Genomic DNA, 128,079 nt, shown 5'->3' with positions numbered 1-128,079 from the left:
AACGGAGGAAAAATATCATACTGCAAGAAACTGCCGTGACTTCGTTTTACATGTGACACACAAACAAGTGACTAGTGACTTGTAAAGCAGTTGTTTTCAGTGCAACTGGAATCAGTTAATTAAATATATTTGTTCAGTACTTCTTCCATGACTGGAGTACAGACTCCATCTGACACAGTTCACGAACATGTCGTATACATCTGATAAAGTCAGAACTTTGCAGTTTGATAACTTCTTAGATGACGCACACTAATGTGTACATTACCTGTTATAGCAAGGCATACAGCTATTTCAGCCTGTGTCAGGCCTTGATTGAATAGATATGTGATGCGGTGATCAATAGTCTCCTGCTCCTCTGACATAGCGACACTGAATGATGTTTCTTGCAATGAATAAATAGACTAGACTATCGTTTTGTTTCTTGAGGTCTCAAATTAATTATCTTGTTATCACGAGAAAACGGAGGAAATAAAATGCATGCAAGTATGACCCTTTAGGGCTTATGTCTTCTTCTTGTTTTTTGGTGTAACGTTACAGCACAACTACAGTGTTGGCATATGCACAACAGTGTTTTTAGTCAGAAATATCTCCATCCACATGGAACCCCCTGAAATAATGCCATATGGGGATAACTTTTGAAAACTAAGAAAAAGACTATTGTTCCGTGTAGATGTGGCCTAAGTCGCACTACATTTCATGAAACTTGGTTAAAACATGTCAGAGCTTAGGACGAACTAAAAAAAAGTCTACCGCAACCATGGCCTAACGCAACACAACAGGAAGTCAGCCATTTTGAATTTGGCGTCCATCTTGGTGATTTGTGCTTTTCGTAAATTAACAAACTCATCTAAGCACGATGATAATAATAATAATAATAATAATAAAAATAACTTCTATTTATTTAACAAAACCCAAGGTCGCTGTACAGGATCAGTAACAGGAAGTATAAAAAAGACAATCAGGTGGCAGAAGCCTCCGGAATCGTTATCAAAATGTCTCACAGATTAAAAAAGGGAGTGGCCATGGCAACCATCAGAACTTTGGCAAGTATCAACCATTCACCAGGTAACTTTGCCGTACATTGACCAATCTGTTCTAAACTTCATCCGTGAGACAAGAGACCCAGGCCAGAAAACATCAATCCATCTATCCATTTTCTACCTTTCTACCCATTTTCTACCGCTTGCTGAAAAAGGCAAGAGAGCCTGCAAGAGACACCAACCGCGTGGCCCGCCAGAAAACATGAGCACATTGAAAGTAAGCCAAGGACATATGGTGCATTCCAGGGCCCATCCATAACCAGTTGGACTTGGGACTTATCCTACCTCCAACTACAAAAAGTGCACTGGAATGTCTGTCGAAGTGGAACCTCCTACCAGTCGGAGAATAATTTCGGTGCCCATGGAGTCACATGAAGATACAGTATGTAGGGCTACGGTAAAAGTATACTCATGGCGTTACATATCGACATGTATCGCTTTTACATACAGCTCGCTTGTGTACATAAGTAGACAAGTAGACTTCGCTTTATGTTTGAAGAGGCATTTTGACTGTCAGCAATTCAGTCTACTTACATACACAAGCGAGCCGTATATGTAAAAGCAATACATATCGATATGTAACGTTATAACTATACTTTTACCGTAGCCCTACATATCTTCATGCTGACAGATAACAACAACGACATAATTTCACGCCATAACAATGATAAACAAGTTGTGATAAAATTGCTGTGTCTAAAACAAGTCTACACGCAGAAAAGGAAAGTTTATACCCTATTCATGTGACTCCATGGGCGCCGCCATTATTCTCCGACTTTGCGAGTAGGAGGTCCCACTTCAACAGGCATTCCAGTGCACTTTTTCTAGTTGGAGGACAAATCCCATGTCCCATTTGTTTGGATGGGCTCTGCAACGCAACAATAGCGCCGCCGGCTGACAGCACGGCGACTGTCAGGGCCGGCCCAAGCTTCCATGGGGCCCTAAGCAAAATTTGATTTTGGGACCCTCTGTTACTGCCAATAATAATGATTATTGATCATTCACACACCTACTATATTAAAGGTATTCTACTTATTCTTTTCTTTTTGACTTTTTGTTGCAAGGAAGCAAACACCAGACTTGCGAACTTAAAAATCTTTCAATTAATATTTGGCAAACTCAGCAACCCCTACTGGCAACACAGAGAATCAATACATAAAACCAAATAAAACTAAATGAAATATTAAGATCTGAAAATCTAAAAATGTGCACAATCTTAGAGGGGGATTCAAAATACTCTCTTGTAATACAAAGATTTGACTTTTATGTGTAAAAAACACAGCATTAAATAAAATAAACAAATACCTATCTATATATAGATATTAGATATATAAACATATCTAACAAATACTTAAATAATAATGTAAATCAACAGAGGCACCCAGAACAAGGTAATAAAAATGGTTTATAAATAAAATAAAAAGTTAAATAATCACATCTGACAACTATGTAAAAACTGTGAAAAAGCTTCGGTAAAAACGGGGAGAAAAATTTTAAATAAACTACAGCAATCCAAATTTTTATTTAATTTTTTTAGTTAACTGCTTTTGGGGGCCCTCTAGTGGTCACAGGGCCCTAAGCAGCAGCTGAGTTCACTTATGCCCTGGCGACTGTGAGGGCCCACACAATGCTGCTTGCAGCATGATTAGTATCATTAATAAAACATATACTGTACTACCACTGTGAGGGAAGAAAGTAAAGGAAAAGGGAAAGTACTTTGTAACGGAACTTAAGTCAAACATTGGAAACAAAGGGTTTTACATTATTTTGTGTCCTACTGTGAAATGCAACAAGAACACAGACACACAACAATTTCTCATTGGGAGTTACAGATAAATTCACACGTTTCTACAATTACACAAACAGCAAACAACTGTTGCATTTTGCACACAATATACGGAATTCCAACACTGAGTTTATTTTCTATGTTGATACTTTTAAGATAAGGTCTAAAAATGGCAGAGGCACAGCTTGTGAACAGGCAAGGCAGGCAACTGCCTGGGGCCCAGAGCCGATAGGGGGCCCCCGACACTCGGAGCCTGAAGGCTGTTTTTACTGAAATGCGCAGTGAGCAGCCGCCTCCCCGTCCCCCTTAAACAACAATGGCCGATTTGCAATGACATCTCAGTAGGAAACCTCCCTAAAGGGGCCCCACCTCACGCTAACATGTGTGAAGTTATCGTTCTGCAAGTTGGAAACGAAGCTGAAGGAAAATGAAGAGGAGTTTTCAGTTGTCTAGTTGTCCAACTAACGGGACACAGACTTGAACAACAGCTGAAATTAGCGTCGGAACGCTAGCTGACACTAATGCTAACTAGTAGAAGCAGTGCTTAAAATGTGCTGATGGGGAATTGCCTGCTGTGGGTTTAGTACCCCAAGAAAACTATTTAACTTCTATACTTTATATTTTGTTTATAAGTTTATAATGTGAGATATTTGCAGTGTCATGTATATATTTTTACTAAGTTTATATTCCTTTTTTAAAAAGTTATTGACAGTATTTTATTGTTCTATATATTTATATTGTTTTATAATGTGGGTTCTTTACAATGTATTTTTTCAATGTATTTTTTTAATCTAAGTTTATATAGTTTTTAAAAAGCTATTTATAGTATTTTGTTGTTATTTTCATTTATATTTTCACATACTTTTTAATTACAAGGTTTTTCCATGATATTTCATTCATTTTGAAAAAAAAAACACTTTGAACTCATACATTTTCCGTTGGTGTCAGATTATTTGTAGCATAATGTGATAAGCACTGGTTGGAAGGGCCCCCTGGGAATTTTTGCTTAGGGCCCCTACAGACTCTAGAATCGCCTCTGAAAACTGGATCCTTTCAGTAGCTTTTAAAAGACGAAGTACGTCCAGCAGGTGGCAGCATTTCACAAGGCGGTGGGTTTTCAACAGACAACTATTTCACTACATTTTTTTCTTATTTGTTCAATAAGGACATACAATATTGACGAATTAGAGGTGGAGCTGCTCCTGCGCAAAGCTACACTGTTTTGAAGACCACCACATATCGTGACCTACATTCTACTCCTCCCTTCTGTGTCTTAATATATTCGGAATGTTCCACTTACCAGTCGGAGTTTCTTCCACATGGAGACAGAAACAGGAAAAGGACGAGGCGAGAGGGAACAAACATGTCGTCCACATTAAAAGATCCACACATTTCCGCTCTGTTCACACCTGCTCTTAATTAATCCGATTACGCCTGCTACTAACGTGACGTCACTGCTCCTCATGTAAACACGTGTTGTCAATGCTGAGCAAATGTATTCGAACACAACCCAAAGTAATTATCAGAACTTTTTAAGTTAAAATAATAATAATAATAATAATAATACTAATAATAAAGTATGTAAAATATTAATTAATGTTATTTAAGACAAATAGTTATGCACTTTATTATTATTAATATTATTATTATTATTATTATTATTCTTAGTAGTAGTAGTAGTATTTATAATATGATGTACTTATTTACCTGCATTCCTGAACAGAAAAGTTTTAGTAGTTGATAAAAGGGTGAATTCTATGAATAATATGGTAAATAAAAGTTTTTGAAAGGTTTCTCAAGTATTTATATTCTTGTTTGTATGACCAGTGGTCTAAAGAATTGGTTAACCATTGTAATATCATGTCATTATAAAGTTACGATGTGAAAAATAACCTAGTATTGTATGTCAAACAGGGTTGATCCAGTCCGGATCTAACTTGCCAACTTCACAGTTGTGGAACTGAACCTTTCACCCTTTTGGGCCAGACAGAAGTTAAACGACGACTTCAGAACTTCACAGCAGTGTTCTCATCCACTGAGCTACCGGCTTGGACAGTTCCTTTTGGTTTTCTTAGAGCTTTTGACTGTTTACATTGACTTTGAATAAAAAAAAACCATCCTAATGAAATGTGATCTCATAACCTCATACATGTGTATTCAAGTTCTTTTTTCATTTGTAGTTTAAAAATTGTTCATTGTGAGATTTGAACTCATAATTATAGATATGTCATCTTCTGATGGACTGAGCTATTTGTCCTGAAACTCTTATTCTGCATTTACTCACAGTGGTATTGGAATTCCTCGACTTTTTTAAAAATGATTTTTAAATTCTTAAAATGTGGACGTAAATTGGCAGGCAAATAAATAACTTGTAAATGCAAAATTCCAATGTGCAAAATGGTCAAAGTCGACCATTGGGTCAACTCAACAGGAAGTCGGCCATTTTGAATTTGGTGCCCCCATCTTGGCAGGAATGAACAGTGTGTGTCATACCAACATACCAACCAATTCATCAAAGATGAAAGTTATCAAAAGGTCTCGCTGATTCAAAAGGGTGTGAACAATCAAACCTTATACGCGACACAAGATATCCGTTCAGAAAAACATCAGCACACCACCACCACGGAGTGTCTGAACAACGAAGCTTGCAGTATTTCCCAAAGTCTAGATATGCTTATTACATTCATTGTGGCGTTATGTATATAGAACACTTAAACATATCATTAAACTACATGTTTGTCCATGTCTTTACGTGAAAACAACAGTTTATAATCTATTAAAATTGGAGTCATTCATTTTCTGTTGATCTGGTAATTGATTGATCAATTAATCATTTTCAGTTCCATCTGTGTGACTGAGGATTGAATGAATAAAAGGACGTCCACCTAAGATTGTCAAACCTGAAAAGAAAAACACAGCTCAGGGATGATGAAAAGCCCTGAAAATTACAGAAGCCATGGCGTATGAAAGATAGCTTTATTGCACAAGGTGTTAGAATGATCTTTTTAGTTTTTGCTTTCTTTTCATAGAAAATGTACCTTTAAACACAAGCAATTGCTATAACAAGCAACTCAAACAAATGTTTGGGATACCCTCAACATTTTTTTTAATCTTTTGATTTTCATAAATTTTTTCTCTCGATTTTTCCCTTTTAGCAAGCATGCAATGTTTTTTTTTTTTAAGAGGATGAACAAAATACAAAATAATGATAATAAAAAAAGTTAATAGGACAAATGACAACATCAAAAGACCTTTAAAAAAAAAAGAATAAAAATTCAACAAATTAGTATCAAAAACAAAGGGAAAGTAAAATGTTTTTGTTTGCCCATTTCAGAAGTAAAATATTAAATTTTTGATACTATTTCAATTTTGAAATTGGGGCATTCAACCCTGATGTGTCCCCTGATTTATTCTGACGAAAATAGCTCTTCATACAAAACTGTGTTTTATGTACAAGACTTAATCTATAAACAACACTGACAAAGGTATGTTGATGGATCGAGTATGTTTCGGGTGGAGAATTTTTACTTTAATTTATCTGAACAGGGGAAATGGACGGGAGAATGAATGCTTCAGGTTTACAGACCAACTCCAGTCCAGTATATACACAATACAAGAGTAGTTTGTGTGACCAAAAGAGCTACAAGTCCCTGATTTCACTTGGCTGAACTGGTTTTAGTCACAGGCCACAAACTGTCGCGTTGTTTGACCTCTGGATTCAATTTTTTTTTTTTTTTGTGACAAAATCCCAAACAAATTGAAACAAGTATTATTAAAAAAATAAAAAATAAAAATCACCACCTCCCCTGAACAAACAAACAAACAAAAATCAAATTGATAAATAAAGATAAACCACAAAAAAACACCATCATGGCGATGTTTTGAAAAGACATGCCAGAAGCTCCTTCAGTGCAAAATGGAGGGGTGGAAATAAAGTGGGACACTGTATACAGTACTTCAAACAGGGAAACAACAAAGATATCAATTGAGTGAACACGATATAATTTCTTAAAACTGAACTCCCTGACATACAGTATAACATCTTTCATTATATTATTTTTCATTCACATCATGACTGGGATTCCTTCAGCAAGGTGTCATCTTGTCTTTGAAGAGCTGAGCGGCACTGCGGCAGACTGACAAGTTAGGATACATGGGGGCATCCTTGAATGGGGCCCCCCAGAGAGTATTATTGTGATTGCTGTTATTGACCTCCGCCAGGAGTTACTGTATATGTTTTTCGCCGGAGCTTGTTTGTCTGTCCGTCTGTCTGTTAGCAACATAACTCAAAAAGTCACAGACGGATTTGGATGACATTTTCAGGAAATGTCCGCAATGGGACCAGGAACAAGTGATTCAATTTTGGGCATGATCCGTAGATCACTCGCTGTCACTATTTTTATCGCTATTTTGTGGGGGGCTGAGCTGCCTTGGCGGAGGTCTGCGCTCTCCGAGTGCTTTCCTAGTTATCAATAGTGTTCTGGAGAGAGAGAGAGTTGAAAGGTAGACCAGAAAGAAAGGTAGACTTTGTGCTCACCTTCCGTGGCTACAGTATGAGGCTCTGGGATAAATACTAGAACCTGTACAGACCTGATTAACATTCGTCCTGAACATTCCCTATCTGTTCTTAATGTGCCCTCAGATCTGATGACAAAAAACCCTCCCACACATTTGGTGGTGGTTTAAGGACACATTGGCCACATTCTTCAACATGCAGACCTTTGTTTTCATTGTATAACGCCTCATTAGCTGACGTTAATTTATTTCTCGCCTCTGCCACAATAATAGTCATATTTCCTTTTTGAATGGTTAAAATCAGTGCTGGGCACGTTAACGTGCTATCGCACGTGACGACTGACCGGGAAAAGACGCGCGTGATGTTTATGTGACTCCGGATTGTTAAAATGAGTCTCTAAAGTAACGCTCAACTTTAAAAACAGAGGCACACATACGCAGTACACAGGTACGCTAGTTATTTGTAGTGCCGTTTAATAAACAGACTGCTCCAGTTCGACTGTAGGTGCGCTAACAGCGCTAAAGGAGCTAATGCAGCTAACGGAGCCAACTGGTAAACAATGCCTGGACTCTGGTGTCACGGCACGTAAACATGACGTCACACGCATCTTTTTCCGGTCAGTCGTCATGGAAACGTGTTATGCCTTAACGTGCGTTAACCTAGTGACCACTGGTTAAAATATAATTTTATGTTAAAGGTGCATTATGTAATAAATCTAAAGCAACTGGCCATAAAATCCTCCTAATATGTCACAGAGACTCAGGAATAATGTTCATATAACAAACTGAACTCACCAACAACAACAGTACAGACAAAATATTTGCATTAAAAAAATATTTTGCAGACTGCAAATCATGTTTATGTTTTGAAATCATGTTTTGGCATGTGGCGCCACCTACCGCCGTCTACCAATCATTGCAGTCAGTAGAGTCTCAGCTGCCGAGCAACCACGGGTTGCCAGTTACGTCAAAAACGAAACCTAAATGACCTTGGTATTTTGAATTTGAATGTAGTAACCGTTTTTGGCCACATTCTTACATATGGCACCTTTAAAGCTCTTTCGCACACAAATTAAGGGGGTTCTGCATTCTTCAAATGGGGCCCCACATTTGTAGTGGTGCCCCTCAACGTCTGTCTTCATTTTAGCCACCAACACTGTATCGTAACTTGTGTCTCGCGCCGTTGTAGTGACACTCCTCCCAATAAACATCTTCATTTGGTGATTCTCCGTAATACTGATTTTGGTTTCTGAATGTACACGTATTAACTCATCTGAGTCGCAACTAGCTAGCTAGACAAACCGCATTTGTCCTTTCTGCCCATGATTGTTACCATCGTACACACACACACACACACACACAGTGAAATAGGCGTTGCGAGTCAGTGAGTTAAAATCTTTACAACCAGCCAGTGTTTCCTTGTTCAGGACCTTAAACTAAAACTAAGTTACCTATCATGCTTTTCTCATCTCAACAGGAGCAAAAACACTCTTCTCTTCGTCAGTCTACATACAGTAATGTGCAGAAAACCCCATATATATACTAAACTTTTTTCTGTCTTTAGTCAAATCTCTTTTTAAAATTTCTCTTCTTTAAATTTCATGATTGAGCGATTGTCTCGTTCTTAAATTTGACATTAACATTTAATTTTTGTATGTACTACGACACTGTTGTAGCACATATATGATTTATACTTTGTCATAATTTAATGTAAATGTCAATAATATACCTACATACAAATATATATGTAAATTCTTTATATCACCAAATATTCTCTGTTTGTAATGTGAGTATTCATGGCTGGTTCATTTGGGTTTAAAACGTCATCGACTTTTCAGCTGGAGAGATTCCGTCACATTAATGTGAGAGAAGTCTTTATTTCTTTTCTTGGAGGTGAACCTGAATCATTTCTTTTGGAATCAAATTTGTCAGTTGGGACTTTTAAGAGACACACAGAGGGTGAAAGATACAGTAAGAATTAGGGAACTTAACTGGACATCCTGCAAATTGACAGTAATACTCAAACTATGGAGGACAGCATGTGTGTGAGAGAGACGGGATGGCCACACAGCTTCATACTGGCTATTGTAGTCTTCATCGTCATACAGAGCTTTAAGCTCCTTGGCAAGAGTCAAAATTTCCAAATGACCACAGAATCGCTACGTGCTGTGCAACTCCCGTGAATACTGAGCGGAGCTGAGCACCAGCAGAGACTGGAACCGTTAGTTGGAGTTAGTAGTTCTTTTGCAGAGTCCCAGGTGAACATGAAAAGTAGGGTTAGCTTGGTCTCTGTCTGTCTGGAAGAGAACTGATCCCGAGGAAAATTAGTCAGGATGCTGGGCAGTTCACCATTAGTTGGGTGTAAAGAAAGATGGTCGCATGACCTTTGCAAGAGAATGGACTACACCAGTGTGTATGACTTAGAGTAGGCCCCCACACTCTGTTTCTGCAGTCTCCCCAATGCAGAGGAGCTGCTCTCGAGCAGCGAGTCTCTGGAGCCCCCCTTGTTAATGTTGGTGGGGTTGCTGCCCGTGCTGGAAGTGGAAGCTGTTGCTGCAGTGTTGGAGCTGGGCATGGTGAGAGTTCTTTGAGGCAAGGTGGCAGTGCCCAAGCTTGAACCCAGGCTACTTGGCCCAGAATGGCCCAGCGTAAGAGCCTGCTGCTTGGTAGGGTCTAGAGTTTTGTGACGGCCCTGGGTGTGATACGCTCGTTGCGTAAGGCTGCGGATTGAGGCTTCCCGTGGTGGCACAGCCGGGCATGGGTCATGCAGCTCCCCTTGCTTGCGGAAGAATGGGTCTGTCTTCATGTAGAGGGGTAGGTTGCAGAATTCACCTGAGAAATACATGACAGGAGTCAAGAAATTATCCATTCAGGGTCATTTCAAGCACAGTGATGCATACTTATTAAAACAACTTCCTGAGCCCCGGTTGGTACACAGCCTTTCTGCAAGGAGTTTGCATGTTAGCCCGTATGCGCGTGGGTTTTCTCCGGGTGCTCCGGCTTCTTCCCACAGTCCAAAAACATGCAGTATGGGAATTAGCTTAACTGGTTGCTCTAAATTGACCGTAGGCGTAGAGTAGAGTGTGACTGAATGGTTGTTTGTCTCTATATGTGTCCCTGCGATGGACTGTAGAACTGTCCAGGGTGTATCCCGTCTATCGCCCTGTCAGCTGAGATAGGCACAGCACCCCGTACGACCCTCCGGTGGAGGATAAAGCGGTAGATAATGGATAATGGATTAAAAGCTATAAGGTAGCTTTGGGTTTCAATCAGTAAAAGAAGAAAGAATGTGCAATTGAAACACTCTCATCCTCCTTCTCCAATCTCCTCACTGCACTGAGAGGTCCAGATAAAGAAATGTCTTCAAGCAAAGGTCCAAAATGTGTAATAATTCAAGCAATTCAATATATGTTTTAAAACAAAACGTATCAATACCTCTGTGTGGACTTGCAAATTATCAAAATGTATATGTGTACATAATACATTTATATGTTTGCCGAGTTTCACAACTAAATAGAAACTCCCCAAAAACAAAATCCCTTTTCGCAATAAAATAGCACATGGATTGAATCTTAAACCAAATACAATCTCAATAGATTTCTAATCTTTGCTTTTTGAAGAATAATACAAATGCAAACTGTGGCAATTGGGTCTGGTCCAGGTCTGGGTCCAAATCCAGACCATAGACCACTTGCCCCACAATTCTTCTGTAACACTGACTCTCTCCTAACCCTTAAATTATGGCCCAAAACCCAACTTTATTTATGCTCTTCCACTGATTTTCATTTTTATTAAGCATTATTGCGTGTTATTTTACTCATTGCCTGGTATATTTTTACGTTTTTGTTCATATTGTTTGCGTTAGTGTCTCCCATAAATTAAATAATACATTAGTGCTACATATGAACCATCAACAACATGTCACTGTCCAACTCTCATCTTTCATACTTACTTTTGTTCGCACGGTGGGGAATGGGCACAGCCACATTTTTACCACGGTCATAGTCCTGTGGTTTGGGCGGCGAGGCTGTGAAGCGGCAGATGCCCGGTTCAGACGGCGTGCTGAGAGAGGTCATGCTGTCCGCCGGGTCGTTGGTACCTGTGGTCATTTGGTCGGACGAGCTGTCAGAGATGAAACACTCTGTGATGGTGAACTTTGCGTGCTGCAGATGCTCCTCCAGTTTGGCGTGTTCGTAGGCCCTGGCCAGCTCCTCGTAGGTGGAGGAGGCGCTCTCTGTCGACACCATGCTGTTGCGACCCTTATCTGGGTAAAGAAATGTGTATCACATCAGAAACGTGGATGTTTGTGTAATGGTGATAACAATAGTAAAACATATTAAGTAAATAATTGAGACTGTATATACATCTAGACATAGGGTAAGGTGTTGTGCCGCATTCAGTCCGTCCAAGTTTGTCTCTAAATTCATGTAGTCCATGAATTTAGAGACTTCCACTCCACCCATATTATTATTATTGTTACTCATTTTTTGTTACTCATCATTTTTAGTAATATTGAATATGGTTGTTATTTTCTATTTTTGATATTATTCGTATTATTATAATTGCAAAATTATATTAACAAAAAAAAAGTTTGCATTGTTGTATTTCCTTTTTGCTCTTTTGCTTCTTCTTTTATTTATTTATTTATTTTTCTTATTCATTTCTTCTTTTTTTTTGTTTACTCACTTCTGGTATTATGATTCCCACTTACCTGTCTGACAATGATAATATTTATTATCATTATTATTAATATTAATAGATATTATTAGATGCTTCTTACTCTCATATCACACACACACACACACACACACACACACACACACACACACACACACACACACACACACACACACACACACACACACACACACACACACACACACACACACACACACACACACACACACACACACACACACACACACACACACACACACTCACTCACTCACTCACACAAAGTCTTGTATTGTTATTGTATTTTCGAATTGCAAAAAATTCAACGTGGATGTTTTTAGATTTTTAGATTTTGAAACATCAATGGTCTTTCCCTCAGTTTCCGGTTAGTACATTCAAAGTACAAGCAACATGTTGTAGTGTCTTGGTTTGACCCACCTGTGTCTTGGGAGAGGCTGGCACTGTAGCTGTCGCTCTCAGTGGCAGTGATGCCGTGAGAGCCCATCGTTCGCCAATCCGAGGTCAGAGTTCGCGCCGAGGCTGTCGACTGGCTCACGCTCGGTCGGCTCAGGGTCCACTGACTGGAGTATCTGTTCCTGGAGCTGTGAGCTGATTTAATACTCTTCCTGGACACAGGGTCTGAGAGGGAGAGAGATCACAAAGATGAGAGACAGAAGTGCTTTGTAGCAGTGCATATACATACACAGTATATGAAAAGTGCTTTATGAATAATCCTGCCTTTTCTGGCCTTTAGCGGGAAAGACTTCACTTTGAGGGGCCCACATTGTGCAAAATCAACTTTTTAATCGTTTTAGTAATTATATTTGGGACTCAGGGGGCCATACCAGTCCCCAAAATGTGAAAAAACAAGACTCAGTCATGTTTTAGTGGTTCCACTTAGTGTAAGTATAGGCGACGCTCCCCTGGAAGCAGTGGGTGTGTATTTACCTGGGTCTCATTCACATGTAAATGACCAGGCACAAAACCGAGCATTCTGAAAAGGGCTGTTTTGGCAGAGTTATTGAACTGCTATTGTGCTTCATCCTTCATATTTTGACTAAAGCATGACACAGACATGTTCATTAGGGCATCAGGAACTAGTTTAACTTGGGGTAATAGGGTATAATATGGGCTCTTTAAAATAACTCACTTGTGCCTGGGCGAATGTCAGACATGTCAATCAAAGGCCCTGAATTCTGGATGAGGGCTTGGTGATGCAGAGACACCCCTGTGCAGAAGTTCTGTGGATTCACCGACTGGCTAAACTCAGTGTCTGTCACTGGGACCGCTGCCTTGTCCTCCCCTGTTCAAGGCAAAAGAAGAGGAAACACCACCATTTTTTTACATTCAGTGTAAGACGATAAACAGTCACGCTGTTGTGTTTGTCCATGTGCTGTCACGTGCCTATCTGTTTGATGCCTTCCTTGTCCTCAATGAGGAGCTGAACACGCGGGATGTCGATGTGCAGCCTCGGTCCTTGAGGAGGACCCTTCACAGGTGTGTCTATACTGCGGTTGTTTTTGCTGCACATACACAAACACACACATAATAAGGAAATGACACGCCATCTTACAGTTTTCTCTTATATGGTTTTACATAAAAAACAGACTCTTACCTGATAAGCATCTCAGCAAGGCTCTTGGCATCTATAAGACAATATCTGAATTAGATTATGCCTGGCTGTGAAGAGAAACCTCTCATCTTACAGTATGTTACGTTTATATACACGATAACAGAGACCTCTCGTTCTCTCACCCCTTAGACGTTTGAGCCGCTTCTCCTTGCGTTTCTTGCGGATAATGAAGAGCAGAGCAACACCCAGAGTGACCAGGATGACAGGAGAACCGATGGAGAACAGCTTTTTGACATCGTCGCCTTCGCCGCGGGCTGATTTGATGGGTGGTATTGTACCTGCGGAGGGAAAGAAGAGTTAGTGCGAAAGGTTTCAGATCAATGAAGATCTGATGAATCTCCATTCAAAATAGAGTTCTTTTTGCAACCAGTGGAGTTGCACCCCTGGTGACTAACTGCTACGTCTTATGTTTTGTAGTCTACATGTGGAGAATGAAAGAAAGGCAATGGGATCCACTTACTGCCGTCATAGTCTGTAGTGGCAAACTGGGAGGTCTGGTTTCCACACCCCGCACTGTTGCAGGCCTTCATTTTGAGCTCGTACCAGGTGGCCTCCCGCAGCTCGCTGAGGAACAGCTGAGTGGTGGTGTTGGCCTTCAGGGTCTGCCAGGCCCAGGTTCCTTTGGGTCTGAAGTCCAGCATCAGGTCAGTAATGGGGCAGCCGCCGCTGGTCCAGCCCTGCAGGTTGAGTCCTGCATGAGTGGAGTTGATGTGGGTGAGCAATGGCTGGTCTTTGTTGAACACTGGTTCTGTAAAGAGAAAAAACACTGGAGGTTAAACAGAGCAGCACTGAAACACAGTGGGTTATTACACTTATGGATTTTATTTGTGATTTTATTCTGGTTGCATACTGTTTTTTTTTTTTACGAACAATTTTACTAAATTCGGATTAACCCTTTAAGGTTCTACTCAACCATTTGGTCGACCACACTTTAAGTCACTATATCTCATTGAAAAATGCATCAAGCTGAACTCACTAACACTAAATGTGACTTGGTCTGAATGTTGTACTTTATGAATTATGCAAACAAGGTTTATTATGAACAGACGTCTCAACCGTTTGGTAGAGGCCTTTATCTGTAATACTGTAAATCATAATCATAAGTAAATAAAATAAAATAATAAAAAATGTGTATATACATATATATATATATATATACACACACATATATATATATATATATATATATATATACACACACACATATATATATATATATATATATATATACACACACACATATATATATATATATATACACACACACATATATATATATATATATACACACACACATATATATATATATATATATACATACATATATATATATATATATATATATATATATATATATATATACATACATATATATATATATATATATATATATATATATATATATATATATATATATATACATACATATATATATATATATATATATATATATATATACATACATATATGTATATATACTCACATACATATTCACACATAAACATAAAGAACAAGAAAAAAGTTTTTTTCTTAGTAAATATAAATGCCTTTTCAGTCTGTCTCCACTCACCTCTTCCATGGGTTTTGGCCTCGATGATCTCACTGATGCGGCCCGAGCCCACGCTGTTCTTGGCTGCCAACTTGACCTTGTACCAGGTTCCACAGCGAAGATTATCCAATCTGAAGGAACGCTCGCTGGAGCTGATGAACACGTCCCTCCACTCTTCTGTGTTGTCCACAGAATACTGCAGCACAAATCCTGCAGTCACACAGCACAAACTCAAGTCATAACCCAAGTACTTTTACACAACTCAAATAAATACAATGAACGACTGTGGATGATGTTTGCTGCTGCTACATCTGTCAAACACCAGGGGGCGACAACTATCTTCAAACAGCTCTGGGTGGTCTTACTGTAGCCCAGAAATATAAAGTTTGTTGTTTACACTGTTTCATGCAACATTTGTACAAATAATAGCAAGAAGGTGACGTGTAGTCAGGAGCAAACCTCTGATGGAACTTCCTCCGTTGTCCCCAGGAATCCAAGCTAAGGTGATGGAGGAGGTGGAGGTGGTGGAGACGGTCAGACGAGGCTGGTCAGGAGGAACTGGTGTAAATGCACAAAGACAGACACTCACAACAGAGCACAAATATCACAATGTCTTCCACCTGTCTGTTCCACTCAAGTGCACGCCTCTTCTTATCTTACCTTGTACTACAAGGTTGACTATGATGGTGTCGAATCCCAGCGTGTTCGTGGCCGTACAGGTGTAGTACCCAGAATCCTCCGCTTTGACCGAACGTAGCACCAGCGTTCCATTTGATAAGATCTGCCGCTGATTGTCAGCCGTCACTGGAATGGCAGAGTCCTCACTGACAAAGCAGGTGATAGATGTCAACAATCTCATCCTGGAGTGAGTTTTAACGTCACGAGGAACAGATCTATCATAATGGTGACATATAAACGGTATAATGATGAACTCTGACCTGTCTTTGGTCCATTTAATGGTGGGGGCAGGCTCTCCCACTGAGCTGCATGGCAGACGCACTTCTTTCATCCAAGGTGTGGTAACTGTGCCGCTGAAGGACAGGATCTTAGCTGGGACTGCTCACAAAAGGCAAAAAGTAGATTTTTTTTATACTCTCAATAAAAGAAAAAAACGGCTTTATCTTCTTCATGAGGGTTGCAGGAGCCAATCCCAGCTGATAATAAAGCAAAAGGCAGCACAAACATTAGAGATTGACACACACAAGGTCAATTGAGAGTGTCCAATTAACCGAATGATCAAACTGCATGTTATTGGCGTGTGGAAGGAGAGAACATGCTAACTCCACACAGAAAGACCCTCGGTAGAACCTATTTTTTATGTATAATTCCACAAAATGTGTTTGGTTGTGCATTGTTTTCCATGTGGAACTTTTGTTCCCTTTCTGCAGTGATACACCAAGAAAGAGGTACATTCTTTCTTTCTTTTTAATCCCTTATTTTTTTATGTATTTCTTGTCATATGGCAGCTTTTTTAGCTTGTTTCATTCACATTCTGTCAGAACAGAAATTAAATGTAGCCCGTGGAAGCATTCTATCTTCTCCTACTCAGCACAACAGTGTGTGTGACACCACTTGTGCACATAGGCCAATTTGCCTGGAGGAAAAAGGCCTTTACTTACTGCTAAAAGCTGAAGGAGTAAAAAGCCTTCTCTGACCTCTTGTTCTCAGTCTATCTTTTCTCCATAGATCCTCCCCTCTATTGATTCTCACCTGCTACGTCTCTCCCCAAGGGTCATTTTACTGGATAGGCCCTGTTCATCACCACATAATTAACAACAGCGTTTCTTGCCACAAAGCCGCTACTCAATCAATACTATAGCTGTCAATCAATAGGAGAAAGAGCAGACACTGAGAGGTGGAGAGAGAGAGATGAAAGTGATCTATGTAAAGGGAATCACATTGCTGTTTTTTAATAGCCATCTTTACAGCACGCTCGCTCATAACCTTTATAGAAAAACACTACAGGCGTGACCCACCTTTCCCAGCAGGTTCCACTGTGACCTTTGAGCTGATGTTCCCGCGGCCAGCCGTCGTTACGGCCGCAGCCCAGATGTGGTATTGTTTACCGCGCGTCAGATGCGTAATGCGGTAGAAGAGCATCTCCGGGTTGGCCTCGTACTCACTTGGCGCCTGGGGCAGAGGAAACTGGGATGAGTGACAGGGAAGAACTCAGGTTTTTGCAATTGTATAGACATTGAAAGACACAATGTACAAGTTCTATGAGAATATGAAGGAGAATTGCTAATGAAAACGTCTACAGTGAGCATAATAATTACATTTCCTTATAATATTCTGTAGATTTGATGTGACCCGGCCCGAAATGGTTGAGTAGAACATTAAAGGGTTAAAGAGAGAAGGGAAAGGAAAGGATCTTTATTGTCATTATACGACCAAATTGCGAGCTCAAATGTGAGGTTGTGCGCCATCACAAGGGACCAACGTGACCGAATGTGTTTAACGTTCTTACATTCATGCGTGATTTGAACATTGCATCTTATTCAACTTATGGCTTCTTGAAGTCAGTTTACTTGAGCATTAATTCCACATAACATCCACACTTAACGTAACTTTCCTGCAGCATCATGACGAGAAAGGTTCCCAACTATTTATAAATCACCCCTTACTACATGTGAGACCAGCACTATTATTGTTTGCCCTTTCATACTAAAAATGATGGTTCTGCTCCGTTCATGTGTCTCACTGAAACATGACAAAACAGATTTCAGGCACTTGTTTTCCCCCTGTCTTATAATAACGTCAATATATATAAAAAAAGTTTTTATCAACATTACAGTTGTTTGCATAGCTTTTTCAGAGACATGCCAGAATCAGGAAATCACAAGTCCATACACACACTTTTAAGAGATTTCTTTTGATTTTTGCTTCTCTATTTGTTCCTTTTTTCCGTCCTCATATTTTATGTCTTAGCCATTAAAGTCTGAATTAAAATAGATTTTGCTGCCTTTGGTTGACCTCAAATATTATGTAACTGTGACACCTATTATGAGTATTTATTATTAGTTATTTTTTATTGTTTTTCACATGTTTTTGTATGCTACAGAAATTATAGTAAGACCAACTGTAAAATAAAAATATGCTTCAGTATTTAATAACTAATAATAATTCATTCTTATATTTACTGTCTGTGTAGAAGCAGATCTATTTAGTGAATTTATAACATAAAATTTGGGGTTGCAATACTGGATTAAATGTGTTCTTGTGAATATTTTCCCAACACTGAGAAGGTGTTCACCTGCATGCACACACACACACACACACAAACACACAAACACACACAGCCTCTGTTATCTCTTTAATCTGTTCATATCTCAATGTTCATCTTCAATTCCTTTACCATTTGCTTTTTCCCTCTTTCCCTCTCTGTCTCGCTCATTGAGGAGGAGAGGATGGAGAGACAGAGTGAGGGAGGGTGTGTGTGTGTGTGTGTGTGTGTGTGTGCGTGTGTGTGCAGGGGCTTCAGTCAAACATTCCTCCAACATAGCGGTAGTGTTGTGGTGATCCAGGGAGTGATACAGGGAGATAATGAAAAGACGGACAAAAGCACTCTCATCTTGATGTGACTGATACCCTCCTCTGCTCCTCCCTTTTCCCTGTCTGTCTCTCACTCTCTCCCCCTTTACCTCTCCGCTCATCCCTCTCTTTTTTTTTCTTCCTAATTTCCCCTCGGTCTCTCCCTGCTTCTAATGGTGTGTCTCGTTTTCTCTCTCAACCTCCTTTCCCCCTCCATCCCTCCCCCCCCTTTCCTCCCCGTCTGTGCTCATTTACATGGTACTCATGCACAGAGAGGGAGGAGTATTTGTGAATAATAAGAAAGTGAGATTCTAGCCTGATATCAGATTTCGTCGTGTGCTGTTTTTTTTTTTTTAGTGGCGTACACGATCTAAACGCCACAACTGAAATGCCACACATATGTGTATAAATAGAAGATCCCAAATTGTGATGTGTGTGCCTGTGTGTGTGTGTGTGTGTGTGTGTGTGTGCGATGCGGCAGTGTGCATGTGTGAGCTTGCTCTCGGCCTCATTTGCATATCTACGTCTCATCACGTTGCCAAGACAACCTCATCTGTTCATCTGGGAGGGCAGGAAATAAAGCGATGGTGCAAACACAGTCAGTCAAAGACACACACACACACACACACACACACACACACACACACACACACACACACACACACACACACACACACACACACACACACACACACACACACACACACACACACACACACACACACACACACACAGGTTCCAATTAATAGGAGTGGTTAGAAATCAACTGTTTTAATGGTTTGAATTTCTTTTTTTTTTAAGTTCATAAATGTGTTGCTTCTCATTCACCTGAAACATTTTGTATTATCCACTTATCAGTCTCTCCCTGGGTTAGGACACTGCGTTATCTCCCATTCAGCCTAAAAAAAGCATTATCCTTAACCTTAAATTGACCATAATTCACTCCTTAGCCCTAAACTTAACTATTTACTCAGAAATGATTGGGACTGGGATTTGGTCTCCACGAGGACAATTGTCCGGACAAGGTCCGTGTTTATACCAGAGAGCGTCCTCATCAGATAACAACAATGATTACACATACACACGTACAAAGAGACATACTTACTGGTTGTCCAGAGTTTGGACTGGAACAGTAGATGGTGTACTTGCGGATGACACCATTTGGTTTGTGAGGGGGTAACCAGGACACAACTACACTATTTGGAGATGAGGGAACTGCCTTGATGCCGGCCGGCGGACCAGGAACTAGACAAACAATCAAAAAAACACAAGAACATCAGCATGGTAAGCGTAAATAAATTGTATATAATGTGCTTCAGTGTGCGAGTGTTTATGTTTGCACACACACTGGTTGTGGGATGCCTATTAAAGTAAGCAGGCTTGTTTTCAGATTGGTGGTCTTATCCTATGCTAAGCTGCTCTGGGAGGACTTGGAAGAACTCCCTTTGGGCGGCTGACATATGTTCATTTAGACACTGGTCAGCATTTCTGACTCTGTGACACCCAGCATTCTCTTTAACCGCCACAAACAGATTAGACAGTCGTGTCTGATCCTCTACTTGCCACTTCAGCGTGACACTGGAAACCAATCTTATTACAAGCTAAATGCACAAAAAAGGGTTCAAAATGGATGCACACTTTACCAAAAAAGCACCAGGACACTGAAATCTTTCAAAGGTGAACAACAATGCTTTTTTCACATTGGCCTCACAGCGTGGGGTTCTCAGTGTCAAGTCTATTCACTCAGCACATAAATATAACTTGTGTCTGAAAGCGGGCCTCATCTGGGGTCTATAGAAGTGTGAAACCCAGCCCAATAAAGGAATCCCTTCTTTTTTTTGTAAGTGAGGCCCACCCCCGATCACTGGAACAGTCCATGGCCTTGAATTCCCTCACCCCACACAGGAATAAAAACAAAACACACTCAGTCAGGATATATGGAGCAAGGCAGATTTTTTTTATATATAGAGTATATATGTGTAAAAGGGAGGCGAGGATGAAAGAATGGTGAGAATCATAGGTGCAGTTCCTGGGGGAGAGATGATGGTGGTGCATGGGAGAAGAATAGGCCGTCATCATTATCATAACTGGACCGCTATATCAAAGTAGGAGTGGCAGTGGGAGGAGGGAAAGTTAAGTCCCATCTGGTGCCCAAAATCTGCCCCAAAAAATTGCTGACAGTCTGTCTGTAAAGCCAGAGCAGTGCCAGTGTTGATGAGGAGGCGGGGCAGGGCGGTGCTGAGCGAACAGCCCCCGCCTACACGAATATATTATGCGCTGCTGTGCCAGGCTCAAGAAGATATTTCACAGTAATGGGCTGATACACTTTTGAGCTATGACATGTCTGTGTTGTCTTTTTATGCCTTATTAATTTAGTCAGCCGCGAATAGGCCGTGCAATCACCTCTCTATCTTTTCATCTTCAAACCCGCGGGCACCGCCACCACCCCTTCCTTTATAAAGAGACATGGATCTGGCTGTAATCCCGCCTCCAATGGTGTAAGCACAAAATTAATTCTCTCTAATCCAAGAGGAGTTAATCCTCCTGCCTATGGCAACAAGGCTGGTGGAAAAGGTGCAGGCGCAGGCTGATGGCTGACTCTTGGTTGTTATATAGTCCCATAGAGCCCCCTCCTCTCCCCTCAACGTCTTCCTGCAGCCTCCCTCAGCTCAACCAAAGCCTCTTAATTCTCATTAGCACTGCTAATGGAGGTTCCCAGCATAAATGAGCTTTTGTCATGGGCTTCAGATGCAGCCCAGCACCCCCTTTTTTTCAGTGTCTCCCCCCAAGTCTTTCACCTCCCTATATAAATTAAAGCTCCAGTGCATGACTTTTAGTGATTTTTGTTGTTGATGTTATTATTCTGCCTCCATTTGATCTTTGTGAACAAAAGCAACGTGACACTATTTTCATGCTGTGTCCATCTGAAAAACAGTGGGTCTACAGCAGCAATGCAGGGGGAAAATGGGGACAAGAAGCATTTATGTCGTCAAACTGCTTAACATTCCGATTTCTTTTTGAGCAGTGGGCCCTTCTCGATGTTTTCAGTCATTCTCCCGCCTGTTTGCAGCCGTTCTGCTTTACGACGGCAATGTTGCTGTTACCTCCGTCTGTCTTGACATATAACAAATTACTTCCTGTGTACAGTGCGAGGATGTTGCTGGGCAACACGAGATCTAAATATTGCTACACTGAAAAGGCTAAATTAACTCATTTGACAACGGTTTGAAAGTTACAGATATTTGTTTATATTTTAAAGTTATGCACTACAGATTTTTTTTTTTTTAAAAGCTCACATAGAGTGGTCCTGTTGCACATATATGTGAGTTATGGAGGTCTACTTACATACATTAACTTGTATTTATGGTCAAAAACCTCCGAGTTGCTGTAAACGAGCCGATACAAATCTCTCCTCACTGAAGCTCTCGTCAGCTACCCTGTTTCAGACTGAAATCTCACACCCAGAAGACAGACTGTGTTGTGATTGGCCGGCAGCGTAGAGCCCAGAGGTGGAAAGTAACAAAATAATTTACTCAAGTTACTGTATTGAATACTTTTTTTGTGTATTTTGTATTTTTTAAGTACAATTTAAAATCAGTACATATTGACTCAAGTATTGTACTTAGTTACTTTATAAATCCTATCCGTTACTGAGTAAAAATAAAAATTCTACTACCCTCACATCCCACGCAAAGTAACTAAGTAACTTTTACTTAAAGTACATTTCAAATGAACTACTTTTTACTTCTACTTGAGTACATTTTCAGATGACTACTTTTACTTCTACTTGAGTAATATTTCATCAAAGTATTGGTACTTTTACTTGAGTACAATATTTTAGTACTTTTTCCACCTCTGAGCCTTCCCAACTGTCTTGTGATTGGCCAATACCCGGAAGTGACGTAATGAGCACACCAGCTCTCAGAAGCACAGCTCCCCCCTCTGGAACGGTGGATGCACTGCTCCTCGTTATCAAAACATTGTTTTAACAATGTTTAAAAATAGCTTCTTCACGACTCCCCGCCGCAGTCCCTTTTATGCTTCTGACCCGGAGTCAGACCCAGAGTCAGAAGACACTGTCGCTCATGAAACACCTCCACAACGGACAGCAGTGGCTGAGCTGTTTGTTTCAAACCTCCAGGGCTTCATAAACAAGGTTATGTTGCAGATACACACAAAAAAACAGCATTAATGGGTACTTACAGTCTAGGTCCGCTTTAATGAATAAATGCTGACATCTTTTTAATGCGCATGCCTGTTTGTGTGTGTACTTACGGTCCTCACGGGTTTGGATATACAGGACATTGCTGCGGACCCCATCTCCAGCTTGTGTGTAGGCCAGCACCTGCACGCTGTAGTTGGTGAACTTCTCCAGTCCTCTCAGCTCCACCTGTTCTCGTGTCGTGGTGATATTCTGCATCTCTCCCCATTCTGGAAGGATAACGTACACAGAACAATAGTATGAGAGAGCACTGGTGGTGCAGGTGAGCAGACGACACAGACCAACTCCTGTCAAAATGCTTCATGGGAAATGTGATTACTGCCTGGATTACTAAGAAGTAGTTGTTCCGAGAAGCAGGATTATTGAAACTAAAAAGTAGGTTGAGATTAAGAAATAATTGTGTTTTTCTGGGATTTCATTGCCCTCAAAATGTGTTTGCTAATGCAATAAATGATATAAACTTCTATGAGGCAGGGTTGAGCAGACACAGGACCACAAACGCCTACACTCTTAGAAATAAAAGTGCTAAGTAGAACCATACATGGTTCTTCGGCTTGTCCTCATAGGAGAACCCTTTTTGGAGGGTTCCAACAAGAACCCTTTTAAAACCCTTTATTCAGGAAAGGGGTTTTTCAGAGGCAAATGGTTCCAGGTAGAACCTCAACCCTTGTAGAAGGACCCTTTTGGAAGCCTTATTTCTAAGAGTGTAGTTTCCACCATGAGGTACAGCTCAGTTCAGTTTGGTATGCTACACAATATTTGCGTTTCGACTTTAAAAAGTTGTGACTATCCTTTTTGCATTTTACTTCCACCACTGCATACTGAACTGAACTGTAGCACTTGGTGGAAATGGGAATCTTCACACTCAACTGCAGTACAGTAATCACACAGACCATCAATCACAATGGAGTTATCAATCTGTTACAAAAAGAATGGGCGAATTCAAAGAGATATACACTCTTAGAGATAAAGTAGAACCATATAAGGTTCTTCGGCTTGTCCTCATAGGAGAACCCTTTTTGGCTCCAGGTAGAAACTTTTTTATAAAGGTTCCACCTATAACCCGTTTGGAGGGTTCCACCAAGAACCCTTTAAAACCCTTTATTCAGGAAAGGGGTTTTAAAGGGTTCTCTGGATCAAAATGGTTCTTACTGGAACCATTAGTGTTACCAAGAACTCTTGAAGAAGCCTTTCTTCAGGAAAGGGTTTTTCAGAAGCAAATGTTTCCAGGTAGAACCTCAGCCCTTGTAGAAGGACCATTTTGGAACCCTTATTTCTAAGAGTGTAGGAACTAGAAGTGCTTACACGAGAAAGGTGCGGACACACATTTACACATTCAGGTGCACAACACTGACATATAGGAAGATGGTGGTGGGAGGTTGGAAAGTTTAGAATGAGATAGGTGATAATTACTCTGCATCGGCCACTGGGTCTGGCCCCCACAGCACCCACCTCCGTCAGGGAAGAGGGACCAAAACACAACCCGGTAGCCTTTCAGCACACCGTGCAGCGTCAGCCGTGGAGGCTCTGCCCATGTGATCACCGCCTCGTCCGACGTCACCGAGATGGCTCGCACATTCTGCGGAGGCTCGCTTGGCACTGGAGAGAGAGAGCAGGTTGGGAGCGTTAGTGCTGCAAGACTTTAGTGTATTGTACTGAATAATTCCTACCAGTCAAAAATCCCTGGTTGTTGCTGTCGCTATGAAGATCTGACTGATTTAGAATAGTGGCTGAGGCACTGATAATTAATGACTACTCAACAACACAACCCACAGGCAGTCTCTGCTGAAATAAATCAGTCAAACAAGCTCAAATTAGCTCTCAATGGCTCCTTGTTCACTGCTAGCTTTTAGAGCAGGGAGGAGAGACGAGAGGAGGTGTGGAGGGGGTTCGGGGTAAGGGGGATGTGCGCTGAGAGAGTGCAACATGAATAGCAAAGCAGCCACACCTTACAGAGTTAAAATGCAGATGAGGTGGGTGAAGTAAAACCGAGATGTGGAGGACAAAATCTGAAGGAAGACAAAGTTCATCTTTATAGTCGTTACTGGCATAATGATGTCCATCACTTCTGACGTACTAACACTGAGGGTTTGAAGAAATATATGAGAATAAAGATGCAAAGAACACAAAGGAGAGATGAGCAGGAAAACAAGTGAAGGAAGAGGAGGAGGAAGCCTGGGCAGGCATTCAGAGAGTAATGGGGTTCCTTGTTCCTCTCCCTCTGTACTAGCCTAATGAGGGTGCTAATTAAAGTAAAAAAAAAAAGTGCTGAAATTTAGAAATTAGAATTTAATTTCTTCTTTGTCTGAGCATGTGTATGTGTATGTTGGTCTGCAACATGTGTTGTCCTCCATTCTGCTTTACTTTGGATTGAATTTCATTATTTTATCTACACAAATTATGTTGCGTGACTGTGCATAGATTCAAGTCCCCACAACATGAGTAATACCTGAAACACAATTTATATGTTAATGAGGACACATCATTGACATAATGCATTCTTTAGACCAGGGGTGTCAAAGTCAAAAGACCTGGGGGCCAATGAAATGTCTAGTGTGGTCAATAGGGGCCCGGCCTATGGAACAAAAAGTGGGGGAAAAAAACAGCTTTCGATAAATGTACGTAAGGTGCAAATTGCCAAAATGGACGCCAAAATTAAAAAAAGCTGACTTCCTGTTGAGTTGAGGCCATGGTCTTTCTGCCAAGTTTCTGGAAATTTGGTTGAAGTCAATCTATGCCAAAGTTATAGGGAACTTCCTGTATCGTGGATAATGGTCGAAGTTCGCCAAGGGTTGCCAGGGTCACGCTGTTTTTAATCCGCAAAACCTTTCAACAACTTTGCCAACATTGCTCCTACATAGATTTGTAGGAACGTACATTGATTTGTAGGAACGTACATAGATTCGCAAATCGGCAAAATGGACGCCAACATTCAAAAACGCAGACTTCCTGTGAAGTTGAGGCCATGGTCTTCCCACCAAGTTTCAGAAATTTAGGTGGAACTCAATCTATGCTGAAGTTATAGGGAACTTCCTGTATCGTGGCAAATGGGTTGCCATGGTCACGCCATTTTGAATCCACAAAACCTTTCGACAACTTTGCTAGCACTGCTAAAAAACAATATTATATTATATTGTGTCATCTCACCTATGCCTCAGCTATACACTGTGTTTAAAAGATGGTGAGGTCGTGGTCCAAATGGGGGGCCGCAAGTAATCGATTGGGGGGCCACATATGGCCCACGGGCCGGCAGTTTGACATCTGTGCCTTAGACCATACCATAACCATAGATTTACCCTAACCCTAACCCCAATTCTGATGACCAATCAGAGGCCAGCAGTCTTGATGACATCACGCATAGTATCGCCTCAGCTCTATTAAACAACTAAAAAAAAGTACCACATACCAAGTACTATCATGAATAGAAACGCAAAATAACCGTGTTGTGCCTTGTGGAAAAGGGGCTTAAGTGACTAACCTATAAACCATATGGTTTACATGATTTTTTGATCCTCACAAAGCCACAAGAATACACACATTTTTCCATCTACTGGTTCTTACCATCTTCCAGGGTGGTAGCATTGATCTCAGTACTGGATGGTCCAGTCCCTGCTCTGTTGAAGGCCTGGACCACTACCCCGTACTGGGCAAACTTCTTTAAATTATCCAAGGTGTACACTTCACTGTCCCCTGTAGCTTTCATCTCCACGATGCTGTACTGTCCGTTGCTGCCTGGACCGTTCTCCCGGTAGCCGATCTGGTAGCCTCGGATCACGCCGTTCTGCAGCTCCTTCTTGGGGGCCTGAGGGATGTGCAGTTATAGACGTTATAAGACAGCAGTGCACTTAAAATGTAAACCTCATTAAGACGCTTTGAAATCTCTGTGCAACATTGCGACTGGTGAGTTATCTGGCAATAATGTACAGAGGTGGTGGAAATTTATGATGATGCGTTAAATGTGTGCATTACCATGCATAACCATTAACTACATGTGTGTCTTTTTGGTAACTTCCCTTTACATAGTACAACTAAAAGCATAGACATAATATCTGATACATCAGCAGTTAAAATTATAAATCTACATTTAGGACGAGGCTTAACTAGACAACAGGGAAGACTGGAAAAAAAGAGCTGTGTAGGTTTTTGTTGTTGAATAGAATTGATTTGTTGCTCGTGGTGTTTAATGGCATACTGGTTTAAAACATAATGTTGCAATACTGCCCTGCTTTGGATTAATTATCCATTCATCCTCTTCTTCCCGGGTGTTTCATGGCAGTTAATATCTGCTGTGTTGCATTACTGCCTTCTTCTCCTTCTTCTTCAATTTCCTTTGCAAACCTTAGCTTTGTGCGTAAATCTCCCTTCAGAGTTTAATGACAGTTGGTATCTTTAATGTCGCATTACTGCCCTTTTTTGGATTTAATCATCCATTCATCTTCCTTTTTTTGGTTGTTTTACGGCAATTGACATCTGTTAATATTGCAATATCGCCTCTTTCTTCACTTTCTTTTGCACGACTATGCAGAACTCCCTTCAAAACTTGGGTAAATGCTGAAATACTGCTTATTCCTTAGAAAGAAAGGTAGTGAGCTTACCCTCCATGTAACCCGTATGCTCTGGGATGTCATCGGTTGGAGGATTACATCCATTGGCGGCCCGTCAGGTGCTGTTGGCGGCAAATGTCAGAATCAAAGAGTCAATATGCTGCTCTATAAAAAGAGAAATGTATGGCTGAATAAACCACTTACGCGCTTCTTCAGTACTGATTGTGAGTTCTTTGCTGGGGAGGCTGCGGCCAATCTTGTTGTAGCTGTACATGCGTATGCTGTAAACGCAGGCTGGGTGCAATTCCACAATGTTGGCTTGGTTGTTCGTGGGCGAGATGTTCCTGGTTGTATACATGTGATCCCACGAGTCTGTAGAACGCAAAAAGAGTTCCTGAAGCTGCATCTTAAAAGTCCCAACATGTACTGCATGGTTATATTTAGGATACCAACCTGACTTGTTCTTGTACTCTATGTCATAACTGGTGATGATGCTGTTTCCATCAAACCTTTGGATCCAACGCAGGTTCATGCTCCTGTCTTTCACCTCCCTCACTTCCAGCTCTGGAGGATCTGGTGGCTCTACATGTGTAATAGGGAAAGACTAGGTGAGGGCTTATTCTGTAATAATATACTGCTTTTTTGAGCCCCATAGCTGAAGTAAACTACACTATTAGAAATAAAGGTCCCAAAAGTGTTCTTCTACAAGGGCTGAAGTTCTACCTGGAACCATCTGCTTCTGAAAAACCCTTTCCCGAAGAAAAGGTTCTTGGTAACACTAATGGTTCCAGGAAGAACCATTTTGATCCAGAGGACCCTTTAAAACCCCTTTCCTGAATAAAGGGTTTTTGGTAATACTAAGGGTTCCAGGTGGAACCTTCTCCTATGAGTACAAGCCGAAGAACCTTATATGGTTCTAATCACTTTTATTTCTAAGAGTGTAGGCTGTACATCTTGTATAGATACCTTGCACAGTGAGTTGAATGAGGCCTCGACCCTCTCCATAGGAGTTGATGGCATGGCAGGAGAAGAAGACAGAATCTCCTCGCTCGGCCGGATTCAACTGTGACCAAAACAAACAATATTAAAAAAAAAACATTTTTACAGGAATAAGATCTGAACTACATAATTAATGAGCATTATGACATTTCTTTCTACTCGTTTAACTAGTCTAACTCTAACCTTTAGGGTTGAAATGACTTCGTCCCCCTTCTTGTTGATGATGATGGAGTAACGTGGGTTCCTCTCCGCGTCAATGACGGTGTCCCCTCTCTCCCAGCGAATGATGATGGGCTGCTCGCCTCGCGCTGTGCAGTTCAGCTCCTTAGTTTGGCCTTTCCTCGCCATGGTGGTGTTGGGGTGGCTGGTGATCATTGCAGGGACTGAGGGGAATCACAGACACGTGTCAGTGTGACGAATACTATTACAGGGAGTAATGAGATGAAGGAAGAGAAATGTGGTATTGGAAACCGAGGATATATTACAGATATATAGACATCTCTGTTTCTGCCATTGGTTCTCCATTTTCATTTCACGCTTCAAGCCCCACTGGCCTCTTATCCTACCTCCTCCCTGCCTGCCTTCTTCTTCTGTTTTTTTTTTTTTTTCCAAACCCCTGCTTTTCTTCTTCTCGTCATTTCCTCAGACACGGGTTATTGATTGAAGGGGTTCCTGTGGTTTTGTTTTCATCACTAATTCATCAGCCCTTTTCCCCACCAAATATTCAGGAGCGCACAGACAGGCGGCCAGAACACATCAATCAATATCACAGATAGCCATAGATGGGAATGTGCCGGACAGACAAGATTTTGTTATGTTTGGCGTAGTCCGCAGTAGCCCGGGGCAAAAGGGATCTTACAGGAGCTGATCCCCCTCCTAAAAACTAAGACTTATCTCTGTACACACTCAAGCTAGGAGATGTGGTTATCAAAGGAAGTGTGCTCAAGCCAAAGGAGAATGATTGACACTTACTCTTGACAGTGAGGATCATGCTTTTACTGATGTCTGAGCCCACTCCATTGGATGCCTGACACAGGTAGTACCCTCGGTCATCCTCAAGAACATGTCGGATGAGCAGAGAGCCGTTTGACATGATCTGGATACGGCCCGTTAGAGGAACTGGGTGGTACTGCTGAGGGTTTCCTACACCTGCAGGTGCACAAAGCAAATGCACACATTTGTCCTCGTTTGTGTCATCCTGCTATGTTGATATTGTGCGAATGATTTTACCTTTGGCATGTTTCCACATGACTTTTGGAGGTGGATAACCCTCCACAGAGCAGTTGAGAACGCCCGCTTTACCATAGATGCAGTCCTGGTTGTTGGGCTGCACCACAAAACGTGGCGGCACTGAGAAACAAAAACATGTATTGAAATTATCATATTTTATCTGACCTAATTCAGAATCACTGCACAGTTCTCGCATTTCTGCGCCTCACCAGTAACAATCAACTGTCTTTCCCAGCTGACGGTGGCAGCGGCGTTGCTGGCGATGCAGGTGTAATTTCCATTGTGCTTCAGTGTCACCTTGGATATTTGCAGGGAGCTCATGAACTCTTTGGTCTCTATTGCAACGCCGGAGGCGGAGCCTGGCACGATGAGCTGGCCATCTTTGTGCCAGGTGATGCGTATGGGCATGTCCCCAGATGACACCACACAGGCAATGTACATGAGCTTCCCCACTGAGGTAGAGGGGATATCAAAGGGCTGGATGAGCGGCGGCACTGGGGGAGAGAGGAAGAGTATAGAGTCAGTAGAACAGAGGAAGTTATAGACGTGGAAGGGTAGCACTGTGGCCATTTGGAGCAACGCTAAGAAAGAGACAGGGAACGACAGAGAGAAGGTCATTGGCCGATGAGACCCTCTCCCCCCCCCCTCCTCAGCCCCCCCATCTCCTGTACCCATAATAGCTGCTCTGGTTGGAGTCCAATTGGCAGGAGGAAGTCATTGCGTTGCCATAGTAATGAAGGCTGCGGTGGGGGTACTACAGCTGAGACATCTGGGGGATTTAATCTAGGCTTCATTATTATTCATCTAATTAAATCAGAGACACACTCACACATAGGCACATGCACACTCACTTAAACACCTCTGCAGCTGCCCTGCTACCATCATGACCCAACTCACGGATGAAACAAAACACAGGCGAGCCTCAGCGACTCAAGGAAAAATAATACAGATATTGTGGTTTGTTCAGCGATATAATCTTTTGAGGTAAACTTTCACGTCAATAGTCACTATATTATATTTAAATAAAGAAGCATTACTCAATGATGATACTTGACTAATTCATTCCAAAACCCATGTATTGCATTATTTGTCTTTGTGATTTGCTAATTGCGCTAATTTTGATCTAATTGTTGTGCCCTTTACAGACAAAGCATTAATCTGTACTAAAACATCATCTACCTCTCTCAGAATATTAATTCTCATGAGGAATAACCTGTTATGAGAAAGTAAGATGAAACCACAGTTCAACCAAGATTAGATGGCTGCATGTGTTCCATCACGATTTGTATTGAATAGATATATATTTTAGATGTAAAATATTTCTCACTGCAGTTTTATCCATTTGAATCCCCCTTTTCTCTTCACTCTTACCTTTGACTGTTACATGGACGGTCTGGTTGATTGACACCTGGGGCTGGATCAGGACGCTACATAAGTAGGTGCCCTCATCGGCGCCCTTCTGCACGTCTGTCAGCCGCAGCGTACCATTCTCAAACAACACTTGACGATGATTATCTGGCAGCTGCATGCCATCCTTGAGCCACTTGATGGAGTAATACGGGTAACCAATCACGCGGCACGTTATGTAGGTGTTCCTGCCTGCCACTGCGGTGATGTCGCGCATGGGTCTAATTCGAGGTGGACCTGGAGACACAGGGAAGAGAGGGGGGGGGGGTGTAGGGATGGAGAGAGGTCGGAGACAGAGAAAGAGAGAGAGAGAGGTCGGAGAGAGGAGCAGATGAGGTGAGGAAGGTCATGGCAGAGCCGCGGAGACAGGAGGTGAAGAGATAAAGGTTGAGGGATAGAGTGATTGGGGCAAGTTGACAGGTGGAAAGGGAGGTTAGTTGTGCTCCCTTTACTAAAACCTGAGTGTTGATATTTGTTGATTGTAGCCTAATCAATATACTGACTAGATCAGTGCATTTTTAAAGGATAGATAGATAGATAGATAGATAGATAGATAGATAGATAGATAGATAGATAGATAGATAGATAGATAGATAGATAGATAGATAGATAGATAGATAGATAGATAGATAGATAGATAGATAGATATTAATAGCCCCTGTGTGTTTATATGGAGTCAGGTGTAGAGTGCATTTATATTGAAAAGCAGACAGGCACCTCTTACGTTTATGCGCGCTTGGTACTCTGCGCTACCGGCCGAGTTGCGTGCAACGCAGCGATACACTCCTCCATCCCGTATGAGCGGGCTGCTGACGTTGACGTGCGACACCGTCAGCCCGTCCGACAGCGTGTACTGGCTGGTCTTGTAGGTGGAGTCTCGCACCACGGGCTCGTCGTCCAGCGTCCAGGTGATGGAAGGGGGCGGGGCTCCTTTGGCTGAGCATTTGAGGGAGAAGGGCTCTCCGGGGTTCACCACGCGCTCGCTGAAGGAAGCCACAATACGAGGAGTACCATCTGTGAAAAATGAAGAAATGGATTGATAGAGAGCAAAAGACAAACATGAGAGACATAAATACAGTGGTGGGACAAGTTAAATGACTCGTTCTGTGCCAAAAAGCTTCATGATGTCCTACTTATTATGCATGTTCAAGGAATTTGCAGAGTTTAAACATGAGTAGGGCAGTAATTGTGGAGCTTCAAATTTAAAAACCACAGTAACAGTGCTGTCATTAAAAACCTGCTGCGACTCTGATAATCTGTACTTCTTTGACCATCTCTGTCTACATACCCTCCAGCAGAATAATGGAAAAGTCCTGAGCAGTGTGACCCTTTCGGGAGGCGAAGCACTGGTAGGCCCCGGAGTGGAACTTCTGCGCCGCAGTGATCTGCAGTGTGTCGTTGTGTTGCCCCTGGATGGAGATGTGCTGGTCAGCGATGATGGGCTCGGTGTTTCTGTACCAGGAGATGGTGTATTCAGGAGAGCCCTCCACAGTGCAGGTGAAGAAGAGTGTGCTGCTGATGCCCGTTTTCAGATTCTTAGGGGACAAGGTCACTCGCAGAGGATCTGAGGGAAGGATTAATGACGTCAGAAAACATGTAAAAAGAGCACATCTGGAGATGAATTTATCAGTTTGTATATCTGTATAACCACGTCATTACAAATAGTGTTGCCCAAAGAAAATGTGAAGGCTTTCATTTCTGTTCATATTTTGGTGTAATAAGGGTGAAGCCATGCAATAATTTGACCACACTTTAAGTCACTATATCTTATTGATATAGTGACTCGATGACGCATATCGGCAGGACTTTTGAAAGGTAAGACAATTTAGTTGACATATTATTTGTTCAGAGGAGTTTTTGTACAGAATTATGTAACTTAATTCAACAAAAATACGTCTTATAAGGATCAAATAATTCTTTAAAAACATGCTCTATCAAACAGTTGACTTGTCATTTTATGGTAAAGGTAGAGAAGCTAGCTAATGTTGGTAAAATTAGGGGGGGGGGAAAGGGGTTAGTGTTGTTATAATGATTACTTTAATTTACTGATCAAGAAATTGCACCTAATGTGACTTCTCTGAATGTTGTACTTTTATTATGAACAGACGTCTCAACTGTTTGGTAGAGGACTGTATCTGAAATAGTGTAGGGTCTAATTTAAAAAAAATGTTATCGTTATCATAAGTGAATAAAACATGCATAGAAATGATTTTTCCTTCACTTTTTTCTTGGTGCGTACATTAAAGGGTTAAAAAGGGTTAATTAATTATTACTGATCATTATATTGGTGATTAATAACTTGTGTGTTGAAAGGGCAAACATGTACAAAAAAACACCTGAATGATTTATTAATCAATATATAAACAACGTTTCTATCCTTTTTTAAGGACTCTGAGATCGTTTCACAGGATTCACGCGCCCAGCGAGTGTTTACATTCATATAGCTGGGGAGAAAGAGAGAGTACAATCAGCGGCGGTGACTCAATCAGTTTGACACACTCATTAAAAAAGCAGCTGGAGATATCTCTTCACATCTCTGTCCACCGTGGTGTGTGTGTGTGTGTGTGTGTGTGTGTGTGTGTGTGTGTGTGTGTGTGTGTGTGTGTGAGAGAGAGAGAGACACAGAGAGAGAGTATGTGTGTGTGTGCGTGTGTGTGTGTGTGTGTGTGTGTGTGTGCAAATGTCAGTGAGCAATAAGGCAGCTGGTGGTGTATGCTGGGGGGCAATGCTGTGCCTCCCCCCATCACCCTGTCAGAGTCACAGAGTGTGCTGCCATGATGTGCCCACTGGCAAAGCCGACCGCCTCTCTATTCTCTCCCTCTGTCTCGCCTTCCTCTGCTCTTTGTTTCTTTGTATCCACAACACAATGTACATTTGTCTCTGCCAGTCTTATTATCTTGTTATAACATTGTAGATAATGTCATTCCAGCACTGTCTGGTTGTCTGATCGCCCGCTCTGTGACCCCCACGTCTTTATCTCAGTCTTCTTCACCCTCTTTCTCACTGACGGTGAACGGTGCTGGCAGCTGTGTTATGGATTCAGTCCCAGTGAATTACCGCGCCGTCTCTGCGTTTGAGACTTGATATGACGGGGCATCATGCGACTCACACACACACACGCACACACATTTGTTATTGACACACTCTAGGTGTGACTTCTGTGTGTGCCTCAAACCAAAAAAGGAAGACATTTTATGAATGTGTCTGTCCACCGGGGTGACTCACTGAAGAGACAGTGTGGGAGTCTGTCAGGATGTATTGTTAATGTGCGCGTCTTTGTGCTCACACACCTATAACGTGAAGCTGTCCAGACACTTCCTTTGAGCCAAAACTGTTTGTGACCTCGCAGGCGTAGCTGCCGCTGTCCTCTTGCCTCAGGTCACTGATGGTCAACCCTGTCAAACGCCGTGTCCAGCGGGCATCTGAGGGCAGCGGGCGGCCATCTTTCAGCCAGCGCACAGTAGGGCTTGGGTAACCTCCTGCTGTGCAGGGAAGCTCAATGCTCTGGCCTGCATACACCTCCCCTGCTTGGAAACTGTCCAGGATGGTGGGCGAGGACTCGTTGGGGTCTAGTTGATGAGAGACATGATTAACTTTTGTCACGACAACAATAAACATCAGACCAGTATGAACCAAGTGATAACAGAAACCTGCTCACCCATCACGGAGAGCCTGGCGCCATTGCTTTGCCGCGTCTCGCCACTGTACTTGTGTTTGGTGATACAACGGTATGTAGAGAGGGCGTCCTCCTTCTGAACATCAGAGATGTAAAGCGCTCCGAAGGACGTGAGCGAGAACCTGTTACCTGAGGAAAACACATTCAGCAAAGGGGACAGTTAAATATCCCCAAAGGAAAACAACGAAAAAGAGATGATCTCAAAGCTTTTGCGCTCATTGCAAAACCATATTGTGCGCAGAGCAAACAGCAGCCTGAACAGTTGGCACTACCTGCCTGAAAATGCTTGCTTCCCAAAACTTGGCACTGTTTCAAGGCTTTGAGGACACACAGCGGTCATTTACGCCGCCCATAGATGGCGCAGACAAAAGATTAATAGACCTTTTATGCACAATGTAAAACTCTTATGTGCCAAACTACCATCACCAAGCTACCAAATTTTACTTTGTTCCCTCAAAACTTGCGGTAAAATGTGGTAAACACAACAGGAGATCGATTGTGCCGCCATGATGTGAAGGGAGAAGGCCGGATTTTCATGCACCAAGAGAAAAATAGATTAAAATGGTAAAAACCTAAAAATGTAATTACAGATAAACTATTTTAAACTATATATTACTTTTAATCGAGCATATTTTTTTCTTGTGAACATTCCCGTCTGTCTTTCACCTTTGGTTTGTATTCGTTTATTTCCTTAAAACTCTCTGCACTTTACACCCAAACACAATCCATGAGCAGAGAGCTCAGAAACGCTGCTTTATTAGACTTAAAGTAGAGCTGAAAACCTCCACATGCTCATGTTATAGCTAACACAAGATGAAGCGTCACCATATAGAATACCATCCAAATATTACGGTACACTCTCAGAAATAAAAGTGCCATTAGTGTTACCAAGAACCCTTGAAAAACCCTTTCTTCTGTAAAGGCTATACTCTTAGAAAGTGCTAAGTAGAAACTTACAAGGTTCTTCGGCTTGTCCTCATAGGAGAACCCTTTTTGGCTCCTTTTGGAGGGTTCCACCAATAACCCTTTTAAAACCCTTTATTTTGGAAAGGGGTTTTAAAAGGTTCTCTGGATCAAAATGGTTCTTACTGGAACGATTAGTGTTACCAAAAACCCTTGAAAAACCTTTTCTTCGGGAAAGGGTTTTTCAGAAGTAAATGGTTCCAGGTAGAACCTCATTCCTTGTAGAAGGACCCTTTTGGAACCCTTATTTCTAAGAGTGTACGCAATACTCTTAGAAATGAAAGTGCATGAAGGAAGGGCCACATTATACTTCCCCGACTGCGTATGCGTTATCCGACTGCCTTTATACTTCTGCGTCGTGGTGACGGCGCTGCAATTTCCCGCCCGATCAGTAGGGGTCGCTGCGCAAGGTTGTTGTGCTTCTGGCTACAGTGAGCAACGGCGTCGAGAGAGAAAGACTGTTGTTGTTGAAACAGTGGCCGTTTCTCACTTTTCTGTTTCATGGAACGCAGTTTTAAGATAATTTGAGGCGAGAAATTGGCCATTTAGAGTCTAAACATGTGCTGTGTGTGTTAAGATATGACGTATTTATAGTTTGGCAGCGACGTTATCGGCGGGGATCAGCTCCGCGTCTGTGGACGCTCGGTGCTCACTGTGAGCTGGCACAGAGCAGCTTCGCTCGGCCTGTCCTGAGGACCAATCACAGCTCTTGCCGTCTCTGTTGTCCCTTAACGGAGTGACACTTAAAAAATATTTCGTGCAGTCGGAGACAACACAGAGGCTCTTCGACAGGCTCTACGTTGACGCAGAGTCTCTGCTTAGGTTACGCAGAGCACTTTACGCAGGAGTATAAATTGGGCTTAAGTAGAACCATATAATGTTCTTCGGCTTGTCCTCATAGGAGAACCCTTTTTGGCTCCAGGTAGAACCTTTTTTTTATAAAGGTTCCACCAAGAACCCCTTTAAAATCCTTTATTCAGGAACCCTAACTAGGTTTTACTTACTGCAGTACACGCTTAGAAATAAGGGTTCCAAAAGGGTCCTTCTACAAGGGCTGAGGTTCTACCAGGAACCATTTGCCTTTCCGAAGACAGGGTTTTTCAAGGGTTCTTGGTAACACTAATGGTTCCAGTTAGAACCATTTCGATCCAGAGAACCCTTTAAAACCCCTTTCCTGAATAAAGGGTATTAAAAGGGTTCTTGGTGGAACCCTCCAAAAGGGTTCCAGGTGAAACCTTTATAAAAAGGTTCTACCTGGAGCCAAAAAGGGTTCTCCTATGACGACAAGCCGAAGAACCTTATACGGTTCTACTTAGCACTTTTATTTCTAAGAGTGTAGAGTAGCAATATGGTAATAGTGAGGTAGTCATTTGTAATAGGGAAGTGAAATTATGATAATCCATCTTCTTTTTATAGAAATAACCAAGTAATAGCTTGGCAAAGGCAATGGAAAAAACGTGTGGGACATAAGGGAGGTTGAATTTCTGATTCAGTTTAACAAGAAAGTATTCAAATTGATGGTGTTCACATGAGCAACTTATTACCTGGAAAAAGATTTCCTTTTACTACACTATTGCCACTGTTGTTGCCAAGCTGGATATTGCTACCATTATATTTAGTTCTGTGGTGTCTTTCAGGATCAGCGTGACAAGCAAACAGATTTGTTGCATTCACACACACCTGTGTTTAGCATTATTAACGTTTTACCTACTCTCTTTGTGTTTGCAGTGGCATTGAAGGTAGCAGTTACAGCCCGTGTGTGTGTGTGTGTGTGTTTGCATGAACTATACTGTGTGACCTAAGAGGAGGCAAAGCCTGCAATTTTCGCAGTAGCCTTTGTTTGCCCCCCAAAATGAAGCCTTACAGGATAATCAGCACTTTAAGACTGCTACTCCCACAAAACCGACGCGTCGCCTGTCACAACACTCTGACAAAGGCACACACACACACAGAGAGAGTCAGCTGGATCTGTCAAAGCCACACTTTTCTTCAGTTCTGGGCTGAATTCGTCCTCTGAAGCCATATACATTACACAGTATATGTTTTTCTCTCCCTGTCTGTCCAGTTTAATGCAGTGATTTAACCTTGGCGGCTTCGGTCTATGTTTAGTCGACTCTTTGTGTGAAGCACGCTGCCGCCCGTCTCACCCCCTTTTCCCTCTGTTTTTCCTCGCAGCCTCTTGCTCTCGGTCTCCAAGCAAAGTGGCAGACAGAGTAAAATATTAATTACCAAATCACTGCGCTCCCTCAGCTTTTATTCATGCTGACTTGACTAGATAACAAGAAACAGAGTCAATGTGCATCGCACCCACTCACAAACACACACACACACACACACACAGCTGCAGCAAAACATGCAGACATGCATGCATGCAGGCGCTTTGAATGGCAATATGGTGGAGCAGTTGGTGTTACATAATTATTTTTTACATGAGCCATCTTCATTCATTACTGTGTTGGTATCTCTATTGGGGAATATTTTTCTTCTACTACTACATGTTAATGTTTGTTTTTTTAATTATCATTTCCTGGAAAAGATATATGAACATATACATACAAATTGTAACTTTTTCCTATTGTGTTGACCAGGGATTAGATCTCTATCTTAACCCTTTTAGGTACTACTCAACCATTTGGTCGACCACATTTTAAGTCACTATATCTTGTTGAAAACATGAAAAAAAACTCACTAACACTTAATGTGACTTGTTCTGAATGTTGTACTTTATGAATTATGCAAACCAGGTTTATTATGAACAGACGTCTCAACCGTTTGGTAGAGGCCTGTATCTGAAATACCGTAAAAAAAATAATAAAAAAAAAATAAAAATGTTTGTCATTATGGTTATCATAAGGAAATAAAAAAGTTATATATGTAATCATTTTCCTTTACTTTTTTCTTGGTGCGTACTTTAATGGGGGATAAGCCAAACAACTAAACTAACCACTAAAAGTAATGTGAACACATGTTAGAAAGCAAAAGTAACCATAAATAAACCATATAAATGAATATTTATCAACTGAAAATGGTTCTTTCACTCAAAAAGAAGCTCTTTGTTGCCTAAAGGATGGCAACACTGTTGGATCTTGTATGACAATCAATGAGAAATTAAATAGAATTTCCCTATAAATGTCCATACAATTCAAGAACTTCATATTGTTTTTTTCAATTTATATGACTCAATATTGATTCAGCAGATTCAAATCCACATCTTCACCTGTCTGTGCTGTTATTGTGGGCAGTGAGTGTGTGACTGTGTGTACTCCACTGCTCCATAATATTTAAAAAAAGAGGCATTACTCAGACTAATTGTGCCGTATGTCCTCAGCGAACCTCTTACGTGTTTTCATTCATTTTATTATTATTGTTTTTTGAATCCAACAAAAATGCCTGCAGCCTCACACTCATACAATAGACCAGACGTACTGCCACGATGCATTCCAAAGAGGAGGATAGAAAAGGAAAATAATGGATGTGTAAATGTGTGTGAGAGAGAGAATCGGAAAAAAATAAAGGCTTGACAGGGTCTATAAATAGGATATATACTGTAGCCTGTGTGGATATATACATATGTGTCTATATGTGTGTGTGTGTGAGTTAGTAGCAGCCTCATTTTCTCACATGCAAATGAAGGCGTCGGCGCAAAGATAACGAGGCCCATATTTCCACCTCCTCAGTGGGGCCATTATTTATTGATGTTCTGCATCTTCTCCTCCCTCCCTCCCTCCCACTCTCACGGTTTCTTCATCCTCTCCCTGTTGCTAGGGTCTTCTCGCTGCCATCCTGGTATGAATACAGCGTAGTTTCGGCAATTATTAAAGTGCATTGTGTGTTTGCAATCATCAAGGAAGAGACAATAAAACCCTCAGAGGGGAGCAGAGAGGCCAGTTGGTGGTGGAAGTGATGTAGATTTTTAGTCCTGCAGAGAGGAGATGAGTTCATCTTCTCAGAAAATGGATCCTCTCCATTTCCAGAAGTTCAGAAACTAACCTGCGCTCAATAGGAAACTCATTTCACTCTTGGAGGATCATCTGACCTACATGCTTCACAGGAGCAATACTTCCTACAGAAATATATTTTCCCCTCTTAGCAAGGATTGTGTCCAGCATCTCCCGTGTGGAAGAGAAAAATAAAAACCTAACTGCACGAATATGCTGCACTCAATGCTCCTCTTCCTATGGGAGTTCCCAGTATGGACCCTCATATATAATCAGTTTGGAAAAGGCTAATGAGCTATCAAACTCACATCCCTGTTTTCCTCCTGCAGGATCACTACAATCTCATCCCTGGAGTCGTTCTTTTCTCCGACACTGTTGATGGTCAAAGGCAGTGGTTCCTTGCCTTGAAGGGGTTTCTCCAGTTAAACTGTTCAAGTGCATTTTCCCCCTCTCGTTATTGTGTGTGTGAAATAACACAAGGCAGAAATGTGCCAAAGCAACTGAGGGTCAGAGGTTTCCCTCTTCCACAAGACGTTCACAAAGCATCTGTATCAGTTGTAGACTATATCTGATGAATGGGATTAAAACTTGTTTTAATTTTATGAAACAATATGAATTATTACACATTGACCTGTATGTATTTTTCCCTCACAATTTCATATATTACATTTCCATTACTGGGAAAATTATGAATGGATTTTATGCAAGAATTATTAAAAAAAGCTGTCACCAAAGTAAAATCCTAAAGGATTTATAATATTAAACTGCCACCTGCATCTTTCCAGGGCATGAATTACTTATAACATCCCAGTTTAGATTCTTGTTTTCGCTTTAAAATGTTCACTAAAGATCAGTTCCAACATTTTTGGTACTAATTCATGTTTTTAAGTATTTTACAAAAGTATTTTTTGTTACATTAATAACATATTTTTGTAACATAACTATATAATAGTAGTTCACCTGGTTTCTCTATTTATACAGAGGACTATAATTAAAAAAAACTAGGGGTGGGGGAAAATCAATACACATAGGAATCGCGATTCTAATCATCTACAATTCTGAATCGATTCATAAACTTCAAAAATTTATTTAAGTAAGTAAGTTTTTTTTTTGTTTTTAATGAATAAATGTTAACTTTTGTCTTAAGTTTGCCTTTGTGTGATCACATTATCACATTATCTTATACAAACTGTGTTGTTTTGATGCCATAATTTGCCTTAACACACTATGCATTGTATCAATTTTTGAATCGAATCGTGAGCCACCCAAAGATTTACATCCCTAAAAAAAAAGTTACCATTTCTTCCATGCCTAACAATAAACACAAAACCCGTTACAAATAATTATGAGATAAATAGTCGAAATGATGAGATAAAAAGTCAAAATTATGAGATATTATTATCTCATAATTATGACTTTATATCTCATCATTTCAACTTTTTATCTCATAATTTCGACCTTTTTATCTCATAATTATGACTTTCTGTCTCATAATTTTGACTTTATCTCATAATTTAGACTTTTTATCTCATAATTTTGACTTTCTGTCTCATAATTTTGACTTGGTATCTGGCTATTTTTTTCCCCAAGTTACGGAAACAGACTTCCATATTAAATGGAGCAAAGAAACGAAGGAAATGTTTCACATTAAAGAAGACCTGATCATTTAGCAATATTTGATTAATCGAGTAATAGTTTCAGCCAAACAGGAGACACATTAACATTAATATCAATATTAAGTCAGTCGTTATTATTGGGCAAATTCATTGATTTTACAGCCTGGCTTTACATCGACATTCGGAAAGTGTGTCATTAGAAAAGCTGCATTCTGTACATCTGCCTTAAAGTATTGTTTCAACTGCAAGTTGCAAAGATGAATTTGAAAGGAGGTGAAGAGCGAGAGGAGGAGGAGGAGGAGTGGATCAAAGGCTTGTGACTGTCACACAAAGACAGAAAGACAGAATAAAAAAAACAACTTAGTAGATTGCAGACATATTCTCTGCTCTGCTGGAATATGCTTGGTGCTCACACACATGCAAAAAACACCTACTGGGCGTAAAATAGGACAAGAAAAATTTCCCTCCTGAAAGCAAAAAAAAAAAATTATAAACTATGCATTAAAATTAGCACTGAGGACTGAAAGAAAACAAGTTAAAGCAGAAAATCAGCAGACTAACTTGATTTAGAGGGAGAATAGAGGGAAGAGGCAGTAAAAGGGGGAAAAGCAAAGGGTAAAGTGTGGAGGAGATAACAGTCCATGTCTGTGTTCTCCTCCTTTCAAACCTCAAAATAAAAGGGGGTGTTGCATCTGTATTCAAAGCAAGAGCCCACTCAACCCTCCCTTTGCTCTCGTCTCCCTCTCTCTGCTGTGTACATTAAAAAGTCCGAGTAGAAGCAGGTGTCGGCCAATTAAATATATACACTTTCCTGGCTTTTATTCTGCTGCACACTTACTTAACATCTATGAATAGCTCCCTCTTAACTCCCTTCGATTCACATTCAAAGCAGGCTTTATTGGCACGGCTAATGTGCAACAACCGCAGCTCTGGTGTAAAAAGGGACTGTGTTAACAGGAGCAGATTGTTCCCAAAAAAACAAGCAATGCACTATGTGGTAAATATTGTATATACAGTGTGTGAATATCAGCATACAGATTTCTTTTCTGGTAAGTGTTCGTTTTCTAGAGCGAGGTGGTGGTGGTGGTGGTGGTGGGGAGAAGGATGTTGAAGAAGCTGCAGCTCTGTCATGTTTTCATTAAAAAGCCACGCTTCACTGTCTAATCCTAACTGCTGTCCTCTCTCCGCACCAATTCTGACTGCTTACCTCATCTTTCAATCATATTCTCCCCTTCTCCCCTGACCTCTCCTGCTTCACTGCTGTGTTCGAAAGGACGTTTTGGAAGTTTGGACGGAGGTGAGGAGGAGACGAGAGGACGACGCACACAGAGAGAGCGGAGTCGTCGCTGTGATGGGGCCGCGTCGCTTCTGCTCCAGATGACTGCGCTGTCCCAATTTGCCCTGTGTAACTTTAAACAGTAAACACTGGGGGAGGGGGGAGCAGGCGGAACGGGCAGGAATAAAAACCGATCATATGCAAAAGATGTCGTTTGCGTAGATATAACTCAACACAACAGTGTGGAGACGCCGCGTTCCCCCCCATAAAGCCGTTCCTAACCAGACAGGCCCGGCGACGCTGCATAAAGCTAAATGGACCATCTCAGATAGAGAGACAGCGCCGAGAAGATTAAGCATCAGTAGAAGCATCAGAGGGAAACGAGGGACGGAGGGGGAAAGATGATGGGAGTGGAGGAGAGAAACGGGGAGAAATGTAGAAATAGGACTCCATTATTCATGACGTGTGTTTCATGTGCTTGGTGACATCTGGGACAGCAGTGATAATGAGAGTCTCGAGAGAAAGAAACACACACACACACACACACACACACACACACACACACACACACACACACACACACACACACACACACACACACACACACACACACACACACACACACACACACACACACACACACACACACACACACACACACACACACACACACACACACACACACACACACACACACACACACACACACACACACACACACACACACACACACACACACACACACACATGCACCATGCCACCATGGTCCAAAAACCCTACCCTGTAGTGGATTTCCCATTAACTCACATTTTAACTTCTTAACACCAAAGTAACTCAGTTCTTTAGAAAATGTCGCTCGGTAAAAGTAAACATCCAGAGGCAAAAATCCCTCGCCCCTCCACCTTGTTTTGACTCGGCCGGCTGCAGATAAGAGAGTTTTATATACACGGTGTGTGTTTGCCATCGTGTGTGTGTGTGTGTGATGCAGTGTACTCCAGCTTAGCCCATAGCCCGGGGCAGTGAGCTGCATTAGTGGCACTGAGTGAGCGGCCTGGTCCCTCCCTATTAGAGTGCTGGTGGCAGAGGAGTGTCACTGTCCAGCAGGGAGAGAGAGAGAGAGCTTAACTACAGCTACACACACACATGCATGCATACATTCAAAGTGTTTACCAGAAAGGATTGTTGAAATCCCTTCATGCCAAATGACTATAAATACACCAAATCTAATATCACAGTCTCACATTTACCAGAAATCCACATCATCGATATTAACCGCCAGGAGTCACATGATCTGTTTGTCATTCACTCGTTACTGCCTCTGCACAATAACATTCTGAGGTTAAAGGTCAAGGATCAAGCAAATAGTCAACTCACATGTCAGTAAGTGACAGGTACACCAGCCAGTCAATCCAGAATATATACTTTCATATTAATACTAATACTGATCAAAACAAGCTGTATAACTGTAACTGTAGCAGGAAGCTAGCAACATTACTCGATTTTTTTTATTATTTTATTTTGAATATGCTTTATACTGTTCAAATTTCAAATTTAGCACACAAAATCTGGTGTTCGTATGCAACTCATGTTTTTCTTCATTTTAAAGGCGCCATATGTAAGAATGTGGTCAGTTACAGTTACTACACTCAAATTCAAAATACCGAGGTCTTTTAGGTTTCGTTTTTTGACGTAACTGGCAACCCGTGGTTGCTCGGCAGCTGAGACTCTACTGACTGCAGTGATTGGTAGATGCCGGTAGGTGGTGCCAAATGACAAAACATGATTTCAAAACATAAACATGATTTGCAGTCTGCAACATATATTTTTTAATGCGAATATTTTGGCTGTACTGTTGTTGTTGGTGAGTTCAGTTTGTTATATGAACATTATTCCTGAGTCTCTGTGACATATTAGGAGGATTTTATGGCCAGTTGCTTTAGATTTATTACATAATGCACCTTTAAATTGTTAATACTCTAATTTAACCTGCAGTAAATTGTAAATAACTGCCAGATATTGAAAGATATTCTGGAAAAATTGGCAAACTTTTCTGGCCCTTGTATGGTGAAAATAAGGGAAAAAAGTCCAGACGAACATTTTGAGGCGTTGATGACATTACAATGTACACAGTTTGAATTGGACACTTTCTGCCCAGTCACATTCAAAATGTTTAGTTTTTTTACAAAAGCTGAGCTGATCCAGGAAAGCATGGAGAAGTTTGTATTGACATTTCCTTAATGGGGAAATATTATACCCCATTTCTCCAAGTTAAACTAGTTCCCTGGTGTCCTAATGAACATGTCTGTAACATGCTTTGGTCAAAATTCCATAAGGATGAAGCACCACAGCAGTTCAATCACCCTGCCAAAACAGCCCTGTTCAGAACGCTCTGTTTAGTAGTATCTCTTTAGGTCCACCTTAAAAAAAAGTAAAACGAAACTTAAGGGACAGGAAATGACATCAGCTACAGAGGCTACTGGGAGCTAACAGCAGTTAGCATTTGGAAAAGTGATCATTTGCAGGCTCTAGCAGGCACATTGCCGTCATATATAACATGTATCCACTGGACAGATAAATCCTCTGAGGCTGGAAGTTTGTGTAGAACTCTGTGCTGCACTGTGGAGCCAAGAATAGAACTTTTCAAGGACTTCCGGTTTTCGGATAACATTGCCCTCACCTGCACTCTCGCGCGTTTTACGGACAAAGCGGAGCTCCACGAGACAACAATTCCAGGAATTTAGTGCATTGTGACGTCCTAGTGAGTGTGGAACTCAACATCGCGTGTTTTATCTCCTGTACTTAGACTGAGGAGGACCACAAAAACATGAGTGAGTCATCTTTTTACACACTGATAGGGCCTCCAGAGTCTCAAATATAAGGATTTAAATGATTAAAAAGTTTATTTTGCATAATATGTCCCCTTTAAACACAAAGACTACTTGCTGACTTGCTGGGAGGTGAACAATGAACACTGTCCTATAATGGCAAATTTAGAGCTATATAGGTTACTCAGTCAGGAAATAATCAGTTAGATGGAATATCTGCTGTATGTTTAGAAGTGTATTTGTCAAATTTTGTAGTACGCGCAGAAATAAGATTAATTGAAACAGGAAATTACTCCTGCAGCAAAACACACTTTTCTAAATACGGCAGTGTGCCAACTGTATATGCAGTCGAACAGAGTCCCTACTGTATGAAACAAAAGGAGCAAACGACTGTCAGCCTGTAAACATGTTGAATTATTGAATTGCTTACACATAGCTTTTCACTCTGCATAAACGGCAGCCTACTCTGTTCCTCAGACTTATTTTTGTTGTCACATTGACCTCGAGGCATGCGTTTTTAAACCAACATGCAGTCAATCATGGCCTGCGTGTTGTCCTGACCTTTATGTGTGTTTGGACAGCTAACGGTGAGGCGGATCAATAGGTCTAATTGAGAGGTCATGTAGGAACATGGCACTGTGGGATGACCACCAGTCACCAGAGATCTCAGTCGATCCACGCTCATGTCTGCTGACAAGGAGCCGGTGTAAAACAGAAACAAGTTAATATCAGTAGAATGTGAATCTGTCCATTTGTGCAAAATTGAAAATAATTCTCTCAGGACTCCTTAAGATATCGCGTTTGCAATAACAGGACGGAGAGACAACCACATGCACACAAATCCATTGCATTACACACATTATACACTGAAGATAGAGGAAAATCTGAGACAAACTTTATGCCACTGATTCATGTCCAGTGTAAATAAGCATTTCCTTAAATATAATTTCTTGGTAGAGCCTGCCGTAATCTCCTCACACTAATCCCTCTCTCTTCAGCCTAAACAAAAGAGTGGAAGAGAGGAAGAAAGAGAAAACTGGTAAAACCTCTTTACTCAAATCCTATTTCTTAGCCCAATCCAGACCAGATTAACCTCCCGACTCTTGTCTCTAAGCCCTGACACAAGCCTCATGCTCTCACTTTCATCATGGTTCAGGATGTGGTTCAACATGCAGATTAACACCTATGCTTTTACGACAGAGCCACAGAATGACACAAATTATACTCGTCTGATAACATGAATGAAAACAGTAATTGCATATTCATATATTCATTTTGTTGAGAATGTGGCCAAAAATGGTTACTACACTCAAATTCAAAATACCAAGGTTTTTTAGGTTTCGTTTTCTCCACCATTGCAGCTCAGACGTAACTGGCAACCTGTTGTTGCTCGGAAGCAATGATTGGTAGACGGCGGTAGGTGGCGCCACATGCCAAAACATGATTCAAAACATAAACATGATTTGCAGTCTGCAAAATATTTTTTTTAATGCAAATATTTTGTCTGTACTGTTGTTGTTGGTGAGTTCCGTTTGTTATATGAACATTATTCCTGAGTCTCTGTGACATATTAGGAGGATTTAATGGCCAGTTGATTTAGATTTATTACATAATGCACCTTTAATGTTATCATGATCAACACAATGTATGATATTATCGCAAAAAATGACTCACAAATGGTTGAATGTCGTGAATTTCCGTTCATCAGATCAGTTGCGAATGAGGAAAATTGGTACTTTTCGCCTCATATTTTTTTAAATATCTTATTTAAGATGCTTGTTTTTAATTTGAAAAAGGATTGAACATTTTGGTAACATAAGTAATGTTATGCAGTTGTTGTATTCACACACACACACACACACACACACACACACACACACACACACACACACACACACACACACACACACACACACACACACACACACACACACACACACACACACCGTTTCTAACTTAACCCTTTAAGGTACGCACCAAGAAAAAGCAAAGGAATTTTTTTTTTTTTTTTTAATTATTTTATATTATTTACTTATGATAACAATAACGACAATCTATATATATATATATATTTTCTAAATTAGACCCTACAGTATTACAGATACAGGCCTCTACCAAACGGTTGAGACGTCCGTTCATAATAAACCTGGTTTGCGCAATTCATAAAGTACAAGATTCAGAACAAGTGACAGTAAGTGTTTGATTTTACATTTTTCAATGAGATATAGTGACTTAAAGTGTGGTCGACCAAATGGTTGAGTGGTACCTTAAAGGGTTAAACCATAACCAGTGACTACCTAACCCTAACCTATCCACAATCTTAACACTTGACAACCAGCTCCCCAAAACTGAGGTTATGCCTCATTAGAACCAGGTCTTGGACTACTGTTTATGTCAGAACATGTCCTAAAGAGGTAACATATACACACACACGCACACATTTGCACAGCATTCATTGTGTGGACACTCATTGATATAATGCGTTCCCTAACCTTAACCATTATAACTATAACCATTACCCTAACCCTGAAAAAGCCCTTTTAAGGAGTGACAGAACACACTGAATGTCCTAATTTTTCCAAAATGTCCTTACTACCTAAGGTTTTTTTGGTCCCCACAAAGATACCCATACAAGAACACACACACCATGTCTTGTAGGGTGACACAGTGGCCAGCTTTCTGTCAGAATGACGTGCTCGCAGGGGTTTTCCCATCGCTCCCTCTTTCACTGATTGACACTGATACACTGATGGATGTGCTTATACTGCATGTGTGTGTGTGTGTCAGAGTCACAGTATGTGTGTGAGTGATAGAGATGTGTGATGAGGAATAAGGCCAGAGAGAGTGGCAGTATGGCAGCTATAGTGTGTGTACATTTCCGTGTTAGGTGCACGTGAGCAGGCGTGTGTAGTAGTGTGTAAATAGTCAATAATAGCCGACACTTGTCAGCCCTCTGCTCCGTGCACACAAAGCCTATGGTTGGGCCATTGTTGAATTTCGCCTCCAAACGCCTGACTGCCCGCCCCCCAACCACCCCGCCCATACACCCCTATTGCAACTGGGCCTCTCAAGCAGAGATAATTATGTCTATTGTGCCCCTTGCATCCACACACACACACATACACACACACTTGTTTGTGCTAATTAACACACCCACCCACGTGCCTACTCAACCTAACTGAGTAAAAGATGGCTGCTAGCCTCCCCATCTGCTCCTGCACTGGTCTCAGTCACTCTCAGCACAATGTTGGACGGGGCAAAAGAAAGTGAAGGTGGAGCAGACAACTGGGAAAAAGATCACAATCACAATACAACAACAAACATATGACGAAGATCACGTTATGTGGCAAAAGTGTGCTTTTCAAGTTCTGCAGTGCCACAGAAATGGGCAAGGATAAGGTGAGAGGACATAATATGGTGCACAGCGATGATATAAAACATTGCGAAATTCATCTTTTTTAGATATACATCATAGAGAAAATAACAATGTTGTATGCAAAAACAAAATCCAGTTTTCTTCTTCTAGTAAGAGGAATGGAGGGAGGATGATGGTGTTAAGAAAGGCTGCTGCCAGCTAGTGGTCGGAGGCTCAAATACAATAGAAAACCACTATCAAGGAAACTCCGATAAATCAAAAGAATTGAAAAAGAATGACACCATGAAATTCCTTAAAATTCACTGGATACGTTATTAAATGCTGATTAAATAAGTAATTGTAAATAAAATAAAAATTCATGCAACTGTTTAACCGAGTAACTGATTTGGGTGCATTGGAGGCTCAACATTGTTCCATTTTTCACATTTCTGTGTTATTTTCTCACACAGAGCTGCTCATTGTTTAGCACTGATGTCACTGCCATATGTCTGCATATGTAAGGACATAATAAGCAGCACCCTCAGCCATATGATTTAGCCCCCACAGCCCTGTGGCCTGCTGTGTACCACATGGGACAGAGGCAGGATCAGGGGAAGGTGAAGGAGGGAGGGAGGGATGGTGTGGTGTCCGAGTTTGGGGGTGATAGTGGCCGACAGTCCCTGGGTTTAGTCTCCATGAACCTCGCTGTCCACCTCTGTCCCAGGCACAACAACAAGACAGCTGTCACCCATCAGAGCACAGCAGAGCAGAGTGTAGCCTTAATGTATCCCGAGTTAATGTTTAATGACGCAGGTACATGTTAAATCTGAAAATGGCTTTTTTGTGTTCCTGGTAAAAGGGGTAAGTGTATGTTTGTGCGTGTGCAGAGAACACATTTGTGCTTCGTAGGTGTATGTGTGTGCGATTGTGTTAAACCAGTGTTTACAAGAGTCCACCGTGTCCCAGACAAGTGCATCCATTGATGTATCCCTGCGCTGAGTGCACGAGCACAGATTTACAAACAGACATTGTGTCCCTCTCACACACCGCTGCTCGCCGTGAGGTCTCGCCGCCTTTGTCACCTTTCTGCACCAGCACAAAGCCTCACGACTAACTCTGTAGTTACCGCAAAGAAATAGCTGCAAAGGTGCTTTGAATGTCTGAGCAGTTTCCCCAGAAATGAAATCAAATAGATGATTCTATTAAACCAGTGAATGAAAGAAAAGAGAGATAATGCAGTAATGCAGCCTGCTGAGCCAAGAGAGAGAGAGAGCAGTTCATCGTTCATCATCATTACAGCACTCAAGACACTGCAAACTTATCAACTGAGATTAGTTACTGTAACTGCTTATCGCACAAATTGATCAAGTCCACCGTCATTTTCCACGTGTTCCCAATTAACCCCCATGTGTATTTGTGTGCGTGCGCCTGTTTAATCTATTATTGTGTCTCTGCTGAAGCAGCTGACTCCCAGCAGGGAGGCTCGGGGCAGAGGATTGATCTGTAACATTGCCTGTAAGTGACCTCGCCACCCGGTGACACCCATTACGATCCGTGTTCACATTAAGGCCTGATAACTCAGCATCTACACACCGCTGGGTTAATGCAGTTTAAGTGTCTTTTCAAGACGAGAACGATTAAGAAAGTAGGACATGATGGAGCGGATTGAATTGGAAAAATACAGATTTTAGTCACTAATTTAATAAAATAAGCCTGCTCTAATTTATGACATTTTAACCCTTTAAGGTTCTACTCAACCATTTGGTCGAGCACACTTTAAGTCACTATATCTCATTGAAAAATGCATCAAGCTGAACTCACTAACACTTAATGTGACTTGTTCTGAATGTTGTACTTTATGAATTATGCAAACCAGGTTTATTATGAACAGACGTCTCAACCGTTTGGTAGAGGCCTGTATCTGAAATACAGTAGGGTCTAATTTCACGTTATTGTTATCATAAGTAAATAAAATACATTTGCTTTTTTTCTTGGTGCATACTTAAAGGGTTAAGAATATATGTACTGCTTCTTCTTACTGGAAACTCAAGTTTGTGAGTCTAGTCTCCTCGCACCAAAGTCCATATACAACATTTCCATCACATGAGCTGATTCACTGTTGCCTGAATCATTAGGTTCAATTGCGTTATTTTGCAACTTTTTATGTTTGAAATCTGTCCTCCCACAGTCCGAAAACATGCAGATTTGGGGATTAGGTACATTGTGCACTGTAATTTGACCATAGGTGTGAGTGTGAGCGTGAAAGTTGTGCCCTGTGATGCCCTGCCTTTCAGGGATTGGCACCAACACCGCACCATGTCACTCATGCGGAGGATGAAGTGGTAGAGGATGGATGGATGGACACAAACTACTAAATAAGGCTGCAGTAGAGCAGCAGATCCTTTGTGTCTGCAAGTTAAAAATGCTTATTTTTCTCTCTGGACTTTGGTGCAAAGCTTAACCTAAAACTTTTCTGCTTTCCTGCTGTTAAACAATTGCTTTTATGGCCTGGCACATCAGATTTCGGTGAAAATATATAAAAAAGAGCGAGCTGTGTGGCAGGTGTATTAGATGAAGCATGGTTGGCCATCTCCTGTGAATGACCATGTGGCTGCAGCCATCTGCTGGTCCAGTCTCTATTCATCAGAACCGCTCATTAGCTTTCTGCGGGTTAGACCGACGGCCTCGATCTGCAATCTGAACTCTCTCTGGGTCAGGCTCTCTTCTTCAGATCCCTGCTCAGGACGAGCTGGTCTCTATTGTCTAGTGAGGGTCGCACACACAAAGGCTTACTACTAGGATAAGGACAGGGAAGTGAGAGGGAAATAGGTCAGTCTGCCTGTACCCCCCTCCCCTCTTAACCCCCCTCACCGTCTTGGCTAGTGGAGGAAATGGAGCAGGCAAAGGGACACACACACAAACAGATGGGGAACATGTGTATTTGACAAACTGGAACCTGTTAGGGTTCAAAGGGCACGGCTTGCGTTGTGTTATGTCATCAACTCAACCTTGCGAACAGTGATCACGCCACTGATCAGAGCCTGCACATGCTGCAATGATTCCGCCGTGCAAAGGTGCAAATGCAAAGATTTCAGCATCAAAGCAAATTCAAAGGTGAAGAATGTTGCATCGTGTTCTCAAACTGCTCAAGCTCTTGAGAAGCTGAGAAAACAGAACTCCATTATCAGCAGGACTGAATCCCGCACAGGGAGACACCAGCGGGTTTCTATTCCACCACCAACCCGTGTTGGTTATGATTCTACCTGGTTTCCCTGACCATCTTGTTGTCTACACCACATGTTAGCAGAACTGTCAAGCGACCTGTTGGACAACGGAGACGGCAAGAGCTGCGATTAGTCCTCAGCCAGTCTCTCACGTCTCCATTTTTGTATCAAAAGTATCTGTGTTTCAATGTTATTCCGCTGCATTAACAACAACAACAAGTCTTTCTCTCTCGGACGCCATTGCTCACTGTAGCCAAAAGCACAACAACCTTGCATTGCGACCCCTACTGATCGGGCGGGAAATTGCAGTGCGTATCCGGCACCACAGCGGCGAACTATGAGGGCTCGAGGTGTCTCCGCAATTTCATTCAGTTCTTCTTGTTGCCAAGTTCCGGCAGACTATCGATGTACATATCTGTGTTGATAGAATGTTTGAAATAAAAGCAACCTTGCAATTTGAAGGATTTATGTCTCAGCAGCAGCAGCAGCGCGTCATACTTCCGGCAGCGGGGGGACTGATTCCGCTGCCGGAAGTATAGTGCTGAGAAAGGAGTCCCTCAAAAATTCAAGCGATGCGAAGTTAGTTTTGTTTCAAATATTATTCTATCAACACAGATATGTACATCGATAGTCTGCCGTTACAATCGATTTGCCTCGGGTGCACTGTGGAGTCTGTATGAGTGTCCCTTTAAGGTACGCACCAAGAAAAAATCAAAGGAAAATTATTTCTTTGCATGTTTTATTTTATGATAACCATAGTGACAATCAATATATATATATAATTTTTTTTTTTTTTAATTAGACCCTACAGTATTTCAGATACAGGCCTCTACCAAACGGTTGAGACGTCTGTTCATAATAAACCTGGTTTGCATAATTCATAAAGTCACATTAAGTGTTAGTGAGTTCAGCTTGATGCATTTTTCAATGAGATATAGTGACTTAAAGTGTGCTCGACCAAATGGTTGAATAGTACCTTAAAGGGTTAAACCATAACCAGTGACTACCTAACCCTAATGTAATGTTCAATGCAATTTTTAGTGTGTTTATTGAAATTATCAGGCACCTTAAGCTGCCATGACATTCATGACTGAAAGGCAGTGATGATTTGTTTGCAGTGCTGATGCTCTAGCCAATCAGAGCCAAGAGCACAACATTCCACTTTATTTATACGATACTAGATAACATCCTATGCAGAGTGTATGTTTCCATGGAGACAGCAAACGGTCATCTGAGCAAAAAGAATACCAGTGTGTCTGACTGTAACTGCATGGGAAAAGTCTGAGGTATTTCCCAGGTCGTCCTCTGTCTCTTGTGACCCTGAATGGGATCGAGCAAGTGAGGAAAAAGGATGCAATCAATGCCTCTGATTAATTTCAACTGAATCTTCTAACACTTTCTTCAGGCGAAGCAGTGACATGCGAGACAAAACACGGCCAAACACCCACTCGCGAGCACGGAGAGAGCTTCCTGTCACAAAATCAATTTTAATTTTCACGTCTTCATTAGTCCTGTCCAAACAGGCCTCTGCTGGACAAAAGGATGGACAGAGACGTTCTCTTCCAGAGATAATTAAATCAAGATTTGTACGTCAGCATCAATAACGTCCATATATCAGCACATGCGTCTGCTGTGCAAGGATATTCGCTGCATGTGTCCACGTGTCCATTGTTATTGTTGTCTCCTGCGTTACCTTTACTGTTGTGATACGCCAGTGAAGAGGAACTGGTGTTTTTTTGTGTGTTTTATGGACTTTCTGTCAGAAACTACTTCCTCCAGAAGAGATTACGGTCCGTGCCTAGCTTCTTTGCAGAGTGCGTGACCCCACTGGTGCCGTGTCTTTTGTGCATCCATGTGATGACAACATTCAGATGTAACGTTTCTAAAGGTTAGGGCCAACTTTGCACATAATGTTTTTTTTAAACATAAAATACAACTTTTTGGGGGTTCGCGGCACGATGGAGACGAGAACTGGGAAAATACCTGGCAATTGTTGGCAGTATAATATCACAGCTTCGTGTTTTCGTGCTGTGCATGAGGGATTCCACTGCCTTGATTCCAGTCGTGCCAAGTATGAAACGCCATGCTTGGTATAACAGTTGAAGCCATTCCGCAAAATCTTGGTTGAATAACCAATTTCCTTCGAACGTACGCTTTCCTTTTGTCAGTGCATCTGCTCTGTGCATCCAGGTGGAAACATATGACTCGTTTTTACTACGAGAGGCATTTGATAATTAGGTATTTGAAAAGGTGTACCTATTATTGTGATGTTTGGAATTGTATCAGAACAAAAAAAATCACAAAAACCTCCTTCCCATGTGTTTAAGACATTTATTATTATACCAATTAATGGCCTGTATTTGGATTAATGCGTTCAATATGTTTCAGAGAGGTATGACTGATTGGCTGTAAGAGTGATGATGATGTCACTGTGTTGATTAATGCGGAGGTCAGGGTTAAGGGTGAAGACAATCACAGCGCAAATTGTTTGCTGTGTTTTGTGCGTCGCCGCCGTCGCGGGGAGGGGGAAACGAACGCCGAGTTCAGTGAGCAGCTCATCATGTTCAGCATCTGATCCTCACACTCACTGCTCATCAACTGACCTACATACCCCTAATTACACACGAGCAGAACTCACGACTGCAGACGCAGCTACATCCCATATGTAGACACCTTAAATGCATGCACAGGGAAGACTGGGCCATCCAAAGGGAATCAAATCAAATACTGGATGAAAAAATATGGAAAATCCAGGACGTTAGCTAGTTTTAAAGTTTACAGCAGCAAAAACTAATAGTATTTGTTAACCCTTTAAGGTCACGCCAAGAAACAAGCAAAGGAAAATTATTTATTTGCATTTTTTATTATTTTATTTTATTTCCTTATGATAACCATAATGACAATCAATATTTTATATATATTTTTTTTATAATTTGACCCTACAGTATTTCAGATACAGGCCTCTACCAAACGGTTGAGATGTCTGTTCATTATAAACCTGGTTTCCATAATTCAAGTACAACATTCACAAGTCCCATTAAGTGTTAGTGAGTTCAGTTTGATGCATCTTTCAATGAGATTTAGTGACTTAAAGTGTGATCGACCAAATGGTTAAGTAGTACCTTAAAGGGTTAAAGGTGCATTATGTAATAAATCTAAATCAACTGGCCATAAAATCCTCCTAATATGTCACAGATGCTCAGGAATAATATTCATATAACAAACTGAACTCACCAACAACAACAGTACAGCCAAAATATTCGCATTAAAAAAAATATTTTGCAGACTGCAAATCATGTTTTGGCATGTGGCGCCACCTACCGCTGTCTATCAATCATTGCAGTCAGTAGAGTCTCAGCTGCAGAGCAACCACGGGTTGCCAGTTACGTGAGAAAACATAACCTAAAAGACCTCGGTATTTTGAATTTGAATGTAGTAACCGTTTTTGGCCACATTCTTGCATATGGCACCTTTAACTGAAATAATTGTGCATGGAACATGTGTGTGGTTTGTGCTTATTCGGCATTTGTAATTATGTATTGTTAGTTAAAATACAGTAGTATATGGAAAAAGACTGATCTGTGCTTTCTGACAAAATGATAACTGAAAATAAAGTGCAGTAACACCACTATGTAAAGGTTACACTCAAAATTAAGTAAAAAATATATATAATAAAATGCCTGGAAATAACAAACTACTGCAACCTTGGTGCATGTGTAAGTGTGACACACTGTCGCTGTGTTTTGCATACATATAATATAAAACGCCATCTGCCAGGACCTGAGGCCGTTCTTGCCCTACTAGCCTCCTTGCTTTTCTTCCTTTGGCTCAGTTTTTTTTTCTTCCTCATTTCCCCTTCACTCCTCTTTCCAACATTGTTGTTGTCAGCATTTTGATGCAGACGATAACCATGCATGTGTCTGGAAACACATTTTACACTAATGTAAAAATCGCACGATAAAAAGGGCATAATGTGTCTATAAACAACAAGATAACAGACACACTGTAAAGACTGTGGACACCATGTGTCTCTCTTTCACACACCCACACACACACACACACACACACACACACACACACACACACACACACACACACACAAACGAGGTTAATGAAGATGAATGTAGGGGCACAGTCCTATTGACATCCTGCATTTCTAATTGTGGCCCTGTTCTTCAAGGACGACGCGGTGCTACGACAAGCAGAGAGAGGACAGGAATAGATCCGATGAGGAGAAACCGCGGAGCAGTCGTGCAACTTGGAGGAGAGTCTGTCTAACGTGGTGTCAATCACAATTAAGAGGTAGGATTTGACAGCAGGGCGCTCTAAGTAGTGGTGGCAGAGAGGGAAGGCATGAGATGTTTGAGAGTGATGAGCAAGAAGGAAGCAGGGAGGAGGAGGAGGAGCAGGAGGAGGAAGAGGAGGATGACCAGGCCAGTGATCCAGAACAGTGAGCAGACAGAAGACACAAGTTAAGAGCTCAGTCAAACATAGCGCACATTGGTGCATCAACAGGCCTCACACACACACACAATCACAGGCTTGCAGAGCTTCTGAGGACACTGCATTGACTTCCACTCATTTACACAGCCGAAACAAAGCGTTATCTCAAACCCTTAACCATATGAATCATAAACATCTTTACTAGAACGGATACACACACACACACACACATATTCAGTCACATAATGCATTTGTTTGTTTTTACCTTGGACGATGGAAACAGTGTCTCTCTCCCAGGACACGACGCTGACATACTCCTGCACAGCAGCGGGGATGAGGCACTTGAACACAGCTACGTTACCCCGCATCGAGCGCTGGTCTGCCACTCGCACGGTGTACGGCTCCCTGAAAACTGCACGGAAATGCAAACAATATTTACATTGTGGACATCGATGGTACAACGGGATAATATAATTTTCCTGCTACTGAATACTATCACCTTTTTTTTTTTAAATAATAAAATACCACATATCATCTATGCATGACAACAGGGAAGGGACAGTATATAATATGATCACACATTATAGAGCAGGGGTCTCAAACTCAAATGTGAATCTATTGTGGTCAAGAAGGGGCCGGTCTAGAGAACAAAAAGTGGAAAAAAAATATATATATATTGCATCATGATATCACACGTATACTTAATAATACTGTTTCTGAAGCAAAATTAATATATTAATATGAAAAACAGACATTTATTTTAAATGACCTCACTGTGCACAACTGTAATTAAAATTCATGCATGTAATCGATTGGGGGGGGTGCTAGTTTGAGACCCCTGTTATAGAGTGACTTGTCAGACACACCATCAAACATTCCTCATGATTTATTTTGAAGAGCCACAAGGAGGAGCCATCTTATTTTCAATCATTCCGGGATCTTATAACGATATTTGACCTCCGCCAGGAGGTATATGTTTTTGCCGGAGTTTGTTTGTCTGTTTGTCCGTCTGTTAGCGACATAACTTGAAAAGTCGCGGACGGATTTGGATGAAATTTTCAGGAACTGTCCGCAATGGGACCAGGAACAAGTGATCCGTAGACGCTATCACTATTTTTATCGCTATTTTGTGGGGGGCTGAGCTGCCTTGGCGGAGGTCTGCACTCCCTGAGTGCTTCTAGTTCTACATTTAAAATAAAACATGATCTTGTGACAATACCAAACTGTATAGCACTGTTTTGGTCATATAAGGGTTGTTTTGACAGTGACAGTTGTAATCACAGTGGTAGCATTTGCACAAAGACAATAATCGTCTCACAAAAACAACACGTTAAAACTCTGGCCTGCTCCTGTGTATTATTGGAACTCCTCTAATCCTGCCACTGTTTTTACCATCAATGTTTCAAGCTGCCATGACGCAAGATAATCACAGAAATGATTTCAGTGTGGCATCGTCATAAAACAGCCATCGGGCAACAGAGTCAGTGGCACAATGAAAATATACAGATGGCTTATTGTTTCTTTGGTTTGTGCAGGTTTATGCAATATTTCTGCACTCTGTTGAATGAGCAAGGAACTCATTAGCAAAATCACATGAAAGCTAGGAGGTATCCGAAGGTTGCTAAGAAACTGGTTTGGAATCCCTTCCCTGGTAACAGACACAGTGACAGCATACATGCGTTCCTGCTGCACGAGGGACGCACAAGTGCAAGTCCCTGGAAAATTTACATCCTCTTTACATAAATGAAATGATTTTTCCTTTAAAAATCACATTTAAAGGAGAATCCACGGTAAAGTAAGTACAAAACTGCTGCTGAAAGACTGAGCCCTAAAAATAAAAATCGCATATCCTCTCTGACAGCAACCTGTGCCACCATAGCTGCCAGGGCCCAACAGAGGCTGCTGCCTATGGGATGTTTGGTTCACGTTAATCCCTCGTCTCCTGAGGCCGAGCTTTTGGGTCATGTGGGAATGAAGGCAGCAACCGGCTGGTATGCAGCTCAGGGTCCTGGCTCAAATCCTCAACGTGGAGCTAGTATTAGTATTAGAATGAATATGAGTATTAGTTCAAGTCGGTGTTGGGAGGCAGAATATGAAAACAGATGTTGATGGCAGGCGAGAAGGGGGAGGGGCCAAATGGCCTGAATGGACGATAGGAAAGAGGGGGGAGGCGGTGCAGTGGGACGACGGATGCAGAGCAACTCTCGCCCAATTCTAGCTTTGTTTCAGCGAATGCAAACGTTCTTTCTCTTCTTTTATCTCCGCTCAATGCGGAGAGTGAAGGATCCCAGACCCAGAGAAGTACTGTTTCACTTCAGATGAGGTCTCGCTTATTAAAGCAGCCTCACGTGGTCTAATGAATGGAAAGCGCCAATTAGGTTTGTTAATGAGAGATAATTAAAGAAGTGTGCTGTGGCTATTTTAAGGCTGGCACAAGAGGACAGTTTTGAAGAACAAGGGAGCAGCGAGAAGGAGGACAGGAAAGAAAGACGGTGAGAACAGAAGAAGGGTCTGCTCCAAAACTACAAATCCACTTTATTGATTGATACAAAAACGATATCTTCTGTGAGTCCCAATGAGCTGATACAATACTGACAGGGTTCATACGACTTTTCCAATGTCAAATTCAAACACTTTTCAAACGCTATCAAGGTCAAATGTCATGCCTTTCCAGCAGCTTAAAGCTGTGGTACATTTGTATTAATACATTCATACTCAAATTGATTATGTTACTCTTTTTATCACAATAAAAGAGATGAAGAGAAGAGAGATTTTATGCTAAAATTATGTTTTATACAAGTATGGTTCAATACAGCACTATTTAAAGTATTTCAAAGCACTTGTATACTGTGGAATACTAACACATTGGCATTTTGAAGAATTTCAAGCACATACCGTGTACTTGTATACCAGTAGGTATTGACCCGATACTGGTTAAAATCACTCGATCAAATATCAGAAATATGAAAAGGGTGTTATGATCCACAAACATGGATATGAGTGAGGGCTGCAAATGATCAGCCACACATTTGGAACATGAACATGTTTTTGAAAAGGCTGGTTCATTATGCTAAAGACCACATCTTACAAACCTTTAAAAGACATTTGGCTATAAATGTCATGGTTACTTCGGTTGAGCTGACCTTCCATAAAGTTATGGACCTTCAAAGAGTATGCGCTTGTAAAATCAACTTTTTGTGACACTTCTCATTCATATCTGATGTTGTTATATCACAGTAAAAACACACAAAAATCACACTGCTACTTAACTGTAAGTGCTGTAAGGCGTGTGTTTTGGATTCTGAACGTGCCAGATGGCACCATGAAGCTGAAGGTTATGTGAGTGTAAAGTGCGGTGGTTTATCACCAGCTCAGTCAAATAGGTGTGAGCGAAGGCCGAGGCCTGGCGGAGTATGTTATGCAGATGTTCCCCCTGTAGACTGTGTTCTAGGTCAATCTGTGTTCACATTGACATGGGCTATTTTAGGGGAAGGTTTTCTGTGTGTGGGCTGAGCTTTTTTGCAGTTGTCAATCATATCTGCTCTACTTTATGCTTCCACAACTGTCTGTTTTCGCTCCTTTCCGCCTCCATGTTGTGGTCTTTTCTATCTCCATCCATCTGATCCTTGAGTTTTCTACATTTCACTACATGACTACATGTTCAACTCACCAGCTTTGATGCGGATGTTGGGGCTGCGGATTTTGCCGGCCTGGTTTTCGGCAGTGCAGAAGTAGTCGTTGTCGTGGATGTAGCTGTTGTAGGCGGAGGGCGAGAAGGGGTAGAGTTGCAGGGTGCCGTTGGCGTGCACGTGGCGGATGTGGGGCACATCGTAGATGTCGTCGCCGGTGGCCAGGTACCAGCGCAAAATGGCACTGGGGGTGCCCCCTGCTGGACAGGGCAGGGACACCCCCACCGAGCTGGAGTAGGTTACCCTCTGCAGGGAGGCATTCACAAAGTACAGCCTGGTAGAGCCCACATCCTCACTGTGTACTGCAGGGACAAACAAATAAACACCACGGCATCACTCAACAGGCTGAGGTGAAGGCGAGGGCGCAGCAACAAGCACCTGTTTACACTGTCATAGCACACAGAGGTATGAACACAACAGGGTTCAAACGCTGTGGATTTGAAGCAATCAGCATCAACTAAATGGATATAATATGGATAATGTCCTTCAAATGTGTCACAAAATAACGTCCAGCTGCAAACATCAGTCACGTGACGCAAAAACCCAAGGATTTGGGCTAAAGCCTGTGGTCGTTCAGGTAAATCGGAGAGGGGAGGAGCCTATCACCGCTGTACAGTGTGTACAATCATACACAAACAAAGACAAAGAGAGAAACAGAGAGTGGAAAAAAAACTGATAGGTTATGTGATTTGGAGTTTCTATACCAGACACAGAGATTTAAGTCGATTTAATCTCCTTACATATTTAACAACACACGCGCGCACACAGACACACGCACACACGCACATACACACACAGGAATGTTCTTCTGGCGCACAGATTAAACACACAGCAAGAGAAAAGTGAGTGAGAAGAGCAAAGGAGGAAGTGCTTCTCTCAAATTTGGGGTCATTGTAGGAAAGATTAGATGTGTGTGTGTGTGTGTGTGTGTTGGGGGTGCAGCACTGACAGACAGATGTGGATGATGTGAACCGCCACGCATATTAAATAATGTCATTCAGTGCACACCGCCCTACTACATGTTCACCCTGATTATATGCAGTGCAGCACAGAAACACTGCAACTCTAATATCACGCGTCGTAATAACTACACTGACATTTTCCCAAAAAATGAAAAGTAAAATATCACATTTTTGTTGAAGCATTAATGAGGATGGAATTGATTAGTGATTAATCAGATTATTTTCTTACATTAATAATATACACAATTATAAAATCAGCATCAAGTTGAGCATGAGTTTGACCAGTCAGTGTTAAGTTACTGATGTCAATTGAATCACTAAAACACTAATAAAAGTATATCTTTAAAAGAGTATTAAAAAAACAAGCACTATTGTTTGTGATGATCCAGTGCGTTTCTTTCATCAAAAATATGCAAACATTTAGACTCTTTTTTTAGGCCAACTATTTATAGAAGTGTGGCTTGAAACTGGTGATGCTTGGTGACATAATAATAACATAAGATACAGGCCTGGCACAATCAATCCTCCCCATCAATGTCAGTGTCAACATGCTGGCACCAAGTTTACTGCAGCAGATCGAAACTCTTCCGATAGAAATTCCCTTAAATATAAGGCGCTGACCTTCGAGAGGCGACTGATAAATCGAGGCAGCATGTTACAGATGGTATATGAAAATGTGTCTGGCAGTCCGGTGGTGGGCTGCAAAACCAGGTCAGACTCCCTCCCCTCTGCAGATTACTGATAATGGCCCCTGAGCATAAAGCCCATATTAAAGATTGCAATATCTATAATCTCCCAATGGGGGGACAGGACTAAAGTGGAGGAGTGAGGGGGTCACCCTGAGCGCTCAGGGGGGGCTGGGCAGCAGGAAAAACCTCTCATACAGTAGATTATATAGCCTGGGGGCCCAAACACTGGGGGGTTTGGGAGCACTGGGACTGATGGAGTGGTGAGAGGAATAGAAAAAGGGATCAGAGCAAACTCCCACCAATCAGGGCCTGTCAAAACCAGACGCACCACACACACGCACCAAAAGCCACTCTCAGGTCTCAGTCACACGAGGAGGAGATGGAGTTTGTTGCCATGGTGGTGCCGGCACTTGAAAGCTGTGACTGAATTAAAAAAAAAATGCAGCAATTTAACCTAACAACAGTGACCCACTGAACAATCTAAATATAGAATCTTTAACTAACCAAAGCCCAAACTGTGTCACACCATCTCAAATGACTGCAAGTTTGAACGAAAGCAGCTGAAGTGAGCAAATTCTCAAATGGCATATGGATAAATAAAGGAAGGAGGTGCATGAATAAACATATGGGTGCATGTATGATATTTTCACAATCGATTGTTCACAAACTCATTTGGTCCATAAAATGTAAAATGTTGAAGAATCTCGATCAGCGTTTGGTCAACAAATCGAAAATGATTCCATTTTACTGATTTATTTGTTATATGAAGCGAAGAAATCAGGAAATATTCACATTAAAGAAGCTGAAAAACCAGAAAAATTGTTTTCACCGATTATCCAAATAGTTGATTAATTTTATACTAATCAATAATTGAATAATCGTTGCAGCCCTTCTTTTCTGTGGCTATATGTCTCATTTGCATAAGACATTTTAACCCTGATGTGACTTCCTAGTGGAATAAATGTATCAACATTTATAAAAGTTAATGCACTCACACTGACGTTCAGGACACTCAACCTGCATCTTAGTAAGAATAACAACAACCAGAGTGTCCTCTTTTTGCACTGATTAAACAACACAGTTAAAACACCTGCGACTTTTACTGTTTTCATTATATAAGAGTAAATTAACCCAGCATTTTTAACACTTATTTGTACCTTTCTTGTTATTGGATTAAAATACAATTTGCATATGTGCATTATATTTGTTTCTATATTAACCATTTACTTTAGCCAAATTAAATGTATCAGCTCTTGTTCTTTACTGGGGAAATTAATAAGATTCATATGATTGATGATTTGGGGACATATTTCTATAAAAACAGCAACTTAAAACTCTTACTTTACTGAAGCTTTGAAAAGAGAGTGTTTGGAAATGGAAAAGAAGCCGAATTGAATACTTTTTTTAGTAATTGATACTAAATAAAATAGTTGCAGATTAATTTAATGATAACAGATAAATCAAATGATGCTCCAAATTGACATATGGTCATCCATCTATCTATCTATCTATCTATCTATCTATCTATCTATCTATCTATCTATCTATCTATCTATCTATCTAATGACAGGAACCACTGTTCTCATTGATGCATGTCCACAAAGGTCTAACTCAGTGGTGTGTGGACAGTGACTATCCTCACAGCCGTTCTGACCACAGCTGTGGTGTCCCTGCTGCTGCTGCTGCTGCTCACTTACACCCAAGAGGCTCAATCATCAGCTTCGTTCAGACACAACAACGGACGGGAAGAAAAACAGCCGAGGTGCTGCTGCTGGAGCACTGATGGAGTTGGTAGAGCTTACTGTAAAGCTTGGGCCTGTCAGAGTTGCAGCCACTATTTTATACATCCTGCCAGAGAGCCGCGCATGAATATGTATGCAGGCGAGGCACCAGCCATAACCTATGCAAGGTTTCGTCATGCATAATGCAGCTGATCTACGCCTCTCCAGGATGTGTGTACACTCACACACACACACACAAACACACACACACACACACACACACACGCTTGACACTCAAAACTGTACTGTGATGAAGAGGTAAACAAACCCTAGAACCCCCAGTGTTTCACATGCACACTTTCTCACACCCGCAGCTTCCTGTGCCTAACAGAAGCATAAAACTACATCTGAATGATTTACCCTTTTTTAGTATTGTGGTTCCAAATTGTTTTTATTTATTTTTTTCAATCAAAAATATAAGCGTGAGTGAGGCAGACTTTAAAGTGTGTTAAGATAAGAGGAGCAACTAATGAGATGCATTCAATGACACAAGTAAATGTCATCACTTCTCCACACAGTGTTGCGCTACAAGAGGCATTCAAGAAACCTTGTAAACGTTTGCAAACACACATGCAGTCCACTACCTAAATGCTTCCTGCTGCTGCTGGCACCTTGGGGGAATATGTTTTACTACAAATTAGGTAGATTTTAAAGTGATCACTGAGAACAACAAAAAAGATTTGTTTATTTTAAATATAATTACATAAAGTCGCATTAAGTGATAACATTTTTATAATCAAACAAATGTACATTACAGTCGTCTGTGTCCACTTTGGTGCCATCTATGGTTAATGTTGCACACTGCAACCAACCAAATCCCTTAAGGAACCTGCAGTTTAATAAAAAAAAGTACTCATTAAGTAACAAAAACACAAAAATTCTTAATTTTCAGGTGATAATAAACTCATAAAACTATAAATATTTTAGTGTTAATTTTCTATTGATTGTTCCTGTCCTTAACAGCTCTATATTCTAATGCGTTTGAGAAAATGTCACGTTTTGTATATTTTTATAATTGCATAGAAAACCATAGAAAATACAGTCAATGATTTACGAGTTCCATTGTTTCAAATTGTAATTTCAACTTAAAAATTCTGAATTGTTTAACCCTACATAATATATGAGTGCTGAAATAAGAGATCGGTTATTAATAAATTACTAAACTGATTAACCATTTTGATAATCAATTTATCCATTTAATTTTTTTTTCCAATAATTAAAACAAGCTTTTAGATTTTTCAGATTTTCTCTGTAAATATATTCTGGTGTCTTTGCTCTATGTAAGAAAGAAATTCAAAATATTTAAAATAATTAATTTTAGTTTGTGGACAAAATAAGACATCTGAGAAAGTTTGCACAACCACAATTTACAGGCTTCAGCTTGAACTTGTCTTAATGATCTGACATTTATGAAGATAATGTAGATATCAACTGACTTTAACATGTTATTGTGAACTTTTTGGCCTCTTTCTCTCTCTCTCTCCCCCTTCTCTTCATCTCCTTCATCGCTGCATACAAAGTTTATCCGATTTATCGTCATTTTTGCGATGCAAAGGTCACCGAAAGTGGAATTCATCTCGACACGGACACAACCCGCACATCGGCCTCAGATCTGAAACCTCATCAATCTTCTCCCGGTGCAAACAGACACTAACTCCCGTTGAGTCACAGCCCGAGCGCACTCTCACCTCCACCCTGTGTCTCGTTCACTCACCGTTCAGGTAAAAGGTGGAGAACTTGTTGTGTTTTTGATATACAAGGATTGGGAGTGGATATGTAAAGCCACAGAAGAGGAAGTGGGAGGAGGAGCATTGTAAGAGGAAGAGTGTGAATTGAATACTGGTGGGATGCCGAGGTTATAAAGATAGGTGTAAGCTTATGGGTAATCCTCTAGGGTCTGGTATAAGTAGGTGGTTGGTGGGCAGGGAATCACGCAGGAAGGTTGTTGGGGTTACATCTAATCAGCAAAGGGGGTATTGCCACCCCCGCCCTCTTTCTTTCTGTACACCCTGTCCCCCCTATACACACATACACACACACACACACACACACACACCCACACCACACCCCGCCAGGCCCGTGCTGTGTCAGTAAAAAAAAAAAAAAAAAAGTGTGCTACTTCAGCAGTCCCTTGGGACCTGCTCCCCCTCACATCAAAGCAGCCAGTTTCTCTCTTAATGTGAATATCAAATCTGTGGATCACAAGTCCCAGCACAGTCTGCATAAACTGCCCCTCCCCCAACCTTTAATTCTGCCTAGTGATGAGGGAGAGAGAGGGAGGGGAGTTACTGCTACAGGAAGCGTTGGAGGGAGGGAGGGAGGGAGAGATGGAGGTAGAGAGAGAGAGAAAAAGAGAAGGGGAGAGAGATAAAACAAAAACAACTACTTGCAGAGATTTGACATTTGCCGAACACACCCTCCTCCCAAAAAATGTGCACTCTCTGGCATCCAATAAGATATGGAGGAGATCGGCCACGGGTCGGATTACTATCAGTGTGATGTTAAACAAATCGGAAAATAATAACTTGTTAACGCCGTTGCTCTTCAATTACAGCTTTTATTTCCTCTCGGTTGTTCTCGTCGCACAATTTTCATAATGATCTGAAGAGCTCACTGGGATCGGTGATAATTTTAGGAGCCAATGGGAAAGTAGGGACGCCGGTGACAGAAGCTGCAACATCCTATTGGTGAGCTGGGAAGTGCAGTGAGCCATGTTTCCCCCCGATGACAGTCTAGTTAACACTTAACCCACCATTTCACACCAACACTGATCAAAATCAACCGCAGATCATTTTTCGTCATCTTGTTTTGTTTTTTTAGGGACTTTTTGAACATTCGCTTTATACCTTTAAAAATATCTGAAACAACATGCATCAGAATCCTGTCTCTTAAAGGCTGAAATAACAACATCACATAATGAATAATACTGGTAATTTCAGCTTTAACTCCGCTTATAATTGCTGTTTTTCTTAAACATTAAATAATTTCAGGTTTTTTCACCCCCCCTTTAATAGAGGCCTGTGCCCTGCCTGGGTAATGACTGGCATCCCTGTGGACCACACAGCTCTGTCACTGAGCGCTGCTGCCTGTATGGAGCTTTAATTGTACAGCACAGTGAAGGCGACTGGGGATACAACTGGAGAATCTTTGCATATTTATATATGAGGCTAAGTGTGTGTGTGTGTGTGTGTTGGGGCGGTGTGGGGGGGAGGGGGTGAGGACCATCTTATTGCTTTACACATCATGAATTATCATTTCCATGTGCCACAAATAATTGTTGATTTCATTGAAATAATTAGATATAGATAAAATGTCCAAACAGGCCCACACAAGGCCTGTGTTTATGTTAAACCTGATGTTATTAATTGTGGTATTTAACACAACATTTACTGGAAATAACTATAGTGAGTGAGTTACAGCTAAATAATATTTGTAGTTTTTAAACATTAAATCAAATTTTAATTTAATTCCATTTACTATATTTCCACATAGAGGCTATTTGGTGCAAAGAAATGTTGTTTCCATAAATAAATTGATAAATCCAGATCAGCTCGTGCAGAAATAACATCCCGGAGTGTCCAAAATTCTCCACCAACACCTCGAAGGGTGTCCCCCGTCACTTCCCCTCCACCCCCCAACACACACACACTGTGCACGTGCACGCGCGGGCACGTCCGCGGGGTCCAGGTGCGCTATTAGTGAGGAACATGACCGGGCAAGTCTGTAATCTGCACCCACGCCCCTGGAGTTTCTCATTTGGTGAAATAAATTTGCGCATATTAATATGCTTCCGCAGGAGAGGGGAGAAAAAAAAAAAAAAAAAAAAAAGAGAGTGTCTGAAAATCACGTCCTGAATTAATGCGCAAAAATCAGCAGCAGACATCCGACAAAATGCAGTGGATTTAAGAGAGTTCTCCATTAATAAAATGCATAAACACACAGAGAATAATAATAATAATAATTAATGTTTATAAAGTAACGCAATGTTAGAAAACGACTGGAGTTAAAATGGCAAATGGGCCGAGGTTAATGGCCTATTTTAGCTCGTTTGCATGAGAACAGCCATATTCCTCCCTCCAGCCATTTCACCACATCCTACACTTTTCTTTTCGTGAAAATAGAAATAAATCCACACCTGGTCGTGGGCCCGTGTTAATAAACGGACAAAACAATCTGTAAACAAACACAAGGCCTAAATATTCTAAGTGTTCAGTTATTTCTGGTGCAGATTAATTACCAACCCTGTAATTGCAAAAAAAATATATATCAAGTTTGCAGTAGGTTCAGGGATCTGCTGCAAATACTGAACACAAATAATGTTTCAAACATTTGCTTTTATAACGAAATTGGCACAAATAACCAAATAAATTAAATACCGAGGATAATGATTATGGCCTTTATATGGGTGTAGACCTATTTTTTTTTTCTATTTCTCATCTAATTGATAATAACACCAATTAGTCACATAGAGGAAATAACCTCCTCATCTTTAAATCAACAACAACAACAAAAAATAAATAAATAGAGCATCTCTGCGGAATGAAGCCTTGTGCCAGATAGTCCATCAAAACAGCTGCAATTAGCAAAGGCTACACAATGAGAGCAAGATGTAAAAAAAAAAGCCCAAAAATAATCACAAGCATCAGCTTCAAAACTTCACAGGAGTGCATCATCCTGAGGAAATGCCCTATATGAAATTGATTATCAATTGCTATAATTAAAGGCCAATGCATGTTTTCATTTGTCTCTCTCACCCTCCCTCTGTATTTGCACCTCATTCTCCCCATTCAGCCATTTTACATATTCATAACTGGAGTTGGTAATGCGAAAACAATCCGTGCTATCAGCATCAGCATCTGAGGCACCGAGGAGCCGCAGCGTCAAAACACACAAACGCACAGGTCAATTTAAAAAAATAAATAAAGGACAAATGTGAAGTTTGCACCTTTCCATAAATATTTACCTGTTCAGCAACATTTAAAAAAAATAATCATTTCAATCCACCATCACAAGACACCAAAGGGCACATCAAAGCGCAAGCTGCACAAATCATTCATTCATTCATTCAAAATCCCATTTTTCTTCACTTTTCCACTAAACTTCAAAGCACTCACTTTACAGGATGTGTACAATAACCCTAGTATTCCTCTCTGGCATTTTTTATATATATTATTATCCATCTTACCTTCTTGGAGAGAGTACAGCAGGAGTAAAAGTACAAGCCACATGCCATAAATAGCAGGTATATTTTTCAGGAATATTTGGCAATCCTGGCAAATGTGCGGCGCGCTTTTTTGGCCAGGCGAGTCTCCGTGCTGGACTGGCGACTGTGCTCCCCGGAGGTCTCTCCAGCCCTGCTGCCCCGCTAAGCATGGAGGGGGAATGAGAAGCGCCTCCGCCCCGCCCATGTCCCCTCCTCTCCTCCTCTCCTCCTCTCCTCCTCTACAAATCCATCTCCCCCACACTCATCAAACACCGCGGCACGATGGGTCACAGCAAAGTCGAGGGTTGATTCAAAGCTGAGCTGTGGATTTTATTTTGGTCCACTTGTCTCCAAAGTGTCCGGCTTGCCTTGCGCACGCACATCTGTTGGCACCTTGGAGTGAGCGCGCACCCACCTGTGCGCCCCTTGTCACTGCGCCTCTTTGCGCAGTCTGGATCTACAAAAACCCCGCTCACGCTGTCAATATAAACGTCACTATGGCTTTATTTTCTCCTTCTGAGTTTGGACTCTAATCACATAGGTGTGAAGCTACAGAGCACAAACTGATTTTCTTTGTCTTACGGAGCCGGGAAGCCGTGCGTATAGACGTTTGCGCACAGATACACTGCAGATATGAGAGCAGGAGAGTGGCGGGGTGTGGGGCATGGCACCTCCACGCAGCAGGTAAACATTAAAAAACAGCAGGTGAATCAAAGCCAACACAAAATATGTGATGGAATTGTTTCCAACTTTCCACGCTGCTGCTGCTGATGCTGCTGCAGGTTCCCATCCCACTCTGCGGCTCTTTGTTGCGAGTGGTGGGGAGAAAAAAAGCTCCGCTGCATAAGCATAAATTTATTGCAGGGTGTCAAGTAGCTGGGCAGTGGGCACTCCCCGCGTTCGTGGAATATTCAGAAACACGGTGGATGTGACTGTGGTGGATTGGAAATGTTTGTCCTGGATCCTCTGCAGAAACCACAGAGCCAAATGGGAGAAAACAAAACAACAGAAGCACGCGCTTCATGGTGGCACTAAGTGCACTAAATATGTGCACAAATCTGATTGGTTAAGAAAAAAACAAATCACTCCACAGAAAACTGAGAATGATTTCGCTGCCACTGATTTCACTCCATTTCATGTATTTAAATAAAATTAATCTTAATATTAAGTTGCCATGTTGTTTTTATCACACACGAATTAACACATCTTTCACTTGTTTACACAACAGGCCTCGTGACTGTTACACTTATATGAGAACTTTACCATAAACTGAATTTATGACAATATGTTTGCAAAATTAAACACTAATAATTCAGGATAAATTCAAGCATACTCATCATTTTATATTTTAACCCGTTAAATATAAAAGTGTATGTTTCTCATCCTGTGCAGAGATATAAGCTCAAAGTCTCCACCAACATCATCATCATCATCATCATCCTCATCAAGAAGCAATATTTAACGTTATGACTCGTCTTTGTGTCAATAAAAACTGTTATTTTCTGTCCTGTAACTTTTTTTTTTTTTACCAACCGTGAAAGACTCACCTCATGTCTCTTCCTCCTTCTCTTCCTCATCCTCTTTACACCACAGACTGATCCGACCCGGAGGTTCAAAGCTTCTGACTCCACACGCTGGTCTCTACTGACACCTGCTGGTGGAACTGACACATTACAGTTTGTCTGTAGTAGTAGTGGGCAGAGCCAGCTCCAGGGTCTCCTAATTATAGGCCTAGGTTGCCTAGGACGCCATCTACTGGAGGGAAACCTGGACAACCACAAATACATACACTACCGGTCAAAAGTTTGGGGTCACCTGTACCATTAAAAGTCACACTTTTATTCATCAAAAGAGTTGCAAAATGATAAATAATAATGATTTTTTTTTTATTCCAAATAATAATTTTGCCCTCCAAACTTTGCTTTCATCAAAGAACCAGTAAAACTGTTTTCAGCTGTGCTAACATCATTGCACAAGGCTTTTCTAATCATCCAATAGCCTTTTAACGCGATTAGCAAACACAATGTACCATTAGAACACTGGAGAGATGGTTGCTGGAAATTGGCCTCTGTGCACCAAGAAAAAAGCAAAAGCATTTTTTATTATTTGATTTTATTTACTTACGATAACAATAAAGTGAAATTAGACCCTACAGTATTTCAGATACAGGCCTCTACCAAACGGTTGAGACGTCTGTTCATAATAAACCTGGTTTGCATAATTCATAAAGTACAACATTCACAACAAGTCACATTAAGTGTTAGAGTTCAGCTTGATGCATTTTTCAATGAGATATAGTGACTTAAAGTGTGGTCTACCAAATGGTTGAGTAGTACGTTAAAGGGTTGAAAACTAGACGTTTGCAGCTAGAATAGTCGTTTACCATATGAACAATGCATAGAATGAATTTAATGCTATATTCATTGAAAAAAAGTGATTTTCCTTGAAATATAAAGTCGTTTCTAAGTGACCCCAAACTTTTGACCGGTAGTGTACATACATAAATAAATAAACAGTAATTCAACATGCATAAAAGAACACAAAGTAGGAAGATGTGTGTGTGTGTACATGTCTATATGCTGTTAGGGCTTTTTGAGACTTTAGACTTTGTGGTTGGGCTTATACTTAAGGTCTTTCCAATCATTTCCAAAGCCTCTTCAGCAAACCCTGACATCATTTGAGCAGTTCTGAAATAATAATAATAATAATAATAATAATAATAATAATTAGGGCTGTCAAAAGATTACAATTTTTAATCATATTAATCACAGGGTAGCTGTGGATTAATCACGATTAATCACGATTAATTTCCATTCGTAAATATGCCAAAAAAATTCTAATTTTCTCTTTATATTGTTGTAGGAACGGAGAGATAAATTAGGTATGTGAAATTATAAATGTAAAGAACAATAAAATGCTGTAAATAACTTGTAAAAACCTATACAAACTTAGTAAAAAATAAACATTACATTGTAAAAAAAAAAAAAAAACACATTATAAGACAATATAAATAAATAGAAAAAATAAAATGCTGTAAATTGTAAATGTAAAAACTTTTTTAAAAAACTATACATTGCACTGTAAATAACTCACATTATAAACACTATATAAAGTATAGAAGTTAAATAGTTTTCTTACTAAACTCACAGCAGGAAATTCCTCATCAGCACTTTGAAGCACTGCTTCTACTAGTTAGCGTTAGCATCGTCAGCTAGCATTCTGACGCTAATGTTAGCTGCTGTCTGTGTCCCCGTTAGTTAGACAGTGACTGTTAATGTTATGATTATATCATTATCTGCGCCAGTAGCGCCACTTACAACTGTGTGTCTTTCTTTCTTTTTTCTTCCTCCTCTCTTTTTTCTTCCTCTTCTAACTTCCTGATTGATAACTCCTCTTCATTTTCCTTCAGCTTCACACAGGTTAACGCGAGGAGACGTGGGACTCCTTTAGGGAGGTTTCCGACCGAGATGTCATTGCAAATCAACCATTGTTGTTTAAGAGGGACGGGGATGCGGCTGCTCACTGATTTAGGCTCCGAGTGTCGGGAGCCCCCTATCGGCTCGGGGCCCGAAGCAGTTGCCCGCCGCCTTGCCTGTTCATAAACTGCACGTCTACTCGTAGCGCGAGGAAAGTGCGTTAATGCTTTAAAAAATTGAATTTTTTTTAACGCATTAATATTAACGCAAGTTAATTTTGACAGCCCTAATAATAATAAAAACTTAACATTCCAACTGAACTCTCTGCAAACAGCACTGTTCATAAAAAATAAATCAAAAGAACCATGCCGTTAAAGGACAAAGACATTGCAGCTTCTACACAATCAGGACGCTGCAAAGTGAGCTGCATTCGGTGTTTCTACCACAAAGTTTTTAACCCATTTGAATGAAGATTACACAGAATACTCCTGCTCTGTATTAGTGTACAACTAAAAAGGACAAGACAGACAAAGGCACAACCGGTTAGCGACATCTTTATTTAATTTAATTCTTCTCATTTGAACTGCGTCTTTGGTTTTCCTAAATACTTTGATGCAGCATTTATATCAAACTTTTTTTTTTCTGGGAGAAACAAATACTCCCACTAGATTTATTGCTTAGGTGATGGCCTGTTTTTCCTCTCGAGCTTCAAATCCACTTTGGTGCACATGTCAAATTATACAATAACTTCAGGTTTCTCATATCAACAACATCAACAAATAAACAAGGGAAGGACAGAAAACTATTCTTACAGGAACTAATAAACCCACCAGACAAACTGTACAATAATATAACATCAAACATGTGGTGAGAAAATACAACGTCAGTTCAGAATCATGTGGACTTGTGGGAATGTCGTAATACTATAACATATGAAAGTTCTTGCGGCATTTTTACAGTATACAAATATTTAATGGACAGCTGTAGAACAACTACAGATACAATATTTCCCTATCAAAACAACAGGGGGGTTTGTCACCAGAGCTTTAAAGGTGCCATATGTAAGAATGTGGCCAAAAACAGTTACTACATTCAAATTCAAAATACCGAGGTCTTTTAGGTTTCGTTTTTCTGACGTAACTGGCAACCCGTGGTTGCTTGGCAGCTGAGACTCTACTGACTGCAATGATTGGTAGACGCCGGTAGGTGGCGCCACATGCCAAAACATGATTTCAAAACATAAACTGCAAAATATTGTTTTTAATGCAAATATTTTGTCTGTACTGTTGTTGTTGGTGAGTTCAGTTTGTTATATGAACATTATTCCTGAGACTCTGTGACATATTAGGAGGATTTTATGGCCAGTTGCTTTAGATTTATTACATAATGCACCTTTAAAGTTAATCGTTGACAGATCATTGCAATTAAAAAAAGAAGAAGATGGGAACAAAATCATAAAAATGCATTCAAAAACTCTTTAAAAACAAAAATGTCAAACAAATATTTCTTTATATGAAAAAATGGGGAGTGATAAAGTATCAATGATATGTAATGTCTTATCATATGAGCCTTTTCTATGGCTGGATGAGAGCATGTTTGTAGCTACACTGTGGACACACAATCCCATGTTTGGACTGTGACATGTATGTGTGTGTGTGTGTGTGTGTGTGTGTGTGTGTGTGTGTGTGCGTGTGTGTGTGTGTGTGTGTGCTGCATACTTTAGACAGGGATTAAAAGGAGTGACACACCGAAGTTACCGGGATCTGCGACGGTAACACTTGTACGAGCCGGCGGTGTTCACACAGCGAGCATTCTTACAGGGACTGACGCGAGCTACTGCGCACTCATCGATGTCTGGAAAACATGAAACACAAACAGTCTTTCAGTCTCTTCAGTTTTTAGACACTTATACACTTGAAATTACAAATTGCTCAATAGGGCGGCATCATTTCCATAATCGATTCAATGTGTTGTTTGTGCAGAACGCTGCTACCTAAGTTAGAGGCCATAGGCAGTCGCCTAGGGCGCCATCTACTGGGGACAACCACAAATATATATATATATATATTATTTATTATGTATATACACTACCAGTCACAAGTTTGGAGAACTTTTTTTCCCCACACTTTTGACTGGTAATGTATGTAAATATATATATATGTATATATATACAGTACTACAGAAGTCTTAGGTCACCATTAGATTTGTTGTTTTAGCATTGCTATAACGACAATAGAGGGCAATTATTTCTAGTTCACTTTACTAGAAAACATCCAATAAATATGTATGAAGTTTTTTTGTTGTCAAAAAAATATATAAAAGTTTTCAGAAAAAAAAGCATCCAGATATCAAGTGTATATATTTATATATATATATACTGTATATATTTAATATAATGACAGTTAAGACAGAAAAAAGAAGTGTATGGAAGTTCCGATGTGCCAAATTTAAATGATCTGTAAAGTAAAGGTCTTTTGTTTATTTGCCATTTATTTATTTTATTACCATTTACTATCATTTATTAGTACTATGCAGCATATTTATCTTAATTTGTGCAAATGTTACACACTTCTACTGTAATCTTCAAAGATGACTACCATACTGAACCCTAATCGCACCAAAAAGCATAGTGCCAGCCCTGGTAGTAGGACTTTTAGTAGGAGTGGTAGAGTAGTAGTCGAAAGATTAGTGATTCATTTAGTAATCAATTAATCATCAATTTATCTATTGGTTGTTGCAGCCCCGTCATGCTGAATACAACGTTTTTACATGGAAAATTTATTCTGTGCATGTATAGTTACTGTACAGCACAATTAATAATTTAAGAATGCTATTGATGAAGAACAAACCTATGCAGCGGGTGCGTGAGTGGTCCAGCCTAAATCCTGTGTTACATTCACACATGGTGCCCAGGTAGGAGCGGACACAGCTGCCGTTTGCACAGCTGCATTCATCTGAATCCTCCTCTGAGCTGTCGCCTTGTGAGAATGTGGGACACAGAGAAAAAGGTAAATAAGCGCTTGGTTTAGTGCAGACAGTATGACTGTGGATTTGCAGCAAAGATGGTTTACGGGTCTACCTGGGTTGTAGTTGAAAACTGGCAGGAAATCCTGCTCGCCGTCCGACTCCGTCTCCAGATGCATCTCACACAGGCGACTGAACATCTCTGAAAGAGAGCAACAAAGATGTGTTTTCTCCTCCCACAATCCAAGAACATGCAGATTTGGGGATCTAGCACCCCCCCCCCCCCCCCCCCCCCCGCGTCCCTCATGTGGAGGACAAAGCGGTCGAAGATGCATGGAAGGATGGATGGTAGTCAAAGTCAACAGCGACCAGGTGGGTGTGAGATTTTTTTTTCACCTGAGTTTCTTGGTGGGCATGTGTTACACTCAGGCCCCCATCCACGACCGTAGTGACAGCAGCACTCTGAGTAGGTCACCACCATGCCCTTTGTTGGCTCGCTGCAGATCAAACCCTCGTCCACTCGCAGGAAACACACGTCCTTGTGGGCTGCAGTTCGATCTGAGTTCAAAGATTGGATTAAAAAAAAAAAAGTAGATCATTGAAGCTGCATTCAGTCAGTCCGAGAAAGTCCACAAAACATGTATGTGCCATTTCAAATGAATACAGCATTTGAAATATCAACTATAACAACATCTCAATACACTTACACACTATTTGAAGACATTCAAAATTCAAAGGTTTACTTGTCACATGCACTAGTACAAGTACAGCAGCAGTGAAATGTGATCGTGACCGCACCATGAAGGCGGTGCAAAGAAACAGATTGAATGGTTTATAGAAGAGGATGATGATGAAGATAATGGATGTTGTTTTCATCTACTGTAAATGTTGCACGTAGATGTTATGAAGAGTGAAAATGACATTTGCCTATGATGTTATATGAGGTTTAAGCTTGTAAACAGAGGCCAGGAGCTTATCTAAGCATGCAAGTGCAGATGTTATTTCCCCCCATAAAATAATAGTAATAGCACCCATAACACTTTGTGGCTTGTTGTAAATAATAGATATAATATAAATCCACCATACACCATGATGACCACATGGTGTATGGTGGATCTACAATTTTATTTTTGAACAGAAAAAAACATTTGCAGGCCATTTTTGGTCCAAATATAATGTAAAACTTACTTCCGAATGCCATGTATAATCTAGATTATATTTTATTGATCTGTGCAGTTTTTCATAACAAAGGATTAACTGTGAGGTGAGATTAGAGTTAAGGCAGACATAATGGTCAAATCTGGGCAGAATCATCAAAGGCCTGTGGCGGCTGGTGTGTTACTAGTAAAACAGATTTAGAGCTCAGTTGTGAAGATTATAATAGCGGAATAGCGGTCAATTTAATTTTTTTGTCTGCTGGTTACAATGTGTGAACACTTCTACTGTAACAAGCCCATTCTATATTGAGAATATTAGTAAAAATAACAAGGGCTGCAATTTACAATTATTTTTGATTGTTTCAATTATTTTGATGATTAAGTGATTAGTGGTTCATAAAAATGTTCGACCCATAAAATAACAACATCGTCAAACTGTCTTAATTTGTCCACAAACCAAATATATTCAGGTGGATTTGTAAAAGGAGAGGAAAGACACCAGAAAATATTTATATTTAAGAGGCTGAAAATTCATACACACAACATTTGGAGACCAAAAACATAGAGAAAGAAACATTTGAGTAGTGGTATCTTTCTATGGATGAGACATTGTCTCTGTAAAGTGGGTAACAGGGAATATGACATAACAAAGCCTACACAGGCCAGATGGGACAGAGATTGGGAGGAATTAGGAAGAGCAACATGAGTGGCAGATGTCGAAAAACGCCAAAACTAATTTGAATGAATCAGGTGAGCTGATGCTGATTTTTTTGTTTGTTTTACCCACCGTCATAGACGCACTGTTTCAGCGCTGCACTGAAGGTGAGGGGAGGGTCGCAAAAACAGTGAAAGGAGCCGGGCGTGTTCTCACACCTCCCATTCTTACAGTACGAGGGGTCCTGGCACTCATTCACATCTGCAAAGGGCACCACAGACACTGGTTACAGTATGAACATCTGCTTGGGGCCAGCTCTTATTGACAGGTGGTGGACACAGTAACAAAAGCATCTGTGCTATTTGACTCGGTTCAATACAATAGTCGTGAAATAAACACACTTTTATCTCTGTGGTCATTGTTGAGGCTGCGTCAAGACACCAATCTCAACAAACCATTTTAAGCATCAGATGCAGCATTTATTGCATTAATATTGTATTGGCTTGGATAATATTATACAGTGGCTTTTGTTTTTGTGTCCGTCACCTTCAAATGCCATTTGCTTTCTCTTTAGGCTTCTACCATACATGCTGCAATGGTATTTAGAAAGGGAACTTTAGTCATGCATTGTACAGTTGGTCTCCAGGTAACATGGAACCATACTGCGCTCCATGCAAAAGAGGCTGCAGAGTAAAACAGGAAGCTCGGCTGCAGCAACACATCAACACAGGAATTTGTATCTGTTAAGATGTTTGTAGGCAGTTTGCAGAGAAAATGAATGATAACATGAAACATACTCTTGGATAAGGGATATATATCTGTATCTGTAAGGCGCAATGCAATCCAGTGGATGTGTAGATACAGGACGTTGACATTAGCTGTTGTTTTGCTGTTGTTGTTCTTGGTTTGGTTTTCCAATGAACATTTAATAAAAACAAAATTAGGTTTCTAACTCCTCTACGTGTCCAACCATTCCAAATCAAGTCAGAAGTCTGGGCCAGGATAGGACAAACTATAATCACAGTCAATCGTGGAGGGTTTATTGGCAGAAATAGAACTTGTTTGAGTCTATAACCCAAGCAAAATCAATAAAATAAAAGTGGCTATCTTGCACCACTATGTTTCTCCAACAGCCAGAATAGACGAATGTTTAAAGTTTAAAATGAAACGCTTACTGCAATTCTGATTTGGTATAATACCCAATGGAAAAACCAGCAAAGAAGAAGAAGATGGAGGAAACAGCAGAGAGCGTTATGTTACATCCTTTCTGGTATGGGAGGGCCTACAGAGATGTGTTGCACTTCACAATCTCACCATTAGATGTCACTAATTCTCACACACTGGACCTGTAAACTTGACGACTACTGGACTACTTAAACTGACAGTTTAACCATCAAAACAAATTAAACCAAATTAAACTCATCAGTGTACAACCATCCTTCAGTTTGTTTTCAAGCCATTTATCTAATTTCTTGGTTACCCTGATGACAGGAAGATCACAAGCATCTATAATTTGTATTCTAAACTAACCTCATCCCAAAGAAGTATGCCAAATTAACAAAACACACTTTACTGACGAAGCACTGGCTCTGACAGTGACCATCACCACTACTCCAGCTGTGCCGCAGGCATTTCTGTGCTCTCAATCTGTAGGGATTATAGACTAGTCACAGACTAGTCCTGCCATGACTGTCCCACTGTCAAATAGTCAACCAGCCATTTGTGGACATAAATAAACACATTAATGTATCTCTCTGTTAAAAACTGTGTGTTTTTAACTATTCAAGCAGCGATGACATCATGTTACAAAAGCAATTACAGCTACTACCTAATTATTTATAATTCATAATAAATGATGTAAGCCTTTGACATGTACCCAGTGAGGAGGTGGAAACTGGAAAAATGAATTTTTGCCTATTAAAAGAAAAAATACAAATACAGACAACTGTATATGAGGGGAGAAAAAGTTTGTAGTTTTAACTTTGACATCATGAAAAAATATTTTATTGATTGATTTTAACTCTGAGGTTTGTGCGGTGACGTCTACGACGTGTACCCCGTCTTTCACCCCTGGGATTGGCACCAGCCATCCTCACGTGAAGGATAAAGCAGTAGAATATGGAATGGTTCGTGTGATTTCACTTATGATAGCTCTTCCAACATTATAATTCTATTCTAAAAGATGGAACCAACACTTAATGTGTGTTATAGAAACTCATCAAGCATCTGTTGTGATTACAAAACTAATTCTGTTCATATACAAAAGCAACGAAATCCTTCCTGTCAAACTCAAAACTATCAGAACTGACTCAGGAAGAGTTTGTGTGTAAAGAGCAGATGTCGCTGGTTGAAGTTCTAAACACCACTATACTGAGAAACACAGAGAGAAAGAGGGAGAGAGAGAGCTGGTAATCAGCTTTAGTGCGCTCATTTGACAGTGGTTTGAATGTTTTTACTGTGCACTACAATTTTGCCAAAAGAATTTGCAGTTTTCTCCACTTTTTGGTGCACCGCCGCTAATAGTGTTATTTCTTTTTTGGGGGGGATTTTCTAGGAAAACCCGCTGTTACTGAACACTACCTTGCTGTTGCTCTTCATAATCCCCAACCCTGTGAAGGGTCTGCACTCACCAGCCTGTTCCTCGGGAGTCACACAGCTGTTGCGGTCAATGGCCAGCGTCCAGGGCGGGGAGCAGATGCAGTAGTGTGACCCTGGCGTGTTCACACATTGGCCATTCTTACAGTTGGCTGGGTCATCACACTCGTTCACATCTGTGCAACCAAAAGGGTCAACAACTCAGTGTTTATAATTATCCCTCCGAACAAACAAGTGGAAGATATGAGTTATCTTACCGGCTACTGTTGCAATCACACACATCTTCTTGCTGGAGTCTGGAATCCATGGGTGCTTACAGACGCAGAAGAAGGAGCCTTCAGTGTTGACGCACTGACCGTTTTTGCACAGAGACTCATCGTGGCATTCGTTCACGTCTGAGGAGGAATGTGCAAACATAGAGGGAGCAGATTAAATCTGGTGTGACGCATCTACAAAAGTGTTCCAAATCAAAGTAGTGTGAGAAACCTCTGAAGGGTCATTTTATGCTGCATATCCAATCACTTACCGATGCACTCGAGAAGGTTGCCGTCATAATAGAAGCCCTGTTGACAGTAACACTCGTAGAGCGGCAGCGTGTTCTCACAATGGCCCTTCTTGCAGATTTCTTCACCGAACAAAGAACACTCATCGATGTCTACAGACAAAGAAGAAATCATAAAATCATAGATCATCAAAAGATATGGGACGATTTAAAAATCTATCTATAAAACAAGTTGCATCTGTGTGTCTGTCTGTGACAGGCATATCTTGCTGACCATTAGTCAGATTGCCCTAAGATTTTGAATATGGGTTGAGCATGGCCCGATGGTGTACATCCTTGATTTTCACATTTTTTGGAGTAATTTTAATTTTCACTGATTTATCATGCTGCACTTTCGCTGATTTATCACGATACACCAGGCAGGCAGCGGCTCATCAGCAGTAGCTGCGCTGTCTGGAGCGGGGAGGTGGGAGTGAAGAGGCTGTCCTCACGGTGGGTGAGACATTTTCACACGGTTCAACGCAGAGCATGGTGTTATTCACCAATATGCGAGCACATATTTATTTTGCATTAGCATGCTACTACTTTTTGGCTAACTTGACGAACCTGTTTCCTAAGGTAAGCTAGCGAGGCTACGATAAGCATTAGTGTATGGCTAACATAATACAAACACTGTGTGTGCAACCTCATTAGGTACAACGCAAATGTTTTCATTTTCGATTAGCATTAGCATAGCTCGATGTTGTGTGGGTGACAGTCACAAAACAGCTAGCTAACATGACACTTACCATGGTAGGCAGGCAGGCTGTACTGGTGTCCTTCTTCATAATAGAGACCTTTGCCGTTTGGACACAGGAAGTTATACTCAGCTGTATAACGATGAATAAAGACAAACAAACAATAAATAACATACATATGCAGTGAGGTACCTCTTATGGTGTTAGAACAAGCCACAATCAGCGACTACTTGTATGACTTGAAAGGTAAATGTACCTGACTTGAAGACTGGACAGGGATAGATCTCACAGTGATCTCCCCATCCCACTCCAATGGAGCAGCAGCACTCCTGCTTGGTGACGTTGGTGGCCAGGACGCTGTCGCAGAACACGGTGTCATCGAGGTTCAGGTAACACTCCTTCTTCTCCTCCGTCAGCACTCGAACTGCTGGAATAGAAATTGGAAAATGTTTGTTGAAAACCCTAGATATCAATCAATCAATCAATCAATATTTCAGGCCTGGTTAAAGCTCTGAGATGAATGTGGGTCAACAGTAAATCAGTGCAGTCTCACCCTCACAGCTGCGTTTGTCCTCAGAGGGGACGTAACCATGATTGCAGTCACAAGAATACGACCCCGGTCTGTTCTCGCAAGAGCCGTAGGGCTGGCAGAGCCTTCTGTCTGCGGCACATTCGTCTATGTCTGAAAGGGAAAATCGACAGGTTGCTCTAACAAATACAAATACTTATATTACTCGCCCATCTATCATTTACACCTTTTATGATAATGCAAACCAAATGTTTTAATTAAGTAAGGGTCATACATAATGAATAATGAACCTGGTAATTGAAAAGGTCACAGTGGTATATAATGTGCAGAAACAGAGTCCTATCATAATGGCCAAATTTACCTCTGCTGTGGTGATTTAGGTCAAATGTTTTCCATTTGGTGAAAAAAAGGAGCATAAAATGATTACACTTCTGTTTTTGAGTGTAAAATCACCTTATTGCCCCAGAATGAGCCCAATAACAATAACTCTGTTTTCTCCCCCTTCCCCTACACTGTTAGAAATAAGGGTTCCAAAAGGGTCCTTCTACAAGGGCTATGGTTCTACTTGGAATCATTTGCTTCTGAAAAACCCTTTCCTGAAGAAGAAGAAGTTCTTGGTAACACTAATGGTTCAAGTAAAAACCATTTTGATCCAGAGAACCCTTTAAAACCCCTTTCCTGAAAAAAAGGGTTTTAAAGGGTTCTTGCTGGAACCTTTATAAAAAAGGTTCTACCTGGAGCCAAAAAGGGTTCTCCTATGAGGACAAGCCAAAGAACCTTACATGGTTCTACTTAGCACTTTTATTTCTAAGAGTGTAGTTTGTTCTCTTCCTCTCTTATGTCACAGGTATCCCTTGATTCCAGAGCTTCAACAGCAACATTACTGCTAACATTAATATTATCCTCATCTGCCTTTCATCAACTGCTTGTCCTTTTCTGAGGGTCACGTGAGGAGCTGGAACCAACCTCTGATGGTGTTGGGGCAAACGGTGTGATGTCACACCCTAGACGAGATGATGATAATTGTCATTAATGTTAATATATATTTTTTAAATGGTCTCTTTCATATTCTTTTTCCTTTCTTTGTAAATGTGCTTGTGTTTGGTTTGTTATCTGCTGATCTTGTTTCTGCATGTTATACCTAACCCTATACCCCTGGAGACGCATCGTATGAAAGCTAAATAAGATAATGCAAAGAGGACAAACTTGCCAAATATGGCATACAATTCACTCTGCTTTCTGATGAAGGTCAAACGTTTGAAGAGACTGACCTTGGCACCGCCTGCCTCTGACCAGCATATAGCCTTCCTGGCACTCGCAGTGATATGAGCCCATGTTGTTGATGCATCGGCCCCTCTGACAGTTTGCTGGCCTCTCGCACTCGTTGATATCTGTGAAGGAAAGGTAATGAGAACATTTTATTTAGACATGCAGATTAGTTCTCAAGTGACAATAAAATGATGATCTTCATATACAATGAGCTAATTGCACATGTTTCATGCCTTCGCAGTGGCTGCCTTCCTGTGTGCGCTTGTATCCTGGGAAACACAGGCACTGGAAGGAGCCTTCTGTATTGATGCAGTTGCCGTAAGCGCACAGTCTGGCGTCCTCGCACTCATTAATATCTGTTAGAGAGACAGAAATGTTGCAACTTATGTGAACCTGCGTCATAAAACAACTTCATCTTCATCAAGGTGACAAAGTATCGTAACCCATTCATACTGTAAATCATACAGTACAATACGACAACATTGACACCTGAGGTGATTTTGAAGAGGTAAAATAGACATTTGATAAATAAATCACAACTTAAAAGGCTGGAAAACCAACTTTGACTGCTGTTAAGTTCAGGTTAGCACTACTTACCACTGCACCCTCTGCTGTCTGCAGATGGTAGGAAGCCCTCGTTGCACAGACAACGGTAGGTCCCAGGGAGATTCTCGCAGCGTCCATTAGGACAGATGCCAGGCTTCTGACACTCATTGATGTCTGTTGAGATGCAATGACACATTTATTGCAATATGTTGGGGGTATTTTGACATTCTTAATGATAAATAATGTAATGATTCTCATATTCTACAGTCTGAAAATGAAATGGAACTTTAGATTATTATCCACCAATCCATCATCTACTTCTTTATCCTCCGCGGGGGGTACTGTGCCTATCTCAGCTGACATAGGGCGATAGGCTGGCTATACCCTGGACAGTTCGCCAGTCCATCACAGGGCCACATTCACTCTCACTCTCACACCTACGGTCAATTTAGACTGACTTATTCACCTAATCCCCATATCGCATGTTTTTGGACTGTGGGAGGAAGCCGGAGAACCGGAGAAAACCCATGCACACGCGGGGAGAACATGCAAACTCCTTGCAGAAAGGAAACTACACTTGCATCTGTAAATGTGTGAGTCACTGTGATGTTTATGACCGTATTTACTAAAGGAAGTGAATAAAGTGTTATGACAGTGTTGAACTCACCATAACATGTGCCAGAGCGAGCCTCATGACCAGGCAAGCAAGGAACACACTCATAAGAGCCTGGAGTGTTCTCGCACTGCTCTTTGGGACAAGTGTTAGGATTCAAACACTCATTTATGTCTGGATTCAAGGAGAAAAATCTTTTACATCGTGGAAAGAATGAACACTCAATATTCAAAATGTGAAAGAAATAAAAGATTTAGTACCTTCACAGGCTGGATGATGGTGTGACTTGCTCTTAAAGCCAGCGTGACATTCACATTTATAAGAACCATGCAGGTTCACACACTGGCCTCCAACACCACAAATGTCCTTCTTCAAGCACTCATTCACGTCTGCAACAGAAAGGAGAATGTCAAATTGCATGATCGTAGGCAGGTAAGAATCCTGGAATGAACTCAGACAAACTTACCTATGCACTTGAGTCTCCCATGATGCACCATGTGTTTGTAACCCTGATGACAGTGGCATTTGTAGCTTCCTTCTATATTGTCACAGCGGCCACGGCCGCACGGCTCTGTCTCGCATTCATTATCATCTGGACGACAAAGGAGAAGACCGAGCTACAATAATTACCAATGATGAAAATGGTGGGAATGTGCAAAACTTTAAATCAAAATGAAATACTCTGTAAATTAAAGATTTCTTTATAAGACATGGTCAATGGTCCAGATAAAGTAAAATGTCAAACTTCGAAATGACTGTTTTGACAGCCGTTTCCTGTCGAGTAACCTGATCTCCATGTGTAATATGGAAGTATGAAACCTCAAAAGTAACAGAATTTCATAAGAAACACTTCATTCAACAACTGTATATCTATCTGTGCAAATGAAAAACAAGTAAACAAACATATCTGACCAGTGAAAGAGTCTCATTCATACAGAACATTGCTCTCTTAAGGTCATTAAATCAGTAGCAATTAGTTGATCTGCACGTCAAAATAGCTTCTGATTCACTTTTTTTTGTCGTGGGACACACATCATGGATGCGTAATATGAACTGGATAGAGCTCCGCCCCCTCTGCCTTGAAGACAATTTTTACATGGTGGCCACTGTGGGTACTGCAACAGAAAACCCCATGGAGCCCAAAAGCAATTTTCCCATTGACCGCAATAGTAAAAGAGACGCCTGTAAAAGTGTCCACAGGACACCTCGAGACATGGACACAGGCTTTTATAGATCTTTATATGGTAGTGACACTACTGCGCATGCTCTATGGGCCCCATAACCCGGAAATAAACGTGGAAGTCAAAAACTTTTTGGGCATATGCGCTGGGTGAGCAGCTTCATAGGAATGAACGGAAGCGAAGGGGCGGAGCTCTATCCAGTTCATATAATACATCCATGACACACATGCATAAGAAACTCCGCCAGGAATTTCTTGTCGACATTCATCACCGTCCCATCGCTGCACGTCCTGTAACCGCCGACGTCTACCATCGTCTCTTACCCTCACAGATGTTCCTCTGCGGGTTGAGATGGTAGCCAGAGTGGCAGTGACAGGTGTGACCGTTGGGCGTGCTCTCACACTCTCCGTGGCCACAAATGTTCCTGCTTCCCTTACATTCATCCGGCACTGTATCAAGGGAGAACACAGATCATTCATATACCATCTATCTCGATAGATAGATAGATATATAAGATAGAAACAAAGCTGATAACAACCATGCATACCTAAGTGCTTCTATCTTAGACCATGTTCACCCGATTAACATTTTCAGATTACTTCTGACTTTATTAAATCAGAGGAAATGACGGTAATGCTTTCTTTTACAGTCCCCTAATTACCAGGTATTTACCTGGTAAATTCATGGTAACACAAACGGGTTACTAGGTAGTTACCAAGGGTAATAAGAAAGTAAATACAATGAAACTATGGCCAGCATACTGGACATTTACCTGGTAACTCAATCTTGATTTACCATACATATAACGGGGAAATAATTACCTGCTTATTACCAGTGGTAATTTTCCAATAACACAATTTAATTTACCAGGTAATTACCCTGTATTTTGGCCATGGTTTCATTTTTCTTACCTTCTTATTACAGGCTAATACCTAGTAAAACATTTTTGTTGCCATATATTTACTGGGTGAATAGCTAGTTATTAGGGGACTGTAGCTACCTGCTTATTACCAGCTTATAACCTAATAACACACTATAATTTACTATATAGTTACCAGGTAAATACCCAACATTTTGGCCATAGTTTAATTGTACTTTTCTCGTTATTACCCACAGTATTTACCCAATAACACACTATAATTTACTATATAGTTACCAGGTAAATGCCCAGTATGTTGGCCATAGTTTCATTGTATTTACTTTCTTATTACCATTGGTAATTACCGAGTAACACTTTTAGGTTACCATGAATTTACCAGGTAAATACCTGGTAATTAGGGGGCTGTAGAAGAAAGCGTTACCGAAATGACAGACAAAGAAAGAGAGGCTCTATTGGATGTCATTTATGTGAACTTTCCAATAAATAAACACACAAGACTGGTGTAACAGACCAGAGAAAGCCACAACAGTCGGAGAGCAAAATGCAGTGATGCTTTCCTTCATGACTGGTTTGTTATCCTGATTGTGGTTTATGGAATGAAGCAAGTATCACATAACCTGCCGATTAAAAATCTGTTAAAAAAAAAATGAGGTTATGGCAACACTTGCTTCTACAGAACGTAAAAGGGTGTGAACATTGTCTTTAGGTTGGTTCATCCTTCACGGTTGAATGCATGTGACATCCAAACTGTGTGGAAGCGGCACCATTGCAAAGCATGTAGCTGAGCGGTTTTCTATTACTGTGATGATGTCGAGGAACATGGATCATCTGTGTGTAAAATCACTTTTGAGTATGTCATTCTAAATGAATTCTGTTATTCTTAAATGTTATGTCATTTGTCAGGGATTGATCATCTCCTCCTATAGAGGAATGTGGAGAGCTTGGATTTCCATGAAGCATGAACCAGCTTTGACGGGAGTAACCCTATGCCAAAGGTAATACAGAATAAGTATGAGTCAATCTGAGGTTTGCAGGACACTCACGGAAGACTTTCGTCTGTGATTCGAAGGGGTCATTGCCTGGGGACAATCGGATGATTGTCGGAGGAGGGGGTTTAACAACTGTGGATCCAACAGAAGACACATGAAGAGGACAGACTTTAGGAAGATATATGACATGTCCTGATATTTATATCTTCACATTTCTCTACACTAGAATAAAGGTCGGCTTTGCAGCAAACAGTAAGAAGAAAATGTACACCCTCATTGTGACAGCTGACGTACAGTACTGCAAGTACCAAAGTGAATACTTGAGTGTTAAAGGAGCCATATGTAAGAATGTGGCCAAAAACAGTTACTACATTCAAATTCAAAATACAGAGGTCTTTTAGGTTTCGTTTTCTGACGTGACTGGCAACCCGTGGTTGCTCGGTAGCTGAGACTCTACTGACTGCAATGATTGGTAGACGGCTGTAGGTGGCGCCACATGCCAAAACATGATTTGCAGTCTGCAAAATATATTTTTTAATGCAAATATTATGGTTGTATTGTTGTTGTTGGTGAGTTCAGTTTGTTATATGAACATTATTCCTGAGTCTCTGTGACATATTAGGAGGATTTTATGGCCAGTTGCCTAAGATTTATTACATAATGCACCTTTAAAATGGTGTATCACTAATGTTAATATGTGATCAATTGTACTGGAGATGTGCTTACCAGGCACACGAGGAATGCTGGTGTTGGTAGATGTCTGCACAGGAGTCTCTGGGGGCCTCTCCTGATTGAAAGAGTTTAATTTAGCCCACAATACCTAAAAACAACCAAACTATTATCATTGTTTTAAAGATAGGAAAAATATCTTACTGGCCACTTTGGTTCTGGAGGGAAAGGAAGAGAGATAAAAGAATATTACAATTGTGTTATCACATGAACCGTACAAATGTTGATTCCCTTCAGAGGTTGACTGAGTTACTTACCCTCCTTATCGGGCTTGCGAGGGAAGATGAAGGGAGGGAGCTCCACAGTCTCTCTAATGTTCTGGAAAAAGTAGCCTTTCCCAGCTGGACAGATTTTACTGAAGGCCGCTGAGCACGGTACAGAGAAAAAAAGAGAGAGGGATTATGATTATTCCTTTTCACCTTGTTAAAACTGTAGTGCATAACTTTGCTGGTTCAGCCTGTCAATTCTACATGACCCTCACTGTGTCTCGCTCAATTGCAATAGCAAAGTGAGACAGCTGCAAACAGGCACAACACTGTTGCCTCTGTATACACAAAAATGCTCCCACAGTCAGGGCTGTTAGCATAGCTGGACAGAGCCTGTTTTAAATTGAAGTATGATACACCTCAGAAATCCCTGAATCGGATATAGGAAAGAGAAAAAAAAAAAACTAAATATAAAATAAATGTATCACTAAGCACAAGTGACATGGTAACAGAACATTAGTGGTTACAATTATGTTAAAGGGGACATATTATACCCTATTTCTCCAAGTTAACCTGTTCCCTGGTGTCCTTATGAACATGTCTGTGACATGCTTTGGTCAAAATACCATAAGGATGAAGCACCACAGCAGTTCAATCACCCTGCCAAAACAGCCCTGTTCAGAATGCTCGGTTTAGTAGTATCTCTTTAGGTCCACCTTAAAAACTTAAGGGACAGGAAATGACATCAGCCACAGAGGCTACTGGGAGCTAACAGCAGTTAGCATTTGGAAAAGTGATCATTTGCAGGCTCTAGCAGGCACATTGCCGTCATATATAACATGTATCCACTGGACAGATAAATCCTCTGAGGCTGGAAGTCTGTGTAGAACTCTGTGCTGCTCTGTGGAGCCAAGAATAGAACGTTTCTTCCAGTTTTCAGATACCGTTGCCCTCGTCAGCACTCTCACGTGTTTTACGGACAAAGCGGAGCTCTGCCAGACAACAATTCCAGGAATTTAGCGCATTGTGACGTCCTAGTGAGCGCGGAAGTCAACATTGCGTGTTTTATCTCCTGTACTTAGACTGAGGAGGACCACAAAAACATGAGTGAGTCATCTTTTGTCACACTTTGCCTACTCATAATTAATATAAGGATTTAAATGATTAAAAAGTTGATTTTGCATAATATGTCCCCTTAACACATTAGTAGCAGACCGATAGTAGAATCGGTATTAGTGTCGGACATACAAACAAAAAGTGGTACTGAGTCATAAATCTCATGTATTAAATAAGACGACACTTCCTCAGCCAGGAACTGCTCCTCTCAGTCTCTGTTCACTCACCTGTGCCCACCTCAGGACAGCTTTCACAGTTACGGCCCCAGGCTTTGCCCACCGTGCAGCAGCACACTCCCTGCGTGATGTGGGTCGACAGCGGGTGTTTACAGCCACTGGCCTTGGACACCATGAGGAAGCACTGGTCTGTGGGAGACTCTGACACACGAGACAAAGGGTACAATCTATTTCGGCTTGGCAGGCGAATAATCCCTTTTAGGAAATTCGAAATGTGGCAGAGGAACAACAAGAAGGACGCGTTAATCACTCACCGACACAGCGATGCCTGTCCAGCACCAAACCCGCTTTGCAGGAACATTTGAAGCTGCCCAGTGTGTTCAAGCAGTCTCCATTCTGACACACACCCTGCATGGAGCACTCGTTGATATCTTCAAGGTCAGGAGTTTGGGTGTAAAAATGACAATGTTAATCAATTATATAATACTGTTATGAGTATACCATTTTCATTCATCACATAATATATGTTGGTATATTAAAAGGACAATAGATAGAAACTCCACAACTGTGCAGTTGGCCCTGATTTGTCCTTGTTATGAGCTCTGAGCTGTTATGAGTCTGTGTTACCTTGACAATGAGTGCTGTTGAATCTTTTATAGCCTTGTGGACAGGTAGACCCATAGTCTTCCACAATGGTCTGTTTGACAGATGCATCTGAGAGGGGAGAAGACATGGGAAACACAAGACTGTTTATGGGAAGCAATGCAGTAAAAACCTGGTCCAATCAACCAATGTGAGTTCAAACAGTCGTTTCCCAGCAGCAGCTGCTTCAACTGCAAAAAATCAGGAAAACTTCATTTAAAGTTATTATCTCAAAACACAAAAGATTTGTTTTCCTGAATCCACAAATTAGTCGAATCAGTCATAAGTGTATCCCTATCTGACACCACAAATGTTTCAGGTGAACATTAGAAGCATTTACCAAAGTCAGTGGAAATGTCGCCAGCAGCTTTTTATACCTGTCTTTGAGTGTTTCAGGCTTGTTAAGTGACATTCACTTCACCACTTAACCTAAAATTCTACATCTGATTAAATGTTCGATATCTTGAGAATGATGTTTTAACTGAACATAAGCTTTTTGTAAACCCTTTGCTCTTCTGCACCAAAGTCCAGAGAGAAAATCCACACTTTTAGCTTTCAGGGACAGAGGAGCAAATGATCTACTGCTGCCAAGTTTGGTAAGTTTTTGACTAAAAAGAGATTAATTCAAACAAATCATTTCAAATGAATCCTAACAAAATAACACATTTGAACTCGCAAATAGAGGCAGCAGAGGATCAGCAACTCCTATGTGCCATGATATATCGATATGGCAAACAGGTTTTTTGGGATATCATGGACCTTTAAGGTACGCTTGAAGAAAAAAGCAAAGGAAAAATGATTTCTTTAAATAATTTTTAAATGTACTTATGATAACAATAACGACAATCAATATATATTTTTTTTTTTTATTAGACCCTACAGTATATCAGATACAGGCCTCTACCAAACGGTTGAGACGTCTGCTCATAATAAACCTTGTTTGCATAATTCATAAAGTACAACATTCAGAACAAGTGACATTAATTTAGTGTTTGTGAGTTCAGCTTGATGCATTTTTCAATGAGATATAGTGACTTAAAGTGTGGTACTTAATGAGGCCAAGAGTGTAGTTTGTGCCAGAACAGAGAGGAAAAAAAGTGTTTGCTGAGGTTTGAGCTCATAACAACACATCACTCTTCCACTACGGGAACCTAAACCTCAAACACTGTGAAGAAGATCCATTTCATAAGGGGGTAAAACTTGTAATGCAGTTTTATTAGAGAGTTACACTCACAAACATGTTTGAGTGGGCGATGAAAAAAAGGGGCTAAACCACAGCTTACTTGTGTCACTTAGATGAATGGATATGACTATACTTACATACACAGGCAGCACTCTGGGCATGAAGCCAGTTATCTAAAGACTAACCAGACACACCAGTATCAAGTTTTTTATTTTTGTCAAAGGACGCATTGTCTGAGTCAGTACCGAGAGGCAGAATAATAGAGTGGAAAAAGACATAGTAGCCAACATTTTCTTGAAATTCAATCTTCAGCAATGCGATGACAGTCCTGCACTGGGCAGGCCCATAGGAACATGCTTAAGTAGGGGGTTATTTTCCACATTCTCTTTTTGTGTCTGTGTAATTCTCATAATTTCTTCCGTTTTTTTTTTTTTTCCCCACCCAACATTTGATACACTCCCTTATCCAGCTAACCACTAGCTTTCATGTACACATTCAAAAACATTTTTATAGAGGTATGAAATCTCGGGCCATAATTTCACAAGGTGGAAAGTATGAATTGCCAGGAATGCTTCGCAGTTTTCTGCTCAACAAACAATAATTTGTTCCTAACGACACACACGAGATGTAGTTGAATTAAAGCAAATGTACGTATATCCGGTGTAAACACTGGATACAAGTGAACAACCAGTGCAGAACTTCTATAAAGCAGGAATAATGAATAGTGGTCATTGAAGTACACACTAATACCCCATTCCCACTGGTCAAAAAACCCATTTAATCCCAGCTTTGTTTACCAGTGGGAGTGCGTTTTATCAGCATTCCCTGCCAGCTCAGATGACTCTCTAATGCGTGCAGGTGTTTATCGGCTTTGGCGCCAATTGGCATCAGTGGGAACGCAAGACTGGAAAAAATGAACTAGTTTCTTCTTCCTCTGCTTCGTTTTTTTGCAGTGATCCAAATTCAGGCATCATTTTACAACTTGGGACATCAAGTTTTATTATGCTTTTTTTGTGCTTTATTTCATTCTACGAAATCAAATGATGTAGTTCTCTTATTCATCCGAATTCACAATACACACATGGGTGATGTAGGGATGAAAAACAACCACTGGTGATTGTTTACACCTGTTCACATTAGCATAAAAGAAACTCGACTCACTTGGTAGTTTGGGGCACTGGTAACACTTGTTTTGTCCCCATGAATTCCCCACACTGCCACAGCAATCTTCCTGGTTAGTCAGAACAGGAAGTGGCGTGCTGTTGCACTAAAGAAAGATAAGACAGAGACATTTTAACAATATATATATAAAACAATAGAGAATAATAAATGAAGTGTCAGGTTTGATGTACAGTACTTCACTGAGGCATGACGCTGAACTCACGGCTTGTTTGGGCGTCGTCTCCTGGAAGCAGCGCCCTTTTGGTTTGTGCCTCGAAGGGATCAGACGTGGCCCTGTCTTGTGAGGAGGCTTGACCTCTGATGGGTCATGAGGTTGAATGACGACAGATGTGTCCGACGTGTGGTGGAAGCGCACATTAATCTGCACTGAATGCACGGAACAGGTAGGAATCAGAGAAATGAAAGTAGCGTACTATTGTCACATCTTATACGACGTTGCTGAGGCAAACGTGTAGGTACCTTCAGATGAGTGATGCCCTGGTTGTGACAAAGGTAGGGTGAAAACTGAGTGTGTTTGCGTCAGCTGAGGACGCCCTATGCCTGATTGCTCCAGTAGTTTCTGGCCATCTGGCTTCAAAGATACAGGGTAGACGGGCTGTTTGTTGCCTCGCGCTGCCTGAGCTTGTTGCATGTGGTGGAGTGGAAATTGGCAGAGGCGACCGGTGAAGCCAGGCTGGCATAGGCAGTGCTTCCTCGAGCTGCATTCTCCCCCGTTCATACATGTCAGAGGACACACAACTATGAAGAGAGGGGGAGTGAGAGAGAGAGAGAGAGAGAGAGAGAGAGAGAGAGAGAGAGAGAGAGAGAGAGAGAGAGAGAGAGAGAGAGAGAGAGAGAGGTTGTCAAACTAAGATGGACAGAAACAGGAGGAGGGAAAACTTAGAAATATGAGTAAAACAAGCACAGAACAATTTATCTAAGACTGGTTAATAAGAGGTTAACAAGAACTGCACTCTTAGAAATTAAAGTGCTAAGTTGAACCATATAAGGTTCTTTGGCTTGTCCTCATAGGAGAACCCTTTTAAGGTTCCACCTGGAACCCTTTTGGAGGGTTCCACCAAGAACCCGTTTAAAACCCTTTATTCAGGAAAGGGTTTTTAAAGGGTTCTCTAGATCAAAATGGAACCATTACTGTTACCAAGAACCCTTGAAAAACCCTTTCTTCAGGAAAAGGTTCTTCAGAAGCAAATGGTTCCAGGTAGAACCTCAGCCCTTGTAGAAGGACCCTTTTGGAACCCTTATTTCTAAGAGTGTAGGGATGGCTCAGTTCCACTTTTTGTGTCAGATATGAAACCAATATCACAGCCTTGAATATCTACAGATACCACCAGTGGCGACATCTCTCTTTAAAGCCTGTGTTTAGTGAAACATTTATGCCATATTTAAGGTTTACATATTGAACGATTCTGCAGTATCAGACCAATACTGACACTGACATCGACTTATTCCTAATATGAACATGTGAGCAGCCTGAGGATTTTGTTCACTGACATAGGGTGAAAGGCGGGGTACACCCCGGTCAGGTCACCATTCCATCACAACCATTCACTCTCACACTCGGCCAATTTACAGTGTTCAATTTTGCCTCATCCCCAAAATCTGCATGTTTTTGGACTGTGGGAGAAAGTTTGTGGCATGTGGAATGGTAAATTCAATTTCTCTGACTCAGAGCTAGAATACCAGGTCCTTTGTGTATAGTGTATTGTATATTATGTATTGTGTCTGGCCTAAACTGACACCTTCCTACAACATCCGCAGGGAGTCGGCTCCCCAACAAAAAGGGGAGATGCTCAGGTATAAATGTGGAGGGCTCACTTTGCTCAGGGTCTTTCTCCAGCTAGGATATTACGGGTCCCTCCAGCCAGACGGCAGAATTGTGTGAGCAGAAAAGAAGGTGAAGTCACTGATCTCTTTGACAGCTTTAGTCCAACATATGGGAAAGATCTGGAGATCTATGGGAAAGCTGCTGGCTGGGGACACGGTCATAGCATATACAGTACTCACTGCAGTTTTATTAGGTCGCTCCATTGTGTTTATTTTAAGTCCAGTTCGTTTTTGAAATTCTCACAATAGAACAATCAAAGGAAAAAGGGAGCAATAGAGCCAGAGAGAGAGAGCAGGGCTGTGTGGAAAACTCAGAATCGAGAAAACTGAAACCTGAGAGTAGTACACGGGTGAAAATGTCATTTCGCCAGGAATATTCAGCTGGTATACTTTTTTCATCATCAGTGCCAAAAATGTGTTTTTCATAGCTTACTTTGCAAGCGTCTTCGAGAGTGTTGTTGTTTTTACAGAGAACTTATTTGACTTTAATTCATTCACTAAAACTACTTGGGAAATGAAACATAACACAATTAGTCGGAATAATTGTGATAACTAATTAGACTCATTAATCGGAGAGAGGTTGCCAGGCAACCATGGCCAATTAGCAGACATGAGGAGAGACAAACAATTGAACGTAATAGACTATATAATAGATAATAAAGACGCTAGTTACAGCCAGAGTAGTGTGTGGATGATTTTACTTCAACAGTCAAATACAGATACACACACACACACACACACACATATATATACATATATACAGTTATTCAGTGCACTGGAAAGTTCATCCTTCTCCATTGTGCCACAAATGGAACACACCTTCTCCATGTACCTTTTATGTTCATCATCTCTCCTACATTAACTCAAAATCCGAACTCCGAATCTCTTAAAATCCAGTTCTACAGTTTACACCAGAGAAACATCCACCATCCAAACAGAATCAATCAGAATTGTATTGTTCCGTATGTGTTGTTTTCTATGCTGTGGATATCAGTATCAACACATATCCAATACATAGTAGTCTCACTACTCAGAGAGGAGAGGAGGCCTCTTTCTTCTGCTGAGCCAAGTGAGCACACATGGAAGTAATTAGGTGTGGACTGCCAAGGAGTCTGGGCTGTGGCGTAATTAGGGGACTAGATCACTTTAAACACAGCAGGAACATCCCCATTTAGTGGAAATCGAGAAGAAAAAAACTTTAATTAAAAAGCACAATGTCACCAACATGCTACGTGTGCTATAGGTGCAGGCACATGTGCGCAGAGACAACATGGACAGTTTAGGAAAAAGACGAGTGGCACACTGAAGTTTCCTTCTTTGTCCGACATTTCAAGTTTCTCGTGTTTTTATCCCAACACTGAATTTAGAAAGAGAGGAAACTGGGAAAGATGTGGGGGTAGAAAATTGGAATTGCAGACGCAGAAAGGCAGGGGGGGGGGGAAAAAGCCTCTTTCCAAATGTGATTACACAATCTAAACCCACAGAGACTGGAGAGATGATGCAGGGAAAGTCTGGGCTGAGGACTCGTCTGGCTGGGAAGGCGGCTGAATGAGGCCGGGTGCACTGACGCATCACAGTCTGGGTCAATGCCACACTAATGAAACGCACAAACGCAAAGAAAGAGCGAGGGAATCATATTACACTTTTAGGGTAATATTTCTTGGACAGAGACAGAGGCGACAGGATCATGTGACGGAAACTTTTTTGATGTCAGAGTAAGCCCAGTGTGATGCCATTTAATGACGGGTGCCAAGTACAATACACAGCCCTGACACGGTTCGTCCTCTGTCCAAGAACTTCCATAAAGGTGGTTTGGCACAAGAGATGTCCAGGTGTTGTCTAGACCCAAATTATTTACATTGATTATTCAACGGCAGCCACAGAGGAGTGATTTCTGTTGAAACAATCAATGTGGTTAAGCTGTCACCACAAGGCTGGGGAAAGAAACACAACATGAGAGGATATGTTGCTTACTTTCCCCCAAGTTCATACTATATATCACATGGAGTGAGTTTCGTATTTAAGGTAACGTGAGGTCATAACTGTAATGTGGTCACTTTTATGATGACTTTAGAAAATGATGACTTAAACATACAAATCAGATTAATGTGTATTCTATAGGTTAGGGCAAGTAGATTAATATATTAAAGGTGCATTATGTAATAAATCTAAAGCAACTGGCCATAAAATCCTCCTAATATGTCACAGAGACTCAGGAATAATGTTCATATAACAAACTGAACTCACGAACAACAACAGTACAGACAAAATATTTGCATTAAAAAAAAATATTTTGCAGACTGCAAATCATGTTTATGTTTTGAAATCATGTTTTGGCATGTGGCGCCACCTACCGCCGTCTACCAATCATTGCAGTAAGTAGAGTCTCAGCTGCCGAGCAACCATGGGTTGCCAGTTACGTCAGAAAACGAAATCTAAAAGACCTCTGTATTTTGAATTTGAATGCAGTAAGCGTTTTTGGCCACATTCTTACATATGGCACCTTTAAGAGATAAAAAAGAAAGACTAAATATTGTTTTTCTGAAAATACACACTGGAGATATGATGTTGTGTTGTTGCTGGTATGTTGAACATGTCTGGCACTGACAGCACTTCTGTTGGGAAATCCACCACAGAACATCTGTTAGTTATACATGTATCAGCCTTGTGATTTATAATGCCTCTAATTATATGATAAATATGAAATCAAATCAGATTATCAAATGTCAAATGTTACACATGTAGCAGGCAAACCTCTAGTCCATCATCAACATATAATGATAGAGTTTGTTTTTATAGTTCATGCTGTCTTAATAGTTTTTTTTGTACCTTACACTTTACACACCAAGCGAAATAAAATAACCCAGATAACCAAAACCAGGTTAAAGGATACGTGCAGTACAGAGAATGGGAAAGTTCTTTGAAACTGCACTCAAGAGACTTGAGATCCATTGATCTTTTTCAAAGTAGAAAAACACACTTCCCCCCACGCCCCCAATTTAACATCCCCTTAAACAGATTAAGGGTGAAAAGCCTCGTTTTAACTGCAGCGGTGGTGAATCCAACCCGTAACACTGACTGAAGAAAGTTAAATTTAGCCTTTTACAGGGACATTTTCTGGGTGTGGATCCCACAGTATCTGCCTTAAAGGAATATTTCAGGTTTTTTTGAAAGGTGCTTCTGCAGTGATTATAGCCACTTAAGGCTTACCACATATATACTCATGTGATGTTCGTTGGAGATCCGTTATTATGCAAAATCCACTTTTTAATCATTTAAATCCTTATATTTGGGACTCTGGAGGAGGTCCTATCAGTCGGCATAGTGTGAAAAAAGATGACTCACTCATGTTTTCGTGATCCTCCTCAGTCTAAGTACAGAAAAAGAAACAGTCAATGTTTAGCGCATTGCGACGTCCCAATGAGTGCGGACGTCACAATGCGCTAAATTCCTGGAATTGTTGTGTCGTGGAGCACAGATGACGTTTTAGAGTGCTGGCGAGGGCAACAGTATCCGAAAACTGGAAGTCCATGAAAAGTTCTATTCTTGGCTCCACAGTGCAGCACAGAGTTCTACACAAACTTCCAGCCTCAGAGGATTTATCTGTCCAGTGGATACATGTTATATATGACAGTAATGTGCCTGCTAGAGCCTGCAAACGATCACTTTTCCAAATGCTAACTGCTGTTAGCTCCCAGTAGCCTCTGAGGCTGATGTCATTTCCTGTCCCTTAAGTTACATTTTAAAGGTGGACCTTTAAGGTGGACCTAAAGACATACTACTAAACTGAGCATTCTGAACAGGGCAGTTTATTTGTTTTGACCAAAGAATATCACAGACATGTTCATTAGGACACCAAGGAACTAGGTTAACTTGGAGGAATAGGGTATAATATGTCCACTTTAAGAATATCCGCTTATATCGTTCATACAGTGTGTAAGCCACTCATTCTTCTGCACCAAAGTCCATAGGAAAATAAGCTGCTGCCTTGTTTGGTAAGTTTGTGGCACCAAGGTAAACCCAAACTCAGGATTTCAAAGCTCAAAGACACAAAATAACACATTTGAAATTACTGATGCAGATTTTCTCTTAAGTCTTTGGAGGTTCAGAGAGTGACAAAAAGAAAGTTCCTACTCAAAAAGTGGCAGACGTAATTCTGAGATATTGTCGATTTAGAGATTTTATTCGGCAAGTGACTAAAATCTGCTTTTCCATGTGTCCCTGCTGGCAGCCATGTTGTCAGTGAGAGGGAACGTTTGTGTCTCAGGCTGGTTCTTGGCGATGGCAGCACACTTGGCGGCATCAGTGTCAGCGCCTCATACAACCACACTTAGAGAAAACAAACACCCACTTTAAGCTCTAAATAACGGGTAAGATTACTGTACATCATGATTTGTTTAAATCAGTTCTCTCATTTCTGTCTCCAGAGTGTTATAATAAGACACGATGACTCCTCTGCTTCACATCTGCCATCGACATTAGAGCTCATGCCATATTACCGGCAATGCATAGGCTAATGTCTTCTGCAGATCCTGTACAGTACGTGACTTGGTGTCATCGTCTGTGTATGTGAGAGATATTAACGGAAGGGTGTAGTGCCTGCTGTGGTCGAGTGACTGCAACTTGTTATACTGAAAACAACAAGAGATTTAATTGCCAGTGGTCTTTCCCTTTAAATTCAGACTTCATGAGAAGAATTGACGCTCTAAAATCAGACTCTCGTCATGCTGCAGCGTCTCACAGGCAGCCAGGCTTCTGTTGTGTGAGCACACATTCCAGAGAGTCGAGGTGGCATGTTATTAAAAATCAAACGCTGAGACCTCAGTTACTCATAGACTGTGAGGCATGAACATGAATGGACGGACTGGTTGAAAGATAGGAGGTGTGACTGTGTGGATGTGAGGCGGTAATCACACCACGAGCCTCACGTTGTCAAATAAAACAGATGAGGGATGAACAGAAACTATTTAAAGCGTCACAAAACGGACTTAATGCACTGCCAGTTTCACTGTAACAACTTTGAAGATGTCAAACTGTTTTTGCAGCTGATTTTTTTTTCGTCTTTGAGAGCTAATTTAATATTGAAGTTGCTTTCAGCGTCCAGGCCTGCTCCAAGACAATCAGGAAGCATATAATTTTCCCATGCAGTGCTCACTCCAAGTAGAGGAGCAAATTGAACTGAATGAAAAGACAGAAAGAAGAAAAATGAGGGGAAGAAAGGCTTTGTCTTCAAGCTCGTTGTGTGACGTGAGCGAGAGCTTCCACTATCATTTCACGACTCACACCAAGAGGAAAATGCCAGACAAAAAGGTATTTTATATCTGGGAAATGGAGGGAATAGGAATGACGATGTAGAGGAATTATTGTGATTCCCAGACTTTTTTTTTTTCCTTTTAGGAAAAACATACTACACATTCCCCAACTGCTAAATAAGCATGCCTTACACGATATAAGCAAAAGAAAGAAAGAAAGAAAGAAAGTTGCCCTCTGAGTGCCCTGTTTCTGTTTCCACCCACCCACTCACTCCTGTCTGTCTGGAGATGACGCATCATCAGCCCCTCCCTCCACCGCGTCCGTCCAGCCGCTGCTGCTGCTGCTGCTGCTGCTGCTGCTGCTGCTGCTGCTGCTGCTGCTGCTGCTGCTGCTGCTGCTGCTGCTGCTGCTGCTGCTGCTGCTGCACCCTCCCTTGCGCAAAAACAACAAATTATAGTGCTACAAAACCGCAGTTGAAACGCTCCACGTCTCACTGAACTACCATCTACCATCATACAGATGATACAATAGACTGTTCTGTCCCTTTCTTTACGCACACACACTCATTTTCAGACAGTACTACAAATAGAAACTTTCAGACTCCTGAATCAGTGCTCTTTGAGTCACTTTCACTATGATTCAGTGCTGGTCTAAAACAGCCCACCCAGACACATAAAACGTCATGCCCCAACACTTTTTTGGTCAATATGCTATAATTTCCACGGTCTTGTCGATAAAGACACCCCGGAAAAAGCAGGTGATACATGGTTCAGATTCAGACTGGTAACACAGAGATCAATTATCCAATCAATCGCTCTTCTAACCCGTATAAGAGAACATAATCTTTATCGTGTTAAACAAAATAGTTGAATGAGTCACATATGGTTACTGCCTGGGGAAATCAAAACAATAAGCTGTAATGCTATGAATGACTTTTCACATCACACACTGATTTGATTATAAAGAGAGAGTTGAGTACCTAACTGGGTATGATTAACCTGGATATTATCCAGGTAAGGAACCAATTGGCGTTATGTGCAATATTCCGGTACTTGAAGGCGCATGTGAAGAGAGAATAACAACTGTGAGCTTTGAGTGCAACTCACGTTCAAGAGAGAACAAACCTGACCCAACCCGAACCACAGGCTCTCTGCTTTTTGTATCTGAAGACACTATAACTGAACGGTTTGTACCTTACTGGAATAAGTGTTAGACAATGGTATCTGGTCTAATTTATCTATACGCATGAAGTTGCTGATTGGTGATCTGGTGTCAAAGCCGCTACCTTTTATTTAGTTAAGCGTACAGTCTTAGAAATAGGGTTCCAAAAGGGTTCTTCTACAAGGGCTGAGGTTCTACCGGGAACCATTTGCTTCTGAAAAACACTTTCCCGAAGAAAGTTTTTTTTCAAAGGTTCTTGGTCTTTTGATCCAGAGAACCCTTTAAAACCCCTTTCCTGAATAAAGGGTTTTAAAAGGTTCTACCTGGAGCCGAAAAGGGTTCTCCTATGAGGACAAGCTGAAGGTGGTTCTACTTAGCACTTTTATTTCTAAGCGTGGAGGACAGAACAACACTGGATCCAATAAACAATAATAAACATACGCCACTACAAACCCACTCTTTCTTGAGAGAATGGTGGAATGGCTATCATGGTATGACGTGCTTACTTTTACCATCAGGTCCAAAGCAGGAAACCACATGCCCAAATACGCCTACCATCAACTGGCACTGTGAAACCACATACCACACCAAGTGAGAAAGAGCTACGTATGAAGTGGCTCAGACTCCTGCAGCTGAGCCAGACACTGGGAGTAAATGACATAATCACTGTCTTTTGAAAAGGCGAACCTGTGTGCACGCATTCCTCCTCCTCCTCCCCCCTGTAGATCCCTCTGTGCTCTGTCAACCCCCTGACACTGAGCAGCCTTGGCTATCCAAACAATAGTGCGGCCCTTTTCCAGAGTCCACCACTGTCACTACAGGCGTTCATTACCGCTCACTGTCAGCCTAAAACAACAGTTTGTTGACCGTACAGACGATGGACGCTGACGACGGGTAGACTCCTCCTGACAAAGTGCAGGAGCCAACATCAGAAAGATCGGGATGGATCTTAACAGGGAGGTTTGCAATTATCCAAATCTAAATCAAACTCTGCCTTGCACAATGTTTTTACATCTCATGGAAATATGCAGAGCACTTTGAAAAGTACTTGGGTGGGCATGGATCCAGTATTACCCTGTCACTCCCCTCTGGCAGAGATGTTTATGGAAAGAGAGCCAGAGAGAGTCAGACAGGATCTTGGCATAAATATGGATGATGTCATATAATGACTGTCTAAAAGCCTCAGCTATAGGAACTGAAGGGTAGGCACGTAGAAGAGTGCTGACAGTGCTCTGCTGAGATTATGTCAGGTACCTGCCTTGCTGTATACTCAGCACAGGAGAGTGGAGCAGGTAAGGACTGTAGGTTGCATATTCTCAGGCCACAGCAGCAGGCCGTGCTGGCAGAGGTTGTGTTATTCTGTTTACCCTGGTTAATCACTACAGCTACAGGGTCCTGCGTGGTGCGGGTGCAGTCCCCTGTGCTCACATTCCTCCGAGCAGCTTTAAATAACTGCTGTTTCTCCCCCTCGCTAAGCAAATGGGAGGAGAGTGTTAAAGATGGCAAAGAAGGCTGTTTGTTTGAGCTGAACTCAGCAATCTGCTCTGGAAGCACCAAACACTCTGAGGTATAAAACACATGCAAACGCACACCTGGTTCCCTCATCAAAAAATTAATTTACATCATGGTTTTTCAATGTGCAAATTGTCCTCTTTTAAATGAAGTACTACCATGGAGTGGTCAGTCCACGGGTGAACTCCATCTGAGGATTATTGACCAATAATGGTCAGGGAATGTCAGGGAACAATAAGAAAGTGCAGTAGCCTCCACATACCAGAAAGTTCTTCTTAGGTTTGTGTAGGAAGACGGTGCTTCACTAAGTTTGGTCTGTTCAGGCTGCTGCATTGTGCATAGTGAAGCATGTGATTTTCTATTTCTATCTGTCCGGTATCCAATCAAGTGAGTTTGATCAATCGGCCGATCGGACCAATATTGAGTATCCTACTCATAACCCTATGTTCCTATCCTTTATTATGCTCTTCACACAAAACTAATAGTCCCACGTGGGAAACGGTACAAGGTAGAATGCCTTATTTCTGCAAATACCACCAGAGCATCCACAAATATTAAATCACATCCTTGACAGGGAGTTGAGGATCAGCCTACAAAATACATGATGCACCAAGAAGCCGATGCACCAATGAAGTAGCATTCTCAGCAAATAAGTTGCAGTTGAATGTGCATGAGGTGAGCGACACAGGTGCCGTGCCCAACCAGGGCCCTTAGCTCAGACCTAGGCTGTGGCCTAGAATCCAGAGTGTGTCATGTGTTTGATTTTCTCATATTTGACCGCCTTCTATGAAGTTTGGCACCAGAGAAACAAGAGTGTGTGGGTAAGAGCGGAGGGCTCTGAAAGGTAAAATAAACTCACCTCCTAAATAGAGAGAACGCAGAACCTTCCCCATCTATATTTGACTAAGTTGTCTTTATTTTCAGGCTCCCATGGACCTCTGACCCATGCCAAGGGAAATCCAAAACAAACCACGGGACTACTACTGCCACTTTACTCTAAATACAGAACACCATAGGAAATCCTGAAATAGCCATTTGCACTTCTCATGGTGCCCATTTTAGGCAAGTCAATCTCAGACTGTGATATGATAAGGCTATATCCTTTCCAACATGAGGTCCTGTGTACACAGATGTCCATGTATACAGGAAAAAAAGATGATAATCTAGAGCCCTTTTGAAGACAAGATGCTTTGGAATCTTTGAATTATCTTGAATGACGCTATGTAAACTTGCCTCGTTGTCTTTGCAATGTAGACGACAAGTGAAGTAGTCAGACCGCTATGAACCAACACATCACAGAAAATGAACAATCACACAGTAGCAGCCTTTAGCTGGTGGTAAACAGGTTCAGGTTTGAGAGAGACATCGAAACAGCTTGCAAAAGCCAAAACAACACATTTCCCCTTAAAATCACAGCTTCAAAATCCTTTTAATGGCTCACCGACTCTGCACTTAAACCTCAGGCCTTGCTTTTCCTCAGTGGCGAGTGGTTACCAACACTGTGAGAAGTGCGAAAGTTAAAGCTTAAATTGACAATTTGTGGGCTTAAACTTCTTATTATGATGTTCAAAGTTGTTGCATGGTGTAATGTGATAGAAAAACAAAACCATCTACATGTTTATAGGTGCCAAGTAAGCCTCGCATGATATTATCTAGGCCACCAGGATGGACTTTTCACAAACTCGATTTACAGCACAAAGAAACTGCTTCATTCCATGACCAAAAAAAAACAAAAAAACTGCAGAGAATAGCATTTATTCAGTGTATTTTGGGGATTGCAACAGGGTTCTTTTTCACCCATTACACAACACTTGCTCTGAAGAAAAGTACCATTGTTATGACTCCTACATCTCCTCTTGTTGTTTTTTCCTCTATAATGGCGGTCGGCAAGTCAAACTGCCAGGATAAGGTCCCGGCAAGTTCAACAGTAATAGTTTAAGACAGGCAATCAGACATCTTGCCGAGTTTGAGTATAGATATGGGGGAGAAAGTCAATTTATTGGCCTTGTATGTATGACTCCACCTCCGTAGGTGGCGCTGTGTCTCTCTAGAAGCTACTGCATATTGAGTCAGTTTCCTGTTGGTCAACAATTTGTATCACATATTAGAGAATACATGTCTCTTTTGGTTGCTGGGTCGTCCAAAGGAAGACGCCATAGCCGTATGATTTCCAGCAACAATAATCAGACTATGAATCATTGCATTATCCAGTTGTTAGTCTGACTAAGATAAGCTCGTTTTTAGTTGGACGAACACAAAAACTAAGACTAAAATCTGACTATTAACATGCATGTAAACACAGTGACAGCACTCATAGATGACATTGCTGTCACATTTTACTATTTCAACCATAACATCATGCAATCCCATTGTTGTCCTTACTCTCTCCTGATTCTTTCTGAGTAATAAACAATACAAGATGCCCCTGCATCCACCCAGAGGCTGACGATGACTAACACTTCAAGAAAAAGGAGGCATATTAGACTGTTACGTTTCAACTTTGTTCTTCCTGCCAGTATATCTGGTAGGATTTCAACTTTCCATGCTTTCATCACTTCTGTGTGAACAGAGAAATGCTGATCCATTAGCCGAACCCAACATGTGGATTTCCTGGAAACACACGAGTTGAGCACATCTGTTCCATTACTGCTTTACAGCAGATCATTTAAATACAGTGCGTGAAGTGTTGATAAAATGTCTTAATCTGATAAGTATGTGGTGTGAACTGTGCTGCGCGTAACATGTGTTAAATAATGATTACAGTTAGGCTGCTGTGATGTATTGTGGACACCTTATGTTGAATAAACCGGTACACAAGCTCACTAACTGCCACTTACTTAACCATAATAGATAGATAACAGATAGAGTATAATCGCAGACGGTCTGTCTGACAATGAGTTCAGTGTTGCAGCTCAGTGGAAGCCCTGTCAAAGAGGTTATGGAGTACAAATCTGCCTGTGATCCAGGTGATTTTTGTCCTCATGTAGAGCAGACTGACAGGATCTGATCTGCTCTACATGTGGGTGGTCGTCTGTCTCTCCGTCTCAGGCTGGGTTGACATAATCACACACTGCTCACATCAGACGGGTCATAATTTACATTTATGGCTTGACTAAGCGTTAGATAATTGTATTTACGAATTTATTTTTCATCTGTAAGCAAACAAATTAAAGTATTCCTCTGTAATACTGGAACAGTTGAATGTCTCGAGGTTTTTTCATCTAAATGGTTGTATTATGAATGAATAAAAAACATGTATGCTCATAAGCTCATAATTGCTCATGATGACACACATGGAGGATACTGATGTATGTTTTGGGCTTTTTTTTCCAGCCCACAAACACACCACACTTGCATCTCTGTTACCTAAGGCTGGATGATAATGACTACATGTGAGACAAATATACAGTATTTTCCCATACCAATACAATTGATGATGCTGGCAGTTTAATGACCATGAGTACACTCTTAGAAATAAGGGTTCTTCTACAACCATTTGCTTCTGAAAAACCCTTTCCTGAAGAAAGGGTTTGTCAAGGGTTCATAGTAACACTAAATGTTCCAGTAAGAACCATTTTTGATCCAGAGAACCTTTTAAAACCCCTTTCCTGAATAAAGGGTTTTAAAAGGGTTCTTGGTGGAACCCTCCAGATGAGGACAAGCCGAAGAACCTTATATGGTTCTACTTAGCACTTTTATTTCTAAGAGTGTATTGTGTAGAATAAGCCTGCTTTTTCATACTCTTATGGTGATTTGTGGTGTTTACTGTCCTGTTGGCACCAACCACAGATTTTGCAAACCAGCTCCATTTGCTAGGAAGGATAAAGAGAGTTAACTTCCATGTCCACCATCCCTTTTAATTGCCCTCTTTTTTACTTCCACTCTCTTTTGGAACTTCCCCCTTCTTCCCCAGCAACTCAAACTAGGTATGCACACAAAAATTAATGCTGGCCTTTTAAGTGAAACTGTACCCTGTGTGGGAAATGAATGTACTTCCCAAATTTCATGGCAATCCATCCAACAGACGTGGAGATATTTAACTCCGAACCAAAAACAACAACGTCATCCTCTTACACCATTAATGCTTCACAGCAAACCACCCAAAACATGCACCGGTGTCTTGAACTAAAGCAGTAGCATGGCTGCAGCTATCGAACGTTTGCTTGTTTTATCTGGTAAATCTATCTTGTGGCTTTTCTCTGTTTCATATCATTGTAAATGGAATTCTTTGAGTTTTAGACAGCTGGTCAGAACACATAAACAATGTCAAAACATCTATTTGGAATCGTAAACTCCTGCCAACGCTAATGTACTCCAGGTTGGTATCCAGCTGTTAAACCCTGGGATGTCCGTCATTAAAGTGAAATGTTATTTGGTTAATTTTCAGTTATAAACAGGGCAGCGCAATAGTACAGTGATTAGCTCGTGCCTTGCAGAAAGACACTCTATGCCATGTGTCTTTTCCATGATGGGTTTGTATAGGATTTAGGTGAGATACATGTGTCTCTGTACATTAAGCCTGTGGTAGGCTGCCAACTTAACCCTTTATGGAACGCACCAAGAAAAAAGCAAAGGAAAATTATTTATTTTGCATTATTTTATTTTATTTACTTATGATAACCATAATGACAATCATTGTATATATATATATTTTTTTTTTTTTTTTAATTAGACCCTACAGTATTTCAGATACAGGCCTCTACCAAACGGTTGAGACGTCTGTTCAAAATAAACCTGGTTTGCATAATTCATAAAGTCCAACATTCACAAGTCACATAGTGACTTAAAGTGTGGTCTACCAAATGGTTGAGTAGTACCTTAAAGGGTTAAAGTGAGTTATCCCTATTATATCACTTAGTCACACTTAAACCTGGCCAGAAAGCGTTTTAATTCATTTTCAAAAAAATTCGCTCTCTGTAATTTTTATAGTAATGCCCATAAAAATGATCATCCACTGGCAGAAACCCCAGTTTACAATTTAAAACCATTTTTCATGTCCACAAAACACCAGCCAAATTACGACGACCAACTGGGAAAATGCCTGTGCATACTGAAGAGCACTGAAAAGCATTTCTGCAATTCACCAAATTTTCAGGAGAAACATTTCTGCTGTGGAAAGGATTTGGACGGGGTCGGGTTGCCGCTGACGTTAGAATCCCTCTACATGTGGTAAAGTCTTCATATTGTTGCTGCTACAGCTATGGCTGTTTTAACACGGAGGAGAGAAATTTCCACTTGTCCACAGCACATTCCAGGACTGACACTGAACATCACACATCTCTTCTCTAAGCTGCCTATCCCTAGTCAGCAAGGATCTGTTGCAGACACGCGGACAGGTGACTGTACAATGGATTCTATGAAGAACCACCATGAAGAATTTCCCGGAATTTAAATTGTCTCCTTAATTATTTGTCAGAGAGGCTATAAAACACAAAACATTACAAGGAAACTGAAGAAGAGCTGGTGTCCAGGCCAACTCTTGGACTCCACTGTGTCAAGAGGGAAGAGTACTGCCACTGTGCTACAAGAGCGATTCACTTGACCTCACATGAATCAGCCTGCTTACTTTCACATGGGCATACCAAAGAAAACAGCTGGAGAGGCTACATCTGTGTCATAAACTCCTCTGCACTGCAAACCTCTACAGTGTGATTACCGTAAGACGAACCACAACCACGCAATTCAGAGTTAGTACCTTGCATATGACTTATTCTTAGCAGCGAGTGTGCTGGCAGACACAGATGAATATAAAGCACTGCTTAAAATCCATGTATCTCAGCTCTTCCTTTTATAATCCAAACGTAAAAACACTCATCTAAACCAGTTAGTCTGGACCATTTAAAATAAATACACAAAATGGCACAGTAATGTGAGTTTTAATGTCCATTTTGCTTGGAGCCCCCAACTTTCTTGAAACGGCCCTGTTCTTGACTAATATAGGCTTAATATCATCCTGATGCTACGTACAGAATAGGACTGAACGATTTTGAATAAATATCCAATTTGCGATTATTCACATAGAGGAAATGCAATTGCGACGATGACAATGATTGGCAATATCGTCGGGAACGTCCGAGGGTCATTTGGACACCATTACTGTGATATTTGTGCAGATCTGTGAGAAAGTCAGTAGAATAACATCTAAGATCTAAATTATATTTTGACACACATTTTGGCCTTAAAGGTGCATTATGTAATAAATCTAAAGCAACTGGCCATAAAATCCTCCTAATATGTCACAGAGACTCAGGAATAATGTTCATATAACATACTGAACTCACCAACAACAACAGTACAGACAAAATATTTGCATTAAAAAAAATATTTTGCAGACTGCAAATCATGTTCATGTTTTGGCATGTGGCGCCACCTACTGCCGTCTACCAATCATTGCAGTCAGTAGAGTCTCAGCCGCCGAGCAACCACGGGTTGCCAGTTATGTCAGAAAAAGAAACCTAAAAGACCTCATTATTTTTATAGGCTACTAATTGCAGTAGCCTATATTGCGATCTCAATAAAATTTTGATTAATTGTTCAGCCCTAATTCAGAATATGGCGAAAACTGAGACAAAGTTACTGGGCATGGAAACGAAGACAGGAATAACTCGGACGCCGATGTTTATGGGAGAAGTCAGTGAGAAGCTGAAGCTCACTCACTCCAGCCTCTCTTCGTCTTATTATCTCATTCTCTAAAGTGAGCGGGTTTGAGGAAAACGAAGCAGTGAAAGTCGGTTCTGGGCCGGAGACTGATGTCGACCGCCAGACTCCTTGTTTCACCACAGCTGATCTGATAGAGCACATAGAGGCTCCACTCACCAGACTCAACCAGAGCCTGGAGCAGGAAAGTATAGAACTGACAAGTACATTTATTTGCTATCCAATGAGCCATTCCTCACCAATTAAAATGTAACAGGGCAACATTTTCCAGCACCTCACCTTATCTTAACCACACATTTATTTGAGAAGTTCATACCCACTTGAGTCAAGATAAACTGGTGGATATCAGGAAATTCTGTCTTGTGTAGTTTTTAATGTGTGCAAGACTCGGCTTGAAAGAGATAAACTTATAAGTAAACATAATCGCTGCTGATTTGCTGCTACACTTTGTATTTATGACGGTTTAAACAGCAGTGATACAGTTACAGGATGCCGACTCGTGTACTGTACTCAAACACTGTGCACTTTTCGTGACAAGGTGTTTTTTTAATGCATTCGAAACACACATTATGAAATGCGTTTAGTGCCCCTTAGCAAGGCATAGAGCCATAGAAAATAATTTAAATTAAATTTAGGACTATACTATACTTGTAAAGGCGCAAAAAAAGCACTATCAAATACAATATCGATCCCATTGCATGGTTATAACATTGCCCTTTTTTTTTTTACATTTAAATGTTATAGCTTCCAAGAATATGTCTGAAATGTAGCTGAACTGATTTAATAGTCAGTGCAGTATGATACCAGTGTGATCTAATAAGGATTATCTTAGCCTATACTTCTCATACTGCGTGAGATGTATAAATGATGCCCAAAAAAACAGCCATTAAAGGTCACTCCACCTGTGCAGGGGCTCTGTAGAGGAAAAACCCTGAAGTAGAGACATGTTTTGAGTTAATCTCAGCAGCTATGTTATCCCGTCATAAATAAACAGCATTGTGTTCAACAGCCTCGTCCCGTGAGAATCTTAAAAAAGGTTGGGGCACGAACACAATTTACTGGTTCAGTTGTGATCCAATTATTTTTCAATACAGATTCGATTTTACACAACATGCATGTGAACACTCTCTGCCACACAATGCTCAGTGCATTTGTATTGTCAAAAAGTAGGGTTGATTGTGATATTACTGTCCACAAATATCAGATATATATCCAATCTAGGAACACATACTGTCACATCCAGGCCTGGCAACAGGATACAATGACTACAATGACAAAATTAAAATTAAGATTGACTAAAAATGGCTTTAGAAAGGCTAGTGATTCAAAGTGAAGGGCAAATGAATTGGAAGATAGACATATCACAGCACTAACTATCCTTCTGTATTTATAAATGACTTTGAGTTGACATTAGCAGATGGACGCTCATAAAAACAGATGTTTCATACACTCAATTTCAGGGCAAAAGCACAGCTCTGCATTCATTTAGTTGTCCTTAATAGTCTCACAATGATGCAGAAACGTTCGTGCCACTGGGCCCAGTCATATCAACGGAAATATTCAAATATGAGTCACTTCAGCCTGGCAATGTGAACGCAGTCCATGACTGTTGCTGGAATAACTGAAAATATGAAGGCTCCCCCCTGTGGCACGAAATGCAAAAAAAAAAAAAAAAGCTAGCATGACCTTAAAGTAGAACATGAACATTTTTTCCCTTTTCTAAATGTCGGGGTAAAAAAAATTCAGCCCAGCCTGTGATTAGACCAGTAAAATATCACAGTATTTCAAGGCAAAATACAGCATTGCTACTTTGAAACGCGGTATTGATATGGAAATGTAGCGTAGTGTTGCATTTCAGCCTCCAACCACTAGTTGGCACCACTATTGGCTATTTTTCAGTAGTTCCATTTGCGAGACAAAGAAAATTGTTTCAATTTTGAGGGGGGGGAATTATTTATGATCCAAATATGCAATGTATCACAATATTTTTTTTTTTTCGTCCAGTTTTATGTGTATCGTGCTTTTTATGTCTAGTTTTTAATGTTTTGTCTACATGTTTGCTGTGGTGGAACCAAAGACAAATTTTCACTTTGTTGACAATAAAGTATTCGTATTCGTATTCGTATATAATGTCACTACATAATGTAATACTGGCAATAATTTTGTGTATTGTTTTTGTGATATTGATCGTTTTTCTTAAATTTTCTTAAACAATTTGAGGAGGTTGGGGGGATCACGTTACTTATGATACCCAAATATATCCCAACGAGTATATATTATTGTCACTAGGGATTTGTATCATATACTTGCCAAGCTCCATGATGATCAATAATATTGTGTATTTTTTTCAAACAATACACAATATTTTTGAAACTTGTTTCAGACAATTTGTTTGTAATATTGACAGTTTCTCTTAAATTGGACAGTTTTGAGAGAGAAATCACCTCGCTGAAAATGTTTACATTTATCACGCTGTCACCGGGATCTACACGGTTTTTTAATCGCGGTGATCGATAATATCGTGTACCGTCAGCCATCCTTTACTCACCGACCCTGAAGCCCTGTCCGGTGAGCGTGTCTGCGCCCTGTCCGTTCTCGGCGATCAGTGTGGTGTTGTTGCCCTGCTCGCATGTGTCCTGACAGTGGCCCTTCAGGCAGATCCGCTTGCAGATGAGAGGAGCGATCACCACCTTGAAGCGCTCCCGAGTTGAGGAGCGCTCCACGCCGCGCACCAGCCTGTGGACGCTCAACCAGATGACGAGCAGATGGAGGCTCAGAGAGGGCATCATCCTGGCATCCTTCACTGCCCTCCACACAGACCCGGACGCATTCAACCACACGCCGAGGAGTTCAGCTCCAGCTCAAACGCGCCTGCTTTCTTTGGCTGACTTTTTTGACGTCTCATACGGTGTAAAGGGGAAAGCGCGTCCTCTCTCCGGTTTTCTCTCCCCCCAAAAAAAGTTACTTTCCTCGCGTACCTAAGTGATCCGTCACTAAAACCGAGCCGTTTGGCATCTTGTGTGAGTTTTCTTCTTCGTCCTTTGCTGTTGTTTCCAAAAGTTTCCCCCCTTTTGCTTTCGTGCTTCTTCCTTTTACTCGCCCGTTCCTTTGGAGAGTTGCAGGGAGTGCGTATGTGGGTTTGGGAAAGAAAGAAAGAAAGAAGGGAGGAGAGGGAGGAGAGGAGAAGGAGTGAGCCAACCCTCTTTGCAAAATCCTGGCAGCGGGCCAGCCAGGCGGTGCAGGAGCAAAAGCTTAAAGTGGTTTCCTTGTTGGTTATTTCTCCTAACATCCCTACCTCTCCCTTCTCCTCTGCTGCCCCCAGATTGACGCACACTCACACGGGAAATCAAATATTACTGTGCTCACATTTGTGCTTGATGACTTTATTGACTGTATTTTTTATCCAATCCGATTTTCATTGAGAAACAACAGAGATGGCCATGAAAAATAACAAAGACAATAAACACATTAAAAGACAGTAAAACAAGACAAAGAATAGAAAGTTGGGCCCATAAGTATAAACATGTGAGCTGAGTCTAGAGAGAATAACACTTCTGCACCTACTGTGGGCCGTGTTGTGTTTACAGCCTCAAGGCCGACACACATAATGTGGTGGAGGCGCCGACTGAAGCGCTGCTCATTCTCTTTTAAGTGTGTATAAATCAAACGCAGAGAGACTCTCCTCTTTGCACATTCTGTGGCAGTGGCGTGCAAAGACATTTGGAAGGGCAGGGGCAAAAAAATGAAAAGGGCACCTACTGTGCACCGCTGGGGCAGGAACCACTAAAACCCAATTTATACTCCTGTGTAAAGTGCTCTACGTAGGTGACGCTCTGCATCGACGGAGAGCCTGTCGGAGAGCATCTGCGTCGTCTCCGGCTGCACAAAAGTGTCCGTCACTCCGTCAAGGGACAACGGAGACGACAAGGGCTGCGATTGGTCCTCAGGACAGGCCGAGATAATGCTGCTCTGTGCCGGCTCACAGTGCACACCGATCGTCCACAGAGGCGGCGCTGATCACCGCCGACAACGTTGCTGCCAAACTATAAATACGTCATATCTTAATACACACAGCACATGTTTAGACTCTAAATGGCTCATTTCTCGCCTCAAATGATCTTAAAACTGCGTTCCGTGACACAGCAAATTGAGAAACGGCTACTGTTTCAATGTTATTCCACTGCAACAAAAACAACAACAGTCTTTCTCGGACATCATTGCTCACTGTAGCCAAAAGCACAACAAACTTGGGTAGTGACCCCTACTGATCAAGCGGGATATTGCAGTGTGTATCCGGCACCACGACAGAGAACTATAAAGGCTCAAGGGGTCTCTGTGCAGTTGGATAACCCATTACGCAGTCGGAGAAGTATAATGTGGCCTTAACCCCGCATTTCCACCGGCATCTCGGCCATGGGGGAAGAATACCATGTGGACCTCTATATGAATTTTGAATTTATGTATTCAGGATAGCCTATTGAGATGTATGGGGACACTAGTTTTAAATGAAAAAGGAACCACAGATTTATCACATCCTGAACATCACATCCTCCAACAGGTATACAGGGACATTCCTCTCATGTAGGGACACAGTAAGGAATGTTTATCACGGCACCCTTTTTGATTGGAAGGGCACAGGATATGAAGTTGCAATCTTACAGGACGCTGCATCACTTTTCTCCACTAGAAAGGCGCTCCTTTAGAAACAATACATTTTTTTTAAAGTTAAATTGTACTTTGCCTCAAAGGTATGGCAGCCATTAGGGCACTTCCTGCTATTTTACCACTCTAAAGGGGTGCTTTAGCTCGCAGCTATAGCTGAGAGGTCTCAAGATGAGGAAATGAACGGTGGCTGAACCAGTACTGTCGTTAAACCGGTGAAAATGTCACTTCTCTACGCGTAGTAACTAATACGACCAGATATTTCAATGACACATGGAAACATGACATGTAGTCAGAGATAACAATGAAATAAAGCTGTAGAATAAACCTCCTCCCTTGCTGTGCCTGTAGTTTGGGCTGTTTGACAAACAAAAAAGCACTTGGAGAGCGCAGACCTCCGCCAAGGCAGCTCAGTGCTTACAAAATACACCCTGCCGGAGTGCAGCGTGTACGGATCACGCCTAAAATGATATCAGTTGTTCCTGGTCCCACTGCAGACATTTCCTGAAAATTGGACCAAAATCTGTTGGTTGGTCAATAACAGACAGACAGACAACTTTTGCACACATTTCTGTCCGCTGTGAGTGAAACTGCAGCTTATATAGTCGGCAGAAAAGAACAGAAAAGAAAAATCTAATTTTACTCCTGTCAAACACCTGAGACTGCTGCCTAGGAAAAGTGAATGTGCCAATAAAAGTCTCCCGTGAGACTGCCAGCATCTGGGGTCACATATGGGCGAGCAGTGAAAGTGAGCAAGAGACAAAGAGGGTTGAGTCACTTCCTCCAAAAAAAAAAAAAACCCTGAGTGTTTACTTTCAGTCGCTGAGGAAATAACTGCATGGGCCTACGGAGAGTTCACAAGCCGCTCACACATTTCTCTCTCTGCTTCTGCTGCACGCAAGCACACACTGCAAATACACATCGGGTCACTCATGAAACATCCCTGAGTATTTTTAATACAACATAATTACTTCCCTTCTGAAAGCTGAAACCTTAGCGCAGAGTTAAAGGGACACTGTGTAGTATTTATGGGTTTATATGACCCAAAATCCACTTTTTTATACATATTATGTGCTCCTGCATTGTCTAGTCGCTGTATAATATTCTTTGTTTCATTTTCGTAGTGTTTCAAAAAGTCATGTAAAATAACATGGTCGCGGACCGCTACTGCATTGCCACAACGCCATGTTTCTACGGGAGCCTGTAGAGACAAACGCGAGAGAACAAATCAAGCGTCTCTTTACTTGTAGCTGAAGTCCCGCCTACACTCTCTCCGCTTCGTCTGCTACGGCCGCGGTAGCTCGCCCTCTCCCTCACCTCACGAACCTCATCTGCTGACACGGAGAAAGACAACGAGGACGACATTTGACCGGCTGAGGACACCGTAGCGCTCAGGGAAGGGAGGGGGTGAGCAGAGGAGCAGTTCTTTGTTGTAAATTTCAACCTCTCCTCTAGATGGCACTATAAACTACTTACTTCAACTTTAACAGAGTTATTTAATAACTGAGACATAAACAAGAGCTCTCTGAAAGTAGAGAGAGTATTTAGAACTGTAATATTGATTGAAAAAAATACTGCACCGAGTCATCAAAAGATGCTCCGTTTATTACGGCAAAAGCAGAAAACAATGGTGACTGTGTTCGGTCGTATAACCAAAGCGTTGTGTAAATGCACCTTTTGCCGGTCTTTGTTTTTCAAGAGTCATGAGTCATGAAGGTCTAATGCCAAACCAACGCAGTAATTAAAGCAAGTTCAGGCACTGTTCGAGAATCTCCTCGCTGCTAAATGCCAATACATCAATAAAACGAGACGTACAATTCAACTTTAGTATTGCACGATTCATTTCAACAGAATACTGTGGGACTGAAGGACGCAGTTAAAGGATGTTTAATTAAAACAAATGTTATTTATTCTGCAATGTGTTGGAAATTACGGAGCTTGTAAACTAAAGTAAAACCTTGAAAATCCTGAATGAAAACCAGAGAATTGTGTATATTTGCAGCACTAAGGCATTTAAGAAAAGTTAGTTTTGTGGATGAAATTATGTTAAGCTTCTGTAATCGCACTAAAGGCAGTTTGTGTTGTCATTACTCAGCATTGTGAAAGGAGCAAGGTGTTATTTAGGATCCATCTCTGGGCGTGTCCACAACACATGCACACACGTGTGTTTGGCACTGTTTCATTTGGTGTGGAAACTCTCCTGCAGGGCTAATGTGGTTTTCCTTAATCGCAGAGATTTAAGAATATTTTACTGTGGTTTTACTTTTACTTGTTTGAGTTTTCTCGTACGACCATAAAGTCATTACTTCGGAGACATCTCTCCCTAACATCAAACATTGAGCAGACAAAAACAAAAAGACATATACGAGATACAAACAAGGCCCTTTAATATAATAACAGTTACAGTAGGTAACAGGAAGAAATTGGTGGATTTATGGGTGTATACTTTGGAAATAGAGGCATTAAAAAAAGTACTTTTTTTCACATTTAATGACCTGTTAGGGAAGAATGTCATTTCAGTTTAAACATACATGCAAAGCCCCCATATACAGTATGGCAACAAACAAACAAAAAATCCCAATAAATATGATTATCTGGAGGTAAGAACAAAAATATACACAGTGACCTATTTAATATTTTGAGTGCCTTGTGAAATGACTAACACTGTAAATGTACATTAGAGAACCGTATAGTAGTATACATGGTAAATAACCTGCAGAGCAGCTTAAACCTGATGCATCGTTCATATCATATTAAAGAACAGCGGGGAAGAAATTTAGTAACACTTCCATATTTACAGTTTGTTCGCACACCGATGGTTACAAAGCACGTTACAGTTTTAAAAAAAAGAAAATCCTTGTTGCACATCAACTTTTCCACAAATGTCCATCCTTATTAAACCAGGTAGAACGCCTTTAACTATATTCTTATTTACAGGAACACCCAAGAGGTATAGTTGCCAGCAGAGAAATTAATATGCAAATATGCACATGCAAGCACCGGAGTTTGTGTGCTGGACAACATCTTTATCTGGCTGGTAACAGTGATAAAAATGCAGAAAAATCAGCTTTCCACATACAGTAGCAGCTTCGATACAAAAAAAATAGGGAATGCTGAGATAGGATAAACAGCTGTGTTTATCTGGGTGAACAAATACACACGTCTTCTCTCTTTTTCTAAATAACCCTGTAGAAGAACATGCTCTCCCTAGTACACTGTCTTCAAACTTTAGACACACGCGTGACACTTCGGCTCGATGAAACATAAGGACTGTGTGAATGATGAGGATCTAAAGAGGATGGGCTAAAATAAAATATGAACAAATGGGTCAACTGGGAATGAATGGCTCCTTTGTGCAGCAGCCTGGTAAAAAAAAAAACTGGGAAAATCACCATTTACCTTCCTCAGTTGCACACCTGCATTAACTGAACAGAGCTACCATTAATGTGATTATTTATTTTATTATTATTATAATAATAATAATAATAATAACAACAGATGAGTACTGAGGTAGAGACACAATATGAAGTCCATATCATATAATGACAGCCAGTTATCATGTTGGATTATGGTCATATCAGAACTATCTTGGTTAGCATGAGAGTGAAAAAGATAGAACTGATGAATATTCATGTGTTGCTCTGGCTGAGTGAAATATGTAATGTCCACTAGAGGGTGTCTGTCAATTTTGTCTGTGTTTATGTTGCAGTTATGAATGCAAGAGCCAACACTTTACATCCAAACACAAACACACAAAATCAGATTCAAATTTGGCCGGGAAAAAGAAACGCTTTGCGACACAATGTACATGGTTTATCCTAAACATGAAGGATTCTCTTCCCTTTACTTTATTTGAGCAGCTCAGTGATTTGCTTTAAAAACACTTCTGCTTGTCCACTTCAGCCAAGAACAATGTGTGAACTGCTGTTGCTGCTGCAGTGGAAAAGAAAACTTGCAGGTGACATGAATATGTTAAGATTTCTGGTATAAACAAAACTCAAAAGCCAGAGTTATAAGTAGCCTGATTTATACTCCATCACAGGACAGAAATAGTCAGGAAAAAAAGGGTCTCGGTCTACACTTTCCTCTCATCTTGTAGAATTTTCTTGTCCCGCGCACACATGATGTGATACCTTGTTGCACAGTGTGATAGATAAAGACTCCATCTAGATGTTTCCTCCTCAACTGCCATCTACAAATACATCTTCTCCCTTTTGCGATGCTCAGTTTAATTCTATTAAAGATCTCTTCCTCATGTCAACAACTGAATCAAATCAAGGAAAAAATAACAGTTTAATAAACAAGCTGACAGTACCATTTGGGATGAGAAGTGCAGTGTACAGTGTGCAACTGTAAGAGCCGGTGAAGGCATGTGGTTACTTGTAGATGAAATATTTCACCAGAGCATCATTTGAAAACATTGTGTAACAAGTTAAGTTTTGTCAAAGACGTGATACAAATCAGGCTTAATTCTTTGTTCTAACAACATGGACAAGAGATAATCTTATCCATCTCGCTCTATATTTCTGGTAAGAGTACCAAATAACAGTGACTGTTAAAATCCTCCCTACACACAGTCCACCACTGAGCTGTCGTCTTCCTCTGCTCCCCACTCACCAAACCTCATCTGGGGGGATGGAGCTGCTGGGTGGAGGTTGTTCATATCATCCATGGCGTCTGGGTCAGTATCATCACTGGCACCTATCCCCATGTGGCCACCTTCGTCCCGGTGGGTGCGAATGTGTTTCCGCAGAGCCGCGGGCTCTTTGAAGCTGCGGTTGCAGAAGGGACAGCAGCATGGCCTCTCTCCAGTGTGGATGAGCTGGTGGTGTTTGAGATGCTGCAGGCGGCTCAAGCGCTTACCACAGATGGCACACACATAGGGTTTTTCCCCGGTGTGTGTGCGCCTGTGTTTGCGCAAACCGTCCAAGTGGCGGAAACTGTTTCCACACTCTGAGCACGAGTACGGCTTCTCACCTGTGTGGATACGCAAGTGAGTTTTAAGAGCTCCCGACTCGCGGAAGCGGCGGCCACAGACTGCACACGGGTAGGGCTTCTCTCCTGTGTGGATGCGGATGTGTTTCTTCAGGCTGGAGATCAAGCGGAAAGTCTTTCCACACTCCAAGCAGTGGTGAGGTCGATCATTAGAGGGCTCCACTGCTGTGTCAGAGGCTGAAGGTCCTGCGGACTCCTCTGCTCTGCCCGGTGAAACGCCGTTTCCTCTCCCAGATCCAGAAGTCCTAGCCATCACTTTCTGTCCATCGAGTCCAGCCTGCTGCAAACCATCGCTACATTCTCGTACAGGCCTTTGGTGCCGCAAGGGGTGAGTAAACGAACGCTGAGAACTTCCCCCCCCTACTTGAACATAACCAAGGTCACCCACACTGTGACACGATCGTTCTACCTCCCCAGACTCCTTCCTGCTGGGCTGACCAGAGACTGAAGCTTGTCCCTGCTCCTCTTTGATCTCAAACCTGGATGGTCCACCTGGTCCCTGAGGCTGCCTCTCATCTACAGACAAGACATGTAGAGATTAACAGAGAGACAATACAACACACATTATATAATATTAATCTATAGCTGCTTTTAGACAATGCTGGGTAAAATCCAGAGATTTCTTAAACTTAGTTTCTGAGCATCCCCACCCCCCAGTAAATTTACCTGGTCTGTTGGAATCGGAGCACATGTGAGATGTGTTGGATGCAAAGTCCAGAGCGTGGTTAGTCACAGAGCCATCAGGTTGGATTGAAAGTTGGCACATTTTGTAATCATCTCGATGCTCAAAGCCATGAAGAGATTCATCCACAGAGCCGCTGAGACCCAAATCGACACCAGCTCCGTTCACATTGCGGGAGTTTTGATGGTCTCGATCCAGGCCTGAAGACAGCGATGCCATGGAAGACAGAGACGGAGCAAAGACTGACTGACTAATCGACTGAGGGCCCGAGTATGAGATCTGCAGCTGGTCTATGAGCTTCTGTGCGCTGCACAGACATTCCTGCAGAGTCTTCAGCTCCCTCTCTGACACTTCGAGTCTCACTTTGAGTCTTTCATTCTCCTGCTCCTTGTGGAGTAGTTCCTGCTGAGTCTCATTGAGCACAAGGACCACCTCCCCCAGCAGAGTGTCCACTGCAGCGGACATGGCAGTCTGAATGGTCGGAGCCAGGCGTGATTTCAGGGATGTTACAGTCATGTTGCCCTGCGAGGCTCCGTATCCAAGAGCCTTGTCAGCTTTGTGATCATGACAAGCTTCTGCTCCGCTCCTGTCGGAAATGTTGATTATACTTTGTTTACGATTCCCACTGTGGACAGAGCCGCCGCTATGTGATGGAGAGGAATCCATGCTACCAGCATAGCCTGTCCTCCTGGAAGTCATGATGATAATGAAATTAGCGTACGGGCTATGCTAATTCGCACCGAATTACCGAAAACAGTAGATTTTAAGCGAACTGGACTAATGGTGTGGGGTTTTGTTGCAGTCTATTGTTGTTGCTGTAATTTTTTACCGGTGACATCTATCTACAACAGTTAACCTGACAAAAACACACTCTTCGCCGGGCCTGCCTCCGCTCTCCGCTATCACTAGCCTGTTAGCGTCGAAGCTAAAATGCGCCAGTGGGTCCAAAACAAAACGCAGTGAAAAAAACACGGTGTCTCTGTGGCAAAAATGTGCTTTAAAAAGTGATTAAATGCGTCACTTGTTGTTCAAATACTGTGATACCAGGGGCCTCAGCGGCGACTCACCCATCTCCAGCTTCTGTACGCAGGACTGTACCATTGAGGCCTGTCGTGTCGCACACAAATGACGTCAACAAACAAAGACGCTGCCTTGGTTCACTTTAGCCCTGCGCGAAGGCTCGAAGGCTGTTTATATCTCCTTTACTTCTACACACTCATTTCATGGGCTTATTTACGTTTTGTTTTGTTTTTCAAAACTTAATTTTAAAAATACAGACAAGACAGGGAAATCAGTGGGGATGAATTTGAATGAAACAGAAATAAAATACAATTAAAGTAAACAAAAAAGTACCAAGGCTTTATATGAGCAGATAATGAGAGCCAGTGTTTTATCCATCATATTTAATTGGTTTTTAATTTTAAAAGTTATGCATAAAGGCTGTGCATGATGGTGGCTTAAAAAAGTTAACAGTGTCAGACTTTGGATATCCCCTGACTTTGGAATCCACTCTATTCATATAATATGATATAACATCTTACATCTCCTTTACACAAGCCTTGTGTTTTAGATTCACCGTTTGTTTGTTGTTTCTTGTATTTTTTTTTTTTTTTTTTTTTTTAAACTGATCATGCATTTAAAAAAAGTTGGGTTAATCTTATAAATGTCTGGAAAAAAAAGTTGTGGTTATGGCCCTCTTGTGGCTCATACAGGTACTGCAGATGGCCTATGAGTTCATTAAAATTAAAAAGACATTATGACATATTATGACATTTATGACATAAATTACATGCATGGATTAAATTATAGTGTTTTGTGTTGACCAGAGCATGCATTTACAGAATTTTATACTTACATAAATTGTTCTGCTTTGCATCTCAAATAGCTATCTAAATATCAGTTTTGTTCTACAGCGGTACATTGGGAATATAATTGTGTGCAATTTTTTTTCTTCAGCAGGCACAATTCCATTTCATTTGAATTAATTTATTATCCAGCTACTGCAGTGTGACAGTCCTTCTAAGAGACTGTTACATCATGTTACATCAAAGTGAAGTGTTTTATAATTTTACACAACGACAATAACATTAATTTACAAAAATTAATAATTATACAAATATGTTAAATGTTATAAGTTTGAAGTGAAGTGACATTTTGAGCGCAGCTGACTCCAAATCACTCAGATTTCAGTTTTGAACCAATGTACGAGTGAAATGCAACCTGTTGTCAGCCTGCAAGTCACGATTTAGGGTAAATACGGCACATACACCTTGACAGTGCAGCAGCCATTTGAGGTAAAAAAAAAAAAAAAAAAAAAGATTTTTAAGATTAAAATTACACTTCAAGTGAACTTTGAACTATGACATATTTTCAAATTACACAAATTCAATTGGATTTTAAACATTTATAGTACTTTGTGCCCAGGTGTGTTTATGTAGTTGGTGAAAATAAAAAAGTTTTTCATCAGATGCGCTGAAAAAAAAAAGGATATAAGACACTCTATATTGCACATTCTCATACCCTCTGTATATACTGTATTGTTAAACATATTAATGGAAAAAGCAGCCGAAATGCTCTTGCTTCAAGGCTAATAATCCTGTCAACTCTAGGAGGCACTGTAGACTGTGCTGGAGTAATAACAACAACACTGTAGCTGTGGAGGTCAGAAAATAAGCTCCATATTTGCTTGAACAGCTAAAAAACAACATATCTTTATGGAGTTTTGATGGTGGAAACCAGTCCATTCCACTATGACAGAATCATTTATGGGAAATGTGATGTGATCCACGGCAAAGAATGTGAGTAAGCTGTGGGTTTGTGTCACAAGCTGTGTAACAGTTACCATCTGTTGGACTCTTGTGTCATTTATTTCGAGTCAGTTATTTATTTCCCGGTGACTTAATCTCTGACATTTCTGTGTTTGTCACACAACATTTGGTTCTGTTTACATGTGTCACAGTTTCCTCTTGAAAAACACTCATCTGTGGCTCTAAACTCTTAATAGCAATCATCTGAAGATTATAATGACAATAAAGCTCATTCTATTCTATAATCATATATATTCATTCAATTCGATTCAATTTCTAGCAATTCATTACTTATCAATAATCATTAACTAATATTTTAGGCCTTTTTAGGCCAAAGTTCCATTCATAAATGAGTGTTCATGACAGTGTGAACTCAATCTTTAATCAATATTTGGTACTTACTAATCAAATTATTAATACTTGCCTAATGTTAACTAATGGTAAACAATTAGTTATTAGATATTTTCTTATCATTATCTAATCTTTATAGGCTTTTACACGTTCTGTGTTCCCTGTCTACAAATAGTTGCTTCTGAGCTCAAGGTTTATATTCATATAAGTAAATGTTTGGTACATAGTAATCAAATTCCCTGAAAATCTTGGTCAATAATTACTTAAATCTTCAATTACTTGAAGAGAAATGTAGAAAGAATAAATGTAAAGCATTTATGCATGTATTTATTTATTTATTTATGCATTTATTTATTTATTTATTCCTGTATGTATATATTTATTCATTAATTAATTAAATAATTAAATACATGTAGGTGAACAGAAATGTAGGAATAAATGTAAAGCATTTATTTATTTATGCATGTTTTTATTTATTTATTATTTATTCTTGTATTTATGTATGCATTTATTTATTTATTCCTGTATTTATTTATTATTAAGTCAGTAGTCTGTGACATGCTTTGGTCAAAATACCTCAAGGTTGAAGCGCCATAGCAAAGCTGTCCTGTTCAGAAAAAAATGTATAGCAATGTCCAATATGTTAGGCCTCTTCAAGCTTTCTGCTGTACATTCTAAATGTGCTTACCAATCAAATTAGGTGAGTATGCTGCAGACAGACAGTAAAACAAGTTATGTAATATGTAGTCATGAAAAACGATGAAGGGAAGAATAAGGGATGAGAAGGATGTAATAATGACAGAGTAAGGCCTTAAAGCCTTAGATCCAGTCACTGGCATATTTTTATCTATAAGGCAATCCTGGCTTTATTACCTCTGTAGTTAATGTGCTAAATTATCATTTAAAGTGGTAGAAATTATTACCTGCACTCACAGGAATTTATTATTATTATTATTATTATTATTATCATTATTAATAATAATAATGGTAAATTCAATTTCTCTGACTTAGAGCTAAAACTGCCCAGTACAGAATACCAGGTCCTTTATAGTGTATTGTATATTGTATATTGTGTCTAGCCTGAACTGACACCTTCCTACAACAGGCTCCCCGGTAACTACAGTAGACAAAGAGGTGTGAAAACACCGCCTTGAATGGCAGATGCTTTGTCTATTGGAGGAATGCAAAAAGGGAGTTGCTCAGGTATAAATGTGGAGGGCTCACGTGGCTCGGGGTCTTCCTCCAGCGAGGATCACTCCTGTGAAGATTGACTGAATTGGGAGAACATGGTGTTCGACTTTGCTGCTCCATCAGTTTGGAACTATCTGAAAGAGCTGGTTTCAAAGAATGTTATTAACTGCAGTGTTTCATCACTGCACATTTCATGGCGTACTGTATATTTTGATAATTTACATAATATTTGATGAATATTACGATATTTTATGTCTCTTTAAATTGATTAAATTATGATAAATTATTTGTCATTTTTTCTGTCTTTGCCAGGACTTTGTTTTTACATTCAGTGAGGTTTACCTGATTAACAAAGGTTTATAACCTGATAATGATAATAATATAATAATACAAATAACAAAACATTACATACAAGAGGGACACAATGTGGTAATTATATGATAAATACTGGTAATAGTTCACTGTACATTATCAGAGGTGGAAATTAACAAAATACATTTACTCAAGTTACTGTATTGAATACTTTTTTTGTGTATTTTGTATTTAAGTACAATTTAAAATCAGGATTTTGTATTTTACTTGAGTATGTATTGACTCAAGTATTGTACTTAGTTACTTTATAAATCCTATCAGTATGAGTAAAAATAAAAATTCAGCACAATGAAGACCTACAGGGGGAAAATATACACCAGAACCAGACAAATGATGATGTGATTATCACCAGCAGTGGCGCGTGAACATAGAAGCTCCAAAATAGTTTTGGTTTTCTGACCCCTTGGCATATTCTACTACGCTCACACCCCACCCCATACTTCTACTTGAGTAACTTTTTCAGATGACTACTTTTACTTCTACTTGAGTAATATTTCATCAAAGTATTGGTACTTTTACTTGAGTACAATATTTGAGTACTTTTTCCACCTCTGTACATTATCTCCATGATTTCACAGGTTTCATTTGCAGATTTCAGAATAAAGTTTTTAACTGTGATAATTACCAATATAATAAAGTATTTTTGTGTTTTATTATGAAATGACTTAGATGACAGGAAACCCCCCTAAAGTAATCCTGTGAAACCACAGTAATATATTGCACAATTGTGAAGTGTGCAATATATAGAATTTATACAATACAATACAATTTATGATAGAATACTATAAATTGACGCTATGAAAATACACTATCAGGTACACAATATTCACATAATGTAGCCTACTGTGAATATAGCGTATACACAAAAAAGTAATAAGGCGATGCACAACATAACTACACGGAACTGAAATTATACTTTGAACAAGCAGCTCAGCAACATTTCCAGAAAACTTCCACTCAGGTTCATTTCCGGTGTTTATGGCAACAGCTGCACAACAGATTCAGCCCTTTCGAGTGTTTTAAATGTGTCATAAATTCTATTTAGGTGAGAGGTTAGGCGACTAAGTAGGTTAAGGCTAAGCCGTCTCCCATTAATTGTGTCAAGGATGAGTAACTGAAATGAATCAAAGCTCTGGAACACCCCATTCAACTTGACTCACAGCCTAAAAAGGAGAACAGCAGCTCATTAACAAATCAGACACGCTCTGAAAAACCTGTGGTGGAATTCAAGAGAACTCCATTTCATCTGAAATCACACAGCAGTAAAGTTTTATAATAAGAGACATTACTCACGCACTCACTCATATTACTAAACCATTCAGCAAGAGGAGAGGTGGAGCTGCTGGTGCAGAGGGGAATGAGGGAGAGAAGAGGGGGGGACGGACTGTGGGAGGACAGAAAGAAGGAGGTGATTGTTGTTGGGGAGTAGGAAAACATATAAAAGAGGCAGGGAGCAACAGGAGGGAGCAAGTGGAGGGACAACGAGGTCGAAAGGAGCTCCTGACGCGTTCTGACAAAGAGGAGAAACTTTTTTTTTGCAAGCAACAGGTAAGTTTACACATCTTGATATTTACACTTTTCACTCGAGCAGATCTGAATCCAAGAGTTCACTATTCAGCTGTATTTTCACGTCGTGTTAACACGATTTATTCGCTTTCTGAATGGACTTCATTGTTGTCCCCACTGTGGAGCACATCTCGCATGTGTTTTTGGTGGATCCTTGTGGAAAGGGCACATGGTGCTTTTCTGTAACTCGATCCAGCTGACTGGGTAGAGCTGTGGCTTGGGTGTGTAGGCATTTGGACCTGTTGTGCAATACCGTCTGGAATGCTGAATTAGTGTGAAGTACCTCCGAAAGATGAACAAATTAGAATTATTCCCGGCAGCTTTGTATAAAAAAGGGGGGGGGCATAAATCACTGATAAACATGCCACAATAGAAGGCATTTCTACTAATTAGACGCCCAAATATTTTGTTAGTCACTACTTTAGTGCAGAGAGCTTAGATGTTAGTAAACAATTTATGGTTGGAGTCATACAGTCTCTAAAAGACTGGAAACACGTGTTTAAGACAATGAGAAACTGAATTGAGAATTGTCGCACTGTCCCACAAGGAGGTTTTTGTGTGTTCCAAATGAAACTCATGATTTACTACCAATACTTTTAATGTACTAATGTACACAGCTGGAAAACCTTATCAAAAAAAGAAAAAAAAGAATGAGGAAAACATCTTTCCAAAACAATAAATCTGACCTTTTTTATGATCCCCAGACAGGATGACAGCTGCCAACAGGGACCTTCCTTTTCCCCTGCTGCTTCTCTGCCTGTTTTTCATCAGCAGCTGCTCTCCGCTGCCAACACCATCACAAGTCCCTGGGACGAAACCTCGGATTCTGAGGCCACGCGGGTCTTTGACTGAGGACCTCATGTTTCCAACAGAAGACTACTACCGACTTGAGGACACAGTCACACCTCTTTCAAACACCAGAGTGTCACACGGAAGGACTCTGCAACGATGTGACTACAATCCATGCCTCGAGGGTCAGAGGTCATGCACCACGTTAGAAGACTCCACCGGCTGTTTGTGCCCTGGCTTCACTATGCACGACGTCAAACCAGGGGCTCCTGTCTTGACATCAGTGTCTTGGAATGGCTCAGAGGTCATAGCTCACTGGTGTGCGCCTTACTCATATGTAACAGCTTACATCGTGACAGTCGGGAACCAGGAGAGGCATCGCTTCGGGAAGGACCAAAGAACCGGCGCCATGGGCGACGTTGAGGACATCGCAGAGGTTTGTGTGGTTGCAGTGAACGACAGCGGAGCCGGTGACGGCTCGTGTATGATGTACCATCCCAGAAACAACAGTCTGCCTCTGACAGCAGGGCTCATCGGAGGAGCTCTGGGCTTCCTGCTGCTCCTCTTGTTGATCGTGTTGCTCTGGAGGCACAAGAGGCAACGGAAACAGGAGGCCAGCATCTCCGCCAACGAGACACTGTGAACAGAAAACAGAGGCACACACACAGAGATAAGACTCTGTCCCGTGAGACTTTTCAGGGTTATTGCAGTTAATTAACTTCGACTCCATTGTAGCGTCTGTGATTTTCTTCCTGGAAGCAAGTTTCATCATCTCTCATACAGTAAATGTATTTGACAGGTTATTTACAGTCTACCAACAGAGCTTTTTAAAAAAAAAGAAAAAAAAAAAAAGAATCAACGGTGGCTTGAAAACCAACTCTGACATGTACATATACTGTGTATCTATAAAACATCTTTTTTTATAAGCTCAGTTTTTGAACGGGTTGAATTCAAAACTGATAATTGTCATTATTGTGGCCATATTGGAATATAGAATATATGCTGTAGACACAGTATTTACAGCTCTCTGTGAGAGTTCCTTATTTTATGTATTTAATTCAACTGTGGTTTAAAGTACTACGAGTGAATATGTCGTGTTTGTGATCATCGTTTTTCTTTAAATTTAAAAGTGGAAAACTTCTACTGCACACGTTTGTTCAAGTCTAACTGTTTCACTCCAGGAAAAGCTTGCCTAATATGCTAAATGTGTACTTTTATTTGGGATGGGTGTGTTTTTCCATCTGTCTTATTGTCGGAAGTCGTGTCAGCTCGCTGGCTGAACACAAGCGTTCGGTGCTGTTTTTCCAGCTGTCATACGATAGCCTTTCAGCGGATATGGATTTTGTGAGGCTCTTCTTATTCCAGCTGAGACACATCCATCACTGAGCTGGTGAGAAGCCTCAGGCTGGTGCTTTTTTTTTTATTATTATATGATGAAAAGAGAAGAATGTCCAATATTTAAATCCTGAATCCAGTGTATCTCATGTTCAAGCCTCTATCTGCATGTCTCAGAGCCATGGTTTCATTCCATTTTGCTCCGGTTGCCGCCACAGAGTTCTTACTCTGCTTCCGGCATTTTCACAGATTCTGGCAACACCACATCAAGCTGTACAGAAGTTACCCAACAACACATGTAACATGCAGACACAACACTGTGTTTATTTCTGCTGCTGAAATGGCCTGAAGTTGTTGCTTTTAACGCACATGCTGAGCAGTGTGGGGTTGAGAAAATGTCTCTACTTTTGCATGGGACACGATGCACAAGCATGCAAGTGCAGATTTATGTGATGGTTGCACAGGAAACACAATAACCACAAACAGTGACAGAGTCTGCTGATGACAGCAGAACAGAACATGTGCCTAAAAGATGAAAAATACATGTACAGTGTTCAAAATCCATGTGATTTCCCATTTTAAATAAATATTTTTTTAAAGGAACGTTGAATGTTTTCATGAAGGAATTAAAATGTACTGACTACACAAGGTTAAACTGTTTTCACTAAGCATGATGTTGGTGTTTTCTTTTGTCTTGGGCTGCTGTTGGAATTCAATGATGCATGATGAATTCAAAAACATCAAGGCTACGTTCGGCATAGTCACTCAAATGTTTTAGACGGGACTTGGTAAAGAATAAATAATGAAATATAGATGTAATATAAAAGTAAAATGAATGATAAAAGATGGGGGGGTCCATAAAAGATTTCCAGATTAACCATAAAA

The 128,079-nt window shown here is 40.9% G+C and overlaps 4 protein-coding genes across 7 annotated transcripts; 1 reads left to right on the top strand and 3 right to left on the bottom strand.

Moving 5' to 3' along the window:
• Positions 1-9,742: 9,742 nt before the first annotated feature.
• On the bottom strand, positions 9,743-68,975 carry LOC310927335 (cell adhesion molecule DSCAML1-like; the record flags this gene model as incomplete). Its single annotated transcript, XM_083889630.1, has 33 exons — positions 9,743-10,173; positions 11,294-11,605; positions 12,454-12,654; positions 13,166-13,318; positions 13,420-13,538; positions 13,631-13,661; positions 13,771-13,926; positions 14,109-14,396; positions 15,219-15,407; positions 15,657-15,755; positions 15,858-16,021; positions 16,136-16,253; positions 17,174-17,327; positions 19,834-19,973; positions 23,004-23,159; positions 24,403-24,549; positions 26,512-26,752; positions 27,546-27,616; positions 27,699-27,866; positions 27,948-28,076; positions 28,461-28,557; positions 28,677-28,876; positions 29,466-29,642; positions 29,724-29,843; positions 29,933-30,217; positions 31,095-31,367; positions 31,848-32,144; positions 32,419-32,694; positions 34,421-34,699; positions 34,789-34,935; positions 56,712-56,858; positions 60,117-60,437; positions 68,753-68,975. The coding sequence occupies 33 exons, from the start codon at positions 68,973-68,975 to the stop codon at positions 9,743-9,745; spliced, it is 6,309 nt and encodes a 2,102-aa protein (XP_083745756.1).
• Positions 68,976-72,725: 3,750 nt separating this feature from the next.
• ltbp3 (latent transforming growth factor beta binding protein 3) lies at positions 72,726-111,552 on the bottom strand. 4 transcript variants are annotated; one of them, XM_083890436.1, is made up of 29 exons: positions 110,993-111,552; positions 92,497-92,775; positions 92,213-92,403; positions 92,017-92,122; positions 89,658-89,744; positions 89,345-89,461; positions 89,082-89,231; positions 87,790-87,897; positions 87,677-87,690; positions 87,530-87,590; positions 86,858-86,935; positions 85,258-85,383; positions 84,220-84,345; positions 84,014-84,142; positions 83,808-83,927; positions 83,192-83,314; positions 82,828-82,950; positions 82,597-82,716; positions 81,350-81,478; positions 81,053-81,223; positions 80,848-80,928; positions 80,084-80,212; positions 79,815-79,952; positions 79,593-79,733; positions 77,095-77,223; positions 75,547-75,708; positions 75,266-75,352; positions 75,036-75,164; positions 72,726-74,040 (listed from the first exon to the last, which is right to left on the bottom strand). In XM_083890436.1, the coding sequence occupies exons 1-29, from the start codon at positions 111,231-111,233 to the stop codon at positions 73,940-73,942; spliced, it is 3,696 nt and encodes a 1,231-aa protein (XP_083746562.1). In that variant the 5' UTR covers positions 111,234-111,552; the 3' UTR covers positions 72,726-73,939. The 4 variants fall into 4 exon arrangements, with proteins under 4 accessions (XP_083746562.1, XP_083746563.1, XP_083746564.1 ...); XM_083890437.1 differs by having other exon boundaries at positions 81,053-81,220; XM_083890438.1 differs by having other exon boundaries at positions 92,240-92,403.
• Positions 111,553-117,536: 5,984 nt separating this feature from the next.
• On the bottom strand, positions 117,537-119,482 carry LOC310927698 (uncharacterized protein; the record flags this gene model as incomplete). Its single annotated transcript, XM_083890070.1, has 2 exons — positions 117,537-118,617; positions 118,768-119,482. The coding sequence occupies 2 exons, from the start codon at positions 119,480-119,482 to the stop codon at positions 117,674-117,676; spliced, it is 1,659 nt and encodes a 552-aa protein (XP_083746196.1). The 3' UTR covers positions 117,537-117,673.
• A 5,497-nt stretch (positions 119,483-124,979) lies between these two features.
• On the top strand, positions 124,980-127,816 carry LOC310927637 (uncharacterized protein). The gene is made up of 2 exons (XM_083889989.1): positions 124,980-125,052; positions 125,775-127,816. The coding sequence occupies exon 2, from the start codon at positions 125,780-125,782 to the stop codon at positions 126,500-126,502; it is 723 nt and encodes a 240-aa protein (XP_083746115.1). The 5' UTR covers positions 124,980-125,052; positions 125,775-125,779; the 3' UTR covers positions 126,503-127,816.
• Positions 127,817-128,079: the final 263 nt, after the last annotated feature.

This window comes from Microchirus variegatus, assembly GCF_963457635.1.
Source record: "Microchirus variegatus genome assembly, chromosome: 5".
In the NCBI taxonomy this organism is placed as follows: Eukaryota; Metazoa; Chordata; class Actinopteri; order Pleuronectiformes; family Soleidae; genus Microchirus; species Microchirus variegatus.
The sequence above is the reverse complement of the archived record's forward strand: the minus strand, read 5'-3'. Positions and strand labels throughout refer to the sequence as shown.

Bases quoted from the DNA above. Each gene is read 5' to 3' on its own strand.
- ltbp3 (XM_083890436.1), bottom strand. From the start codon at position 111,233: ATGATGCCCTCTCTGAGCCTCCATCTGCTCGTCATCTGGTTGAGCGTC. The intron at 92,404-92,496 runs GTACCTACACGT...CCGTGCATTCAG, and splicing joins AGGGCATCACTCATCTGAAG to TGCAGATTAATGTGCGCTTC. The intron at 79,953-80,083 runs GTAAGTGATTGG...ATTCCTCCTCAG, and splicing joins CAACCTTCTCGAGTGCATCG to ACGTGAACGAATGCCACGAT.
- LOC310927637 (XM_083889989.1), top strand. From the start codon at position 125,780: ATGACAGCTGCCAACAGGGACCTTCCTTTTCCCCTGCTGCTTCTCTGC.